This window comes from Megascapheus bottae, chromosome 17 (assembly GCF_031878675.1).
Source record: "Megascapheus bottae isolate mThoBot1 chromosome 17, mThoBot2.hap1, whole genome shotgun sequence".
In the NCBI taxonomy this organism is placed as follows: Eukaryota; Metazoa; Chordata; class Mammalia; order Rodentia; family Geomyidae; genus Megascapheus; species Megascapheus bottae.
The window spans coordinates 25,282,941-25,404,836 of record NC_143525.1 but is presented as its reverse complement, the minus strand read 5'-3'; the positions used below and the strand labels follow the sequence as shown (position 1 = coordinate 25,404,836).

At 48.4% G+C, this 121,896-nt stretch overlaps 7 protein-coding genes across 19 annotated transcripts; 5 read left to right on the top strand and 2 right to left on the bottom strand.

Annotated features, from left to right (window-relative positions):
- The first annotated feature begins 332 nt into the window (after positions 1-332).
- On the top strand, positions 333-18,011 carry Evpl (envoplakin). The gene is made up of 22 exons (XM_090350340.1): positions 333-489; positions 2,776-2,875; positions 3,205-3,359; positions 3,446-3,572; positions 4,385-4,510; positions 4,700-4,738; positions 4,899-5,060; positions 5,166-5,273; positions 5,397-5,492; positions 7,337-7,462; positions 7,822-7,968; positions 8,254-8,408; positions 8,527-8,615; positions 8,919-9,091; positions 10,972-11,150; positions 11,222-11,360; positions 11,459-11,652; positions 12,235-12,385; positions 13,249-13,332; positions 13,446-13,556; positions 13,660-13,752; positions 14,389-18,011. Exons 1-22 carry the CDS (start codon positions 392-394, stop codon positions 17,830-17,832), a joined length of 6,096 nt encoding a protein of 2,031 aa, XP_090206466.1. The 5' UTR covers positions 333-391; the 3' UTR covers positions 17,833-18,011.
- A 315-nt stretch (positions 18,012-18,326) lies between these two features.
- Cdk3 (cyclin dependent kinase 3) lies at positions 18,327-25,192 on the bottom strand. 3 transcript variants are annotated; one of them, XM_090350333.1, is made up of 8 exons: positions 25,133-25,192; positions 24,447-24,572; positions 22,988-23,065; positions 22,796-22,916; positions 22,526-22,696; positions 22,328-22,429; positions 20,481-20,684; positions 18,327-18,993 (listed from the first exon to the last, which is right to left on the bottom strand). In XM_090350333.1, exons 2-8 carry the CDS (start codon positions 24,560-24,562, stop codon positions 18,868-18,870), a joined length of 918 nt encoding a protein of 305 aa, XP_090206459.1. In that variant the 5' UTR covers positions 24,563-24,572; positions 25,133-25,192; the 3' UTR covers positions 18,327-18,867. The 3 variants fall into 3 exon arrangements, with proteins under 3 accessions (XP_090206459.1, XP_090206457.1, XP_090206458.1); XM_090350331.1 differs by lacking the exon at positions 25,133-25,192 and having other exon boundaries at positions 24,447-25,120; XM_090350332.1 differs by lacking the exons at positions 22,526-22,696; positions 25,133-25,192 and having other exon boundaries at positions 22,769-22,916; positions 24,447-25,122.
- A 41-nt stretch (positions 25,193-25,233) lies between these two features.
- On the bottom strand, positions 25,234-43,348 carry Ten1 (TEN1 subunit of CST complex). Of its 5 annotated transcripts, none has more exons than XM_090350337.1 (5): positions 43,200-43,348; positions 38,389-38,433; positions 34,817-34,932; positions 31,301-31,458; positions 25,234-25,707 (listed from the first exon to the last, which is right to left on the bottom strand). In XM_090350337.1, the coding sequence occupies exons 3-5, from the start codon at positions 34,903-34,905 to the stop codon at positions 25,451-25,453; spliced, it is 504 nt and encodes a 167-aa protein (XP_090206463.1). In that variant the 5' UTR covers positions 34,906-34,932; positions 38,389-38,433; positions 43,200-43,348; the 3' UTR covers positions 25,234-25,450. The 5 variants fall into 5 exon arrangements, with proteins under 5 accessions (XP_090206463.1, XP_090206461.1, XP_090206462.1 ...); XM_090350335.1 differs by having other exon boundaries at positions 43,207-43,348; XM_090350336.1 differs by lacking the exon at positions 38,389-38,433.
- A 62-nt stretch (positions 43,349-43,410) lies between these two features.
- Positions 43,411-69,809, top strand: Acox1 (acyl-CoA oxidase 1). 3 transcript variants are annotated; one of them, XM_090350329.1, is made up of 14 exons: positions 43,411-43,617; positions 43,876-44,035; positions 59,007-59,167; positions 60,836-60,943; positions 62,920-63,039; positions 63,393-63,508; positions 63,882-64,051; positions 64,292-64,454; positions 65,201-65,391; positions 65,752-65,931; positions 66,261-66,366; positions 66,475-66,618; positions 67,239-67,445; positions 68,271-69,809. In XM_090350329.1, exons 1-14 carry the CDS (start codon positions 43,509-43,511, stop codon positions 68,319-68,321), a joined length of 1,986 nt encoding a protein of 661 aa, XP_090206455.1. In that variant the 5' UTR covers positions 43,411-43,508; the 3' UTR covers positions 68,322-69,809. The 3 variants fall into 3 exon arrangements, with proteins under 3 accessions (XP_090206455.1, XP_090206453.1, XP_090206456.1); XM_090350327.1 differs by lacking the exon at positions 59,007-59,167 and adding an exon at positions 51,947-52,107 and having other exon boundaries at positions 43,413-43,617; XM_090350330.1 differs by lacking the exons at positions 43,411-43,617; positions 43,876-44,035 and adding an exon at positions 51,953-52,107.
- Positions 69,810-72,669: 2,860 nt separating this feature from the next.
- Fbf1 (Fas binding factor 1) lies at positions 72,670-99,465 on the top strand. Of its 4 annotated transcripts, none has more exons than XM_090350323.1 (30): positions 72,670-72,761; positions 74,002-74,087; positions 74,612-74,639; positions 76,979-77,020; positions 77,673-77,763; positions 79,778-79,838; positions 80,287-80,337; positions 83,514-83,652; positions 84,096-84,173; positions 84,561-84,680; positions 85,240-85,378; positions 85,521-85,654; positions 86,340-86,439; positions 87,502-88,020; positions 89,264-89,365; positions 89,624-89,712; positions 89,835-89,893; positions 90,606-90,767; positions 90,878-90,978; positions 91,120-91,326; positions 92,202-92,309; positions 92,390-92,529; positions 92,614-92,732; positions 94,504-94,626; positions 94,706-94,891; positions 95,646-95,822; positions 95,893-96,030; positions 96,124-96,238; positions 97,582-97,691; positions 98,472-99,465. In XM_090350323.1, the coding sequence occupies exons 2-30, from the start codon at positions 74,085-74,087 to the stop codon at positions 98,553-98,555; spliced, it is 3,525 nt and encodes a 1,174-aa protein (XP_090206449.1). In that variant the 5' UTR covers positions 72,670-72,761; positions 74,002-74,084; the 3' UTR covers positions 98,556-99,465. The 4 variants fall into 4 exon arrangements, with proteins under 4 accessions (XP_090206449.1, XP_090206452.1, XP_090206451.1 ...); XM_090350326.1 differs by having other exon boundaries at positions 76,959-77,020; XM_090350325.1 differs by having other exon boundaries at positions 76,954-77,020.
- A 2,827-nt stretch (positions 99,466-102,292) lies between these two features.
- Mrpl38 (mitochondrial ribosomal protein L38) lies at positions 102,293-107,688 on the top strand. Its single transcript, XM_090350322.1, has 9 exons — positions 102,293-102,423; positions 102,548-102,727; positions 104,740-104,874; positions 104,947-105,155; positions 105,747-105,819; positions 105,909-105,954; positions 106,735-106,893; positions 107,089-107,225; positions 107,403-107,688. Exons 1-9 carry the CDS (start codon positions 102,357-102,359, stop codon positions 107,537-107,539), a joined length of 1,143 nt encoding a protein of 380 aa, XP_090206448.1. The 5' UTR covers positions 102,293-102,356; the 3' UTR covers positions 107,540-107,688.
- A 1,659-nt stretch (positions 107,689-109,347) lies between these two features.
- Trim65 (tripartite motif containing 65) lies at positions 109,348-113,972 on the top strand. Of its 2 annotated transcripts, XM_090350320.1 has the most exons (6): positions 109,348-109,801; positions 110,371-110,466; positions 110,732-110,965; positions 111,048-111,225; positions 111,343-111,408; positions 113,109-113,971. In XM_090350320.1, the coding sequence occupies exons 1-6, from the start codon at positions 109,364-109,366 to the stop codon at positions 113,654-113,656; spliced, it is 1,560 nt and encodes a 519-aa protein (XP_090206446.1). In that variant the 5' UTR covers positions 109,348-109,363; the 3' UTR covers positions 113,657-113,971. The 2 variants fall into 2 exon arrangements, with proteins under 2 accessions (XP_090206446.1, XP_090206447.1); XM_090350321.1 differs by lacking the exon at positions 111,343-111,408 and having other exon boundaries at positions 113,109-113,972.
- The last annotated feature ends 7,924 nt before the right edge of the window (positions 113,973-121,896 follow it).

Sequence of the window (121,896 nt, the reverse complement as noted above, 5' to 3'; positions counted from 1 at the left end):
CAGGGGCAAATCTGCATGGTCTGTGTGCATCTGTCTGTCTATCCCTCCGTCCCTCCCGCTGGCTCATTTCCTCATCTGGGTGTGATCCCTGCACTGCCGCTGGGTGTGTGGGTGTGCCAAGTACCAACCTCCCTCGTGGGAGTCAGCGTAGGCGCCCCACCCCTGGGCTGTGCCCTTTCCTCCCAGACTGGTTGTGCCTGGGCGGGCCAGGCTGGGCAGAGGGTGGGACATGTGCGGGCCCAGCCAGGCCTGGCCTCACCTGCAGGGAGGGGCCTCCCAGAGACTGCCTTCCCACACGGCTGCCCACCTCGCCACAGCCTGCCCGCCCCAGGAGCCAGCGTGCACACACACATCACCTGCAGCCCAGCCCCAGCCGGCACCCGCGTTCACCATGTTCAAGGGGCTGAGCAAAGGCGCCCAGGGGAAGGGGTCCCCCAAGGGCTCCCCAGCCAAAGGATCTCCCAAGGGCTCCCCCAGCAAGCACAGCCGGTGAGCAGGGCTGGGGATTGGGAGCTGGGGTCAGGGTGGTGCAGGGTCCAGACATGGCTGGAATTTGATGTCGCCAGGCCAAAGGGCCCAGGGGTGAATTATTTCCCATCTTTGGGGCCTCTGGCCCAGGCAGAGCTTAAGGCCCAGAAGGAAGCAGGGCTGAGGAACTTAGGTCAAGTCCACTCTACAGCATCGGTGCTAGACCAGGGCCTGAGCAAGGAATCGGGAGACAGGAGAGCCAGCTCTCCGACACACAGGGCTCTGCTTAGCAGGAATGGACTTCTGCAGGCTGGACAGAAGGATTGTGGGGTGAGAGAGCAGGATTTCTGGGGGCAGGTAGGCAGAGCCTGGGCTGTCTCCTGACTGAGCCACAACTCTCCCCAGCGTTCCCATCCCTGGCCTTGATCAAGCTTCAAGAGCTGAGGGGTCTTTCATGTGGGCACAGAGGAAGGAAAGTGGCTTGCTCTCCTTAGTCACCATCTTTCTGTCTACCAGCTTCAGCCCCTCTGCTGGGAGAGGTGGCAGCACGCCACCAGGATGTTGAGGTGCTGAGGTGTAGAGATATGAGCAGAGATGAAAGGCAGACATGGGGTACCCATTACCTGATAGGATCAGGGCGCCATCACAGAGGCTGGGTGTCTGGGAAGACAGGAAAGACAGCAGTGAAGACTCTCACTGGAGTGACTTGTCCCCCTGGGGCACCCAGGCCCGGCCTCGGGTGGAGCATAAGCTCCTGGTGGAGCTGCGCTCTCAGGCCAAACCTCAGCCAACTCCAGGAAGCCTCCTAGATTGCACGCTTCTGGTCTGGGCGGCGCCAGCTACATCTCTAGAACAGGACAATGAGCCACTCTCCTGTGCAGTTCATGGATTGCACATGTCCTCATGAACGCTCATGGAGTTGCCAGGACTGCTCTGGCTCCGGAGATGTCACTGTGAACAGAATAGAGTCCTGCTTTCATGACACTCAGCTCTGGTGCAATAATGTGCCAGCCACTGGTGGCTCCCATCTGTAATCTTAGCTACTCAGGAGGCTGAGATCTGAGTAATGGTCAAGGTTTAAAACCAGTCCAGACAGAAAAGTCCCCAAGACTCTTATTCTATTTATCCAGCAAAAAGCTGGAAGTTAGAGCTGTGGCTCAAGTGGTAGAGCATTAGCCTTGAACAACAAAAAAATAAGGGACAGCGCCCAGGCCCTGAATTCACACCCCAGTGCCAGCACAACCTTTTCCCAACCTAAAGCATTAGGTCTTTAATGCTCATACAACTCTGTGCAGCAGATATTAGCATCCTACTTTACAAGAAACCCCAGCCACAGACGGCTGGCCAAAGTCATATTAGAGGATTACAATCAGGCCTCCTGGACCAGTCTGCCGTGTCTTCACTGACACTGTGCCTCTGCTGAGGGCGGGGTGGAGAGGATGCCCTTTGATCCCTGGTTCAAGGCCCAACTCAGGAGGTTTCTCCTCCCCTCATCACCTGTGAGCCCTGCAGGGCCCTGTGCCCAAGCTTGGGCCTCTGGCCCTTTTTTTTTTTTAGTTCTGGTTTCATATATGAATAAGGTAGGAGCTCTATAGACGTTGCTGAATGAAAGCATGGAAAAGAGCAGGAAACAGCAGACTTCCTAACCATATGACCTGGAACTTACTGGATCTCAATCTGGACTTTGAATCCACGGATCTGGAGAATATTCCCACCATCTCTTAGCTTTTTGTCTGCCCCACCTTGACTCCTCCATACAGTTCTTGTAGCACTTTGTATGGGAAGACAGGGCTGGATAGGAGAAAGTTGGGGGTGCTGTGGCACTCCTGTCCCCAGCCAGGCCTCTTGGATATTAGCAGCTAGCTGGTGATTCCCTTGCTCCCTAGAAGTAGGTGGGCAGCTGGGTAAGGATGGGAAGTCAGACAGGCCTGCTGGCTGAGACTGGGGTGCCCGACGCTGGCACTCTACCATTTGAGCCACAGCTCCTCTTCTGGTTGTTTTGGTGGTTAACTAGAGATAATCATGTCATGGACTTTCCTGCGCAGACTGGCTTTGAACTGTGATCAGACCTCAGCTTCCTGAGTAGCTAGGATTATAGGTGTGAGCCACTGCCACCTAGTGACCATCACTTTGAGTCTGCATGGGGGAACAACACTCTCCCCTCTTCTGGGGCTGAGGGTCTCAGAGTTACCCAGGCCTTGGCTGTTCCCCTGCAAGATGGACAGGCAGGCAGAAGGGTGGGGGAAGTAACTGGCAGGAGCCTTTCTTCCATGCTCCTGCCTTTCCCCTTCTCCCATCACCCTCCAGGGCTGCCACTCAGGAACTGGCCCTGCTCATCTCTCGCATGCAAGCCAATGCTGACCAGGTGGAGAGAGACATCCTGGAGACCCAGAAGAGGCTGCAGCAGGTAAGGCCTGTGCAGGACAGCCTTATGCTTGATGGCCCTGTATTGTCCATAGTAATGGTAAAGCAGGGACATGCATCCAAGTCCTTCATTGTCAACTTCCCAAATAGAGCAGGAGAGAGGGCTCAGCCTGTCTTCTTTCCTGGGGTGGGCGTGGGGGGGATAAAAGAAGGATCCCAGTGTGCTCTTGCCACTTGTCGCCGAGATGTTCAGGTCCTCTGCCTGGTGGGTCTCAATGTGGTGCTGGCTCAGGCTAGCAGTGATGGGTCAGTAAGAACATGGAAGAAGGACCATGGCTCTGGGCCCTGGTGAGCCTCCATGTCCCACCCCAGGACCAGGCCAACAATGAGCAGAACCAGGCCCTGCAATACCAGCAGGAGACAGGCCGCAACCTGAAGGAGGCTGAGGTACTACTCAAAGATCTCTTCCTGGATGTGGACAAGGCCCGACGGCTCAAGCACCCACAGGCCGAGGAAATTGAGAAGGAGTGAGTAGGCTGGGGTTCGTGGCAGAGGACATGAGGGTGCTGGGAAGGTCTTAGTCCAGTCCTGACCTGCTGGCTGCTCCCTGCAGCATCAAGCAGCTGCATGAGCGGGTGACCCAGGAGTGTGCTGAGTACCGTGCCCTGTATGAGAAGATAGTGCTGCCATCTGATGTGGGGCCCAGGGTTGACTGGGCGCGTGTGCTGGAACAGAAACAGGTAAGAGGCACCCCAGAACCTGACATGCCCTGGAGAAGCTCACGGTCACATCTTAAGCTAAGTGCTGGTGGCTCGTGCCTGTAATCTTCGCTACTCAGGGGTCAGAGATCTGAAAATTGGGGTTTGAAGCCAGCCCAGGCAGGAAAGTCTGTGAAACTCTTATCTCCAATGAACCCCCAAAAGCCAGAAGTGGAGATGTGACTCAAGGGGTAGAGCACCAACCTGGAGCTTAAAAAAAAAAAAAACTAAAAACTAAAAACATGGCTGGGAGTTAGGCTATATGTGGAGTTTTATTCACAGGAAGAACATTCACCTTTAAGAACCAATTTGGGGGCGGGGAGTTTGGCCTAGTGGTTAAAGTGCTTGCCTAGCATGCATGAAGACCCGGGTTCGATTCCTCGGTACCACATACATAGAAAAAAGCCGGAAGTAGTGCTGAGGCTCAAGTGGTAGAGCTCTAGCCTTGAGGAAGCCCAAGGACAGTGCTCAGGGCCTGAGTTCAAACCCCAAGACTGGCAAAACCAAAAATCAAAATCAAAACAAAACAACAAAAACCCACAATAACTCAGGGAGATGTATAGGCCCTGAGTTCAAGCTCCAGGAATGGCACACACAATAAAAAGGCCACACCTTAGTGCAAGCAGCACTCCCCTAGGGAATAGCAGCCACTCACACAGGTTGCTCATCTGACCTGTCTACCCTCTGTCTGAATGATTAACCCCTCCAGGTGTGGGGAGGGTGCCAGAGACAAGTAGGGTTCTGTGGGACTCCTGGGCCTTGCTGGCAGGACTGAGGGGCCTGTTCTTCTGCAGAAGCAGGTCTCTGAGGGTCAGTACGGACCAGGCATGGTGGAGCTGGAGCAGCAGGTGGCAGAGCATAACATATTACAGAGGGAGATCGAAGCCTATGGTCAGCAGCTGCGGACTCTCGTGGGGCCAGTGAGTGAATCCTAACAAATACATTCTCGCCAAGTCCCAGCGCCCTCCCACCCGCCCCCCCCTTCCATCCAATCCGGGGCTAGATACGATGGAGAGAGGGGTGCGTGGGCTACGGCTGGAGCAGAGATAGGGGGCCATCTCATCGTCCTGCTTTTCACTGGCCCTGTTTGTCCTCTGTGGTCATGGCAGGATGCAGCTACCATCCGGAGCCAATACCGGGACCTACTGGTGAGTAGGAGGAGGGGCTGGAGACCAGCGTTAGGCCCTGCGATGGGACCAGGGTTGCCAAGTAGCCTGATGAGCTGTCTGTCTGTCTGTCTGTCTGTCTGTCTGTCTGTCTGTCTCTGTTTCTCCGCCTCCCTCTCCCTGCCGCGGGTCCTGAGCACAGAAAGCAGCCTCCTGGCGAGGGCAGAGCCTGGGCAGCTTGTACACGCACCTCCAGCGCTGCACGCGGCAGCTGAGCACCCTGGTGGAGCAGCAGCATCGCATCTTGCAGCAGGACTGGAGCGACCTCATGGCCGACCCTGTGGGCGTGAGGAGGGAGTACGAGGTAGGTGGGGACAGGCTGGGGACAGGCCAGGGCGGTGGGAGGCCAGCTGGCCAAGGCCATCCTGGTGCTCACCGCTGCTTCGACCCCACTCAACCCCGCTCCCAGCACTTCAAGGAGCATGAGCTGCTGGACCAGGAGCAGAGCGTGAACCAGCTGGAGGACGACGGCGAGCGCATGCTGGAGCTCGGCCACCCGGCTGCCGGGCCCATCCAGGTGCGGAGGCCACGCCCACCGCTCGACGCTCCCCCAATCAGAGGGCTGGAAGGCGGGTGGGCGGGGCGCCGGGCGGGCGGCAGGGCGGGGCGCCATCCCAGAGCTCTTTGCGGTAATCTGCAGGTGCACCAAGAGGCCCTGAAGATGGAGTGGCAGAACTTTCTGAATTTGTGCATCTGCCAGGAGAGCCAGCTACAGCATGTGGAAGACTACCGCCGGGTGAGCCTGCAGCCAGTGATCCGGGGCTGACGGCCCTGTCTGTGGCACCACGGGATGGGGCACCATGGGACAGCTGATGTTGTGAGGCCAGGGACGTCTAAAAAAGAGCTGTGCCACTGAGAAGGGACATAATGTCATGTGTGCAATCTCCTCAGTGCAAGTTTTGCCCCCCATTTTTTTCCAATCCTGGGTAGTGAACTCAGGGCCTGAGCACTGTCCTTGGGCTTTACTAGAGGCTTTACTTGAGCCATAGTACCACTTCCAGCTTTTTCTATGCATGTGGTACTGAGGGATCAAACCCGGGTTTTCGTGCATGCTAGGGAAGCACTCTACCACTAGGCCAAACTCCTGGCCCCCAAATTGGTTCTTAAAGGTGAACACTCTTCCTGTGAATAAAGCACAGCTCTACATAAAGCATTTTTCAAATACACAGCATAGCTGAGGTACTAAAAGTTCATGGGAAACAGGTGCGGTTATGCATGCCGCCCACAATCCAAGCTACTTGGGAGTCTGAAAGAGGAGGATTTCTAGTGCAAAGTTTGCCTGAGCTTCATCATCAGTTTGAGGTCTGCTTGAGTAACTTGGTGATACTTGTGTCAAAATTAAAAAAAAAAAAGCAATGTTAAGGGCTTGGATATAGCTTAGTGGTAGATCCCTTACCTAGCATGCTCAAGGACCTAGGTTGAAGAAAAAGAAAAAAATCTGGCACATAATTCTAATGTAACCTAATAAGGTAATTCTAGCTACTAAGGAGGCTGAGCTCTAAGGATTGTGGTTCAAAACCATCAGGAACATAGAAAACTGAGAGATTCTTATTTCCAAATAACCAGTTAAAAGCTGGAAGTGAAGCTGAGTCTCGAGTGGTAGAGTGCCAGCCTTGGGCAAACAAAGCCAAGGGGGAGTATGAAGCCTTACGTTCAAGCCCCAGTAACTGGCACACACACACACACACAAAGTTCACGGGGATAGTGTGGATAAAGGGAGAAAAAAACAGGATAAAATAACTTTTTTTTTTCCAGTCCTGGAGCTTTTACTCAGGGCCTGAGCACTGTTCTTGGGCTTTCTCGAGGCTAGAGCTCTATCACTTGGGCTAGAGCACCACTTCTGGCTTTTTTCTATGTATGTGGTACCGAGGAATTGAATCCAGGTCTTCATGTATACTAGGCCAAATTCGCGGCCTAAAATAACTCTTTGAAGGGACAGCAATGAAAAGGTGGAGAAACAAAAGGGCTGGTACAATAGACAACTGGGATTTTTACACTGTAAATGTTTCATCCAAAGACAAAGTTCAAGAAGTTTCTTTCATTTTCTTTTAAGTGCATTTTCTTATATAACCACAATACCATGATCATATCATACCATTCCTTAGTACTTCTGTCCATGGATGATTGTGTATGTGTGTGCTGGTACTGGGCTTGGACTCAAAGCCTCAAGCTCTTGGTTGGCTTTTTCTCACAAGGTGGGCACTTGAACCATGGCTCCACTTCCAGCGTTTTGCTGATTAATTTTCTGCTTGGGCTGGCTTTGAGGTGTAGCCCTCAGATGCTGAGTAGCTAGAATCCTAGTGATGAACCATCAGCTCCTGTCCTTAGATGATTTCTTAAACCACACTCCCAGCTTTGACTCTGAGGCTGGGACAAGCATAGCCCAAACCTCCCATCCCAGCAAAACTGATGCAGGACTCGGAGGAGGCAGGTGAGGGCCCTTCATTTGTGGTGCAGAACAATCAACTATATTTGCTGGTCTGAGCAGTGGGTTGAGCCTTGTTTGTGCTGGGCTGGTTTGCAGGATCAGTGGGCAGCAAGTTGCCCCTGGCTCTGCCTTTGACTCTCTAGTGACCTTAGTTTCAGGAAGAAGCCGACTCAGTCAGCCAGACCCTGGCAAAGCTCAATTCCAGCTTGGACACCAAATACAGCCCAGCTCCTGGAGACCCAACGGGCTCCCCTTCAGAGTTGCAGAGACAGCTGGAGGTGAGGCAACGCCAGCAGGCCTCCTGCACTTTGTATCAGGTCTTTCTGAGCCTCACCTCTACCCACCTAGCTCTCCAATCTGCTCTAAATCATGTCTGCACCCAGCAGAAGGCTGTCCAGTTAGCATGTGATGGGCAGTCTTGGGGGGGGCTCTGGCATCTTATGTACTATGGCCTGTACCTCCACTCCTCCCTGCACCCCAGACCTGGGTCTCTGTGTGGAGGGGCTGTTCCTTTCACTTCACCAACTTAGGCCTCAGCCTTGATGAGGGCCAGACTCTGGTGCTCTCAAGGGGTGGGTATGGTGCAGATGGACTCTAGGCAGCCCCGTGTGAGACCCCACTGCCTGATCACTGGCAGGCAGATGAGAAGCAGCTGAGAGTGGCTGAGAGGGCTATTGGGGACCTGCAGCGGCAGAGCCAAGAGGTCGCCCCTCTGCCCCAGCGCAGGAAGCCACCCCAGCAGCCTCTGCACGTGCACAGCATCTGCGACTGGGACTCAGGAGAAGTACCGTCTCTGCCTGTCCCACCCCACCCCTCCTGTCCCCTGCCCTGTGCCCCAGTCCCAGCCAACCCCTGCCCTCAGCACAACCCATTCCACCTAGACTCTCCCTCTGCCCTCCCCAAACCCTGTCACACCTCTGGTCTGTTCCTGTCCCCACCCAGTACCTCCCACCCCTACTCTAGCTCCCACTCCAGCTGCTCATCCTACCTGTCCCTGTACCCTGCCCCTGCCCATATTGGCCTTGCCCATCCCTCTAGCTTACATGAGCCCCTCCCACCTGTCCCCCAGGTGCAGCTGCTGCGGGGTGAGCGCTATACCCTGGTGGACAATGGCAACCCGCACACCTGGGTGGTGCAGGGCCCTGGCGGGGAGACTAAAAGTGCTCCAGCTGCCTGCTTTTGCATCCCCGCACCAGACCCTGAGGCCCTGGCCAGGGTCTCTAGGTGGGTTTGTTAGGAATCTGGGGGCAGGAGGGAGACTGCCCAAATGCTGCCTCCCTCTGGAGCCATGGCTGTGGGGACTGGGAGTGAGAGGGTGTCACCCTTCTCTGTCACATTCCAGGCTGGCTTTGGAGCTGCAGGGCCTGAAACAGAATCTGGCCACAGTCCAGAACCGCCTGAAAGCAATGGCTGAGGAGCCGTCGCAACTTGGTTAGCAGAATACCAGAGGCTGGCTGGGGACGGGGCTGGGGGACCCAAAGGATGTGGATTCCTGCTTTACCCTTTCTGGGGGGCCAGGATGGGTAGCAGGTGGCCCTGTGTTAGGGATGTCCGCTCTGGGGACTTCATCTCCAAGGCTAGCAGGTCCTGGGGGCTGTTGGTTTCTCAGCTAGGTCCTGCTACTCCTCCACCCCCACCAGTCCCCTTCCCACACGTCCTGCGGGCAGCCAGGAAGCACCCATCGCCGGCAGACATAAGCAAGGCCTGGGCCTTCATCAGTGTCTCTGCCCCCAGCTCCAGCTGGCTCAGCCCCAGCTGACCCACAGGCCCAGAAGCTCCTGACACAAATGACCCGGCTGGATGGGGACCTGGGGCAGGTAGAGAGACAGGTGTTGGGCTGGACCCGGACCCCGCTGAACCGCACTGCACCCCTGGAGGACCTAGAAGGCCGCATTCACAGCCTCCAGGTGGGTGAACCGTGGGGAGAGGAAGCAGCCATGTCCTGGGATCCGCATTCTTTAGGGGGAGACAAGACAAGGCTAGGAACAACTGTGAGATCTGAGATAGAGAAGGAAGGCAGGCAGTCAAGAACTCAGAAAAGAGGATTTCCTACGTCAGGTGCCTGTGGCTCAGACCTGTAATCTTAGCTACTTAGGAGGCTGAGATCTGAAGGCTGAGACCAGCCTAGGCAGAAAAGATCATGAGAATCTTATCTCAAGTTCACCAGCAAAAAGTTGAAATTGTGGCTCAGATGCTAGAGCATGGGTCTTGAGTAAAAAAGCTGAAGAGCAGTGACTAGGCCTTAAGTTCAAGCCCCAGTACTAGCACATGCACACACATGCATAGACACAGAGAAAAGGATTCCCCCCACCTTGGCTTCTCCACTGATGGGTACTGTCACCTTAAGAAAGTCACTTCTCTAGGCCTCAGTTTCTCATCCCTAAAACAGGTACGAGAAGTACCTGGCTACTGAGATTTACAGGAACCTTTACAGGAAGATTCTAGAACAGGCCAGAGTAGAGCCCCCATCCCTGAGAGTTTTGTGGTGTTGGGGGTGTGTCCTGAGAATGGTGAGGAAGCTTGGGAGACCCAGAGGGAGATTTCTCCCACTCAAGGGGGAGGCTCCTTGAAGAGGTGATAGCCTAGCATCGCCGAAGAAAACCATGCTGCGTGCGGAGTGAACTTAACACCCTGAAAGTTCCATGAGTAGAACCTACCTCCCCACCCCCACAGGCACAGTTCTGGTTATCCCTCCAAACCGGTTTCTGTTCAAATATACTGTATCGTTTGTGTTTGGTTTTTAAAAAAATGGAATCTTGTTATCTGCATTAGTAGGCAGCCTCTAATTTCCTTTCAGCCTGTAGTGTAGACATTCAGAGACGGTAAAAGGGAAGAGAGAGGGGCTGCCCTCCCGCTGGGGGTGCTGCCAGGCGTCGGGGGAGTGGGGGAGTTCGGGAGTTCACCTGTGGAAAGGAGATGGATGAAAGATGGACCAGGCGCTGACTGGCTCCCCCTAGGGCCTGGCCATCTCTAACACAGGCTGATAGCGAAGGCAGTCACACCACAACAGGTCCCTGGAATGTATTTGTTTTTATTTATTTTGCAGTACTAGGGTTTGAATTAAGGGCCTTGCACCTGCTAAGCAAGCACTCAATCACTTGAGGCATGCCTCCAGCTCTGCTCGGGTTTTTCCACTCTACCACTTGAGCCACACCTCTACTTCCCAGTTTTTGCTGCTTTATTGCAGATAGAGTCTCCCAGAGTTGTCTTTGATCCTCTCAGATCTCTAGCTCCCAGCCCTGGTTTGTTTTGAGACAGGATCTTGTTATGTAGGCCAAGCTAGCTGTGAACTCTGGAGCCCCCCTGCCTCAAGCTTCCTAAGTGCTGGTATTACAGGGTGTTCTAACACACCCTATGGTCCTTGGGTTCTGATGTCATATGTGCTGCCATATCAGCCATGTTGGGAACTACAACAAGTCCCAGTTAGACTGGATGACCTGCGTGCTGGTCACAGAGTGAGCACTAAGCCATTCTTTTGGAACAGAAGAGTGGACAGAACCAGGGATTTTGCTTTTCCTTCCTGGGGCAGTAGGGTGGAGGACCTGAAAGGATGGGACATGAAGATGACAAGGTCCCAGGCTCTTGCTGATAACTGGCTAATATACAGGATCCTGGTTCATCTCCCATTCTGTAGATGAAGAGGCTAAGGGTCAGAGAGGTGATCCTTCCCTCACCCATTGCCCTGGGGAGCCTGAGCCTGAACTTGTACCCATCCTACTACTCTTCTGCCTCCATAGGCACAGAGTTAAGGGAGCCCAGAGATCCCTGACCCTACCCTCCTCCCCAGGACACAATACAGCACCTGCAGAGTCTGGGAGCTGAGAAGGAGGTGGCCCAGCAGGAGTGTGAGGTGTTCCTGTCTGCTCAGCCTGTGGGCCCAGCCGCTCTGCAACTTCCCATGGCCCTCAACAATGTCAAGAACAAATATAGTGATGTGCAGGTTCTGTGCAGTCTCTACAGGGAGAAGTGAGTGCTCAAAGTGGAGGGCGGGGGCAGGGCGTGGCTCGGGAAGTATCTGACCTTTGCCATCCCTGCAGAGCCAAGGCAGCACTGGGTATGGAACAGCAGATCCTGGATGCAGACAGGGTCATTCGAGGCTTTGAATCCATCCTGGCGCAGGAAGCCCCCATCCCTGATGGCCCAGGGACACTGCAGGGGAGGGTCAGCGAGTTGCAGGTCAGAGCTGGAGGACAGCCTGGTGGGAGGTGGCAGCTGGTGTACTCTGTCCCCTTGAGCCATGATGACCTGTGGCTCTGGGTCCTCTCTATCTGTAGCATCAGCGGCGGGAGCTCCTGGAGCAGCAGGCCTGCGTGCTGGGCTTGCACCGTCAGCTAAAGACCACCGAGCATGCATGCGGTGCCCTGCAAAACAACTTTCAGGAGTTCTGTCAAGACTTGCCACGCCAGCAGCGCCAGGTGCGGGCCCTCACTGACCGCTACCACGCTGTGGGGGACCAGCTGGACCTGCGGTAAGCAGCCAGACCCTCAGGGCACACAGCCTGTCACCAGCAGACCTGAGACCCGGTGCAGTCTAGGCACTGCACCTGAGAAGTTGGGTGACTTCACCTCTCAGAAGTGGCTTTCCCACCTTTAAAATGGGATCAGGTGCTGATGCCTAACACATCTGTAATCCTAGCTACTCGGGCAGCTGAGATCTGGGGATCAAGGTTCAAAGCCAACCCAAACAGAAAAGTCACTGAGATCCTTATCCAATTAACCATGAAAAAGCTGAAGTGGCTCAAAATAGTAAAGCACCAGCTTTGAGTGACAAAGCTTAAGGGACAGTGTCCAGGCCCTGAGTTCAAGCCCTAGGTGTGACAAAAATAAAGAAAATGAGATTACAATACAATTGATTTCCCTAAGGCTTGCTGGGCAGAAACTGCTCCATCTCTGACTTCAGACCCGGCACAAAGCATTGGGTAGGAGATGGACATGGCAGGGTGTTCAGTCCTGACTTGCCCCAGCGTGGGCATGCCCAGTGGCTTCCTGCATCCCTCACCCATCTGCAGAGAGCAGTTCTCACCTCTGTTCCCCGCCTGCTCCCCCTGCAGGGAGAAGACAGTGCAGGATGCCAGCCTCACCTACCAGCAGTTCAAGAACTGCAGGGACAACCTGAGCTCCTGGCTGGAGCAGCTGCCTCACAACCATGTGAGGTCAAGTGATGGACCCAGCCAGATCGCCTACAAGCTACAAGCAGAGAAGGTGAGGGGCTGGGGGCTGCAGGTCCCCTGGGCACAGGTTAGCCTCTGCCCAGAGCTGTGACCTCACGCCACCTTCCCATTCTGTAGCTGTCTCTGCCATGTCACCCCTAGTGACCAAGACTCAAAAGTACTCTGAGAAGGGCCAGGAGTTTAGCCTAGTGGTAGAGTGCTTGCCTAGCATACACAAAGTCCTGGGTTTGATTCCTTGGTACCACATACATAGAAAAGCCAGACGTGGTAGGGTGCTAGTCTTGAGGAAAAAGCCCAAGGACAGTGCTCAGACCCTGAGTTCAAGCCCCAGGACTGGCCAAAAAAAAAAAAGTACTCTGAAAGGTGGAGCCCAGAGCCCTTTTCTACCACCCGAAGGTGCAGTATTCCACGTGGCCCAGTGAACAGTGGGGTTCATGGGGATTCAGCCAGTGCTACAAAGGGTGCAGCCACGGCAGCCCAGAGTCTGCTAGGAGAATCTGATGTCCCAGGCTACTTTGCTGGGAGAAGCCAGGAACTGTGGACACTTTTAGGGGTGAAGACAAGAGGACAGATTCCTCAGCTGAAACTCAAGGAATAGAAGAGAAATGCATTTTCCCATGTGCCACCCAGGCCCTTAGAGTCACCCTGTGTACCTGGGCCAGCATAGCTGAAGCCTGATGAGCAGTTCAGGGTTGTGGAGCCAAGCAGAGCCCTGAAGGCCACGGGTAGGAGAAAGGGACTTTGAAAAGGGCAGAGAGAAAGGTGTCCAGGGAGAGAGGGGCTTCTAGGTGTCCCAGTATCTTCTAGCACTCTATGCTGGCTGCCTGTGGCCTCGACACACTGGCAAAGTGGGAGGGGTTTCCTAGCCTCTCTGACTCACTTCCTCCCTGGCAGAGGCTGATACAGGAGATCCAAGACCGAGGGCAGGACAGGGCCACCATGTCCCGCCTGTCCCAGGACCTGCAGGCATCTCTCCAGGTAAGCACTTCCACTCCCGTGTGTCCCTCTCTATCTGCCAACCTCCATCCCTCTTCCGGCCCCTTCCCCCCATGCCTGGCCCCCCATCACTGCCTTCTTCTTTCTCTGTTCAGGACTATGAGCTGCAGGCAGATACCTATCGCTGCTCCTTGGAGCCCACCCTGGCAGTGTCAGGCCCCAAGAGACCCCGAGTGGCCCCTCTGCGGGATAGCATCCAAGCCCAGGTGAGATGGGCCTCGGTGAGGCTCAGCATCTCCAATAGCAGTGCCACATTCTCCAAGACAGGAGCTGACTCTGCTCTCTCTGTCCCCTCATGGCCGTTCCTAGGAGAAAAACCTAGCCAAGGCCTACATGGAGGCAGCAGCCGCCCACCAGCAGCAGCTGCACCAGCTGGAGTTTGCTAAGAAGATACTGGAGAAGGTACAGTGATGAAACACCCTCCATTCCCACACACAGCTGGCCTGGCTAGGCCTTGACTTGGATATTATTCTTTATTCTCCTCGGTATCCCCGGGTATGCTCAGCCACCACCCTCTTCTCTCCTTAGCAGCTCTGACAGACTTGTGCCAATCCTAGGCAGGCCCTGGAGATGTTGCCATGGCCTTAGGGCTTGGTCATAAGGACAGCAAATTACCTGGGTCCTTATTCCTGCTAGAGCTCCTGGTGACTTGCTAGCTTCTCCCTCTCTCTGTCCCTCTCCTCTCCCCTCTCTTCTCTGTTATCTCTGCTATATTTCAGCATCCCCCCAGAGCAGACAGGTCCATTTCCAGGAGCCTGATGGAAGAGGAAAGATTCAGAAGGGAGAACCTGCGTATGCTGTCTAGTATAGACTCATCTAGTCCTGTCTTATGCCCTAACCTTGTAGCATTAACTGAGTCTACTTAAAATTCTGCATCTAGGAATGTCAAGACTTCAGCGTTACCTCCTGGGGTCTACCAGGAAATCTCAGGAAGCAGGGAAGGAAGGGTCTCTGAGCTTGAAGGGTGGGCATAACAAAATGGCCTTCCAATATTTTCTCCCCTAACCCCATGTTCTTCTTCCCCCATTCACTGTGCAGAAGGAACTCAGTGAGGACATCCAGATGTCCCATGATACAAAGCAGGGGGCTGAGAGCTCAGTCCAAATGGGGAGCGAGTCAGAGGTCCTGCAGTCCCAGTTGGAGGAGGAGAGGAAGCGGGTGGCTCTGGTGCAGCAGGAGCTAGAGCAGCAGAGGCACCAGCTGCTGCAGCTGAAGACACAGCGGCCTGTGGAAAGGCTAGAGGAAAAGGAAGTAGTGGAGCTCTACCGGGACCCCCAACTCGAGAGCCAAGTGGCCACACTGAAGTCGCAGGTGGAGCAGGAGGGCAAGAGGCGGGCCAGCCTGCAGGCAGACCTAGAGGCGGCTGCTCAGAAGGTCGCTCAGCTGGACAGCAAAAGGAAGATCATGCAGCCTCACCTGCTGACCAAGGAGATCACCCAGATTGAGAGAGATCCTGGCCTGGACAACCAGGCCACTCGGCTGAACAGAGACATCCAGCAGTTGTGCGGGGAGAACTCAGTCGTCTCAGCCCAGCTGGAGGAGCTGAAAAAGGAGCTGCGGGCCCTGGAGCAGAAGGAGGCAAATGTGAAGGAGAAGGTCGTGGTGAAAGAAGTAGTCAAGGTGGAGAAGGATCTGGAAATGGTCAAAGCCACCCAGGCTCTGAGGCTGAAGATTGAGGAGGATGCTGCCCGGAGGAAGGGGGCAGAGGAGGCCTCAGCCAAGCTCCAGGCTCGCATCAAAGACCTGGAGCAGATGATCAGCTCAGTGGAGCCCAAGGTCATTGTAAAGGAGGTGAAGAAGGTAGAGCAGGATCCCCGCCTTCTCAAAGAGTCCGCCAGGCTGAGAAGCCTCCTGGAGGAGGAGAGGAACAAGAATGCGACACTGACCAAGGAGCTGAGGGACCTGCAGGACAAATACACTGTGGTTGAGAAGCAGAAGCCGAAGGTGCAGTTGCAGGAGCGAGTCAGCGAGATCTTCCGGGTGGACCCAGAGACAGAACAGGAGATTGCCCGGCTCAGGACCAAGCTGCAGGAGACAGCTGATCACAGGAGCAGCGTGGAGAAGGAAGTGGAGACGCTGCTGCCTGACCTGACGGTCCTTCGGGCCCAGAAGCCCACTGTGGAGTACAAGGAGGTAACCCAGGAGGTGGTGAGACACGAGAAGAACCCAGAGGTGCTGCGAGAGATCGATCGCCTCAAGGCTCAGCTCAACGAGCTGGTCAATGCCAGTGGGCGCTGCCAGGAGCAACTCATCCGGCTGCAGGGAGAGCGAGACGAGTGGAAGCGGGAACGGTCCAAGGTGGAGACGAAGATGGTGACCAAGGAAGTGGTCCGCCATGAGAAGGAGCCGGTGCTGGAAAAGGAGGCTGAGCGCCTCCGCCAGGAGGTGCGAGAGGCCACCCAGAAGAGGCGGGCTGCTGAGGACGTGGTCCACGAGCTGCAGAACAAGTTCCTGCTCCTGGAGAGAAGGCGTCCTGAGGAGAAGGTGGTGGTCCAGGAGGTGGTGATCACCCAGAAAGATCCGAAGCTCCGGGAGGATCACAGCCGGCTGAGCCGCAGCCTGGACGAGGAAGCGGGTCGGAGGAGGCAGCTGGAGCTCGAGGTTCAGCAGCTGCGAGCCGGTGTGGAGGAGAAGGAAGGCCTGCTCAGCTTCCAGGAGGACCGGAGCAAGAAGCTGGCCACCGAGAAGGAGCTGCGCCAGCTCACACTCAGGATCCAGGAGCTGGAGAAGCGGCCACCTGCGGTGCAGGAGAAGATCATTCTGGAGGAAGTGGTGAAGCTGGAGAAGGACCCAGACCTGGAGCGATCCACAGAAGCCCTGCGGCGAGACCTGGACCAGGAGAAGAGCCTGGTGAAGGATCTGCACCGGGAGTCCAAGAACCTACAGGTCCAGATCGACGTCCTCCAGAAAACCAAATCTCACCAGAAGACCATCTACAAGGAAGTGATCAGGGTAGAAAAGGACCCGGCGCTAGAGGGCGAGCGGGCCCGGGTGTGGGAGATGCTGAACAGGGAACGCGCAGCCCGCCAGGCCCAAGAGGAGAAGGTACGGCATCTCCAGGAGCGGATGGACAGGGCTGAGGCGCTGGGGAGGACCCGCTCCCTGGAGGAGGCTGAGCTGCACAATTCACGGGACCAGGCGAGCCAGGAGCGGGAGAGACTGCAGCAGGAGCTACAGGAGTTAGAGCAGCAGAAGCACCAGAAAGTGCTGCGGCTAGAGGAGGAGGCCAAGCTGCTCTGCCAGAAGACGGAGAGTGAGCGGCAAAAGGCAGCCCAGAGGGGCCAGATGCTGTCACATCTGGAGGCAGCCATTCTAGAGGAGAAGGATCTGATCTACCAGAAGGAGAGGACCCTTCGGGACCTGCACACCAAGGTGAGCCGAGAGGAGCTCAGCCAGGAGACCCAGACGAGGGAGACCAACCTTTCAACCAAGATCTGCATTTTGGAACCGGAGACGGGGAACGACATGTCCCCTTACGAAGCCTACAAGAGAGGCATCATCGACCGGAGCCAGTACCTGCAGCTGCAGGAGCTCGAGTGTGACTGGGAGGAGGTCACCACCTCCGGGCCCTGTGGGGAGGAGTCTGTGCTCCTGGATCGCAAGAGTGGGAAGCAGTACTCCATTGAGTCCGCCCTCCGCTGCCGCCGCATCTCCAAGGAGGAGTACCACTTGTACAAAGATGGCCGCCTCCCCATCTCCGAGTTTGCACTGCTTGTGGCTGGGGAGACCAAGCCCAGCTCCTCGCTGTCCATCGGCTCCATCATCTCCAAGTCCCCACTCTGCTCCCCAGGCCCCCAGAGCACCGCTTTCTTCTCCTCAGGCCTCTCTCTTGGGCTCACGGATGACAGCTTCCCCATCGCTGGGGTCTACGACACCACCACGGATAACAAGTGCACCATCAAGACGGCCGTCAGCAAGAACATGCTGGACCCCATCACCGGGCAGAAGCTGCTGGAGGCCCAGGCGGCCACAGGAGGCATCGTGGACCTTCTCAGCAGAGAGCGCTACTCCGTGCACAAGGCTCTGGAGAGGGGGCTGATCGAGAACACCTCCACACAGAGGCTCCTCAATGCCCAGAAGGCCTTCACTGGCATCGAGGACCCCATCACCAAGAAGAGGCTGTCGGTGGGTGAGGCCGTCCAGAGAGGCTGGATGCCCCAGGAGAGCGTGCTTCCCCACCTGCTGGCCCAGCACCTGACCGGGGGGCTCATCGACCCCAAGAGGACCGGACGCATCCCTGTCCCGCAGGCCGTGCTCTGTGGGATGATAAGTGAAGACCTGGGTCAGCTTCTGCAGGATGAGGCGAGCCACGAGAAGGACCTGACAGACCCCATCTCCAAGGAACGGCTGAGCTACAAGGAAGCCATGGCACGCTGCCGCAGAGACCCCCTCAGTGGTCTGCTGCTCCTCCCAGCCGCCCTGGAGGGGTACCGCTGCTACCGCGTGGCCTCCCCCGGCCTCCCTCGCTCCTGCGTGCGCTGAGACACAGCCACTTCCAGGCAGCGAGTCTCCCCTCTGTCCATCCATCGCCCATGACTCTGGTGTTTGTGGTATTGGGTTCCCTTCCTAACCTTGGTGCCTGCTCCAGCCCCAGGATCAGCTCAGCTCAGCTCACCCTGCCCCCGACCAACAGCCATGCTTCCAATAAATGAGTTCTCTCAGTGCTGTGTCTCAGTGGCCTTTGGGGTGTCTGGGTTTGACTACCAGGGAACCATGGCAGAGGAGTGTCTCCAGGCAGAGGGTAGATGTGTCCAACTTGCCTGCCTGCCTGAGAAATGGGGTGTTCTTCGAGGGTGGCTGTGGATCCTTGGATTCTAAGCAGGGACTTGGCAAGGTCATGGAAAGAGATCAGGAAGAGCCGTGGCCTCCCCATCCACCTCCTCCCTGTCCAGGCCTGGTCTCCTCCAGCCACTGTCAGTCTCCCCCTCTCCCAGCATGCCCAAGTGTCCCCCATGAACGGGGCAAGGCCAGCAAAAGCAGGAACAAGAGACATTTATTTCCAGACTGTCATGGGGAAGTAAAACAAAACATAGTTTCAATGAAGACAGCTACTGAGAAGAGGTGCCCGTGCTCGCGCCACACCTGGAATCAGGGAACTACCTGTCCCTTCTTGGGGCCCTCCCATTTTAAGTTTCTGAAACTCAATTCTTCTTGCAAACCTTGGAAATTTAAAAAAAAAGACCAGCAGGGGGAACCCTTTCCCCAGGGTCAGGAGTACCTTGCCTGCACCCTGCAGGGCTTGCTCTCAACTTGGCACCTGTTGTGCCAGTGTGCCAGGGGGCTGGGAATCTAACGTACCCCATCGTGTATGGAGTATATGTGCCCCCTATTTTGCAACTGTACCCTCAAATTCAATGAGCAACCCCAGAAATTTGCTAACCTGCTGGCAGGACTAACCCAAACTCAGCCCTCAGATGGCTGATGCAAAAATTCCTTAGAGATCTGTTTTCTCTCAGGAAGTGGACAGGGAGGCAGCTAGAGAGCATTTCAGGTGGTGGGCGGCCTCATGTGCTCGGCTCAGCGGCAAAAATTCTCCAGTACACAGTGGCGGGAAGCCTGGGAGGGCTCAGTGGACAAGAAGTATGGGTGGGCCAGGGCCATCTTGGCTGAAATCCGCTGGCTGGGATCATACTGCAGAAGTTGCTGAAAGGAGGGAAGCAGAGAGAAACTGAGGCTGGGTGAGGCCTGGGGAATTCAAATACATCCTCAGTCCCAGCTGGAGAGCCCACGCCTCACAGTTGCTACCTTCAATCCTAGAACTTACCAGGTTGCTGCCTCCTGTTGACTTTTTTTTTTTAATGTGTGTGTACGCATGCATGCATGTGCACCAGTCCTGGGGCTTGAACTCAGAGCATGGGCACTGTCCATGCTCTTTTTGTTCAAGGCTAGTGCTCTACCACTTACAGCCATGGTGTTACTTCAAGCTTTAAGTGGGAGATAAGAGGCTCCTAGACTTTCCTGCTGGGCTGGCTTTGAACTATAAACCTCAGGTCTCAGCCTCCTGAGTAGCTAGGATTACAGGCATGAGCCATTGGCACCCAGCTTCCCAGAGACTTCTGAGGCACTCCCAGAATCTGGGGAGTCCCATTGGCTAAGAAGAAAACATGTATTTCAGGTGTCAGGAGAGAAGACCTACACCTGTCTAAAGTGCACACTTGAGGTGGAAACTACACATCCCAAGAGCCGGGAGAGAAAGGAGGCCTTTCTGTCTTCTAGACTTGAAAATCCAGGCAGAATGTTTAAGGATCCTCAGCCACAGAGTAGCATGGAGAGGGCTAGGAGCCTGGCTGAAGCATGGTCATCCTGCCAGCATCAGGTTGGTAAAGCACACAAGTGAGTTTCTGGAGTGCTGGACACCTGAGAATGGAAATCATACCCAGCTTTCCCCTGGTCCAGTATCACAGTAAAGACAATGTCAGTCAGAGGCTGGCAGCTCATGCCTGTAATCCTAGCTACTCAGAAGGCTGAGATCTGAAGTTCATGGTCCAAAGCCAGCCTGGGGGTCAGGGGGGAAAGTCTGTAAGATACTAAAGTCTAATCAACCAGCAAAAAATAGGAGGTAATTCAAGAGGTAAAGTAAAAAAGCCAAGTGAGAGCACGTGGCCTTGAGTTCAAGTCCCAGTATAGGCGCGCACACACACACACACACACACACGAAAGAAATGTAGCTCCAAGGCTTTGTGGGTAAGTATGGCTGGCTCTCCTTGAGGCTTTGTGGCAGCAGGGAATGTGCTGTTCTGAATAGGCCCCTACGGTGTGAAGAGCAACCACCAAGGCATTATGGGAGATTGCCAGGCAGGAGGAGGTTTAGGGAAACATTTCCCAGGATGCACTTGACTGAGTTAGGGCAATGAGGGCCAGAGGGAGATATTCAGAAACTTAACACAACAAGGAGAGAGAAAAGGCTAAATGTTGTGGCCTACAAACAAGGCTAACTGGAGAGAAGTTTTAAAATGGAGGATAAATATTGGACTTGGCCCATGAGAAGCTTCCAGAATGAACAAGCCAAGTGTCTACATGGGTCAGAAAGGAGGCATTACCTAAGAGGGTGACTGATAAGTCCTCTGGTTGGAGTAGCAACTAGAGTTTGGGGGGGAGGGGCGAGGGGCTTCCTGCCCACTGGTACCTACCATGAGCAGGTCCTTGCCCTTGGGCTCCAGATTGGGCACAATCTCCTCTAGCCTCTTGCTGGGCCACTTGGGGAAGCTGCTCTTGTAGTCAGGCAGCTGGGTGACGCCTGGCCACGTGGTTTCATTGGGTGTCCCCAGGGTGCGAAAGATATGAAAGAGCTGGTCAATCTCAGAGTCCCCAGGAAACAGGACTCTACGAGTCATCTGAGCAGGAAAAAAGAGGTGGCAACACTTTGCCATACTGAATATAGTACCCATTAAATGGCCAAATAAGAGGGTGTTTAGGGTATCCCATCCAAGGCTAGCCTTAGAATATTCTAGTCTTTTCTCGATAAGGCTGGCTTTCTAGTCCTTTAGCCAGTCCCGGTTACTCCCTCATTCTATAGACTGCCTCAATACCTCCCACCCCTTTTGTGCAGCCCTGGGAATTGTACTCAGAGTACTTTGGGGGCACACCCCAAACCCTTTTCATGCTGGTATTTATTTTATTTCATTTTTTGCCAGTCCTGGGCTTGAGCTCAGGGCCTGAGCACTGTCCTTGGACTTTCTCAAGGCTAGAGCTCTACCACCTGAGCCTCAGCACCACTTCCGGCTTTTATTTCTACGTATATGGTACCGAGGAATTGAACCTAGGTTTTCGTGCATGCTAGGCAAGCACTCTATCACTAGGCCAAACTCCCCGCCCCTCATGCTGGTTATTTTTCAGAGAGGGACTTACATTTGGTTATCTTGGCCTGGCACCTCCTGCATAGCTGGGGTTACAGGAGTAGGCCTCCGTGTCAGGGATGGAACCCAGGGCCTCAGACATTCTAGACAAGCTCCATACCACTGCATTTCATCCTCAGCACTTTGTTTTGTTTTGTTTTGTTTTGTGGTGGTGGTACTAGAATTTGAACTTAGGGCTTCCTGCTTGCTAAGCAGGGTCTCTGAACTCTTCAGCCATACTCCCTGACCTCATTTTTGTTGTTATTGTCTTTTTGGTTTGTTCCTTTTATACCAATAGCACAGTTTGAACTCAGGTCCTCCAGCTCATTTTCTGCTCATGGCTGGCTCTACCACTTGAGCTATGCCTCCAACCCAGCTTTTGTTTATGGTGAATTGGAGATAATAGAGTCTCTCAGACTTTTCTTCCCTAGACTAGCTTCAAACTGTGAAACTCGGCCTCCTGCACAGTTAGTATTGTAGGCATGAGCCACCTGTGCTCTGCTTAGTGGGGTTTTGTTGTTGTTGGTAGTGGTTGTGGGGCTTGAACTCAGGGTGTGTGTGCTGACCCTGAGCTCTTTTTGCTCAAAGTGATAGAGTTATCACTTGGAACCATAGCTCCATGTTTTTTATGTTTTATTTTTTGTTTGTTTTTGTCAGTTGTGGGACTGGAACTCTGGGCCTGGACGGTGTCCCTGAGCTCTTCAGCTTAAGGTTATCACCCCACCCCTCAAGCCACAGTGCCACTTCTTTTTTTCTGGTGATTCATTGGAGATAAGAGTCTCGTGGACTTTAGTTCGTGGACTTTAGTGCCAGGGCTGGCTTTGAACCTCGATCCTCAGATCTCAGCTTCCTGAATAGCTAGGATTATAGGCACTCCTGACACCTGGCATTTGTTTGTTTGTTTTCTGAGACAGGATCTCACTATGTAGCCTAAGATGGTCTAGAGTTTGAATCCTTCTGCCTCTGCCTCCTGAGAGCTGGGATTAGAGGTATGTACCACCACCCTAGCTAAAAGAGTTTTCTCTCATTTTAGTTTTGATTTTGCAGTGCTGGGGATTGAGCTGTAAGGGTCTTGATTAGGTTTAGTCAACAGCTCTACCACTGAGATACCCCTTTGGCCTGCCCAGCTTATCCCTCTTTACCATCTCCGCAAAGATGCAACCAATACTCCAGATGTCCACAGCTGTCGAATAAAATTTGCTGCCCAAGAGGATCTCGGGAGCACGATACCACAGGGTTACCACCTGCAAGCCAAGAGAGGAACGGCATCATCCAGGGTGGTGGGTATGTGGGCAACATCCTTCAGCTCAGGGTAACATCTTGCTACTTGTCCCCAGTACCTCATGGGTGTAAGTGCGTAGAGGCACCCCGAAGGCGCGAGCCAGTCCAAAATCAGCCAGTTTGATGGCCCCAAATTCATTAATGAGCAGATTCTGGGGCTTCAGGTCTCGGTGGATGACCCGATGCGAGTGGCAGAAATTCACCCCCTGTAGCAGCTGGAAAAGGTAGCTCTGCAGAAAAGAGCCAGAGCCAGAGCTGCTAAGCAGATGGTGGCGGGCAAGGGTGTGGGGGGGGGGAGTCACCTTGTCCTCCTGCCCTTCTCTCTGCACCTTAACCAAGTGCAGGGGGAGCTCAGAGACTGGTGTGGAGTCCATGTACTTCTTCAGGTCCTGACTGAGGAACTCAAACACCAGGTACAGCTTCTTCTCCTTATGCACCACATCTAGCAGCCTGCCAGGGGAGATGCCAGTCAGGTCATGACATTGCATGCCCCAGCTTCCCTGCTTTTTGTCTCAGCTCACCTCACAATGTTTGGGTGCTTCAGCTCTTTGAGCAGAGAGATCTCTCTGATGGCAGTGCTGGGGACCCCCTCGGTCTCCCTGGAGTGAAAGAAAGAAGAAGCTGGGCACTGGTGGCTCACACCTGTAATCTTAGCTACTCGGGAGGCTGAGATTTGAAGATGGAAGTTCAAAGCCAGCCTGGGCAGGAATGTGCTTGAGACTCTTATCTCTGACTATCAGAAAACTGGAAGGGATGCGGTGGCCCAGAGTGATTAGAGTGCTGCTAGCCTTGAGCAAGAGTTCAGTGCCCAGACCTGCAGTTCAAGTCCCAGGACTAGCGAAGAAAGAAGAAGAAAAAAGAAGGAAGGAAGGAAGAAGAAGAAAGAAGGAATAAGGAGAAGGAGGAGGAGGAGGAAAAAGGAAAGAAAGAAAGAAAGAAAGAAAGAAAGAAAGAAAGACGGAAGAAAGGAAAGAAAGAAGAAGGAAGAAGCAGAAACAGAAGCAGCCAGGCTCTGGTGGCTCACACCTGTAATCCTAGCTACTCAGGCGACTGATATCTGAGGATCACAGTTCAAATCCAACCTGGGCACAAAAGTCTGTGAGACTCTTTTTTTTTTTTGGTTGGTTGTGGGGCTTAGAATCTGGGCCTGTATGCTTTCCTTGAGCTCCTCAGCTCAAGGCTACCGCCCTACCCTTTGAATGACAGCACCACTTCCCATTTTCTGGAGATTAATTGGAGACAAGAGTCTCAGGTCCTTTTGTGTCTGGGCTGGCTTTGAACAGAAATCCTCAGATCTCAGCCTCCAGAGTAGCTAGGATTACAGGTGTGAGCCACCACACCTGGCATATCTGTGAGACTCTTATCCCAAATTAACCATTAGAAAACTGGAAGTGGCACTGTGGCTCAGAGTGGTAGAGCGCTAGTCTTGAGCTGAAGAGTTGAGGAACAGCGCCCAGGCCCAGAGTTCAAGCCCCATGAACCACCAAAAAAAGAAAACAGAAAGTAGCACTGTGGTTCAAAGAGGTAGAGTGCTAGCCTTGAGCTGAAGAGCTCAGGGACAATGCCCAGGTCAAGAGTTCAAGCCCCATGAATGAGGGGAGAGAGAGAGAGACAGAGACAGAGAGAGAGAGAGAGAGACAGACAGAGAGAGAGACAGACAGAGACAGAGACACAGAGACAGAGACACAGAGAGAGAGAGAGAGAGAGAGAGAGAGAGAGAGAGAGAGAGAGAGAGAGAGAGAGAGAGCGCGCGCGAGTGAGCGCTCAAGAGCAAGTGAGCACTGAGCACGGACAGGAGTTACTTGTGGCCACAGCAGTGCTTGCCCAAAAAGCCAAGGGCTGGTGAGGGGACAAGGAGTTGGGGCAAGGACAGATGAAGGTCACCCCAATGTGGTCTGGGGAGCCCCTGGAAAAAAGCAGAGTGAAGGGAGTGGCCTAGGGACCCAGGGATGGGGTCCTCCCTCCCATGCCAGCACTCACAAGTCCAGCCTGATCTTCTTGAGGGCCACGAGCTGCCCGGTCTCCCTGTTCTTGGCTTTATACACCACCCCATAGGTGCCCTCACCAATCTTCTCCACTTTCTGGAACACATCCATGTCCGCCAAGCTACTTGGGAAACAGACGGTGCCTGGGCAGTCATGCCTCGCACGCACCACCCCTGCTGCCCCATTCCAGTCTCTATAGAACACCCTGCCCAGTCCCCGACTGGCCTGCCCGGCTCCCCGTCCCCCCTGCCCGTAGCCCATCCTGACTGGAAAACTGGCTCCAGGCCAGAGCTGCCCCTCGCCCGGCCCAACCAGGCCCAGCCCTAGGCCTCTGGCCCACTGGCTGCCTACGGAATGCCAGAGGGACCAAACTTCTGCCTCCACTTCCGCCTCAGCTCAGGCCAGGCCAGGTTCTGAGGGTACAAGATTACCCAGAACAGTTCCCCCAGGGGCTGGTGACAGTCAAGGGAGAAAAGTCTGGGAGGCAAAAGGCTTCTCAAGCCACAGTCGGCCTTTAGGCCGCAGGGCCCGAGCCCAGGCCTAAACTTGGCCTATTTTGACAGCACTTGGCCCCCTCTGAGGGAAGAACCTCAGAGGGGGACCCTCTGAGTTCTAGCCCTCCCCCCATCGTGCCCTTAACCCCCCAATATTCTCCCCTCAGACTCCCAGACCAAAGTTCACCAGAAAGCCTGGAGCAGGCTGCAGCCTCACTGGCAGCCGGGGGCTGAGTGCCGAAGCTCCCCCTCCTGGTCAGAGCTGGCACTGCACCACGTGCACACAGGTCACGCCTCACGAGGTCTTTATTCTGAAACCCTCCACCAGCCTGGAGGAGGCACAGCCTCAGGAGCCCGGGGGTGTCCTATCACCCCCCACCAGGGGCAAGGGGGGCAAATTCACTCCCTTAGGCTCTCATAGCCAGGAAAAAGCAAACTGGAAGAAGGGACTGGAATAATCCTCCTGCACCAGAAGAGTCTCTGGCTCTAGACAAAGGTTGTCATGCTAGGAAGCAGGGAGGGACCTATACAGGGCAGTGGCTACAAGGGGAGTGGGTGTGGCTTGGGGAGCAGGTTGGGGGGGACAGTGGCTCTGGGAGGAGTGGGGGAGCAGGTGGGGGCTGCTAGGGCTAGAGGTTTCGTATTGGCAGCTGTCCCTCTCTTGCAGATACAGTCTCTGCTCCTGGACGGCTCTTTCTAACAAAGGCAGATTTATCCCCTCCACACAGGTCAGCACACGGGCCTTCACCACAAAGCCAACATCTGAAAGACAAAAACACCAAGGCACTAGTAACTGGAGTGTCAGCTGCATACTCTGCCAGTGCTTCCGGCTGTTCCCCTGACGTGCTTGGACCTGAGTTGTGAGGGGTGCGTGTGCGTGTGCGTGTGTGTGTGTGTGTGTGTGTGTGTATCTGTGCCTCTGTGGATGTACATGTGCATGTACATATGCTGGTATTGGGACTTGAACTCAGGGTTTTACATTTTCGGCTTTATTTGCTCAAGGGGGGTGTTCTAGCACTTGAGCCACACCTCTACGTCTAGCTTTTTGCTGGTGGACAGAAGCATTTCACTAACTTTTTTTTTGCCAGTCCTGGGGCTTGAACTCAGGGCCTGAGCACTGTCCTTGGGCTTCCTCAAGGCTAGCACTCTACCACTTGAGCCACAGCACCACTTCCAGCTTTTTCTATGTATATGTACTAAGGAATCGAACCTGCGTCTTTGTACATGCTAGGCAAGCACTCTACCACTAGGCCAAACTCTCAGCCCTTCACTGACTTTTAAAAGCTGGCTTTCTGTTTTCTTTTCCTTCTGGTTTTGTGTGTGTGTGTGTGTGTGTGTGTGTGTGTGTGTGCCTACACTGGGATTAGAACTCAGAGCACTGCCTCTCAGCTTTGTCTGTTCAAGGTTGGTGCCCTGTTCCTTGAGCCACAGTTCTGTTTCCGTTTTTTGGTGTTAATTGGAGATAAGAGTATCTCTGACTTGACCTCATACCTCAGCCTAGAGGAGCTAGGACTACAGGAATGGACTACTAGTGCCTAGCTCCTGGCTGGCTTTGAACTGTGACCCTCAGATATCACCCTCCAGAGTAGTTAGGATTATAAGTGTGTGTCACCAGTACCCAGATTTAGTCCTGAGTTTTGACAACTAAGGATGGAGGTAAGAAGGATGACAAAAGAGAGGCCATTGCTAGGTACCAGTGGCTCACACCTGCAATCCTGGTTTGAAGCCAACCCCAGGAAAAAGGTTTGTGAGACTCTTACCTCATAATAAAGTACTCAAAAAAAAGCTAGAAGTGGTACTGTGGCTCAAGTGGTAGAGGAGTGCTAGCCTTGAGCACAAAGAGGCTCAGGGGCAACAACCAGATCTAACCAGATCTTGAGTTCAATTCTGAGAGAGAGAGAGAGAGAGAGAGAGAGAGAGGCAGAGACACAGAGACACAGAGACACAGAGAGAGGGACAGGGAAAGAGGCTGTCAGTTTGTTCCCTTAGGCCTGAGTATGGTCTTACCAGGGAGTGCTGTGCATTTCTAGAATTTAGAAGGTGACCTAAAAATTTCACTTCTCCAATGCTGGGGAGCCATGAAGATGAACCTACACTTCCCACCTTTGCCACCATAATCCCTGTGTCCTTAAGCCATGGCCCAGGATGGAAGAGTCTGTCTGTGAGTCTCCAGGGAGAGTCTTCTTGTGAGCTTTGGGACTGGATCATTGGAAATCAGGATGAAAGAAACCCATACCCAGTAAATAGAAGGGGCTGAGATTCCTCTAAGTTTGGCCTTATGGGGCAAGTCCCCCTACCCTGATAAAGACTTCAGGGGACTCCTAGCAGATCTAATGGTAAGCTGATAAACAATGTCAATGTTCAGATGACATCAAATAGGAAAGACCAGACCGGGAGTTTGGCCTAATGGTAGAGTGCTTGCCTAGCATGCACGAAGGCCCAGGTTCAATTCCTCGGTACCACATATACATAGAAAATGTCAGAAATGGTGCTGTGGCTCAAGTGGTAGAGCTTCAGCCTTGAGAAAGCTCAAGGACAGTTCTCAGGCCCTGAGTTCAAGGCCCAGGACTAAAAAAAAAAAAAAGACTTTTTTTCTTTTTGCTAGTCCTGGAGCATTGTCCCTGAGCTTCTTTTGCCAAAGGGTAGCAATCTGCCTTTTCTCTTTATGTAGTACTGAGGAGTGGAACCCAGGGCTTTATGCATGCTAAGCAAGCACTCTACCAATAAGCCACATCCCCAGACCAACAGGAAAGACCTTTATGGTTTGTGCCAATAGAGGGATTTGTTTGTGTGTGCATGCAATACTATGGCTTGAACTCAGGGCGTAGGCACTTTCCCTTAGCTTTTTTGCTCAAGGTTGGCACTTTACCCCTTGAGTCATAGCTCCAGTTCCAGCTTTTTCCTGGCTAATTGGAGATAAGAGTCTCACAGACTTTTCTGCCTGGGCTTGTTGTGAACTAAGATACTCAGATCTCATCCTTCTGAGAAGCTAGGATCACAGATGTGAGCCACCACTGCCTAGCTGTTTTGTTTTGTTTGGGGTTCTGGGGTTTAAACTCAAGGCCTTGTGCTTCCAAGGCAAGTCTTCCTTTTTCTTATTATTTTTTGTAGGGGGGAGGTGGTCCTTTCAAGATAGGGTGTCTCATTATGCCCAGGCTGCAATCTTCTATTTGAGTTTTCTCATATTTGGGGTATCAGGTGTGTCACCACACCCTGCCATTGTACCTCCCCAGTATCAAGGGATGACAGGCACACACCTGTGGGTCTAGTCACTGATTGCGATTGAGTCGTAGGAATTTCTTTTTCACCCACGCTAGCTGTGATAATCCAATTAAAAGCCTGAGCCACTGTCAATGAAGTACATGAAAGACATTTACTTTTTTTTTCACTTGCCTCTGCTCCCTAAAGTACTCCAGTGAGTATACTCAATGTTCTAGAACTTTTTATTTATTTATTTATTGCCAGTCCTGGGGTTTGAACTGAAGGTCTGGACAGTGTCCCTGAGCTTTTTTCTCATGCTAGCATTGCTCCACTTCTGGTGTTTTCTGATGGCTGACTATAGATCAGAGACTCATGGGCTTTCCTGTCTGGGCTTACTTTGAACCATGATCTTCAGGTCTCAGCCTCCAGAGTAGGTAGGATTATAGGCATGAGCTAGAGGTGCCAGGCACTGACTGGACTTTTGTTTGGTTTTTTTGGTTCATTGGGATAGAGTTTCTATGTATCTCAGATTGACCTCAAACTCAGAATCCTCTTGCCTCAACCTCTCCAGTTCTGGGATTACAGGTATTTAATATCACATCTGGCTATAGGAAGTAGCTTTAGAGTTATAATAGTCAAAGGACAAGCTGGGCAATGACATTAGTCACTTTGCAAAAGGCTAATAGAGACAGAATGAAAAGAACCATGAAGAAAGCCAGGCATTGATGGTTCATACATGTAATCCTAGCTGTTCAGGAGGCTGAGATATGAGGATTCCAGTTCAAAGATAGCCCAGAAAGAAAATGAGATCCCTATCTCCAGTTAATCACCAGAAAACCAGAAGTGGTGCTGTGGCTCAAAGTGGTAGAACACTAGCCTTGTGTGATAAAGCTCAGGGACAGTACCCAGGCCTTGCGTTCAAGCCCCAGGACTAACATACACACAGGGTGCAGAACAGAAGTGAATGAATAGTGACTGGGGCAGGAAGGATGGGAGACAAGGGCAGATGTGGTACTTGAGGTGGAAGCAAACTCTGAAGTCCCAAGTCTACAAGTCTGGGTGGGGCAGGGGGATGGGGCAGTGAGGGGTGAAAGGGCAAAGACACTGAGAGACCTTTCAGCGGCAGAGGTGGGTAATCCTGGAAAATCTAGGTCCAAGGTGCAGGGAGGGGACGGGGGGGAAGAAGTAGAGCAGAGGTGAGCCATGGTGTAACTGGCTGGCAGCAGGAAGAGGAAAATGGGTGTGCCGGGGCAAATCAAAGGAGCTGGAGAGTTCTGACTACTTCTGGGCTTGGTGGGGTGTGTGGCTTGGGAGCTTAAACAGGCCAAGTGGCAAGGCTTGCTGGTTTGGGGAAAAGCCAGGTTTCAGCTAAGATCCAGAGAGATAAGGGCACTGGAAGTGGGAGGCAAAGGCAGGCAGAACCAGGTGAGGGAAAAAAACGACAGCAACATTGGGGGATTTATGGTGACGACTTGAGGAAGCAATCTTGAGAGGTCACTGCTACCGCCAAATGGGTTGTGTGTGTGTGTGTGTGTGTGTGTGTGTGTGTGTGTGTGTGTGATGCTGTTATCAGGGTTTAAATTCAGGGCCTCATGCTCTGGTTTAGTTCTACCTCTTGAGCCACACTTTTTTTTTTTTTTTTTTTTTTTGCCAATCCTGGGCTTGAACTCAGGGCCTGAGCACTGTCCTTGGACTTTCTCAAGGCTAGAGCTCTACCACTTGAGCCTCAGCACCACTTCCACCTTTTCCTTTGTATGTGGTACCAAGGAATCGAACCCAGGTTTTCATGCATGCTAGGCAAGCACTCTACCACTAGGCTAAACTCTCAGTTCCCTTGAGTCCAGATTTTGCTGACTGAGATGGAGCTTCAGAGACTTTTCTTCCAGAGCTAGCTCTGAACCTCAGTATTGGGTATCAGTAACTAGACTGCAAGTGTGTGCCACCAGGTACCTGGCTATTCAGAAAGGGAAAAGAGGCCGAAACACCTCCATCTCTAGACACAGAGTTCTAAGCCCTTGAACAGGGCTTGAAGAAGGTGTTGGTTCTATGTTGTTGCTTTGCCTTTTCAGCTAGCTCTAAGTAAAAAAATGTCAGGAAAGGAAAGGCTTTTGTCCTCAGAATTGTGAAGCTGTGATCCAGGGCACAGGACAGCAGCTAGGTCTCTGATGTTTTTTATAGTCCTGGTTCTAAGGCTTAAACTCAGGACCTAGATACTGTTCTTGAGCTCTTTTTGCTTAAGGCTGGTGCTCTATCACTTGAACCATAGCTCTACTTCTATATTTCCACTGGTTAATTGGAATAAGTATTCACAGACTTTTTTGCTTGGGCTGGTTTTGAATTACAACCCTTAGATCTTAGCCTCCTGAGCTAGGATTACAGGCGTGAGCCCACTGATGTCCAGTCATGGAGAGACTTTTATCTTCATCTAACCAGCCAAAGGTGAAAAAGGAGACATGACACAAATGGAAGAGCAAGAGAGGAAAGCCAAGGGACAACTCAAAAGCTCTAAGTTTAAGCCCTAGTATCAACACAGACATACATAGACACACACAGACACAGAGACACAGACACAGAGACTCAGAGATACAGACACACAGACACAGACACACACACAGACACACACACACACACACACACACACACACACACACACACACACACACACACACACACACACACCACAGAAGATCTATGTGGTTTTTCCCTTCATTTTCACTTTCCCATGGTGACTGTCTTTCCTGATCTTGGTGTCACATGGTTGGGATACTCTAAATCCAGTCATATTTGTTTCCCAACAGTTCTGACCAGAAAAGCACTTGACTAGGTGGTGTCGCTCACAAATCACACTTTTTCTAATTGCTAAATCATCCCCAAAGCTGGGTCAGCTCAGAGTCTGTGTGTGTGTATGTGTGTATGTGTCTGTGTGTGTGTGTTTGCCAGCCCTGGGGCTTGAACTCTGGGCTGGGCATGGTCCTTGGACACTTTTTGTTCAAGGCTAGTACTCACCACTTGAGCCACAGTGCCACTTTTGGCCTTTTCTGTGTGTATGGTACTGAGGAATCAAACCCAGGGCTTCGTGTATGTTGGCAAACATTCTACCACTAGGCTACACTCCTGGCCTGAGCTCAGAGGGTTTGAGGCATGGTTTACTTACCTTTCTGGTGCTCAAGCTCCCCCAGGACCATGTACAGATAGCCCACCTGGGCCTGGAAGGGTTCTACCAGCCTGGTGCACACAAACACCTGGTGCTGCTCGGCCCTGTGCTCAGCCCTCAGAGTCACGCGCGACTGTGTCATGTCGTAGAAGCATAATCTAGAGGGTAAAGAGAGTACAAGTCACTCATCCTCATACAGAACCAGCACCAAGTTCAAAGGCTTTGGAGGTCAGTTATGAATCCAAGGATTAAATCCACGATCAGCCACCAGTTCCAGCTTTTTTGATGGTTCACTGGAGATGAATCTACAGATCTGTCTTCCCATTCTGGCCCTGAACATTGATTCTTAGGTATCAGCCTCTTAAGTAGCTAGAATTATAGGCATGAGCCACCTTAATGGTATTTTTTTTGATGAGCTGAAGTGTTTTTGTTAATATCTAATTATAGCTTTTTTTTTTCTTTTTCTTCTCTCAGGCATTTTGGTTTGTGTGTCTTATTTGAGAGATCTTTATCAACTGCGAGAGTATGAATACATATTCCTAGTTATAATCCTGATGTGATTATACTTGTAATCCCAGGATGTGAGAGGTTGAATTGGGAGTAGACGATCAGTTTGGACTATAGAACAAGATCTTGTCTCAAAAAAAAACAAAAATGGGGGCTGGGACTGTGGTTCAGGGGTAGAGTGCTTGCCTAGCATGCATGAAGCACTGGGTTCTATTCCTCAGTACCACATAAACAGAAAAAGCCAGAAGTAGTGGTATGGCTTAGCTAGTAAAGTGCGATCCTTGAGCAAAAAGGAAAAAAAAAAGGTATCAATGAAAAAAAATATCAGTACAAAAATGGTTAAGTAAGTTACGGTCATATGCATCATTTAACAGCAGGAATGTGTTCAAGAAATGAGTTGCGGGGCAATTTTGTCATTGTTCAAACACCATTGAACCAAGACGATGGCTTGGTATAGAACTAGGCTTATGTGGAATAGCCTCTAGCTTCTAGAATGCACATCTGTACTGCATGTTACTGTGCTGAATAACTGGTCAACTGTGACACAGCAATAGTTGTGTATCTAAATATAAGTAGAGATAGAAAAAAGGACAGTAATTCTTCAGCATCTGTATAATTTCATGGGCCCAATGTCAAATGTGTAGTCTGTTGTTGATTCAAATGTCATATACTGCATGACTGTGCCTTTACACACAATGAAATAAAATGGGCCTATGAAGCTGGGCAATGGTGTCTCATGTCTATAATCCTAGTTACCCAGGAGGCTGAGATCTGAGGGACTGCAGTTTGAAACTAAAAAAAAAAAAAAAAAAGGGAAAAAATTCAATTTAACCACCCCTCCCCCAAATTACACACACACACACACACACACACACACCACAACAACAACCAGAAGTGGAGATAGGTTTGCTGGGTAGAGCAGCAGTCTTGAGCAACCCTGTGCAGTGTTTTCCCCTATTGACTGGGGTTGACCTGTACAACCAAGAAGCTGCTTGCTGCAGGGAAAACTGAGAATGGCTTCCGAAGCTCAGCCATCACACATTGTGGCTTCCTCCTGGGTCAGTGTCTGAGATCTTGCAGCTGTGTGATAAGGACCTTCCTGCCTGCAAGTGTCAGCACTAACTTTCCAGCGGTATGAAGGTAGCCTGTGGAGCCATTGGTCCTGGACGAGGTGTCTGGAGGCACCTGGGCCAGGACCAGTTAAGTGGCCAAGCTGTCCTCACGTTCCTAACCTGCACTGCAAAGTGGGAACATTTGCTGTCACTTGGCTGTCAGTCACTTGGGGCACTGTGTAACATAATGCTATGTACCAAACAGAATGTGCTTATATGTGCCTATTGGGCGCGCATATATCCACCCACCCAGATATACAATCATGTACACACATATGAGAGAGAGTAGAAAGACAGTCACAAGTCAGGTGTCACTGATTCAGGCCTGTAATCCTAGCTACCCAGGAGGCTGAGATCTGAGGATCACGGTTCAAAGCCAGACCAGGCACTAAAGATCATAAGACTCTTATCTCCAATTAACCCCCAGAAAATCTGTGGCTCAAGTGGTAGAGCTGAAGAGTGCAGGGACTGCACATAGGTCCAGAGTTCAAGCCCCATAACCGACAAAAAAAAAAAAAGAAAGTCACAGAGGTAACAGTGGTTGTCTCTATAATAGATGACAGGTGGTTTTTGTTGTTGTTTCTCCTCCTCCTCCTCCACCTCCTCCTCCTCCTCCTCGTCCTCTTTCTCCTCCTCCTTTTTCTTCTTCTTCTTTTGCCAATCCTGGGGCTTGAACTCAGGATCTGAGCACTGTCCTTGGGTTTTCTCAAGGCTAGAACTCTACTACTTGAGCCACAGTACCACTTCTGGCTTTTTCTATGTATGTGGTACCGAGTAATCAAATGCAGGTCTTCATGCAGCTAGGCAAGCACTCAACCACTAGGCCACACTCCCGGCCTTGTTGCTCACTTTACCCCCTTACGGAACATCTACATCTACTCTGTGTGTGTGTGTGTGTGTGTGTGTGCGCGCGAGCGCGCGCGTGTATAAGAACTAGAGCTTGAACTCAAGAGTCTGGATACTATCCTTTAGCTTTTTTTTTTTTTTGCCAGTCCTGGGCTTGAGCTCAGGGCCTGAACACTGTCCTTGGACTTTCTCAAGGCTAGAGCTCTACCACTTGAGCCTCAGCACCACTTCCAGTGTTTTTGTATGTATGTGGTACCAAGGAATTGAACCCGGGTCTTTGCGCATGCTAGGCAAGCACTTTAACCACTAGGCCAAACTCCCGGCCCTCCTTTAGCTTTTTTTGCCCAAGGCTGCTGCTCTACCACTTGTGCTACAGCTCCATTTCTAGCTTTTTGGTGGTTAATTGCAGAGAAGAGTCTCACAGACAATCCTGCCCCTGACTTTCCTACATTTTTTTTTGCAAGTCTTGGGATTTGAACTCAGGGTCTGATCACTGTCCCTAAACTTCTTTTCCTCAAGGCAAGCACTCTACCACTTGAGCCACAGTGTCATTTCCAGCTTTTTCTGTGTTTGTGGTACTAAGGAATCTAATCTGAGGCTTCATGCATGCTAGGCAAGCACTCTAAGCCCATCCCCAGTCATATATATATATATATATATATATATAGTCTATGAAAATTAATTTTTGTATGTGTATATAAAAAAATGTCATAAGTCTTTTGGGTCTTTTCTTTTTTGCCAGTACTGGAGTTTGAACTCAGGTCCTGGGTGCTATCCCTTAGCTCAAGAATAATGTTTTACCAATTGAGCCATAGCTCTACTTCTGTTTTTTTGGTGGCCTATTGGAGATAAGAGTCTCATAGACTTTCTTGCCCAGGCTAGCTTTGAACTGTGATCCTTGGATCTCTACCTCTTCAGTAGCTAGGATTACAGGCATGTGGTGTCTCGCTTGGCCCTTTTAATAAGTAGACAAAATTATAATGAAATCATTTTAACTGTGTTTAGGGCGACAGTATCCCTGCCACTCATGTGAGAAAGCCACTACACTTACCTGCCAAATGTTCGAAGGGTGACCCCGTCAGGAACATGGCCAGCACCCACCTCCCAGGGGAGGTAATAAATCCCGGGTTTGGGCAGCATCCTTCGCAGATGGAGTTCTGAAGATTCCTGATAAACCAAGCAGTCCACAAGACAGACATCAGCAGAAACAACCTGAGACTGGCAAGATCAGGAAGGCTAACTCCCGAGGAAAGTTACACAATCTTAAAACATTTATGAAGAGCTGGGAGTTTGGCCTAGTGGTAGAGTGCTTACCTAGCATGCATGAAAACCCAGGTTTAATTCCTCAGTACCACATACCTAGAAAAAGCTGGAAATGGTGTCATGGCCCAAGCGGTAGAGCTCGAGCCTTGAGAAAGCTCAAGCACAGTGCTCAAGCCCTGAGTTCAAGCCCCAGGACTGGCAAAAAAAAAACCCAAAACACTTATGACAGTTTTTTTTGTCCATCTTGGGGCTTGAACTAAGAGTTTGGATACTCTCCCTAAGTTCTTTTGCTCAAGGCTAGAGCTCTACTACTTTGAGCTACAGATACACTTCAAGTTTCTGAGTAGTTAACTGGAGATAAGAGTCTCACAAGACTTTTCTGCCTGTCTGGCTTAGAACTGTGAGCCTCAGATCTCAGCCTCCTGAATAGCCAAGATCACAGGCCTGAGACACTGAGGCCCAGTAGAGTCTCTTCTTCCTTCCTTCCTATTTATTTCTTCCTTCCTTCCTAACCTCCTCCTCTTCCCGCTTCCCTCCCCACTCTCTCTTTGTGCTAATTCTAAGGCTTGAAGTCAAGGCCTCACACGCTTGCTTAGCTTCTGTGCTTAAGGCTAGAACTCTACCGCTTGAACCACACTTCTACCTTTCTTTTCTTTCTTTTTTTTTTTTTTTGTGGTTGCTAAGGCTCTACCACTTGAGCCACAGCACCACTTCCTGGACTTTATACCTATTCTTTTTTTTTCGTCGATCATGGGACTTGAACTCTGGGCCTGGGCACTGTCCCTGAGTTCTTCAGCTCAACGCTACCACTCTACCCCTTGAGCAACAGTGCCACTTCTGGTTTTTCTAGTGGTTAATTGAAGATAAGAGTCTCTCAGACTTTAGTGAGGACTGGCTTCCAACCTCTATCCTCAGATCTCAGCTTCCTGAGTAGCTAGGATTACAGGGGTGAGCCACCATACCCAGCTATACCTATTCTTACCAATTTAAGGTATTATGGTACATTTGTCAAATTAAAGCTCATTTAATAGGATTTAATGAAAACCATTTGCCTAAAGGTCATCTGCCAAGAAGCAAAGCAAAGGCATACATGACAACATATACCCAGCACAAAGGCAGCTGATACAATGATTGTTTTGAGTTCAAGCTTAGCTTGGGTTATATAGTAAGACCCTATATCAACCCCCTGCCCCAAAGATAACATTGTTATAGATTAGAAGACTTTTTTGTCTAATGGGGCTTGAACTCTGGGCCTGGGCACTGTCCCTTAGCTCTTCAACTTAAGGCTATTGATAGCTCTACCATTTGATGAGCCACAGCACCAATTCTGGTTTTCTGGTGGTTATTTGGAGATAAGAATCTCACAGACTTTTGTGCCCCGGCTGGCTTTGAATAGAGATCCTCAGGTCTCAGCCTCCTGAGTAGCTAGGTTTACAGGTGTGAGACACTGGTGCCCATTAAATAGAGGACATTTTAAATAGTGGAGTCTTTTTTTTTAATTTACCTACTACTATGATTATTACTGTTATTACTACTATTACTACTACTACTGTGCTGGGGATTTAACCCAAGGGCTACACTCCTAGCTCTTCAACTATTGCTTGATCAAACAAACAATTAGGGATTGGCACAAAGATAGATGGTACTTAAATAATCCTCTGGTCCCTGTAGAAAACAGATGTTGCAATTTTTAGCCCAGAAGTGTAATATGCCTTAAGACTCCTACACAATTGGTTTTAATATCTTCTAATGAAGAAGTCATCAGAGAGTACTGCAGGTCAATGTACAGTGGCTGGTTCAAGATAGCATGCCAAAACAAAAGTAAACAAATAAATAAATAAGTAGTGTGCTAAGACTGGGTTTGGCTCTCCAAGCCCAGGAGCAACAAAAACCAAGGCCCTGCTGGATTCCAGTCTCCTGCAGCCCTATGGCCAAGGGTCAGAGCTGACCCTACACCAGAGTCAAGACGCATGATAGAGAAGCAAAAAGGTAAAAGAAAACAAAACAAAACAAAAAACAAAACAAGCCAAGTGCTGGTATCTTATGCCTATAACTCTAAATCGTGGTTCAAACAGCCTGAGTGATAAAATCTAGAAGAGTCTACCTCCAAAATAACAAGCAAAAGCTGGAGACATGGCTCAAGTGGTAGAGCATCAGCTGAGCAAGCAAGTCAAGTGAACATGATGCCCCAAGTTCAAACTTCTGTACTGGAAAAAAAAAAAAAAGTAAAAATAAGAGAAGCTGGGTGCTGGTAGCTCATCCCTGTAATCCTAGGTACTCAAAAGGCTGACATCCGAGGATCACAGTTCAAAGCAGGGAAGTCCTTGAGACTCTTATTTCCAATTAATCTCCAAAAAGCTAGAAGTGGATCTATATGGCTCAAGTAGTATCCTTGAACACAAAAGCTCAGGGACTTAGCAGGGCATGGTGGCTCACTCCTGTAATCCTAGCTACTCAAGAGGCTGAGATCTGAGGATCTCTGTTCAAATCCAGCCCAGGCACTAAAAGTCCATGAGATTCTTATCTCCAGTTAACTACCAGAAAACAGGAAGTGGCAGTTTGGCTCAAGGACTAGGGTAGTAGCCTTGAGCTGAAGAGCTCAAGGACAATGCCCAGGCCCAGAGTTCAAGTCCCATGACAAGAAAAAAAAATGAGTGTGTGTGTGTATGTGTGTAGCTGTGGTTCAAGTAATAGAGCACCAGACTTGAGTGAAAAAGCTCAGTGAACCAATACGGGGAGTGGGTGGTGGGTGGGGGGAGGGTAATGGGTACCAAGACATGTGAACGGGTATCAATGTATGTGAATTAATGCACCTTCTATCTGGCAAATATCATGTAACCCTTTTATTAATTACAATAAAAATATATATATATAAAAAGAAAAAGCTCAGTGACAGCATCTAGGCCCTGAGTTCAAGCCCCAGAACACTCTCTCTCTCTCTCTCTCTCTCTCTCTCTCACACACACACACACACACACACACACACACACACACACACACACAAATGCCATTGTAGCACGGTCACAAATCTAAGAAAGTAATGCAATTGGATGCCATCTATAACACTAGTTTGCATTTTAGTGATTTATCTTTAGTGTCAGCACTGGGGCTTGAATTCGGGGTCTTGCACTCTCACTGGGGATTTTCATTTTTAGCCATGTTCTACCTACTTTTTTCTGGTTAAGTGGAATTGGTAAATCTCACCAGACTTTCCTATCCTGGATTAATTTCAAAACCTTGATCCTTAGATCTCAGCTTCCTGAATAGTTGGGACTATTAATGTGCTAAAGGAGACGACTGGACAATCTGTAAAACAATGAAGATTTGATAATCATGTTGCATCAGTGCAAGTTATCTTACCTGGTAACTGTCCTGCAGATGTCCTTAATTTTTAGGGACTGTACCCTGCAGTATTTGTAAGCAAAGGAGAACTTCTGCAATGTTTTCTCAAATAATCACCACATAGGAAACAAGTAAACAGAGTTGACCTGCAGGAGACAGCTGCGCCAAACGTTAACTAGTGAATCTAGGTGAAAGGTAAATTGCTTCTGTGTTTAATTCTTGGAATTCTCATATAGTTTGCAAATATTCTACCAAATATACCTTTTCTTTTCTTTTCTTTTTGTGGGTCATGGGGCTTGGACTCAGCCTGGGCACTTGTACCTGAGCTCTTCAGCTCAAGGCTACCACCCAACCCTTGAGCCAAGCCCATTTTCTAGAGGTTAACTGGAGATAAGAGAATGAGGTCCTTTTGTGCCCAGGCTGGCTTTGAACCTTGATCCTCAGATCTCAGCCTCCTGAGTAGCTAGGATTATAGGCATGAGTCACCATCCAGGCAAATCTACCTTTTTCATCTAAAAGTTTAATACCAAGTACACTCACTATTGTCATTACATCTTCAATGGCCTAGCACAAATGACAACTGTTCAGTTCAAAGATCTCAAATGAGGGGCCAGGAAAATGGCCTAGTGGTAGAGTGCTTGCCTAACACACAAAGCCCTGGCTTTGATTCCTCCGAACCACATACACAGAAAAAGACAAAAGTGGTGCTGTTACTCAAGTGGTAGAGCCCTAGCCTTGAGAAAGCACAAGCCCAGGCCCTGAGTTCAAGCCCCAGGACTGGCAAAAAAAAAAAATAAATAAATAAAAGAAATAAAGAAGGAAAGAAAGAAAGAAAGAGATAGAGGGGGGGAGGGAGGAAGAGAGAGAGAGACAGAGAGAGAGACAGAGAGAGAGAGAGACAGAAAGAGAGACACAGAGAGAGAGACAGAGAGAGAGAGAGAAAAGAGCCAGGCTCGGTAGTTCACACCTGTAATCCCAGCTACTCAGGAGGCTGAGATCTGAGGATCAAGGTTCAAAGCCATCCCGGGCACAAAAGGACCTGAGATTCTTATCTCCATCTAACCTCCAGAAAACTGGAAGTGGGGCTTGGCTAAAGGGTAGGGCAGTAGCCTTGAGCTTAAGAGCTCTGGGACAGTGCCCAGGCCAAGCTCAAGCCCCATGACCCACACGAAAAAAAAAAAAAAGGAAAGAAAGAAAGAAATAGGAAAAAAAAAAAAGGTCTCAACTGACTTTATTTTCAATTGTATCAGGCAAAACTTCATTCCATAATGGAGTTTAAGTGTTTTGACAGGAAGGAAAGGTGATTTTTGTTTTTGTTTTTTGACAGAGAACGACTAAAAAGCATAGAATAAAAAATAAGTAGGGGCTGGAAATTTGGCCTAGTGGTAGAGTGCTTACCTAGCATGCACGAAGACCCAGGTTTGATTCCTGGGTACCACATACACAGAAAAAGCTAGAAGCGGTGCTGTGGCTCAAATGGTAGAGCTCTAGCCTTGAGAAAGCCCAAAGACAGCCCTGAGTTCAAGGCCCGGGACTGGCAAAAAAAAAATAAGTAGGCCAGACTTTGGTGGTTCAAGCTTATAATCCTGGTTTCTCAGAAGGCTGAAATGGAACTTTGGCTCAAGTAATAGAGAGCCAGCCTTGAGCAAAAAAACTAAGGGACAATGCCTAGGCCCCAAGTTCAATTCCTAGTACTAGCATGTGGGCACACACACGCGCACAAATTAATCCATGTTTGACTGTCAGACCATATAATGCCCTATAGAAAATGTCTGAAGAGACTTCCCACTATGATTCTACCTATGATAAACCTATAAGCTTCCATCTTAGCCCGCAACACCCTGTGAGTCTCCATCTAGGCAACAGCTTGAACATCAACTGCCAATTTGTTCACTGAGAATCTCTGAAGCCCCTGTTAGCTCTAACAATTTTAGATAGTAGCTCTTACTCAATGATAATCAATATTTAGAACTGAAATTCCTACCTTAAATCAAACTTCCAATTGTTAATAAATTCTCACTGCTTTCTCTGAGACACTGCTAAAGCTTTGTCAAATTCCCCTTTCACCCAGTAAGCAGCAAGAGTTTTATCTGATCAGCAGTTCATATTGATTGTATCTGGAGGCACTAGCTTTTGGTGAGATGAATACAACTCCACATAGTGGGCTAAAACATGCATGGAGAGATTAAAAATAGCCTTAGGCCTTTGGCCTAGTGGTAGAGTGCTGGCCTAGCATGCATGAATCCCTGGGTTCGATTCTGGGTACCACATACATAGAAAAAACCAGAAATGGTGCTGTGGCTCAAGTGGAAAAGTGCAGCAAAATAAAGTCCAAGGACAATGCCCAGGCCCTGAGTTCAAGCCCCAGGACTGGCAAAAAAAAATATAGCCCTAGAAGCCAGATGCCAATGTAATTCCTAGCTAACACAAGACAGACGTGATTACAGATGTTTGAAGCCAGCCAGGCAGGAAACTCCATGAGATTCTTATGGAGTAGAGTACCTACCTGCCTAGTAAGCTAGTAAACTGAGGCCATGAATTCAAGCCCTAGTAACCCCAAAATTTGCTTGTTTTTCAAAGAAAAGTAGCCTCAATAACATTCTCGTCTAGGTATATTTGAAGTTGAGGCCCAAGGAACAACAGAAATAATGATCTATTCTTTCAATATTTTCATATTTATTTATGTTCATTGTGAGGTTCTCTATATTATTTTTTTTGTCGACCATAGGGCTTGAACTCTGGGTTGGGAGCTGTCCCTGAACTCTTCTGCTCAAGACTACCACCCTACTCCTTGAGCCACAGTGCCACTTCTGGTTTTCTAGTGGTTAACTGGAGATAAGAGTCACAGATGTTAGTCCCCAGGCTGGCTTTGAACAGGGACCCTCAGATCTCAGCCTCCTGAGTAGCCAGGATTATAGGCATCAGCCACCGTGCCCAGCTTATATTGATATTTTAAAACATTGTAAATCTGGTGAAATAGCGCAGTGATGAAGCACTTGCTCAGATATGAAGGTTTTTTTTTTGTTGTTGTTTGTTTGTTTTTTTGCCAGTCCTGGGCTTGAGCTCAGGGCCTGAGCACTGTCCTTGGATTTTTCTCAAGGCTAGAACTCTACCACTTGAGCCTCAGCACCACTTTTGGCTTTTTCTAAGCATGTGGTACCAAGGAATCAAACCCGGGTCTTCATGCATGCTAGGCAAGCACTCTACCACTAGGCCAAACTCCCGACCCAGATATGAAATTTTAAAAAGAAAAACTGCATTGGATTTTTGTTGTTGTTGTTGTTATTGGTACCAGTACTAGGGCTTGAAGTCAGGGCCTGGCACTATCCCTTAGCTTTTTCCCATTCAAAGCTAGTGGCTTGAGTCACATCTCCATTCCTTCTTTTTTGGTGGTTAATTGGAAATGAGTCTCACAGACTTGTCTGCCCAAGTTGGCCATGAACTGTGATTCTCAGAGTAGCTAGATTACAGGTATGAGCCACCAGCACCTATGAATTTCCTTGAAGTTTATTCTTGAGGTAAATGGCTCCTTCATTTTATCTTACTCCCAGTACTGTTACTGAGAAAAGGGATTAGGTATGCTGTTGGTATTTACAAGGGCAAACTAAGGAAAGGATGTATAGTAGGTCCTCTATTTGCTAAAGTAGCATGAGGTCAAATATAAGAAACTAAAATACATGGGCATTTAGTGCTTTAATGGTGCTAATAACATAAAAATTTGCATTCCAAGGTCTCTTAAGAAAAGCTTTCATGCTGGTGGTGCTGTACTGGGGATTGGATCCTAGGCCTGAAACATTAAGTCACACCCCAGCTTAGAACTGCCAGCTTCAGGGTAAAAAGTGTTAATGTCAGGCAGAGGGCTCAGAATCATACATCCAGTTCTACTTCATCCTAAACCCAAGACTACTCCACAAAAGGAAAACTGCTGCAAACCCACAAAGAGTACCAGTGGCCTACACCTCTGGCAGCCAAAACTCCATTATTTTTATTTTATTTTTTGGTGAGTCTTGGAGCTTGAACTCTGGACCTAGGCCTTGTCCCTGAACTCTTCAGCTCAAGGCTAGCCTTTACCACTAGAGCCACAGCCCCACTTCCTCTTTTCTGGTGGTTAACAGGAGATAAGAGACTTTGGTGCCTCAGATGTCAGTCTCCTGAGTGGCTAGGATTACAGGTGTGACCCACTCATGCTGGCTGAACACTCCCATTATCTTCACAGGAGATTAGAGACCTTTCTTGCTCTTGTTTCCCAATCTCGGAAGGTCCTAAGAAATCCTGAAACTTTCTTTTGCCAATGATTTTTTTTTTTTTTGCCAAAGCCAATAATGCCTTCACCTCTGGCCTTTTTTTTTTTTGCCAGTCAAGGGGCTTGAACTCAGGGTCTGGGCACTGTCCCTGGGCTTCTTTTGCTCAAAGTTAACAGTCTTGAACCAAAGCACCACTCCCAGCTTTTTCCGTGTTTGTGGTACTGAGCAATGGAACCTAGGACTTCATGCACGACGGGCAAGCACTCTCCCACAAAGCCACACTCGCGGCCACACGGCCAGGCTCTTTGGTCTCATTCATCTTTTCCTTTCCGGAAAGGGTTAAGAGTAAGCGGACCCGGAAACCTGGAGCCTCCGGAGGCTGGAATCTCCCGGCGCAGGCGCAGTACATTATCGGGCTCGTTGCCCCGCCCCCACCCAAGATGCCAACCAATCGGATCCGGGCAAGCCTAAGGTTCCTTTTTTTTTCCCCGCGATCACGTGACGCGCCAGAACGGCGATTCCCGAGAGCCCCTCCTTCCTCCCCGTCCCCCCATTCCTGCCCCCTTCCTTGGACAAATTCTCGACCTTCTACCTGAGTCCTCTTGGCTCGAGTCGCCCGGGAGCCTCCCCCGGCCGGTTCCCGGGGATTCGCCGGCTCCGCGGGCGTTCCCGGCGCGGGCGCCGCCTCTTCCTCCTCCCCCACAGTGTGGCGGGGTCACGCGCCGCGCGGCGGCTGTGAAGGAGGGGGGCGGACCGGCCTGCCGGGCGGGGCCTCGCGTCGCGGGGCGGGGGGGGGACCGCTCTTAAGGCCGGGCACCAGCTGGAGTGGCCCAAGTCGGACTTCGCCTCCATCGTTGCCTCTCCCTCCCTTCGCCCCCGACACTAGCCGACACCATGAATCCCGACCTGAGCAGGGAGCGGGCCTCCGCCACCTTCAACCCGGAGTTCATCACACACATCCTGGACGGGAACCCCGAGAACACCCGGCGACGTCGGGAGATCGGTGAGCGCGGCCGACCCGGCCGTCCCCGCCCCCCCCGTGTCCCCTCCCCCCCCGTGCCCCCTCCCCCCCGCGCCCCCTCCCCCCCGCCCCAGCCAGGCTTGGGACCTCAACTTGGTGAGGAGTTGAGGTTTAATGGGGAGTCTGGACTTGCCACTAGTGAGGACGTCCCATGGCTGGGCTGAAACCCATCGCCCTTGATTCAGACCTACTGCTCGAGAGAAGGTGATGTCAGTCTGTTTGTTCTTTAACTCTTCGCAGAGGACTTGATCGTGAATGACCCCGACTTCCAACATGAGGACTATAACTTCCTCACACGCAGCCAGCGTTATGAGGCGGCTGTCAAGAAAAGTGCCATCATGGTAAAGAAGATGAGGGAGTTTGGCATTGCAGACCCTGATGAAATCATGTGGTTTAAAAAGTAAGTATGGGGGCTGGAAAGGTGTCTTAGCAGTAAAGTGCTTGCCTAGCATGCATGAAGCCCTGGGATCGATTCTTCAGAACCACATACACACAAAAAGCCGGAAGTGGTTCTAGTGGTAGAGTGCTGGCCTTGAACACAGAGAGACCCAGTGACAGTATCCAGGCCCTGAGTTCAAGCCCCAGGCATAAATAAATAAGCAGATAAAAATAATAATAAAGTAGGTATGATTTACTTTGCCTGGGGCAAATATTTTAAGTCCAGACTGTACAGTTACTTGAAGGCTGTTGGTTTTTGTTGGCAGTACTATATCACTTTAAGGTTTTATGTGGAAAAATAATGTGATTTCTATGGTATCTAGCATGAATAAACATGCAAGAGTTTTCATTCTCAACTCAAAAATCTCAGAAAAAAACTAAATGGGGGCTGGGAGTTTGTCCTAGTGGTAGAGTGCTATCCTAGTATGCATGAAGACCAGGGTTCCATTCCTCGGGACCACATACATAGAAAAAGCCAGAAGTGGTGCTGTGGCTCAAGTGGTAGAGCTGTAGCCTTGAGAAAAACCCAAGGACAGTATTCAGGCCCTAAGCTCAAGTCTAGGACTGGCAAGAAAAAAAGAAAAGAAAAAACTATAAACGGTGATGTGGCTCGAGTACTAGAGCACTAGCGTTGAGAAAGCCTAAGGATAGTAGGCAGGCCCTGAGTTCAAGCTCCAGGACTGGCAAAATAAATAAGCTAATTAAAAATTATTTTGCTCCAGGTATCTTAATTTGCACTTACTTTATGTAAAATGCCTAGTCCACTGTTTTAAAAAAAAAAGGAAGCTTGCTAAATTTTTTGAATTTTGAAGGTTTTTTTTCAGTTGATGACCCCAAGACACTTTAGTACTTTGATGCAGTAGCAGATCATATTTTTATTTGCTCATGAGAATATTCATTCATAGAAGGGTGAATGAAGAACTTCAGTCAGCCTCAGAATGAATATGGAATTCTAAGAAGCCAGCATTTCTGAATATATTAAGACTAAAATAGCTGTCTTGGGCATAAGCATCTGTCTTGGTCACTTTCTTCGCCGTTTGGCTAAGATCAAGGGTATAAAAACATGCCTACTGCCAGGCACGGTTGCTCACCCCTGTAATCCTAACTAAGGGCACTGAGATCTAAGGATTGTGGTCCAAAGCTGGCCCAAAGCCAGCTGGGCACTAACTAGAGACTTTTATCTCCAATTAATCATCAGAAAACTGGAAGTGGCACTGTGGCTCAAGGGGTAGGGCAGTAGGGAGCCTTGAGCTGAAGAACTCAGGAATAACACCCAGATCCAGAGTTCAAGTCCCACAACTGGAAAAAACAAAAACTACCACAAAAAACATGCCTGCCTTCATCTTAGTGTCGGAGAAGTATGTCCTTTTTCAGACAATCTGTTCTTGTGCTTTGTAAATTATATGTAGAAATAGGGACATTTTTCTCCTTTGCCTTACTAAGTACTCTAGTACAAGATTATTTTGCCTTTAAAGCATCTCTTAGGATGCTTAGGATGATAATTCCTGAGCATCTCATGTTAGGCTTTTACATTTTACAAGAGCTCCAATATTGTTATCAATGAAGATATAATTTGGGGCCAGATGCCAGTGGCTCACAACTGTAGTCCTAGCCATTTAGGAGGCTAAGGTCTGAGAATCATGGCTCAAAGCCAGCCTGGGAAAGAAAGGCCACAGCAGTTTTATCTCCAGTTAACTCTCATAAAACCAAAAGTGGAGCTGTGGCTCAAAGTGGTAGAGTGCTATCCTTAAGTTAAAGGGACAGTAAGTACCCAGGCCATGAGTTCAAAACCCATAACTGTCGAAAACAAAACAAAAGATAAAATTTGGGGTAGGGATGTAGCTTCCATGGTAGATCACTTGCCTAGCATGTTCAAAGCCCTGGATTTAATTCCTAGCACATTAAACACAATGAAGTTGCATGAATTTTCAAGAACCAAGATGAATGAAACATGTAGTAATTATTACTCCACCCTTATACTACTACTGCCTCTAATACATTTGGTATCTGTTTTCAAGTTGATTGGTTATTATTGTGAAGATAAACTAGCTTATTGGAAAATAAGCCCTGAGTTCAAGCCCCAGGACTGGCAAAAAAAAAAAAATTTCTGAGGTAACAACAAAAAAAACCTTATTGCAGGGTGTGGTGGCTCACATTGGTAATCCTAGCTACTCAGGAGGCTGAGATCTGAGGATCAAGGTTCAAAGTTCAAAGCCAGCCTGGGCCCAAAAGAACCTGAGACTATCTCCAGTTAATCACTAGAAAATGGGAAGTGGGGCTTGGCCCAAGGGTAAGGCAGTAGCCTTGAGCTGAAGAGCTCAGGGACAGCATCCAGGATGAGTTCAAACCCTGTGACCCACCCCCCCAAATATATGTATATATATATATATATATATATTAATTATAGTGCCAGGCTCTAGTGACTCACACCTGCAGTCCTAGCTACTCAGAAGGCTGCAATCTAAGGGTCTTGTTTCGAAGCCAGCTCAGGCAGAAAAATCCGTAAGACTCATCTCCAATTAACTACCAGAAAAGTGGAAGTGATAACAGCCTTGAGCATAAAAGCTCTGAGATAGTGACCAACCCTAAGAGTTAACAAAAAAAAATTCTCTTATTACCCAAAGCACTGTACAAATGGTTCACATTTGGAATCCTAGCTAGTTAGAAAGCTTGAGATCTGAGAATTGGGGTTTGAAGCCAGCCCCCGGGAAGACAAATCCTAGAAACGATTTTTTTGTGTCATCTCATAGGGCTTGGACTCTGGGCCTGGGGATTGTCCCTGAGCTCTTCAGCTCAAGGCTACTGCCCTACCCCTTGAGCCATGCACTACTTCTGGTTTTCTAGTGGTTAATTGGAGGTAAGAATCTCACAGTCTTTATTGCCCTGGCTGGCTTTGAACAGTTATCCTCAGATATCAGCCTTCTAAGTAACTAGGATTACAGGTGTAAGCCACCACTTGTGGCTTGTTTTGTTTTGTTTTTAAGTAGATGATACAACATGTTCCAGAGTTGGGGCAGTTTTCGTCACCCATGGTAGTTCATAATGTGTAACCAGATTTGAATGAAATCACAATGAACTAGGACAGAGTTCTTTATATGAGCTAAAGATCCACGGACACCAGCCAGTTTATTTATTTATTTTTATTATTATTATCTTTGCAGCCAGGGTTTTTTTTTTTTTTTGGCCAGTCCTGGGCTTGAGCTCAGGGCCTGAGCCCTGTCCTTGGGATTTCTCAAGGCTAGAGCTCTACCACTTGAGCCTCAGCACCACTTCCAGCTTTTTTCTATGTATGTGGTACCAAGCAATCGAACCTGGGTCTTCGTGCATGCTAGGCAGGCACTCTACCACTAGGCCAACTCCCGGCCCCTTGTTTTTATTTTTTATGGGTCATGGGACTTGAACTCTGTGCTTGGGTACTGTGCCTGAGCTCTTCAGCTACCCTTGAGCCAAGTCCCACTTCCCCCCACTTCCCATTTTCTAGAGGTTAATTGGAGATAAGAGTCTCTAGTCCTGCCAGGCTCTTATCTCCAATTAACCCCTAGAAAACAGGAGGTGGGGGTTGGCTCAAGGATAGAGTGCTAGCCTTGAGCTGAAGAGCTAAGGGACAGCGCTAGGCAGAGTTCAAGCCCCAGGTTCCCCCCCCCCCAAAAGTCTTAGGTCCTTTTGTGCCTGGGAACCTTGATCCTCAGATCTCAGCCTCCTGAATAGCTAGGATTACAGGGGCGTGAGCCACCAGTTACAGCCTGGTTGTTTTTTTTGTTTTGTTTTGGTTTTTTTTTGCCAGTCCTAGGGCTTTAGCTCTGGGACTAGGCACTATCCCTGAGCTGCTTTTTTGAGTGAATCAAGCATTCTGCCACTTGCCACAATGACACTTCCATCTTTTCTGAATAGTTTATTAGAAGAAGAGAGTTTCACAGTTTAGAGAAGAGAGTTTCACGGAGTTTGCTGCTGGGCTGGCTTTGAACCTCAGTCCTCAGATTTCAGTTTCCTGAGTATCTAGGATTACAGGCATGAGCTACAAGTACTGGGCCACAGCCAGTGGTTTTGTTGTATGACATTTTTCATGTGACATATTAAAGTATAAAGTTTAATCCACCCTTTGATATTCTTCTGACATTCTTATGATACAACGGGGGGGGGGCTCAGTGTTAGATAAAAGACTTAAAATTTGTTTTGCATCAAATCAACTTCCAGCATATAATCCTATCAATTTTATAATCTCAGTTGCTCAGTTGTAACATGTTTCATGTATCTCTAAGAAAAAAATAACCATCAAACGCTAAAATACTATATTTTTTAAGGATTTAAAGCATTTCTTTTCTAACACAAAAGAAAATTTATAAGCTTGTTTTGAATTGTACTGGATATTAGTAAAATACTTGTTTAGTGTTTTCAACTTGAAGCTGGATGCCAGTGTCTCATGCCAGTAATCCTAGCTATTTAGGAGGCTTCTGTCTTGAGGGTTACAGTTCAGAGCCAGCCCAGACAGGAAAATCTACGAGATTCTTTAATTAACTGCCCTAAAATGGTAAGTGGAGATATGGAATACTAGCCCTAAGCAAAAGAGCTCAGGGATAACACCTAGGCCTTGTGTTCAAATCCCAGGACTTACCAAAAAAAAAATGTTTTTTTTTTTTTTTCAATTTGAGCATTAAAAGATCTGTTCTCTCTAGTCCTTTAAGGATATGAGACTTTACTGCTTGAGGAAAGGAATACAAATGATTTCCTAATCTTTGCTGTAACTTTATCTTTTAACTATACTGTTTGCTTTGAAAGGAAAATGACAAAATCTTATTTGAAAGCCTTTTTTTTTTTTTCTTTTGTATGTGTGCCATTTCTTGGGCTTGGACTCAGGGCCTGAGCACTGTCCTTGGGCATTCCTCAAGGCTGGCGCTCTACCTCTTGAGCCACAACACCACTTCTATCTTTTCCTGTGTATGTGGTACTGAGGAATTGAACCCAGGTCTTCGTGCATGGTAGGCAAGCACTACCAGTAGGCCACACTCCTGGCCCTCTTATTTGAAATTCTAATGAGATTTATGGTTTGTAAAGCTGGTTTCCTTGAGGTTGGAGATACAGCTCAGTGGCAGAGCACACGTTTAGCATTCTCAAGACCCGGTGTTCAATCCTTAGCATGCTAAAAAAAAATTACAAAGTTAATGGCTGGGAGTTTAGGCTCATAGGAGATTACAGGTGTGAGCCACTGACCCGGCCAGTTCTCAGAGTTTTTTGTTTTGTTTTGTTTTTGTTTGTTGTGGGGCTTGGAGTCTGGGCCTGGGCATTGTCCCTGAGCTCAAGGCTACTGCCCTACCTCTTGAGCCACCGTACCAGCACCACTTCCCAGCACCACTTCCAGGTATTCTAGCGGTTAATTGGCTATAAGAGCCTCACAGACTTTTGAGTTTGGGCTGGCTTTGAAATTCCTCAGATCTCAGGCTCCTGAGTAGCTAGGATTACAGGCATGAGCCACTGAGCCAGCCTTCAGAGTTCTTAACTAGATTACTCAGCCCTCCTTGCCTTAACATCGTACCATTTTTGGCACCTTAATTAGAGCTTTTTCTCTCAGAAATTCTGGTGGTTCTTTTCCTCTCTGTGTACTTAGAAGGGAAATGGAAATGTGTGGCAGTTGGTTTTAGAAAAAACAGAATGCCTGCCTGGAATACTGTGTGCGCCATGCTTGCCCTTGCCAGTGGTACACATGTTTGTCCATCTCACTGGGCTTTTGGTGCTTGTTTCTGTGAGAAGTACATTTTTGAATTATGGAACTTGAGTACAGGGAAATGAGATGCTGCTCACTTTTAAGTTCTTGAAAACTACCTTACCTCTTCTTTATATTTCTTCCAGTTTAAACCAACATTGGATGACAATAGAAGTCCTAGAGTATGGATTTTTTTTTCCCCCTTCCAGGTCTGGAGATTGAATCTAGGCTATCATGATTATTAAGCAAGGGCTCTACCACTTGAGCCATGCCCCTAGCTTAGATTTGTATATTTAATTATTGTTTATTTAGATGTTTACTAGTTGATTGTCTTTTGGCTTACAGGTTTGACTCAGCATCCCTGAAAAGTGATTTTCATTTTTGATTTTCTTTTTTTCCTTCTCTCTCTTCAATTTTCTCCCTCCCTTTTCTCCTCTCTAGGCCCTTGTACTAGGTAGGCCAGCACTTTACCACTGAGCTACAGTCCCCACTGAAAAATGACTTTTACCCTCAATGTATGATTGAAACTGTTGATAGCAGAGAAAACATTTTTCACTGATGCTAATGAGCAACTTTTGTTGACCTTTAAAAACATAACTTGGACACAAAAATTATTTCCTAGCTCTGTGCGATGGCTCACACCTATAATCCTAGCTATTCAGGAGGCTGAGATCTTGAGGATCCTGATTCATAGCCTGCCCAGGCACTGAAGTCTGTGAGACTCTTATCTCCAATTAACCTCCAGAAAACTAGAAGTGGTGCTGTGGCTCAAGAAGTAGGACAGTAACCTTGAGCTGAAGAGCTCAAGGACAGTGCCCAGGCCCAGAGTTCAAGTCCTACAAATGACCCCCCCCCCAAATATATATATATATATTGAGATAACATTTGTAATAATTAATTTTGGCTAATTGGAAGTACTTAAAATCTAAGAGCCTCCATGGAGAGTTGTTTCTAAAAGGGTTGTGATTTATTTAGGAAATAGGACATTAAGAGAATGTACAGTATATTTGCCACTACTTCCTTTAAAGCTGTGGGATGGCTTCAGGGCCTCCCCACAGTGGAGTGATGATCTTTTCTTCCTTCCTTGGTCCATGCTGTGCTGTTTCATTAGCCAAAATAATAAACTGGTGGTGATAGCATTTTTAGATATTCCTGAAGATGTCAAAATTGCTTACGTGATATATACACTGTACCTTAAGCTCTTTAGGTATAAAGTCAAAGTATAGCATAGGCTTTGTTTCTGGTTGCTGTGAATTGTACTGCCCTGTTCTACCATACTTCTTCATGATGAATTGAAACCTTTGAAACCCTAAGCAAAATAAGTCCCCATCCTTCCTCCTTAAGGTGTTTGCCTCAGGTATTTGGTTGCACTGATATAAAATATAGGGGTAGGCACACACACAACACTTTTGCCATCTAAAATGAAAAGGTGTGGGAAAAACAATAAAATGCAAGGAAAAAAATATATAACAGACCCTTAGTAAATCTACAGGACAATATAGCTAACGTTAACTAGTGTGTATAATCTATATTTTGATTATTTCATTATTTCCTTCATATTGGTTACTTAGATTATCTAGGAACTTTTGTTAACAATTCTACAAATAAATGTTCTGTGGGATATCTTTTGGTCTTTGAAACAAGCAAAACCTGAAAGTAATGCAAAAACAAACACTCAAACTAAAACATCTAACCCATCATAATTTGCGAGAATGTTTGTTTTTTCTCCGTTACCAGAATAGTTTCTAGTCAGCAGAAAAGGTTGTGTTGGTGACTGGTATACTGAAAAGGGGGAAGTGTTTTTTTTTGTGAGTTTGTAAGTATTTTATATCTTAAAACAAATCCAACCGGTCGACCAGCAAATAACACCAACAGAATGAATTGCTCTGTATTAAGTGTAGATCTGAAGGGAATTCTGGGAATTGGAGATGTGGCTGGGTGGTAGAATCTATGCTTGGTATATGTGAGATTCTAGGCGTTGTGGGGCTGAATCGATTCAGGGCCTGCTGTTGGCTTTTTAGATAGTAAATGGCCAGTTTTACTTTTCATAGAAAGAGGTTTCAGCTTTTCAGCCTTCATCCTGAGGGTCAAACATATTTGGCAGGAATGAATGGGTTATCAGAAGGGTACAGTTTCTAGAGTAAGGCTGAGATCCTTTTTTTTTCTCTCCTGTAGACTACAATTGGTCAATTTTGTGGAACCTGTGGGCCTCAATTACTCCATGTTTATTCCTACCTTGCTGAATCAGGGCACCACTGCTCAGCAAGAGAAATGGCTGCACTCATCCCAGCAACTCCAGATAATTGGCACCTACGCCCAAACGGAAATGGGCCACGGTTAGTCTGAATCTGAGGGTCCATGGGCAACCCATTTCAAGACTTCCAATTTAAATGAGGTGGGAGCTACTCAGTCTCATCCCTCACTAACAAAACAGAAGGAGTAAAGAAAGGGAAGGAAGATGCGTTGTGAGAATCTGGACAATTTCATTTTATTATTTGGCTGCTTTTTGATTTATGAATTGGCTTAAGAGAAATGTTTATCCTAATCTCAGTGAAGACCAGATTCTGTTTATGGTCTTGTACATTAAACACCTTACTCAACACCTGGGACCGCAGTGTCAAGCCTCATGTGCTGAATTTACAGCCTCACAAAAGGTTGCCTAGGGCAAAGACAGTAACATTAGTCCCTGGAGTATGTACATACATACACAAGTGCATTGTGTAACATGTCAGCATTTGTATTTTGTAATCTTAAAATAGCCTTTAGTAAAACATTCTCGTTTTGCTTTTTTTTTTTTTAAATCAGTATTCTTTTGGGGTATATGCCCATCCTGAGCCTTGAACTCACAGTCTGTACGTTGTCCCTGAGCTTTTTTCCTCAAAACTAGTACCAGAGCTTCACTTTTGGCTTTTGGTGATTAATTAGAAATACAAATCTCATAGACTTTTCTCCCTGGTATGACTTTGAACCACAATCCTTAGATCTCAGCCTCCTCAGTAGCTAGGATTACAGGAGTGAGCCACAAGCACCCAACATGTTTTATTTAGTATTCTTCATTGTAGATTGTAATGCATCATTTATAGGATGTGAAATATCCTGGGGCTTATTAGGCTAATGTTCTGTCTATTTAAAATATATCACATATTTTCTTTAAATTTTAAATTGAGAGTAGAAGAAATGAAATTCTGAACTTACTGATTATAAGAATAAAAATTGGGGGTTGAGAGTTTGGCCTAGTTGGTAGAGTGCTTGCCTACCATGCATAAAACCTGGTTCTATTCCTCAGTATCACATACATAGTGCAGGAAAAAAGCCAGAACTGGTGCTGTGGCTCAGGTGGTAGAGCCCTCGCTTTGAGAAAGCCCAAGACATTCAAACCCTGAGTTCAAGCCCTGGGACTGGCAAAAAAAAAAAAAAAGGAATAGAAATTGGACTCTAATCCCATGTTGCTCTAGGCAAATTTATATTTTAAATTTTCTTTCCCACATGGTTTCTAGTTCAGTATATTTTGAGCCAGTTTTGCCTTTTTGTAAGATTAATTCAAGTTTGTTTTTTCTTGACTTTTGATCATTGAAGTGTGTAACCCAGTCAGTTTGTTGGTTACTTTGTGTTATCTGATAGGATTAACTTCTGATAGGATTAGCTTCTGAAGCTACGTTAAAAAGTCTCTTGGAGCCAGGAGTTTGGCCTAGTGGTAGAGTGCTTGCCTAGCACGCATGAAGACCCAGGTTTGATTCCTCAGTACCGCATACATAGAAAAAGCCAGAAGTGGTGCTGTAGCTCAAATGGTAGAGCTAGCCTTGAGAAAGCCCAAGATCAGTGCTCAGGCCCTGACCTTTTGCCAGTCCTGGGCTTAGGCTCAGGCTAGAGCTCTACCATTTGAACCACAGCACTACTTCCATCTTTTTTCCCCATGTATATGGTACCAAGGAATCGAACCCCGGTCTTCATGCATGCTAGGCAAGTACTCTACCACTGGGCCAAACTCCTAGTCCCCTATCAGCTTTTATCTTTGCCTTCTCGAGTGTGCCTTCCTCTAAAGGCAAGCCAGGAAACCCATGTACCTTCTCTGTGCAGAGGAGGAGTTCTTCCTGAGGGTTCTGGGTTTGAAGGAGTAGCCTACAGAACTTGGTCCAGCATTGTGGTCATAATGATGACCATACATTTCTTTAGATCACAAGGTAGGTAGGATGCTTTCATGCTTGCTCTTACATATATTGACCAGTTTAATTATTGTTTAGCAATGTAAAGTTTATAGCTGTCCTAAAAGATGGCTACAATGTCTTTGTAGGTTCTCCACATACATATGTAAATATGTAACAAATCACTTTTTTTCCTTAGAACTTGTTTTTTCCTCATTGGTCTTTCTCTTACAGCTTTTCTACTGCCCTCTCCTGAGGCTACAGTACTTTCCCAAGTGATTCTCTTAGTGAACTTCCATGAGATTTTCTCCCTAGTGTTTGGGTTATTCTGGTTTCCTTATAAGCAGTGATGATATCTGTATTTGGGGGATAGAAGTGTAGCTCTAGGCATGAACAAGACTCTGGGTTTGATTCCTGGCATTTTGGGATTGTACTTTCTCAGGAGTTGTACTTTCTCAAAGATGAATATTGCATTGGCAGGAATAAATATTTTATAGTCTTTTCCTAGAACAAAGAGCCAGTTTACAATAAATGTGACACCTTAGTGTTTCTGTGTCTCCATAGCCCTATCAACATGGTCACTTTATTTTAGTAGGTAGCCAAGATTTAATTAATTAATTAATTATTATTATTTTTTTTTGGTCATGGGGCTTGAACTCAGCCTGGACGCTGTCCCTGAGCTCTTCAGCTCAAGACTATCACCCTGCCCCATGAGCCACAGCGCCGCTCCAGTTTTCTCATGGTTAATTGGAGATAGTCTCAGGTCTTTAGTGCCTGAGCTGGGTTTGAACTGCGATCCTCAGATCTCAGCCTCCTGAATAACTAGGATTACAGGTGTGAGCCACCATGCCCAGTTTAAGATTTAAAGTTTTAAATTTTCATATCAGGCCTGTACTTCTAACTAGCCTGGAGGCTGAGACTGAGAATCCAGGAGGGAAGGCAGACTAAACATAAACAGTAAGACTCTTATCTCCAGTTAGCCAGCAAAGATATGGAACCTGAGACATTGCTCAGGTGGTTGAGCACCTGGCCTTGCTTGAGTAGAGAAAGCCAAGTGAGAGTATGAGGGCCTGAGTTCAAGTCCCAGTACTGGCAAAAAATCGTTTCAGTGTTAAATTGCTAGTGAGCCTGGATATTATTATAGATTTTGATGTGCTGTTTGCATTTTCTGTGTATAAAATGAGATTTTTTCCTTCTCTTGAGTAGTAATAGAATCTGTATATTGATCTTACTGGATGGTATTGTATCTGTCTTTTTTCCACTATTATCTGCCTTGTTGAACATTTTAGTTTTGTATATTCATCATGCTTTTTCTGAGTAGTTATAAATTTTCTCCTTTTTATAACTTAGATAATTATTTTCTGTTTTCTTTTCCTTTGGTTTGGTTTAATGCTTTGACTTGTATATGATACAGTGTGCGAACAAGTTCCATATGGTTTTCTAGATTTCAAATGTCTACCCACTAATGGCTCTTTTCCTGTTCTTTCTGGCTTGCTGTAGAATTTCATAACAGTTATGAAACATTAGCTAGTACACATTATTGTTGTTATTATTATTATTTGTTTTGTTAGATGTGGGGCTTGAATTCAGGGCCTGGGTGCTGTTGTCCCTGAGCTCTTGTGCTCAAGACTAACGCTGCAACTTAGAGCCACAGCCCCACTTTTCCAGTTTTTGAGTGACTAAATTGGAGGTAAGAGTCTCTCAGGATTTTTCTTCCCCAGTCTGGCTTTGAACTACCATCCTCAGATCTCAGCCTTCTAAGTAGTTAGGATTACAGGCGTGAGCCACTGATACTCAAGTCTTGCATATTTTTTATTTGTGCTGCATTAGGAATTTGTATTTGCTCTCTTAAATTTTATTTATGCTGTGCCTTAGGTTTTAAAATAAAACTTTAGGGGTCAGGAGTTTGGCCTAGTGGTAGAGTGCTTGCCTAGCATGCATGAAGACCTGGGTTCGATTCCTTGGTACCAGATACATAGAAAAAAGCCAGAAATGGTGCTGAGGCTCAAGTGGTAGAGCTCTAGCCTTGAGAAAAAGAACCCAAGGACAGTGCTCATGCCCTGAGTTCATGCCCAGGACTGGCAAAAAAATATATAATAATAATAATAAATAAAATAAAATTTTAATATCCTGAGCTAAGTTGCTTAGCAAACTTTAAAAGTTAAAATTTGGTTCCTTTGTAAACTGTCTTTCTCTTCACTGGAGTTTCTAAGTGAATGATCTTAAGAATGTAGTTGATTTTTTTCTTTTCCCTTATTTCTATTTTTGTTCTGTTTATTATTGCTGGTGTTTTGTTGCTCTTGAGGATTATAATCATGCTGTGCATAGAGATGCTGCTATTTTAATTTTATTCCTCTCATTTGTTATTAATTGTGTGTGTGTGTGTGTCTGTGTCTGTGTCTGTGTCTGTCTGTCTCTGTCCATTGTGGACTATTAGCCTTTCCAGTCTTGTACCTTGTGAACAGAGAGATGTTATAGTTTAAAAAAAACAAAAACAAAAAACTATCACTTTGCCAATACAATGTTGGTGCTTTGGGTTTTTTTTATAAGAAGCGATTTTTAAAGTAATACTTAATCATTATTATGAATAATCAACCCATTACAACAAATACTTGGTCTAAGCTAAAAAAAGAAACTGTCCCTTTCTCCTTAACATTTCATAAGTTTTTGTTTTGTTTTGTTTTTGCCAGTCCTGGAGCTTAAACTCAGAGCCTGGACACTGTCCTTCAACACTTTTTGCTCAAGGCTTAGAGACACTCTGCCACTTTAGCCACAGCAGCACTTCTGGCTTTTTCTGTGTATGTGGTACCTAGGAATCGAACCCAAGGCTACATACATGCTAGGTGAGCAGTCTACCACTATGCTCCCGGCCCCTCAAAACAGTTTTTGATGGTAATAGTTTGATCCACTGCCCTGCTAAGTATATTTTTTGATAACACTTACTGTTATTGCACACACATCTTCACTGGTTTATGGGAACAGTGCTGGACATTCAGCCCCAGGATCTTGAGCATACTAAGCAGAAATTCCTCCAGAGTTACACTCCAAGCCTGAAACTCCTAGTTCATTTTCAATTTTTTAAGTGTATTTTGTTTGTAGTACTGAGAGTTGAACTTGTTTAAGCAAACTCTCCCACTTGAGTAACACCCTTTTATTTTTATTGTGTTTGAAAAGAGGACCTTAATAATGTTGTCTAAACTGGCCTTGAAATCTCAATCCTTCTTCCTCACTTTATTTTCTTTCTTTTAGAAAAAAAATTTTTTTTTTTTTTGCACTGGGCACAGTGGCTCATGCCTGAAATCCTAGTGATCTGAGGATTGTGGTTCAAAGCCAACGTGGGCACTAAAAAGTCCATGAGACTCTATCTCCAGTTAACCACTAGAAACAGCAAGTGATACTGTGGCTCAAGGGATAGGGCGGTAGCCTTGAGCTGAAGAGCTCAGGGACAATGCCCAGGCCCAGAGTTCAAGTCCCACGACTGACACAAAACGAGTAGTTCCAATAGTACCAAGAGGCTTTATAAGCTTTTTACCCAGTTTTTGCAGGTGATAACTTCTTGTGGAATTTCCACTTGTCATCCTTCCATGGACAGCTGTAGTTTTTTTGGTATGTCTTATATTGCACTTGTGCAATAATTTCCCCAACCACAAGACATGTAGATGATGAGCTCCATTTCTTTTTATTGGGGCTTGAACTCAGAGCATCAGACTCTCTTGCTTATGGCTGTTGTCTAACACTTGACCCATGCCTCCAGGCCAGCTTTTTTGCTACTTAATTTTATTTGTTTATTTGTTTGTTTATTTATTTATTGTGAATCATGGGGCTTGAACTGGGCCTGGGCGTTGTCCCTGAGCCCTTCAGCTCAATCAAGGCTACCACCCTACCCATGAGCCAAGCCCCACTTCCCATTTTCTAGAGGTTAATTGGAGGTAAGAGTCTCAGGTTCTTTTGTGCCTGAGCTGGCTTTGAACCTTGATCCTCAGATCTCAGCCTCCTGAGTAGCTAGGATTACAGGTGTGAGCCACCTCAGATACAGCCTCTTGCAGATTTGTTTTTTTTTCACCAGTCCTGGGGCTTGAACTCAGGGTCTGAGCACTGTCCTTGGGCTTTCTCAAGGTTAAAGCTCTACCACTTGAACCACAGTGCCACTTCCAGCTTTTTCTATAATATGCATGGTACTGAGGAATCAAACCTGTGTCTTCATGCATGCTAGGCAAGCACTCTACCACTAGGCCAAACTCCCAGCCCAAGCTTTTGTCTTTTTTAAGAAGAGTCTTAGTATGTAGCCCAAGGTGGCCTCATACCCACTATGTGAGCTGGGCTGGCCTCAAATTTTCTATCCTCCTGACTGCTGTGATTACAAGTATGCATCATATATCCAGACAATGCTTGCAAACTTTAATGGATAATAATGAACCCAGAAAATGGATTTAAGACTGAAACAAGGTGTTTATTATCATTAGAGATATTTACTATATAATTGTAATGGCAAAGTTATTATACACAAACCTGTATTTCCAATTGTTATGATTTTCACTAGAAATTGCATGCTTTTTAATTTCTGAAATGATTGAGATGAAGAGCACTGTCGATTTTTGTATTTGTTTCAGTAGTGCATGACTGACTATTTGACATGAATCTAGATCTAATACTGGATGTTCTATGGAAAAAATACCCCTCCCTAGAAGTATTAATGAATCGGAACAAAACCTTACTCTAGGGGATTGTATTGCATTCTATCTCCTTCCCATCTGAGTAAGCACTTGTGCCACCTAAATTCTATTCCATGAAATATTTCCAAATTTTTCATTTCCTTTCATTGTTAGGCTGGAGTCTCTGCCTCATGCACATAGGGTTGTGCTGTATGGGCTGTGATCTGAATGGTTCCTGCCATAGATGATGATAAGAACTGAGAATCGAAAAGTAATACAAAAAGGGGCAGTGCTCCCATCCATAATGAAGTGCACGTAACTAATCCATACTCACTGAAAGTTTTTTGTTTTTTTTCTCCTTGCTCTGTCTGTTGAAATTGTTGATTCTGTCACACCTGATGATGCTTCTCTCAAATGTCCATCCTTGGTAATTCTTCGAAGCTTTGTGCACCGCGGGCGGCCTGAACCTTTGGATCTTCACTTGGGCATGTTCCTGCCCACCTTGCTTCACCAGGCCACTGCAGAGCAGCAGGAGCGCTTCTTCATGCCAGCCTGGAATTTGGAGATCACTGGCACTTATGCCCAGACAGAGATGGGTCATGGTACAGTGTATTCCATCTACCTTCTTGGGGGGAGCAGGCTTTGCCAGCTAGGCATGTAGGGAGTGCCCACCAAATGCTAGCAAGTGCTAGTACTTCAGTATATGATAGTCTTTGTAGACAAGTTAAAGTGGCTTGTCCAGAGGTTAAGAATTATGATCAGTTATATTCCCAGTCATTTGCTTCATACTGTATGTGGAACATCGTTCTTTTTTCTCACCATCTCCACCTCTCATTCTTCAGGAGTCTAGGTGGGAATGAGGGTGGCACCTGTTCCTCTCATCACTCGTGTTACATTGGTATCTCTGCCATTCGTTTACTTCCACGAACTTCTTTCCACTCTGGGCTTTTCTTACTCAGGGCTGTCTAGTATTTTACAGGGATTTTTAAGGACTTAAAAGTGGAACACTATTTGGTTCAGTTACACATTTGAAAATATTTTGTCTTTGTTATGTTTAATGTGTTTTTTTTTTTCCTGTAAAATCTTCTTTGGTAAAGGAATTTCCTAAGTCCCTACTTTTTTGACTCCCACTCAGATCACATGTAAACTGGACATTTCTATTATTTTGCTTGTAAGTTTCTAAATATTTCCAAGTGTTCAGTGAGATCTAGTTTAATAAAAAGGTCCTCAGCTGTACTCAGTATAGTATTGTTAGAGAGAATGCCACCAAGTCATGTTTTTATAGCTTTTCAAGGAATTTTGGCAGATGTCCTGGTTTGTCTTATTTCCAGTAAATACACAAAACTGGGAACTCTTCTTTACCACATTCATGAACATTAGGATTAAGATCTGGCATTTGAAATCTGTAGGGTGGCCAGGTGACAGTGGCTCACCTGTAATCCTTGCTATTCAGGAGGCTGAAGTCTGAGGATCATGGTTCAGAGCCAGCCTGGGCGGGAAAGTCAATGAAATGCTTATCTCCAATTAACTACCAGAAAATTGGAACTGGAACTATGGCTCAAAGTGGCAGAGGACCAACTTTGAGCAGAAAAGCTCAGGGATAGTACCCAGGTCCTAAGTTCAAGTCCCATGATCCAACAACAAAAATCTGTGGGGTGAATGCCAACTTTACTGTTTTCGAATTTACTTTATCTTTAAAACAAATCAACCTTACCTTATTTTCCTCCCATTCTAGCAATCACTCTGATAGAATTCACGGCTTATAAAATCTTTATCTGAAATCTCTTCCTACCACGTATTCTTAGCAGCACATTCCAAGGTGCTGAGTTGCCAAAATTGACACACTTGAAACTTAGAGATGGGTAGTTGAATTCATGGCTTCGTTGGTAAAAACACCAGCCAGTGAGCAAAGCATCAGGTATGGAGTTTGAATCTGAGTCTTGTAACCAAAAAAAAAAAAAAAAAAAAAAAAACCAAAAAAAGAAAAGAAACTTAGAGATGGGGTAAAATGTCAGTTAGATTTGTACATTGTTACTAGCTTGGTTGTTGTTTGTACATACCTTGGTGGCTGCCTGTACATTTTCTTTTCTTGGATCTGAATAACTTACAGGTGCACTGGATCATGATAGACATGAAATGTGGGACGTGTTTCCTCTCAGATTTTGTTTTCATTAGAAATTCTAGAGCTTGAAGGACTAGGCAGAAGATCTTACCTTCAGTGATTATTTCCCCCATGCTTTATCTGAATTGAATATAATTTCTTTCCTCAGGAACTCATCTCCGAGGCTTGGAAACCACTGCCACATATGACCCCAAAACCCAAGAGTTTATTCTCAACAGTCCTACAGTAACATCCATTAAGTGGTGGCCTGGTGGACGTAAGTGAACTCTTTCAACATTTGTTGTGTATTTTGTAGAACCAGTATGAGATTATATTTAGAATTTAGAGCTTATATAAGAATATTTTTTGCAATATGGAAAAAAGACTGTACATTTTGAACTACACTAAGCTATTTCACTTCTTGTACAAGTTATATAGATTTCTGTGTTTTACATATCAGAGAAATGATTACTATCTTACATGCTTTTTAGTTTTTCATCTAAACATTTCTGTATAGTACTGTAGTTTTATGATGATATTACTTAAAACATTAACATCACTTTAAAAAGATAATGTTCCCCATCATGTTTTCCTTAGTGCTGGGGATGGAACCCGGAGCCAGCATTTGCTAGGCAGGTGTTCTACAACAGAGCTCCAGCCTTAGCCCTCTGTTTGTCATTGCTGCCTTGCCAAAACTTTGAGTTGTCTTCAGATTTTTACTATAAATAGCTTTGACATGGAATTTTTACTTAGTGTCTTCTTTCATTCTGTGTTCTTGGCTTGGGATTTATATTTCTTATGGATTTAATGTTTGGCAGATTTTTTTTTTTGCCAGTCCTGGGCTTGAGCTCAGGGCCTGAGCACTGCCCTTGGACTTTTTCAAGGCTAGAGCTCTACCACTTGATTCTCAGCACCACTTCCGGCTTTTTTCTATGTATGTGGTTACCGAGGAATCAAACCCAGCAAGCACTCTACCACTAGGCCAAACTCCCGGGCCCCTGGTTGGCAGATTTTATGAATTACGTGTGTGTGTGTGTGTGTGTGTGTGTGTGTGTGTGTGTGTGTGTGTGTGTGTGTGTGTGTGTGTGTGTACGTGCACGTATTTGCCGATCCTGGGTCTTAAATTCAGGGCCTGGGCATTGTCCTTAGGCTTTCTCAAGGCTAGCACTCTACCATTGAAGCCTCAGCACCAGATGTCATGACTTCAGTTGTTTTTTTTTGTTTTTTTTGTTTTTTTCTTTTTTGCCAGTCCTGGGGCTTGAACACAGGGCCTGAGCACTGTTCTTGGGCTTTCTCAAGGCTAGAGCTCCACCACTTCAGCCACAGCACCACTTCTAGCTTTTTCTATGTATGTGGTACCAAGGAATACCGTGGACTTTGTGCATGCTAGGCAAGCACTCTACTACTAGGCTAAACTCCTGGCCCTCAGTTTTATTTATGGCTGTGTAATACCATGGTATACATGTATCATATCTTTATGGTTTGTTTATCTGTATGTTGGTCACTCTGGCTAATTTCTCCCTTTGGCTATTGTCAGTGGTGCTGCAATAGTCCAGGCTGGCCTGAAACTGAAGATCTTTTCTCAGCTTCCCAAGTGCTGGGACATAGGCTGTGTCATCCTGCTCAGCTTGTTTATTCTGTGTGTGTGTGTGTGTGTGTGTGTGTGTGTACATGTACATACATGTACATGTACATACATGTACATGTGCCCACGCATGTATGTGCATGTGTGCATGCATAGGCTTGAACTTAGAGCCTTTTCACTCACCTTTTCTGTTCATAGCTGGCTGTCTTGAACCACTTGAACTATGTCTGAGGTTGTAATTTTTTACTGGCTAGTTGGAAATAAGAGTCTTATTTTTTTATTTTGACAAAGCCTTGAACTCAAGGCCTGGACACTGTCCTTGGACACTTTTTGCTCGAGCCTCTACCACTTGAGCCACAGCACCACTTCCATCTTTTTCTGTGTATGTGGTTCCAGTTTATGGAATCCAGGGCTTGGTAGATGCTAGGTGAGCACACTACCACTAGGCCATGCTCCTGGCCCTGAGTCAGGATTTTTTTTGTCTGCCCACACTGGCTTTAAACTTCAGATCTTAGCCTCCTGAGTAGCTGGGATTGTAAATGTCCACTACCAGTGCCTGGCTTCATATTCCCTTTAACATGCATTTGTCCATCCTTCTGATTCCAGTCTTTACAAAGGTAGTGGTATCTTACTTCTCTCCTATCTCTTTGATGTCTTTGCTGTTGCAGTTGGGAAGACTTCCAATCACGCTGTGGTTCTTGCCCAGCTCTACACTCAGGGGAAGTGCTACGGATTGCATGCCTTCATTGTGCCTATTCGTGAAATAGGAACCCACAAGCCTTTGCCAGGTAAGGATTGTTTACCTGATATCAAAGTAAAATTTGAAATGAGCACTTTTCTCTACAAAAAATATAAAGCACAAGTAAAGAAATGGATTGAAGAACACAAATGTCTCCTGGCAGCCAGACATGAGGCTGAGGAGGCTGAAGCATAAGGATTATAAATTCAAGATCATCAGATTGAGCAACTCAGACCAAGTCTTAAAATGAAATAAATAAAATAAATAAATAGAATATTACCAAAAGGCTGAGAGTATAACGTAATGGTAGAGCTTTTGCCTAGCATGTCTGTGAGGCTCTGGGTTCAATCTCTAGTACCACTACCACTCTCCTCGAAATTTATTTCCTGTTTTCTGTTGCAGGTATTTCTGTTGGAGACATCGGCCCCAAATTTGGTTATGAAGAGATGGATAATGGCTACCTGAAAATGGACAACTATCGTATTCCCAGAGAAAACATGCTGATGAAGTATGCACAGGTATGTTCAGATAGGAGGCAGCAGCAGAGGCATCCAGTGTAGGGACCATAAGAGTGCTGCAAAAGGTGATGTGTTTTTACTTTGGATGCTTTTAATTTGCATATAGCAGGGGTGCAGAACATACCTGGCTTGCTAAATCTGTGCCTTTCAAGCTTTTATGTGCCTTACCTAGAATTACCTGGAAAGTAATTATCAGGCCTTGCTCTAAGAGTTGGAGATTCATCAGGGCAGAGTAGAGTGTGGGATTTAATGTTACAAATTGCCAAATCCAGGGTATGCTGGTGCGGCAAGGACACCCATTTGCAGATCCACTGAACTGCTACTTGGGCTTGGGCTCAGAGAGAAGGATCAGCCACCCATATTGTTCTTCCAGGTGCAGCCTGATGGCACGTACGTAAAGCCTGTCAGTAACAAGCTGACCTATGGGACAATGGTGTTCGTCAGGTCCTACCTTGTAGGAGAAGCAGCTCGGTCTCTGTCAAAGGCATGCACCATTGCCATCCGATACAGCGCCGTGAGACACCAGTCTGAAATCATTGCAGGGTAAGGGTCCAATCTGAGTGGTCTGAGAATTCCCAAATGTGGATTAATGAATTGGCTTAACCCAGCATACTAAGTAGATCTTAACTCCTCATTTTTTTTATTTGTAAAATGAAGATGATAATAGTAACTTTTTACAGGGTCTCTTAAAGATTGAATAAATGAATGCAGCACAATGTTTAGACTACAACTTGGTACACAGCAAGTTCTATACTCATTTTTTTCCTTTTCTCTATAATTTAGGGATCCAGAACCACAGATTTTGGATTTCCAAACACAACAGTATAAACTATTTCCACTTCTGGCCACTGCCTATGCTTTCCAGTTTGTAGGCAGATTCATGAAAGATACCTACTATCGGGTTAATGAGGGCATCGGCCAAGGGGACCTGACAGAGTTGCCTGAGGTATGTTCACTTTGTGGGTCTTTATATTTTACCTTTCCCTTTTAGAAATATCCAGTAGAAACTATACATAGGGATTTCCTGAAAAGAACTACATGATCTTACAACTTTTTATAATTGAAAGTAGAACAAAGCCCAGTGCTAGGTGGCTCACACCTGTAATCCTAGCTACTTAGGAAGCTGAGATCTGAGGATCTCTATTCAAAGTCAGCCCAGGAATAAAAATCTGTAAGACTCTTGTCTCCAATTAACCAGGAAAACAGCTACAAGTGGAACTGTGGCTCAAGTGGCAAAGCAACAGTCTTGAGTAAAAGGGCCAAGGAAGGGTGCAAGGCCCCAAGCTCAGGCCCCATTACTGGCACAAGAAAGAAAAGAAAAAGCCAGGCACAGTGGCTCACGCCTGTAATCCTAACTACTCAGGAGGCTGAGATCTGAGGATCAAGGTTCAAAGCCAGCTTGGGCACAAAAGACTCCTATCTCCAAAGAAAGAGAAAAAAATAAAAAGTTAATGTGTCTTTTTCAGTATTTATATCGTAAGCATTAAACCATATTGGGCATTTGTCAACCAAAGGAATTTTGCCAGTAGAACAGTTTAGAAGGGAGTATGGAAGTTCCCAACTAGTTGGTGCCTGCTTCTCCAGTTGACATGCGTGGTGGTCAGTTTTGTTAGAGAAGGGTCTGCGTTTTCTTGTTGGATAGGGTCTCTTGAGTACCATAAGTAATCTCACAGCCTGTGCTTGTACCCTCAGCTTCATGCCCTCACTGCTGGACTTAAAGCTTTCACCACCTGGATAGCAAACGCTGGTATTGAAGAGTGTCGGATGGCTTGTGGTGGGCATGGCTATTCACATTGCAGTGGTATTCCCAATATTTATGTCACTTTCACCCCAGCCTGCACCTTTGAAGGAGAAAACACTGTCATGCTGCTACAGATGGCCAGGTGAGAATCAAATTCATAATAATAGCTCCATCCGTTTTCACTGATTGCTCTTGCCCTGTGTTCTCTCTTATCACCTGTAAGGCATAGATTTCCTAACCCAGGTTAGTTGCTTGGGTTTTGCATTTTTAAGAGAGTCAGTTATACAGGGAGGTGATACTTGGACATAGACATATATTCATCCAGTGTACCATGGTGAGGTACACACTAATCCCCCTCTGACTCCGTGTTGTGATGTTCTAGGTCAGTCTGTTAAGTATGAAACAGGTGTTCACATGACATGAAACCCTTTCAGAAATAAAATTACTATGAAGCCATTTCAGGAATAGAATTACTAAAAGCATGTATTCTGGTGATTTTTAGGTTCTTAATGAAGAGCTATAATCAGGTGCTCTCAGGGAAGTTGGTTGGTGGCACAGTGTCCTACCTGAATGACCTGCCCAGTCAGCGCATCCAGCCGCAGCAGGTGGCATCCCGGCCGAATGTGGTAGATATCAACAGTCCCGAAAGCCTGACTGAGGCATACAGGCTCCGTGCATCCAGGTGAGTTCACCCAGCCATCGAGCCTCTGGGTTGAGAATAGACGAGAGAAGACTTGGGAACTGTAGTTATTTTTCTGGTCGTGGGGCTTGAACTCTGGTCCTGTGCACTATCTCTGAGTTTTTTCACTCAAGGCTAGTGTTCTACCATTTTGAACCACAGTGCCACTTCTGGTTACTTAAGAGACAGAAGTCTCATGGACTTTTTCTAAGACTGGCTTCGAACTGCAATTCTCAGATCTCAGCCTCTTGACTAGCTAGGATTACAGCCATGAGCCACTAGTGCTCAGCTTCTGTGGGTCATTTTCCTTATTTTACTTTTTCTTTTAACAGATTAGTAGAAATGGCTGCTAAAAACCTTCAGACTGCACTGAGTCATAGGAAAAACAGGGAGGTGGCATGGAACCTGACTTCCGTTGACCTTGTTCGAGCAAGTGAGGTGAATGGTGGTTCTCTGCTCTTCTTGCCTGTCTTCCCCTTCTGTTCCTAGTCAATGCAGTGGATCTTTCCCAAGGATCTCATACTGCGTTGTTTTCTTTCTATCTAGGCACATTGCCACTATGTGGTAGTTAAGATCTTTGGAGAAAAACTCCTCGACATTCAAGAAAAGTCTATTCAACCTGTTTTAAAGAACTTATATCTCTTGTATTCTCTGTATGGAATCAATCAAAAGTCAGGAGATTTCCTTCAGGTCAGTATTCTCTAGTATGTTGTTTTGTTTAAGAAAAATAATTGTCTTGCTGGGTGTGGTGGCTCACCCCTGTAATCCTGACTACTCAGGAAGCTGAGATCTAAAGATCAAGGTTCAAAGCCAGCCCAGGCACAAATGGATCTGAGACTCCAGTTAACCTCTAGAAAATGGGAAGTGGGGCTTGACACAAGGGTAGAGCAGTGCAAGCCCCATGACCCACAAAAGAAGAAGAAGGAGGAAGAGGAGGAGGAGGAAAGAAAGAAAGAAAGAAAGAAAGAAAGAAAGAAAATGTCTTTGTTTTTTTTTTGGTCGGTCACGGGGCTTGGACTCTGGGCCTGAATGCTATCCCTGAGCTCTTCAGCTCAGAGCTACTGCCCTACCTCTTGAGCCACAGCCCCACTTCCCATTTTCTAGTGGTTAATAGGAGACAAGAGTCTTAGGATCTTTAGTGCCCGGGCTGGCTTTGAACTGGCTTTGAACTGCGATCCTCATATCTCAGCCTCCTGAGTAGCTAGGATTATAGGCATGAGCTACTTCGCCTGGCTTGTCATTTCTTTTATAGCTTTGTGTGGAAATGCATATCTGTATTTTATTAATTTATTTATTTGGGTTTCTTCTAGGGGAATATCATGTCAGTGTCTCAGCTTACACAAGTAAACCAGCGTATAATGGAGTTACTCACTGAAATTCGCCCCAATGCTGTTGCTTTGGTTGATGCCTTTGATTTTAAGGATATGACACTTGGCTCTATTCTTGGTCGCTATGATGGAAATGTATATGATAATTTGTTTGAGTGGGCCAAGAGATCCCCCCTGAACAAAACGGAGGTAAAAAAAAAAATGTCTTGCCACTTTGTGAGATTCTTCACATTTTTGTGGCTCTGGGCTCATACGTATTAGGCAACTACTCTGTGACATAGCAATTCTCCCAGCCCACTGAAGCTCTTCACTAAAATATGAGAGAGGAAAACAGTTCTTCACTTGAAAGCCTTGTGGCCACTTATGACAGTGGCTTTATTCACTCAAGAAGTTCAAGAGAACTAGATAGTTCCTACAATAATTAGTGTTCACATTTTTTTAAATATTTATTAACTGGACATTTTCAAACATATGCAAAAATTAAAATACCCTAGTATATATTTCCATGTACCTTTTTTCTAGCTTTAACAACTATCAAATCATTGCAACATGCTTGATAGAATCCTCCAATGCCACCCCTTCTATGTCCCACTCCCTGGGAATGGGCTTTAAAAAAAATTCAAGCCAGGGCCTGGAGTGTGGCCTAGTGGTAGAGTGCTCCACCTGGCATACACGAAGCCCTGGGTTTAATTTCTTGGTATGCAGAAAAGTTGGAAGTGGTGCTGTGGCTTAAGTGGTAGAGCATTAACCTTGAGAAAGTTCAAGGACATTGCCCTAACCCTGAATTCAAGCCCCAGGACTAGCAAAAAAAAGATGTGGTTTGACTAGTAGAATGCCAGCCATGGGCAAAAAGCCTGAGCAAGAGCTCAAAGTCCTGATTTCAATCCCTAGTACTTATGTGTGCACGCACACGTAGGTAGTGTGGATGTGGGTTCACATGTACACAATACAAATATAAATTGTTATTATACATGGCTGTTTACCAGTGTTTTTTTTCCTCTCCATTTTCTACAGGTCCATGAATCTTACTACAAGCACCTGAAGCCACTGCAATCCAAGCTTTGAAGCATCAGTCCTCAGGACAAATTCAGTGTGCTCCAGAAAGCATCTATCTGTATGCTGCTTCCTCCTCCCTTATGCACAAATCTGTGTGGAATCTTTGTCAAATTTATATAGAGCAAGTAGTGACTGACACCTATATTCTTTATATACGTTTATAATGAACAGATTTCAGAGATTAAATTTTAAAAAATAATGTGTTTAAGTGCAATTAACACTGACAGGGACTTGCTAAGCACTCAGAAAAGCTTACGATGCAGCGTGATGGCTTCCACTTGTAATGCTGCTATTGCCTACTAATAGGCCATGATTTTTTATAATTAGTAGGATTTTAACTACTAAATAACTAATTATTTTCACATTTTGATTGCTAATCACCGGTTCTGTAAGTGTTTTTAAACAAAGGTATTTTGTGTGCAGTGGAAATTCCCTATCAAATGATTCCAACCACGGGTCCTGGCTAAAAGGCAGTACTGAAGAAAATTGAGGGAAAGCAAGTAACTGGAAACCTTAACCTGAGAGTGGTGCTTGATGTTTTCTGCCTGCTTCCCTTCTCTGCAGAAGTATTGCTCCTGTCATACTACCATTTTGCAGCAAGACCTGTACACACCCAGGAATTCCCTCCAGGAGCTCTGTCATTACTCTAGCAGCACTGTACACCTTTTCTCCTCAGCTTCTTGCATAGCTCAGAACAGTTGCTCAACAGATAGCTTTTAACCATTGCTGGATCTTCAATCAGTGGTGTCTCCTTGCTCTCTTGCCCTCCCCTAATAGTGAAGAAGGAAAATGAATTATTCCATCTTAGTACAATAGGTGTAGGGATAACTCTCAGCTGTGACACTTAAGTAGTTTTGGGGACCTTACTAAAGTTCTTAAGACAATCGAGATTTTCAGTATTCTGTCGCCTTAGCACAACTGTTAAAATGATAGTTACAAAGTGTTTAGCATTAAAAAAAGAAAACATTGCCTGACGTATGAAATGGTAATCACTCTGTACAACACCTTAATAATAGAAATAAAATTACTTTAAAAAAATATATCTCATACCCAACACTGAAATGGGGGAAAAAAATCTTTCCATAGAAACCATGTATTCTGGGCCGGGAGTTTGGCCTAGTAGTAGAATGCTTGCCTAGCATGCATGAAGACCCAGGTTCAATTCCTTGGTACCACATACATAGAAAAAAGCTAGAAGTGGTGCTCAAGTGGTAGAGCTCTAGCATTGAGAAAGTCTCCAAGGACAGTGCTCAGGCCCTGAGCTCAAGCCCAGGACTGGCAAAAATAAATAAATAAATGAAAAGAAACCATGTATTCTGATGTTTGGATCGGAAAATGTAAACATTGAAAGTATGACAAAAGAATAGAGTGCCGTGCACTGTGGCTCACACCTGTAATCCTAGCCGCTCAGGAGTCTCAAATCTGAGGATCAAGGTTCAAAGCCAGCCTGGGCACTAAAGACTGTGAGACTCTTAACTCCAATTAACCACTAGAAAACTGGAAGTGGGCTGTGACTCAAGGGGTAAGGTGGTAGCCTTGAGCTGAAGGATTCAGGGACAATGCCCAAGCCCAGGGGCAGGGTGGTAGCCTTGAGCTATAGAGCTCAGGCTCAGAGTTAAAGCCCCATGACTAAAAAAAAAAAAAAAAAAGGAAAGAATGATTGGAAATTACTTATTGAGCTTCTGGCTTTGTTTTCTAGGAGCTTTTATGCTAAATTGTTTTTCAGTTGAAATCGAATTCATATACTACTTGTATGTTTGATGGTTTTTGGTTTTTGACATAGGGGCTTATTGCTTTGATCAGAACTCTGGTCTTCTGAGGTGATGTGTGACACCACTCCCAGCTAATGATGAATTATTTTTCTGAAAATCAATGTAAAACATGTCATTTGGGTTTTTTAGCCTGATAATGGTCATGTGTGATAACTGCCTCGTGAAACCAATCTATTATCAAATGTTCTGGGAATATAATTCAATAAAAACATTTTCTGGCCTGGGGCCGGACATAAACTCTGTCCCAGAAGAACTGATAATGTGATACTTTAGGTTATGGCAGAAATACTGTTTGGCCTTCATCTTTCTCCTGAGAGAACAGAGAATTGGGTTACAATTGAAGATTCGCATGGTATCACTCATTTGGGTATATCTGAAAATTAGTGTTTAAATACTATACTCACAGATGCCTATTTATGGGCAGCATGTGACATTTCCTGAACTCATACACCTAACTAAGCCGAGCTGCTTAGATCTGGATCTATCTTGATAGGTTTGAAGAGGCTGTACATACAGGAAAGCTAGTTATGCTTGATCTAGCATCTCAAGTTTTTTTGGTTTAACTGTGTGGTATGCTCTTAGTTTAACCATATGGTTAATATTTTATTTATTTTTTTGCTGATCCCCTGGCTTGAACTCTGGGCCAGGGTTCTGTCCCTGAGCTCTTTTGCTTAATGATGGTGCTCTACCATTAGAGCCACAGCACCACTTCTGGCCTTTTAATAGCATGTATTTGGGGCTCTTTTTTACTTCGTGGTCTATTAGCTTGCACATTGGTGACCTCAAACCACAGTTGGTCCCAAAGTTATCAGGGGCCCTTCATTTTCTTGTAGTTGATGAGTATCAACTTAACCTTACAGAACACATTTAACTGCAAATTAATTATATACTCACATACTTTTCTGTAGGAAAGTAGGTATTAGATACTCATACCTGGGGGCATTTTATAGTCCTAAAGCTAACATGTTAAGTCTTAATTTTTTTAAGTTTCCTTCACTGCAAGTCTTTGTCCAGGGAAATACAAGTCCAGATTCATCATACTGAAGTTCTCTGTGAGATATTTGCCACTAACTGCTCTTTTTCCCCAGTTCCTGAGTTCTTACCATCCATCCTAAAGTGAATTAGTTTCAGAGAATCTGTAACAGCCCTCAGTCCTTTTACATGTGGAGGTATGCCTGGAGCAGTAGGTTGGTCATCTTCAAGCAGTAGCTGAAGCTGAGGAGAGGAGTGTGCTAGGAAATATGATGGGACCAATATTTATGAAATAATGCAGTTAATTACTTCTTCGGTCCTGTAGGATTAGAACACGATTATTACATATTATATATATATTATATAATATATATGGTATGTATGTATTGGGGGAGGGTCATGGGGCTTGAACTCAGACCTGAGCACTGTCCTGAGCTCTTCAGTTCAAAGCTTTAGCCCTACCCTTGAGCCACAGCCCCATTTCCCATTTTCTAGTCATTAATTGGAGATAAGTCTCTTGGCTTGGTTGTGCCGGGTATGGCTTTGAGCCACAATCCTCAGATCTCAGCCTCCTGAGTAGCTAGGATTACAAGTGTAAGCCAGTGTGCCTGGCACAAGTTATATTTTAAATTTCACCTAAAAGTATTGCTAGTGAGGCTTTGATTTTAGCTGTCAATACAAATTCCTCAGTATTCCTATGGTCCATGAAGTGAACTAAGTAGGTCATTGCTTCTGTCTTAGAGATAGAAGAAAAAGTAGGAATGATGTTAAGAATTTTCAATCAAATATTTTATTTCCAGATGCTATGGATTCATAAAAGACCTGCATCCTTTGTAATGAGTAAATACTTCATGGCATGTTTGGTTCTACCTGACAAGATGTATTAAGCATGATTTCCCAATCCTGGCTTGACTATCCCATAAAAATGAAAGTTGGTATGGGACTAGGAGAGGGAACTCAACCAGAGTCTGTTAATCCTGATTGAAGGCACTGCCCCTCCAGCACTGCATAACTGGCCAAGCCATAGGCCTTCTTCCCTTTGTGAGATGAAATAATCCTTAATAAAATCCGTAAGCACACAAAAACTGTCCCATGCGTTTTTGCTGAATTGAATTGGGTTTCATTCGGGTCACAAACTTTGATCAAATTAGTCACTTCCCTCTCAATCTAAATGAGAATGATTGTGGATTCACACCAACCCAACATTAACATCTTTTCTCTGGTCAGGGCCAGGAATTTGCCCTTGTGGTAGAGTGCTTGCCTAGCATGCACAAAGACCCGGGTTCAATTCGGAACCACAATAGAAAAAGCCGAAAGTGGTGCTGTGACTCAAGTGGTAGAGCACTAGCCTTGAGAAAGCCTAAGGACAGTGCTCAGGCCCTGAGTGCAAGCCCCAGAACTGGTTCCCCAACCCCAACGGATCCACTTGGAAGAGCAAAGTAGCAGCCGCTGTCCACCGCAGTCCTTCAGCCCCTATTCGCTGGTGCGGGGGGGGGGGGGGGGGGCGTGCAGATGACGCCTAGCAACAAGCAGAGCCATTCCTAAATGGCTACCGCAAGGCATACTGGGAAGTGTAGTTCCTTGGCTCTCGGTCAGAGGACTACAATTCCCAGGACGCCTATGCCTCGCTCCGCCTTCCACAGGAGGCCGGAGACCACAGAGCGTACGGCCCGGCCGCGGGGCGGAAAGTTGGCGGACCTGGGAGGTGTGTGAGTGGAGTAGGAACCCCGTGGCTCCTGCAAGGCCGGGTCCCTGCAGCCGCGCCCTCGCGGGGACGACGCTTAACGGAACCCCGGAGGAGCACTACCCGCACCCGTCGAGGCTGGCTGGGTGCGCTGGGTGTGGTTGTGAGCCCCTCGTGGGAGTTCAGAGAGGCAGGATGGCTTCGCTTAGGAGCGTCTGACACGGCGTTCGTGTGGCCGGGACTCCCGGCGTGCACGCTGCAGCTGTTAGGAAATACTGCCCCGGGAGGCTGGTCCTGGATGCATGGGGAGCACGTTGGGGCTCGTTGCCGTTGCACACGGATACCACAAGCGTTGCCGCGGCCGCCGTCCTCGGCCCAGCACACTCCGCTTTCACCCGAGGGCACAGGACGCACGGGGGGAAGGAGACCTCGGGGCTTTCTTCTCAGTGGAACGAGTCTTTTCTTTTTTGGTGCTGGTTCTGGGGCTGGAACTCAGGGCCTGGACACTGGCCCTGCGCATCTTTTTCCCCCCTCAGGCAAGCCTAGCGCTCTATCACTTGAGCCACAGCGCTACTTCTGGCTTTTTTCTGTGTATGTGGTACTGAGGAATTGAACCCAGGGCTTCGTGCATGCTGGGCAAGCACTCTACCACTAGGCTACATTCCCACCTGTCCTGAGGTTTTTGAGGGTTTTTTTGTTTTTTGTGGGAGGGTTGGTGGGTCACAGGGCTTGAACTCAGCCTGGGCACTGTCCCTGAGCTCTTCAGCTCAAGGCTATCCTCTAACCAGGAGCTAAACACCATTTTCTGTTTTCTAGAGATTAATTGGAGATAAGAGTCTCCAGTCCTTTTGTGCCCCTGCTGGCTTTGAACCTTGATCTTCAGATATCTGCATCATAAGTAGCTAGGATTACAGGCATGAGCCACTGGTTCCCCACCCCGATGGTTTTTGTTGTTGTTGTTTTGTTTTTGTTTTGCTCAAGACTTACACAATACCATTTGAGTCACACCTCCATTTCTGGGTCCCCGCCTTCCCCCCCCCCCCACGAATTCTGGGCCTGAGGCACTGTCTCTGAGCTCTTCTGCTTAAGGCTACCGCCCTCCCTGTGAGCCACAGCACCACTTGTTTTTAATGGTTAATTGGACTTTCCTGCCCTGGCTGGCTGGCATGATACTCAGATCTCAGCCTCCTGAGTAGCTAGGATTGTAGGTGCCTGTCAAGCTACATCATTTTTAAACAACCATTTTAATTTTCCTCATTAGGGAATATGAAGCTGTGTTGGGCAGAAGTCAGATGAGCTGGACAGTACCATGAGAGAGCTGCAAGAAATCTCCAGGGCTCAGAAATGGTAGGCAGCATGGAGAGTAGGCTTTGTGGAAATGTGAACACCACCATCCGCTTCACCATCCGCTTCATGGAATAATACCCGGAGTCCTGTGTCAAAAATGAGAAAGTGATTCTGAGAGAGGAAAATAGGAAATAACGTTGATAACATGCTGTGAGCAAAGTTTCCTCTGAGCCTCTAAACATCTAGCCTGGGAGTGTCCTTTTAAGCACCTATCACTAGGATTCAGGTGCATGGACACAAAGCAAATGTCTGTAGTCACATCCTGGCTGGGAGGCTCATCTGGGAAGAGGAGTTTTATGTCCACCCGTCGGCACTACTGCTGACTTGTAAGGATTGTTTCCATGCTCTGAATAAGTCCATTCTCAGAAACTCTTGGAAAATATAAAGGGACTTTGTCTCTAAATGTCATTGGTGCTCCTTCCACTGCTGACTTTGCAAATGGTAAAAACAATTCACTCTCCATTTCCAATTTCAACACGTTCACTGTTGGATTTTGTTAATTTGATTTGTTTTTCCCATTTTAGGCATTAAGAACTAAGAAGGGATTCAGAGGTGAGTGGAGATGTGGAATATCAATTGCCCTTTAGTTAAATACAGATTTTTTATTTTTTTGCCCTTGGGTGTGAACTCATTTAGTCATGTCTCTGAGTGTTCTTGGCTATAAACTTGCAGTTTCTCTAAGCTGCCAATTCTCCCTGGGGGCCTCTTCTTGCTATTTTTTTACTCCTTTGCGAAATTCAGAATTAAGTATGAACCTAGGATCTGGTGACTTACACCTGTAACTCAAACTATTTAGGAGGCTAAGATCTGAGGATTATAGTTTAAAGCCTACCTTTACAGGAAAGTCTGGAGACTCCTTTTTTGGGGGGAGAGAAGGTCAGTCATGGGCCTTGAACTGTGGGCCTGGGCACTGTCCGTGAGCTCTTTAGCACAAGGCCAGCCCTCTGCCACTTGAGTTACAGCATATCTGGCTTCTAGTATATAATTGGAGATAAGAGTCTCATGGACTTTCCTGCCAGGGCTGATTTTGAACTATAATCCTCAGATCTCAGCCTCCTGAGTAGCTAAGCTAGACTATAGGAGTAAGCCACCAGTGCCCAACTTATATGAGACTTTTATACCCAACTAACCACCAAAACAACTAGAAATGAAGCCCTGGCTCAAGTTTTAGAATGCTAGCCACGGGCAAAAAAGCTAAGGAACAGTATTCAGGTCCTGAGTTCAAGCCCCAGAACTGATATACACACACAGAGAAAGAAGGGACATAAGGAAGGAAGAAGGAAAGAAAAATAAATGAGATTTGGGGGAGGGGGGAAACTCCTCATTGGTCACTATGTCCAGGAATGTATATTTGTGGCTACAGGTGATTGGAGCACATAAGCTAGATAGGGGAACTAACTCATTATCCCTACTTAGGTTTCTCTCATGTGCTTCCACTTAAAAGTGGCCAGGTCACATGACCAGATCTGGGTTGGTCACCTATGGAACAGTACAAAGCAGCTACCAGCATAAAAGTTTTTGTGTCCCTACACTTTTCCCAAAGAAGCATGCTAGACTATTTTATGTTTTGTTTTTCAGAATAGGACTTGAACTCAGTGCCTAAGTACTGTCCCTGAGCTTTCATGCTCAAGACAAATGCTCTACCACTTTGAACCACATCTCGACTTCTGTTTTTTAAGTGGTTGATTGAAGAGAAAAATCCCCAAGACTGTCCTGCCCAAGCTGCCTTTAGACTGTGATCCTCAAATCTCATCCTCCTCAGTAGTTAGGGTTACAGGCATGAGCCTTCAGCATCTGGTACAGGCTGGTCTTTGTGAGAGTCAGGAATACTGATTGGTGGTTAGTGTATAGTACAGAGGCTAAATACCAAAAAATCATCATCCTTTGGCAAAGTTAAATTTCTTTTTTATTTTTTTTGGTCAGTCATGGGGCTTGAGCTTAGTACCTGGGCACTGTCCCTGAGCTTTTCACTCAAGGTGTACTCTACCATTTTGAGCCATAGAGCTACTTCGGTTTTATAGTAAATTGGAGAAAAGAGTCTCACAGACTTCGCTATCCAGGATGGTTTTGAACTATGATCCTCAGATCTCAGCTTCCTGAGTAACTAGGATTGCAGGTATTAGCCACTTGTGCCCAGTGGGAAAGTTAAATTTCTTTTGTCTTTTTGTTTTGTTTTCTAGTCCTGGGGCTTAGAACTTAGGGCCTGGGCTCTGTCCCTGAGCCACTCTGTGCTCAACGCTAGCACTCTACCACTTGAGCCACAGAGCCACTTCTGGCCTGTTCAGAATAGTTTATTGGAAATAAAGAGTCTTATGGGGGCTGGGAGGTTGGCCTAGTGGTAGAGTGCTCACCTAGCATGCACGAGAACCCGGGTTTGATTCCTTGGTACCACATACATAAAAAGAGCCGGAAGTGGTGCTGAGGCTCAAGTGGTAGAGCTCTAGCCTTGAGAAAGTCCAAGGGCAGTGCTCAGGCCCTGAGCTTAAGCCCAGAACTGGCAAAAAAAAAAAAAAAAAAAAAAAAAAAAGAGTCTTATGGGCTTTCTTGCCTGAGCTGGCTTCGAACTGTTATCCTCAGATCTCAGCCTCCCTTAGTAGCTAGGATTACAGGTGTGAGCCCCGAGTGCCCAGCCAGGAAAGTTAAATTTTGCCTGGGTGTTTGAACACTCAGACCAACATTCTACTATGAGCCACAGCTCCACTTCCAGATTGCTAGAGAGTTAGCCAATACCTTGCAGCACTGAAGGCAGAACTAAGCCTTAGACCCAACATGTAAAGGCTATGTGTCCCGAGGCTGAGGAGGTAAGGGCTAGAAAGGGAAGGTCAGGTTCGAGATTGGTAAAAGCCACTCTCCTTTCTTTCTGAAGTCAAGATGGTCCTTTTGTGTTCCAGACTCCATTGATGATGTCCTCAGCGACCTCCTGGGGGATGATGGTCAGTATTCCTCCTCCTCCTCCTTCTTCTTCTCTCTCTCTCTCTCTCTCTCTCTCTCTCTCTCTCTCTCTCTCTCTCTCTCTCTCTCTCTCTCTCTCCCTCTCTCTCTCTCTCCCCTCTTCCTCCTCTTCCCTCCTTCCTTCCCTCTCTCCCTCCCTCTAGTCCTGGGGCTTGAACTCAGTGCCTGGGCACTGTCCTTGAGCTTCTTTTGCTCAAGGTTATCACTGAACCACAGCACTACTTACGTATGTGGTACCAAGGAATCGAACCCAGGGCTTCATGCATGCTAGGCAAGCACTCTGCCACTAAGACACATCCCCAGCCTACTACTCTTTCTCTTGAGCCCCTAGGTCTTGATCTGTTTCTGTTTTTTGGTTGTTGTTGTTTTTCTGGCCATGGGGCTTGAACTCATGGCCTGGATATTGTCCCTTAGATCTTTTACTCAAGGCCAGCACAGCTCCAATTTCAGTTTTCTGGTGGTTAATTTGAGAGAAGAGTCTCTACATCCTTCCTGCCATGCTATGCTGGCTCTGAGCTGCTATCCTCAGGTCTCAGCTTCCTATGTAGCTAGGATTACAGATGTGAGCCACCATCGCTGGCACCTTTGTGGTGGTGTTCCGTTCAGTGATATCATTTCTGTTTTCTGTTTCAGCATTACTCCCTGAGAAGCCTATTGGACTGGCCTCAAAGGCCAAAGACATGGCAGTTGTTCCTCAGGGGCTCCCTTCAAAGGCTAGGGCAAGGTAAGCACCAGGTTGGTCTAAGGATCTATGGCTTATTTCTAATTAATGCTCTGCCACCCTGCTACCCTGTCTCACTATCTCACTTCCCAGTTGTCTTGTACCCTTGGATAATGTCAGGAAGTTTTCCCTTCAGCTCTCATTCCCAGGGTAACAGAAAGAGAATTGACCGGCTGGGAGTTTGGCCTAGTGGTAGAGTGCCTGCCTACCATGCACAAAGACCCTGCTACCCTGTCTCACTATCTCACTTCCCAGTTGTCTTGTACCCTTGGATAATGTCAGGAAGTTTTCCCTTCAGCTCTCATTCCCAGGGTAACAGAAAGAGAATTGACCGGCTGGGAGTTTGGCCTAGTGGTAGAGTGCCTGCCTACCATGCACAAAGACCCGAGTTTGATTCCTCAGTACCATATACATAGAAAAAGCCAGAAGTGGTGTGGTGGCTTAGGGTAGAACACTAGCCTTGAGGAAAGCCCAAGGACAGTGCTCAGGCCCTGAGCTCAAGCCCATGACTGGCAAAAAGAAAGAAAGAAATAGAACTGACCTTGACAGATGAGTGAAAGGGAGATTTGTGACATTCCATCTTCTACCTTCATTTAGCTAGAACAGTTGTTTCCTTTTGCACTTTGTTTTAAATTCTCTTTGTTGTTTTTGCTATGGCTTGAATGCTGTCAGAGCCTGTATACTATCCTAGAGCTTCTTTTGCTCAAGGTTAGAACTCTATCACTTGAGCTTGGCTCTACTTCTGGCATTTTTGGTAGTTAATTGCAGATAAGAGTCTCACAGACTTTCCTGTCTGGCTGGCTTTGAACCATGATCCTCAGCCTCCTGAGCAGCTAGGATTATAAGGCGTGAGCCACCAGTGCTTGGGTTGTTTTTTAAAAAGGCACTATTACAGAAAGAAAGAAAGAAAGAAAGAAAGAAAGAAAGAAAGAAAGAAAGAAAGAAAGAAAGAAAGAAAGAAGGAAGGAAGGAAAAGGGGGCCAAGAGTTTGGCCTAGTGGTAGAATGCTTATCTAGCATGCATGAAGCCCTGGGTTCAATTCCTCAGTACCACATACACAGAAAAAGCCAGAGGGTTGCTGTGGCTTAAGTGATAGAGCTCTAGCCTTGAGAAAGTCCAAGGACAGTGCTTAGACCCTGAGTTAAAGCCCTAGGAATAGCAAAAAAAAAAGTTTAAACCAGCTGCTGGAGGCTTACACCTATAATCCTAGGTATTCAGTAACCTGAAATCTTAGCCTTAGGGTTCAAAGCCAGCCCAGTTGGGAAAGTCTGTGAAACTCTTATCTCCAATTAACCACCAAAGCCCTCCCCCAAAACTGAAAGCGGTTATGGTTCAAAGTGATAGAGCACTTGCCTTGACAAAAAAACATCTTAGGGACAGTACCCAGCCCTGAGTTCAAGCTCCACTACCAACCAAAAAAAAAAAAGTTTGAAACTACTGAACTATATGACATAGGGCCAGGAGTTGGTTTAGTGACAGAGTGCTTGCCTAGCATGCCCGAAAACCACGGTTCAATTCCTTGCTACCACATACATAGAAAAAGCTGGAAGTGGCTCAAGTGCTGAAGCTCTAGATTTGAGAAAGCCCAACGACAGTGCTCAGACTCTGAGTTCAAGCCCCAGGACTGGCAAAAAAAAAAAAAAAAAAAAGTCCATGAGACACTTACATCCAATAAACATTAAAAAAAAAAAAAAAGCCAGAAGTGAACAATATGACATGGCCTGTGCCCAAGTACAGACCTTTCCAAGTTCGTGCAAGTTCATGTTGACCCAATGGTATGGAGATAAAAGTCTCATGGAAAGGGGTCAGGGGTTTGGCTCAGCAGAAGAGCCCTTGCCTGGCAAGTGCAAGGCCCTGAGTCTGGTCCCTGGCTCTGGGGAAAAAAAAAAAGCCTCATGGAAGCCTCTCACATGGTCAGTACATATTCTGCTATGCCCCTAAACTTCTTTTCTTCCTTTTTCTAGAATTACCTAGTGTCCCAAGAATGCTGTTCAGTGCTGATTCCATCCCTTTGCAGGTCCCACCAGGGAGACAATGTGTTTGGCACCCAGGCAGACTTGGCAGGAGCTGATGGTGGGGTGAGTATGGCCTGCTTCTAATCCTTGACCCCTACTTAGCCCCTAGAGCATAAGATTAGTGTGGAGACCAAAGAGCTGCTCATAGACAGATTTGGAAATCACTTGGGTCTTAAAGCAACAATGAGTTAGAAAGTAGAGCTCTCCAAACTGTGGGAGTTTGGTGTTGTCCCTTCCCATAAAAAAGTACATACCGTCTGGTCACATGACTGGAAATTAGAGAAGAACAGACAGCTGTAGCAAGTTCTGGGTCTCCACAACTGGCAGATATGACCTTAAACAATAGCAGGGAACAAAAAGACTGTCCTGTTTATACCCTGTTGGCAGAACTCTGCCCCTACTGAGCCATCTGCTCCCACAGAAGCAAGACTACAAGGGGCTGGAGCCCATAGTGTTGTTGGGCCTTGACTCACATCATTCTCCGCTGTATCCTCACCTTCTATGAATTTAGGTTTCAGATATCTCCGATGCAGATCCAGAGGCCTTGCTGAAGACCTTAAAGGTAGTTGAAATAGTTTCCTCAGAGTTGGGCTGGGATAAAGAGCTTGATACTATGTGCCAAGGCTTTGACCTCCTTAGTGGACAGAGGTCCCCTTTTCTTCAGGTGAAACCCAGAGATAATCTTTGGAATTTTAAGGTAAAACTTAAAGTATAATAATAGGAACATAATCCCACAGTGGCCTGGCATGTTGGCCTGGGCCAACTCTGTTTCTCCCTTCCTTATGGCCAGTAGCACTCTGTCATCTGACTGTCAGCTCCATGGCTCATCCAACCACCACATTTTGCCATAGTTGCCAAGGCTAAATTTATTGTCCCAGCCCTGTGTGGAGCTTTAAAGAATCTATGTCTGGGTCTGGGAATGTGGCTTAGTGGTAGAGTGCTTGCCTTGCATACATGAGTCCTTGGGTTCAATTCCTCAGTAACACATAAACAGAAAAGGCCAGAAGTGGTGTTGTGGTTCAAGTGGTAGAATGCTAGCCTTGAACAAAAAAAGCTCAGGGCCAGTGTCCATTCACTTAGTTCAAGCCCCAGGACTGGCAAAAATAAATAAATAAATAAATAATAATAATAATCCATGTCTTTTCCTTCTTAGCTCCACATTCAGCTTCTTTAACCACAGCCTGAAATCTTTCTCCCTGATGCTAGCCAGACATTACCCTGTGTGTGATCTGCAAGTCCTCCAATTCTTGTGTGTGTGTGTGTGTGTGTGTGTGTGTGTGTGTGTGTGTGTGTGCACGCGTGCGTGTGCGTGTGCCAGTCCTTGGGCTTGAACTCGGCCCTAGATGCTATTCCTGACTTTCTTTTGCTCAAGTCTAGTGTTCTATCTCTTGATACAGAGCTACTTCTGGTTTTCTGGTGATTTATTGACAATAAGTGTCTCACCAACGTTCCTGCTCATGGTTGGCCTTGAACTGAAATCCTCAGATCCTGGCTTTCGGAGTAGCTAGGATTACAGGCTTGAGCCATGTATCCAGTGCCAATTCTTGAGTCTAGAATTATGAACTGAGTTCCTACCCCATACTACCTTTTTTTTTGCCAATCCTGGGGGCTTGAACTCAGGGCCTGAGCTCCGTCCTTGGGCTTTCTCAAGGCTAAATAAAGCTTTACCACTTGAGCCACAGCACCACTTCCAGCTTTTCTCTTTTTATTTTATTTTTTTTTCGTCAGTTGTGGGCCTTGAACTCTGGGCCTGGGCTTTGTCCCTGAGCTCTTCAGCTCAAGGCTACCACCCTATCCCTTGAGCCAAATCGCAACTTCTAGTTTTCTAGTAGTTAATTAGAGATAAGAGTCTCATAGTCTTGGGGCCGGGAGTTTGGCCTAGTGGTAGAGTGCTTACCTAGCATGCAGGAGGACCTGGGTTTGATTCCTCGGTACCACATACATAGAAAAAAAAAAAAGCTAGAAGGTGGTGCTGAATCTCAAATGCTAGAGTTCTAGCCTTGAGAAAGTTCAAGGACAGTACTCAGGCCCTGAACTCAAGCCCAGGACTGGCAAAAAAAAAAAAAAAAAAAAAGAGTCTCATAGTTTTGCTGAGATGGCTCACACCTGTAATCCTAGCTATTCGGGAGGCTGAGATCTGAGGATCAAGGTTCAAAGCCAGCCTGGGCACTAAAGACCCGGAGACTCTTAACTCTAGTTAACCGCTAGAAAACCAGAAGTGGGGCTGTGGCTCAAGGGTAGGTGGTAGCTTTGAGCTGAAGAGCTCAAGGACAGCACCCAGGCTGAGTTCAACTCCCATGAACCCCCCCCCCCAAAAAAAAGAGTCTCACAGTCTTTAGTGACCAGGCTGGCTTTGAACCTTGATCCTCAGATCTCAGCCTCCTGAGTAGCTAGGATTCTAGGCGTGAGCCATCACACCTGGCTCCTCTGTTTTCTTTATTAACTCATCATTTTTCTCAAGGGTTTTCTCATTTTCTTTCTTTCTTTCTTTTCATTTCTTTTTGTTGGTGGTGGTGGTGGTCATGGTGCTTGAATTCTGGGCCTGGGTGCTGTCCCTGAGCTCTTTAGCTCAAAGTAGTATTCTACCACCTGGAGCCACAGCACCACTTCCATTTTTCTGGTTGTTAATTGGAGATAAGAGTCTCACAGACTGTCCTGCCCAGTCTGGATTCCAACTATGATCCTCAGATCTCAGCCTCCTGAGTGGCTAGGATTATATAGGCATGAGCTCCTTGCCATCTCTAAGAGACTCTTATCTCCAATTAATCACAGAAACAGCTTTAAGTATCCGTGGTGAATCAAGTGGTACAGCACTAGCCTTGATCAGAAAAGAGCTTGGAGACAGAGCTTCAGTTTCTTTTGTCCTCTCACAATTCTGCTTCATGATGCCTGCTGCCCTCCTCAGATAAAGTCCTCTTCCCCATCAAAATACCTGAGGCAGCTAACTTATAAAAAGAGAAGGTCTGGAGTTTGGCCTAATGGTAGAATGCTTGCCTAGAATACATGAAGACCTGGGTTCCATTCCTCAGTTACCACATACATAGAAAAAGCCAGAAATGGTGCTGTGGCTCAAGTGGTAGTGCTCAGGCCCTAAACTCAAGCCAGGACTGGCAGAGAGAGAGGGGGGGGGGGGGCGGTTCCTGTAACTACCAGTTTTGGAGAGCAGAGATTGGGGACAGGAATTACTTGGCTGTGGTAAGGATGGCAGATGGCAGGAATATGAATAGGAACAAATGGTCACATTTCAAATCATGGCAGAGAAACTTCTCCCAAAGATCCTCCTCTCTCTAAAAAAAAAAAAATCAAGCTTCAACAAAAAAGGGCTGGGAGTTGACCTGTTGGTAAAGTGCATGCCTAGCATGCATGAAAACCCAGATTCGATTCCTTAGTACCACATGTATAGAAAAAGCCATAAGTGGTGCTGTGGCTCAAGTGGTAGAGCTCTAGCCTTGAGAAAGCCCAAGGATAGTGCTTAGGCCCTGAGTTCAAGACCCAGGACTGGCAAAAGAAAAAAAAAAGATTCTCCCTCTCTGGCATCATGACCTTGGAGGGAAGCCTGTTCTCTCTTTAGTTATTTCATAACTACTAGAGTTTGATGTCAGGATCTTGCATTTGCTACTCCCTGTGCCACACCTCCAGCATGCCATGCCTTATTATATGGACCTTTGTGGACTAAATATCCCAACCATGTCACCTTCCGGGTATCATACGTCTTATAGAAACTTTCGTGTGCCTTAGGATCTCGATGACATGGATGCTGACATTTTGGGTCTAAAGAAGTCTCATCCAGCCATTGGCAAAAATGCTGCCAAGGGTTCTGGGAAAGAGATGCCTAACAACTCCAAACCTGCTGAAAAGCTCTCAACCAATGAGAAAGGTGAGTGAGGGCTAGGTGGACCCCCTAAGGAGCCTCCAGGGATATGGACCATTGCTTGAAAGGAAGCTCTCCTGAGTGCGGGTTTTATCTTTCTGGAATGAAAAGGCCAAGAAACTAATTGTGCCTTTATATATGTGACTGTATGTGATAAGAACTGCTTAGTCCTTCCTAAGCCAACTTGAGAAATTGCTAAAGGGACTTGGTTTTTGGTGGGTGAGGGTTGAGGCACAGTCTTGCTATGCATCAAGAGTGGCCTTGACCTGGAGACCCTCCTGTGTCAGCCCTCTGAGTGCTGGGGTTAGAGTCAGAGACTGGAGTGTGCACCCTCTATGGCTATGCCTATGGCAATGAGCCTTAGCTCCCCAGACTGGAATCCTATTCATCCCAGGGCCCTGGCCCAGGGTGCAGAAGAACTTGGCCTACATTCTCTATTCTTCCTGCAGGGGCCACCATTTCCACCAAGAAGCCATCTTCTGCTCCAAGCCGCTCTGGACAACAGTACAGGAAGTTCTCCTTTGAAGGTACTTACTAGGGGTTCTCAGTCCTGCTTCTCAAATACTGGCCTAGGAACACTTCCTGCCCATTGGAGGCCAAATACTCTGTATCAAAGGAAGACTAGAGAGTTGGTGCTGCCACTTAGTTCCTCAGGAGTTCTGAGGGCTAGCATATTTGGGAGACTTAGTTGATGTTTCCTTCAGGAATATTATGAATGTTGATGTCTCAGGGATGCTTCCAGAAGCCAGAGGTCCAATGGGCTTGCCTGCCTCCCTCTCCCCTACCTAGCCATGTTTCTGCACATGCTGTGCAGAAGCTGAGGAGTATCTGTCCAAGAGATAGCTGCCCCAGCTTTAGACTAACTTCTCCCAAAGTGCCATACCCTGACCTCTGCTTTTCCTTCTGGTGGTAAGACTTGGAAGACCCACTGGCAGGACTTCTCTCTGATGATGAGGAAGAAGTAGCCATGAAGCCCCCTGTGACAGAGAGTAAATCAGCTTTGGACCAAAGCCCTGGCTCCAGTGGAGGTCCAGGTAGGATGGAAGTGCTTGTCTCTTTCTTTGGGAGCAGCATCTGATACCAAACACACTCACTGAACTTGCTGGTATCAAACCTGAGACCTAGCTGGGCACTGGTGGCTCATGCCTATAATCCTCGCAAATCAAGAAAATCAGAGTTTAAAGCCAGCCAGCTCAGAAAAAGTCCATGAGACTCTTTATTTCCAGTTCACCACAAAAAGCCAGGAGAGCTGTGGCTTGAGTGGTAGAGTGTTAGCTTTAAGCAAAAGAACTCAGGGACGGCACCCAGATCTCGAGTCCAAGCCCCAGTACTGGCACAAAACCAAAACTAAAGAGACCTCAACAGCGTGAGACCACAAGTCTTAGTTCCAAGACAAAGAAATTACCCAATTTCCAGCACCACGGAGGTGGATGTGTATTCAGATCCCCTGAGCACATTCGACAAAGGTGATGTCCACTGTCCCACCAACTCCCCCTCCCCACTCCAGAGTTCAGGGAACCCCTCCCCGGCCCCATCCTGTCATGGTGGAAGGCGAGAAGGATGTGGGCATTGGGCTCTGGTCCTGTCATTTAGGTCCCTCTATTCCTCTGACTCCTGGGGACACTCCCATTCGAAAGAAAGAAGATTCGCTGTTTGACGATGGGGACGACATCATGGCAGCCCTGGGCTTTGGTGACAGCCCCACAGCGGAGAAGAGGCAGATGGGAAACCAGTAAGGAGCCCCACGAGTGCAGAGACACTGGTGGGGCTGCTGCCTCCAGTCCAGTGGGAAGCTCCAATATGGGGTGGGACAGTCCAGGCTCTTCCCTGGGAGCCCCAGGTGCTGCAAACTCCTTTTGCCTTCCATCCTGCAGTGAAGGGCCCCGCCCTGCACGCTCCAAGCTGGATGAGCTTCTGGGCCGAGGCACAGCCACCAAACTCCTGGCTCACCCTGGCAAAGAGGAATATGGAGACTTCAACCTAAACAAGAAGTACCAGAAGCCTCAGGGTGAGAAAACCCTCATAAACAGGACAGGACAATTTATTGCAACCTATAATATATGATGACAGCACATATTGCTAAACACATCTATAACAAAGGCCAAGGTGTCCTCACCCAGTTGCCTTCTGTAGCTTCTGTTTGATGTATGGAAACACTGCTTGCCATGCAGCAGGTTGGTTTCTTGGCCAGCCTGATGAGCTGGTAGGCAGCAGCTCATAGTTTGACAGTACTATTCTGGGGCTAAGGTGTGACTCAGTGGTAGAGCACTTGATTAGCAAGTTCCAGGCTCTGGGTTCTAGCCTCAGCAACACACACACACACACACACACACACACACACACACACACACAACCAATTTCTTTTTTTTTAAATCTAATCCTGGTGCCGGTGGCTCACACCTGTAATTCTGGCTACTTAGGAGGCTGAGATTTGAGGACCGCGGTTCAAAGCCAGCCCTGGTAGGAAAGGTCATGAGACCTTGTTATCTCTAACAACCGACTCAGAAAAGACTAGAAGTAGTGTTGTGACTCAAATGGTAGAGCACCAGCCTTGAGCAAGAGAAACTCAGAGGCATCTGCCTAGGTCTAGAGTTCAAGCCCCAGGACTGGCCAAAAAGGTCTGACTTTCTCTGCTCTGAATAGCTAGGATTATGGACATGAGCTACTGTTTTCATAAGCACTTTAATTTACAGACAAAGAAGATAGCTGGGATGATGAGATCCTCACCTTCGGGGCTTACAAGCCCTCTGTGGGCTCCTCTGAGGGCCGGCAGTCCCGCAGGCAGTCTGTCAGGTAGGTGAAGCCTGTATTCTTCCCCATCCCTCTTATAGCCTCTTATGAAGGCCTCAGAAATGAGGCTGTATGGGAGGCAGCCAATTTCACATAGAGTTGGCGCCCAGCTCTATCCAGGTTAAGGGCTCCGTACCCCCCACAATGCTTAAAAGGAAAAGGGTAAGAGGGAGCCTATGAAAGCCATGAATGGCTGTGCTATCACTCACTCTATCTCCACAAGGTACACACAGCCCAGTGCTAATGGGCTATATCCTGAGGCAGACCGCAGCTTCTCCAGCCAGCCTCCTGGGCACTGCAATCCACCTGCCCTGACAGTGCAGCCAGCACACTTCTGTAGTTTGCCACAGAAAGTAAATCAGCAATAGAATTCTCCAGATTTGCAGGTTCCCCCCCCCCCATATATTTTATTTTATTTATTTTTGTCGGTCATGGGGCTTGAACTCTTGGCATAGCTGCTGTCCCTGAGCTCTTCAGCTCAAGGCTACCACTCAACCCCTTGAGCCACAGCACCACTTCTGGTTTCCTGGTAGTTAATTGGAGATAAGAGTCTCACAGACTTTCCTTCCTGAGCTGGCTTCTTAGATCTTAGCCTCTTCAATAACTGGGATTACAAGTGTCGTGTGCCTGACTGAATTTTTTGTTACTGGGGGGAAGGGGGGTGGAAGTGTGTGCATCTAAGCACACACTTAATTCCTGAGTAGCTGCACAAGTGAGCAAGGAACAAGACTGCTGGTGGGATACATGCACATCACTTGGCCCACTGAATGTTCTGTGGACATGGTATCTGTAGTTCTAAATGGATCCCGTTTTGCATAGGTAGAGTTGCTCCTGGTTTCTGTGGCGTAAGTCAGTGACTAGATTTCATAGTGTTCTAAAAACAGATGGCCCTGCCCCTGGAGCTGGTCCAGGAGCTGTTGTTTATTGCTTCAGGCTATCTGTGCAGAGTTCCTAGATGTCATAGACTTCCTGCCTATAGTGCTCAACCAGGAGAGCAGAAGTTTGGGAGGCACTATTGAAATGAGCTCTCTCCCCTATCTAACCTCCTGTCTTGTTTCGAAGCAGGTTCTTAGCAGAAGGTGGCCCAGACCCCAAAGGAGAACTGGGTTCCAAACAGAGCCCTCAAGCAACTTCTAGCCCCATCACTTCTAGAAAGGGGGGAGCAGACTGGCTGGGCCTCAAAGATGATGACTTGGACCTGCTGCCCCCTTCTCCCATCCCCGAGGTCCAGCAGGAAGGCTCGGCAACCTCCCCACCATCCCTCTCTGCTCCAGCCAGCCAGCACACAGCCCCAGGCCAGAACTCTGCTCCAGGCCTGCATTCTGCGCCAGGCCAGCACTCAGCCCCAGGCCTGCACTCTGCCACAGCTGTGCTGCCATCAACAGCAAAGCTACCAGCCAAGAACAAAGGCCTCCCTGTCAAAGCCAGCCAGGCCTCCACTCAGGGAGCATCCAAGGAGAAGGAGGAGGAGGATGACTGGCTGGGCCATGTCTTGTCTCAGAAGAAGTCCCATGGTTTTGCCAGAGATGAACATGCTAGGACTCTGAACTCAATGGGAGCAGCCGGCCAGCCCCGTTCCAGCAGGTACAGACTTGCACTATTGTGTCTGGGAGGGAAAACTTGGCAAAGCTTTGAGGGCAAGCCTTGCCCAGCTCATCTGTTATACCCCTTGCTGGGGTGTACTGGCAGTGATCCATGGTCATTGATGTCAGCTCTCAGCTTTGCTTCTCTCTTATGGCATGGCAGAGATCTGCTGGCTTTGCGGACATGAGACAGAAGCCTGTTGGCATTCCTGTGCTGACTGCCATGAGCACAGGGGCCTCTCTGAGGACAGAGGATACACTGAAGTGGCAGGCTCTGCTGGTTCGTGTGTCAGTATACACAGTGCCCTGCCCACAGCACTGTCAGATGGGCAGATTAACACATTGTGCAGTTGGTTTTGTTGGCTTAAGCTAATATGACTAAAGTGTGCATGAGTCAAGTCTTGGTGTGCTTTTGGGAACATGGAATATCTGAGAAGTCACAGTGACCAGGGGACTGCTCTTGGGAGCCACATAATGGCCGTCTGGTGGGGCAGACACATGATTGATCTCTGAGGGCAGGAAGGCAAAAGGGCTGGCAAGACACCAAAACTAGAGAAGCAGTAAGGTGCTATTCAGCTACAGCCAGTGACGGGAGACTGGGCAATTCTGTGAGAGTCCAGGGACATCACCTTGCCATGGCCTGGGGTGACCGATGGAAGGAAGTAGGCAGCTTTGACTTGAACCTCAAGACACATAGAAAGCTGAGGCCTTTTTTTCCTCCCTGTCTCTAAGCCAAAAAGGAAGGTAGGATAGCAGTAGTCTAAGTTAGGCATGGTAGGGGATTATGCAGAATCATAATCTAAGAATGGGTGAAGAGAAGTGGATCAAAACAAGACTTGAACTTAATTCCAATGTGTGTGGCAGCCTGTCACTCCATGGGCCATGTCCCAGCACTGCTCTAAAGTGGATGCTGGAGGGACAGCAGGTTCTGGAAGGGAGACATAGCCCATACACCCAAGAGCTCAGACTGGGGAGGATAGTTCTCCAACTCAGTGGTAGGAAAGGAGAAGGAGAAGATAGAGGTGGCTTCAGGGGTAGCGCAGTAGCCTTAGCCTTATCCTTGAAGAGCTCAGGGACAGTGCCCAAGCCCAGAGTTCAAGCCCCATGACTCCTCTCCCGCCCATCCCCCCAAAAAAAAGATAGAGGAACAGCACAGGCTGAATGCTGGGCGCTTGTCCACGCTATCCTCATCCACTCCAACACAGACCTTCTAGTGCCTTCACCTGTCACATGACTTTCCTCAGTCAACCCAGTGCCAGCACTCGGGCCACTGATCAGGCAGTTGTTGGAGGAGCCTCAGGAGTGACAGTGGAAGAAATACCAGCTGTCCCGCTTGCTGTTGAAGGGTATGTCCCCTACCAGGGCTGTGCATGAGAGGCAGCAGGGCGGCCCTACAGGTGGATGGTGGGTGGCTGTGTGAGGGCTCTGGTATTATCTGCCTACTAATGACAGAAGAGGTAGAAGCTGACACCTGATCTTTACTTGGAGTATCTTATCAGCCATTGGGCTTTTTCATCCTTTGGGCCCAGTGATTTCCTTTACTTGGGGTGTCACTCCTGGGCCCTACGTGAACGGCCACCATCCCCCTAATCCTGTGTCTCCAGGGCCCCCATGAGTTGGAGCCAGACTACGTTGGCCCTCCCAGCAGTAGACCCAAAGAAGGGAGCGACCCCTGGAGATGCTTCTGGCACTGGTTTGTTCTCTGCTTGGACAGGGGTTTAATCCTGGGACCCCTGGAAGATGAGTGACAAGGGTCTTTCCCAGACATGCACAGACCTGTGACTCCCTGCTTATTCTGTGCTGTTTGTTTTTCAGAGCCTGCAATTTATGTTTCAAGCTCTGAGGAACCTATAGGACTGTCTGTGCCTATCCAGGTAAGGAAGGTAGACTACCAGGTGTGGGTCAGGTCTGGGAAACAATTCTCCTGTACTTGGAGGTAACCCCAGGAGTTGGACATGACAACCCAAGAAGAATGTGCCAGATATGTTCAGTGTGACATAGCCAGTTCACTCTGACATCCCCCATCAGGACTTTCCTGCACTTTCAGTCTCATTACTCCAAGGAGGAGTTGGGTATGACTATTTTGTTTTTGTTTTTTGCTAGTCCTGGGACTTGAACTCGGGGCCTGAGCACTGTCTTTGGACACTTTTTGTTCAAGGCTAGCACTCTGCCACTTGAGCCACAGTACCACTTCTGGCTTTTTCTGAGTATGTGGTACCAAGGAACCGAACCCAGGGCTTCATGCATGCTAGGAGAGCACACTACCACTCGGCTACATTCTGGCCCTGGGTATGACTAATGTACCAGGATTTGTAGGGAATTGGAATGCTGGGCGCGGTGGTGCATGCCTAGAATCCCAGCAAAGTAAGAGCCTGTCTCAAAAACAAGTGCAGAATTGGCCTTTCCCACTGGGGAAGATGTCCAGGGCTTTAAGGAGAGGCCCTGTCTTTTTGATAATCTTCTGGTCTTGTCACTCTGCAGCCTCAGATGAGGGTGAAGGCCAGGCAGTCCAGTGAGCAAGGGCTAGGAGATGGCAGAGCTCATCTGGGTCCTCTTTCCTCCTAACCTCCTCTTTCTCTCCTGTAGTCCCTACTACCAGGGTCCCAGATGCAGAGCCTGCCACCAGGTGCAAGATACCAGAAGCAGCTCCTAACAGCCCCTACTCAGCTTCAGCTTCAGAGTGGCACTGCCCAGCTACAAGCAGAGCTGCTGAAGAGCCAGGCCCGGGTAGATGAGCTGGAGGCCCAGGTTAGGACTGTGGGCCACCGTGAGGCATCACTGAGCACTTGCAGGCTTAGCCACAGGGGAGGAGCACAGATGCAGAGGGACCCCACTGCCCTCCCTGTGCCATCTCCTAGGTGCGGAAGCTGGAGCTAGAGCAGAGCCACCACAGACTGCTGCTAGAGAGTCTGCAGCAGCGGCACCAAGCGGACCTGGAGCTCATTGAGAGCGCACACAGGTAGCACCTGCCCTCTGCCTGGGACCACCGCAGGGCCTCCAGGTTCCCACCTTGACCCAGGTCTGGCTTGGATTACATCACCAAGCCCCAAGGGCATACCAGCGAGCTCACCCAGACTCTAAGTAGGTGCTCTGTCTGCAGAAGCCGCATCAAGATGTTAGAAACCTCATACCAGCAGCGCGAGGAGCGGCTCCAGAGAGAGAACGAGGAGTTATCCACTCAGTATCTGACACACTGCAAAGAGGCTGAGCAGGCCCGGGCTGAGCTCACAGCCCAGTACCAGCGACGCTTAGCAACAGCTGCACAGGAAAAAGACCAGGAGATAGAGCGGCTCCGAGACTTGCAGCGGTAAGGACAAGCTGCCAGGGCAGGTGAGTGAGGAACAGGCTTGCAGGGATTAGCTGCAAGTATGCAATACTTGCCTATGCTCAGAGACTCACCTTTCTTCTCCTCCACACTATCCCCGACCCAATGGGGCAAGGACCAGGGCACATGGGCCCATTCCCTTCCCAACGGGTGAGGTGCCATCCTTCTTACTGAGGCAGAAGGGGCACACACAAGGCCCGAGGGAGTTGTCAGTAGCTATCCAGGCAGAGCCTAGCAGCAGCAAGTCTCAAGCTGCAGGTTAGCCCACCACCCTGCTGACCCAGTAGAGGCTAGGTAGGCCCGGCATGCTGATCTCATTGTCTTTCTAGACAATAACAAAACTAAAACAAGGGGCCCACGGAACTGGGGTTGTGAGAGTCCCACAGACCCCTGATGGGCTGGGCACCAGTGGCTCATGCCTGTAACCCTAGTGTCTCAAGAGGTTAAGATCTGAGGATCCCAATTTGAAGCCAGCCTAGACAGAAAAGTCCATGAAACTTTATCTCCAGTTAATCACCAGAAAACCAGAAGTGGTATTGTGGCTCAAAGTAGTAGAGTGCTAGTCTTGTGCAAAACAGCTGAGGCACAGTACTCAGGCCCTGAGTTCAAGCCCCACGAGTACAACCACTACCAACAAAAAACTACCATAAAGTCAGAAGTGAAGGTGTGGCTTAAGAGGAGGAACACCAAGCCTCTTGGTGCACATAGCTTTGAAGTGCCAAGAAAGACAAGCCAAGAGGATCCAGGGAACTGAAGCCATGCCTGAGGGAGGAGCAGGAGGGAGCACTCAAGGCAGATTCTTCCTGCCACTGAGCCACCACTGTGTTTGTTGAGGCCCTCCTTGCCCCTCCCTGCAGGGTGTCCATCCAGGAGATGCACAGAGACCATGGGGAGCAGCTACAGCGGCTGAAGCTGCTGAAGGACCAGGAGATCGACGCAGTCACTAGCGCCACCTCCCATACAAGGTGCGTGTGCCTCCCGGCCCTACCTGCCAGAAGGTTCGGGCTGGGCATCCCCAGGACAGTGCGCTCTGTTCCCCCTCCAGGTCGCTAAATGGCATCATCCAGCAGATGGAGAAGTTCTCCAGCAGCTTGAATGAGCTGTCTTCCCGAGTAGAGGCCTCCCACGTCACTACCTCGCAGGAGCGGGCGCTGGGCATCCGGCAGCAGGACGAGCAGCTGCGAGGTAGGCCCCCCTCACCCCTCAGTACGCTGGGCCTGGCCAGGATGGATGGAGGCCCACAGTGAGCTCCCTGTGGACCACCCCCAGCACTGCAGGAGCGGCTGGGCTGGCAGCAGCGGGACATGGAGGAGGAACGAGGCCGGCTCCAAGAGGTCATCTCAAAGATGGAGGCACGTCTGAATGAGCAGAGCCGGCTCCTGGAGCAGGTAAGACCGTGCTGCCGCATCTGCATCTAGCTGTCCTCTGGCCTCCCCTCTTCAACCAGTTATTCACCAAGACTGGGGCTTTCTTCACCATGTCCCTCCCACTCCTCTCTGCTTCTGTGTCTTCAGTGTTTCTCTGGCTCCAAGCACTGCCCACCTGAGTTGCAGGGCCACCCTGCCCAAGGCGCTCTCCACAGTCTGCCAGCATTATCAGTTTCATTTCCTTCCTTGCTCCTGTCACTCAGCTCTGTCCATTAGCTGCTTCCCACCATTGGGGCAAATAGACTTAAAATAGCCCTCTAACTGTAGCCTTAAGCTGAAGAGCTCAGGGACAGTGCCCAGGCCCAGAGTTCAAGCACCATGACCAACAAAAATTTTTTAAAAATTAAAACAAAAAAATAGCCCTCTAACTAACATTTAATCACCCCAGCTCTACTAGATGTGTTTGAATTCCCTGTGTGTTGTTTATATGTAAGAATGAGCTTTCTCCTCCTCCTCCTTCTCTTTTTCCTCCTCCTCCTTTTTGCTAGTCCTGGGGCTCCAACTCTGGGCTTAATCACTGTCCCCAAACTCTTCTTTGCTCAAGGCAAGTGCTCTACCACTTGATCCATAATGCTACTTCCAGATTTTACTGTGATTAAATTGGAAATAAGAGTCTCATAGACTTTCTTGCCCAGGGTGGCTTTGAACTATGATCCTCAAATCTCAGCCTTGTGAACAGCTAGGATTACCGGCTTGAGCCACCAGTACTTGGAAGCTTTCTTCTTCAAAGAATGAGTGTAGGGGCTAGGAGCATAGCCTAGTGGTAAGAGTGCTCGCCTAGCATGCACGAAGCCCTGGGTTTGATTCCTTGGTACCACATACTCAGATACTCAGAAAAGGCTGGAAGTGGTGCTGTGGCTCAAGTGGCAGGGCCCTAGCCTTGAGCAAGATCTGTCCAAGGGCAGTGCCTAGGCCCTGAGTTCAAGCCCCAGGCCTGACAAAAATAAAAAATAAAAAAGAATCTATAAAAGACTATAAAGACTATACTTTCAGAGATCATTTCTTTTCTTTTCTTTTCTTTTTTTTTGCCAGTCCTGGGCTTGAGCTCAGGGCCTGAGCACTGTCCTTGGACTTTCTCAAGGCTAGAGCTCTACCACTTCAGCTTCAGCACCACTTCTGTTTTTTTTTTTTTCTTTCAGTCCTGGGGCTTGAACTCAGGGACTGAGGATTGGCCAAGGGCTTTCTCAAGGCTAGTGCTCTACCACTTGAGCCCCTGTACCACTTCCAGCTTTTTCTATGTATGTGGTACTGAGGAATCAAACCCAGGTCTTCGTGCATGCTAGGCAAGCACTCTTACCACTAGGCCAAACTCCTGGCCCTCAGAGATCATTTCTATAGTGTGTTAATAGAGAAATCTCACTGATAATGTACAGTACTAAAGAAATTTGGCACCTGAGGCCTGGGGGTGAGGGTGGGAAGAATGGGGGGGAATGAGTCTCAACCAGATGCTAGTGGCTCACACCTGTAATGCTAGTTACTCAGGAGATTGAGATCTGAAGATCCTGGTACAAAGCCAGCCCAGGCAGGAAAGTTGGTGAAACTCCTTTTCAACTAACCACTAAAAAGCCGTAAGTGGACCCAGTGGTAGAGCCAAGGGGTGAGCCACCACCATCCAGCTGGGCCCTCTTGCTTTGTGCCTCTTTGGAAAGGAGGTATTTAAGACATAGCATGCATAGCTCAGGAGCAACCAGGGTCAGGGAACTGGCTTTGAGCCATGCCATGGGCCCTGCAGGAACGCTGGAGAGCAACTGCTGAGCAGTCCAAGGCAGAGTCCACGCAACGCGCCCTTGAGGAACAAAGGAAGGTCATGTTCCAGCAGATTACCATGGAGAGGGAGGAGCTGGAAAGGGCCAAGGTGAGTCCACTACGCTTAGCCACTGACTGGCTCTGCCACCACGCCCAGGGACACTAATGTGTCCCTATCCCATGTCCAGAGTGCTCTGCTGGAGGAACAGAAGTCTGTCATGCAGAAGTGCGGGGAAGAACGGCGGCACCTGGCATCCGAGTGGGCCGAGTTCTTCTTACAGCAGAAACTAAGTAAGGAACGGGCAGAGCGTGAGGCAGAGCGGGCACTGCAGGTGGACTCCAAGCGGGAAGGCACCATCATCAGCCTGGCAAAGGTAAGGCCCAGAGCCTTAGCTGGCCTTCCACCTGAACATGTCAGCACCCAGGCTTGAGAAGTGACAAGAGCACTGGATGACAATAGTCGTGATACCATCACAGCACCTTCAAGGTGTCTTCCCCCAGTCTGTGCTGCGCCTGAGGCTTGATCAGAGCCTGAGCCCTATCCCTGAGCTTTTTTTTTTTTTTTTGCCAGTCATGGACTTGAGCTCAGGGCCTGAGCACTGTCCTTGGACTTTCTCAAGGTTAGAGCTCTACCACTTGAGCCTCAGCACCATTTTTGGCTTTTTTCTATGTATGTAGTACCGAGGAATCGAACCCGGGTCTTCGTGCATGCTAGCAAGCACTCTACCACTAGGCCAAACTCCTGGCCCCGCTTGCTTTTTTTTTTTTTTTTTTTTTTTAGTCAAGGCCAGCACGTAGCTCTTGAGCCACGGCTCCACTTAACTGCTTTTTGGTAGTTAATTGGAGACAACTACTTTGAACTATGATCCTCAGATCTCAGCCTCCTGAGCAGCTAGGATTACAGGTGTGAACCACTGGTGCCAACTGGCCTCAGATATTTTAGAACATTGGAAATTGTGGCTCAGAAAAGATGAACGGACTAGTTAAGACAGCTTGTGATGGGGAGCCCATCCTAGAAGTCCCTGACTCGTTGGCACCTCCCAGAGGCAGGGTGGGAGTGAGGAAAGGACCCCACAGGAAAGGTGCTACACAGAGCTTGGATTGCAGCAAAGATTTTGTCTTCTCTAGGAGCAGGCAGAGCTGAAGGTCAGGACCAAAGAGCTCCAGGCCAAGGAGGAGCGGCTGGTGGCTGAGCGTGAGGCTCTAGAACGAGAGCAGCAGGAGCTCCGGCTGCAGCAAGAGAAGATGCAAGCCACAGCCCTGCGCCTCCAGCTCCGCATGGAAGAAGTGGAGCACATGAGCAAGGTGGGCTGGACGGGGTGTGACACAGTCTTCCACCTGACCCCAGCACCACTGACCCCTGACCTTTCTGCAGGTGGCCTCCAAGAAGTACGAGGAGGGTGAGCAGGCGCTGCGGGTGGCCCGGCAGGTGCAGTCCGAGCATCAGGCCCGGCAGCAGGTGGTGCAGAGGCAGCAAGAGCAACTGCGGCAGCAGGAGCAGCACATGCACCAGGCAAGCCCCTGTCCCCTGCCCTCCTGCTGTCCTTCTTCCCCATGCTCAGCTACACCCCTCCCTACTCAGTCCTTCTCTCTCCTGCTGGTATAGGAGCACCTGAGCCTGGCCCAGCAGAGGCAGCAGTTGGACCTTGCACGACAGGACCTGCCTTCTAGCCTCCCAGAGCTCCCCACGGCCCAGGTCCTCACAGCCCACAACCAGATTGGTGAGTGGCTCCAGGGAGAGGGGAAATAGCTGAGATGGACCACCTTTTCTAGCCATTCAAGTTAGGGGCTGACTGAGGCCTTGGAGGTTTGTTTCTTTCATTTTGTTGTTGTTCGGTGGTACTGGGGTTTGGATACAGGGCCTCCCATTTGCTAGGTAGGCACTCTAACATCTCTCCATAAGCTCTTTTTGTTTTGGTTGTTTTTGAGATAGGGTCTGACAAGTATGCACCATGCCTGCTACCCAGTGCTGCCCTGAGTGATCTCAAGTCATGATTCTCTGATCTCTGCCTCCCAGTAGCTACAACACCATGCGAGGGATTTTGTTTTTGTGTGTGTGTGTGTGTGTGTGTGTGTGTGTGTGTGTGTGTGTGTGGAGTAGAATAGTGGGATTTGAATTTGGCCTTGTGCTTTCTAGGCTCAATTGCTGAACCATACCCTAGTCCTTCCTTGCACTGTTTTTTTTGTTTGTTTTTTGTCTGTCCTGGGGCTTGAACTCAGGGCCTAGTACTATCCCTGAGCTCCTTTTGCCCTAGGGAAGCACTCTACCATTTGAGCCACAGTGTCACATCCTGGTGAACTGTTCAGTCAGCACAACTTTCTACCCTGGAAGACCAGGAATTGGTTATTGCTAAGATGGTTAGCTCCACAGCACATACTCTCATCTTTACAGTGTGGCACACTGACCTGATGTTTTTCCTTCAATAATTTTTTTTGGTCAGTTGTGGGATTCTGGGGCTGGGTGTTGTCCCTGAGCATTCCAGCAATAACCCTGCCCCTTGAGCCACAGTGCCACTTCTGATTTTCTGGTGGCTAATTAGAGATAAGAGTCTCACCGATTTTAGTGTCCAGGCTGGCTTTGAACTACTGTCCTCAGATCTGAGCCTCCTGAGTATCTAGGATTACAGGCATGAGTCACCGCACCTGGCTCTTTCAATAAATTCCTAAAACCAGGTGCTGGTGGCTCACACATGTAATCCTAGCCACTCAGGAGGCTGAGATACAGGATAACTATTTGAAGCCAGCCTAGACAGCAAAGTCCAATTAACCATCAAAAAGCTGGAATTAGAGCCTGTTGCTCAACTGGTAGAGTACACACCTTGAATGAAAAAGCTAAAACCACTTAGGCCCTGAGTTTGAGCACATAGACATCACGCACGCGCGTGCACATGCACACACACACACACACACACATTCTTACAAACAGGCTTGGCAGATAGGAATAATAAGTGTTCTTCCGAGGCCTTTGAGCATTGTGATCATGTGAGCACAATGGCCGCATGGAGCAGGGCCTGGGAATAAGCTGGGACACTCATGATTGCCTTGGCCCTGACTTCCTCCTCAGCCTCCATGAACCCTGCTCCTGCCCTCCCTCAGTGTGGTCAGCCATCAGCAGGCCCAGGCTCCATTCACCTCTTCACCAGGCTGCTGCTGCTAAAATACACAGCTGAGCAGGTAAGGGGGGGCGGAGGCAGTGGTAAGGAGAACATGGCCCCAGGAGGGCCAACCCCAGCTCCTAGAGGGGAAGAATGGTGTACATGCTCAGTGTACAACTTTGGAGACCTCTGCTAGTCCAGGCCAGGTTCTGTTGCAAGCCCATGGCGGTTATCACCTCAGTTAACCTCAGCTACCCTGTGGAAGCAGCCATAACAGTTGTCATTCAAGAAGTCTGTCCTGCATGCTGGCATCAGAGCCTTCATACATCATGAGGAAATTGAGGCCAGGTACTGATGGCTCACGCCTGTAATCCTAGCTTCTCAGAAGGCTGAGATCTGAGAATCCTGGTATGAAGCCAGCCCAGGCAGGAAAGTCCATGAGACTGTTTATCTCCAGTTAATCACAGAAAATCTGGAAATGGCTATGGCTGTGACTCAAGTGGTAGAGCTCTAGCCTTAAGCAAAAGGAGCTCAAGGACAGCGCCCAGGCTCTGAGTTCAAGCCCCAAGCCTGGCTTACACACACACACACACACACACACACACACACACACACACACACACACACACACACACGTGCGCACACAAAAGAAAGATAAGAGGTCATATTCTGATGAGTTCCACAGACTGTGGACTACCTCACTCTACTGGGCTCCTTCATGCCCTCCACCCTTGCTGTCTCCCAGAGCCAGGGAGAAAGTGGGGAGGGATCACTTGAGTGAGGGCTAGCACAGCAAGTCTCCAGCTTTCTCCTTGGTGCCCACAAGGGTGGAATACTCACCTGAACCTGCCTCTCTCAGGATCGAGAGTTCTTGGAGGATGAGAAGTTCTTCCTGGAGACACTGAAGAAAGCACCCTACAACATGGCGCCACACTCCACCTGACATGTCACTACCTCCATGGAGTGGCCAGAGTCCTCCCCTGCCAGCTGCCAGCCCCACAGAGAAGACACTTGAGAATGTGCCCTGCCCAGGGCCTGATTACAGCTTTTCTTGTGCCCAGGGTTCTAGTATGTTCTTTCCAGGCACTGCAGCCTGAAAGCCTAGCCTGAGTGTCTTCCCCTGGGCAGTGATGCGACAGGGGCTTGTTTACCCCCAACTCTGTCCTTGAGCTCCCCAGCTTCTCTCCCCGCCTCCGTAGACATTGCTGGGGACCTTTGTGCCTGGTCTCTTCTGAGGTCTCTCCTCCAAGGGTACCATGAGCTTCCCTGCCTGACAAGGCCCCTCCTGCACAGGGACAGAGGCAAGGACCTTCTGCCTCCAGGCTGAGGGAGTGGGGCCTAGCAGCACAGGGAAGCCAGATCCTTCCCTACAGCTTGCTGTGCTCCTGGGATGCCACTGGTCCCCTCCTCTGCCTACTTGGGCCTCCTTGCACATATTCTCAGCACTGCCCGAGTGGGTGGTAAGGATGGGGGGAGGAGGCAGGCAGGCAGGCAGCATGAACCTCTGTCCCCAGAGAGATGGGAATGGAGCTGGGCTTAAGGAGTGGCTATGCCCATGCTGCTGGTGCTCGCTGGATAGCTCTGCCATCCTGCACTCTCAGGCCATGTACCAAGGCCTACTGGGAGTAGCGGAGTTTAATCCCAAAGCAGCTTCCATACAAGATCCAATCCAGGCTGTCTACCCAAGAGGAGATGAGGCCATCCTCAGAAGCCGGTGGCAAAAGGGAAGCACATGCTTGATAGAAGCACCAACACATTTGTCTCTGTGCTCCCTGATCAGCATTCAGAGGGACTTTGCCAACAAGATACACCTGTGGTCTTGAACCCATTAAACTGTGATGTTCTTTTCTGTTTTGCTCTTTTGTGCTAGGATGCTTGGGAGGGAACCCTGAGCCTTGCACTTGCTTGGCCAGGGCTCTGTCGCTGAGCCCATAAACTGCTAATAATGAATTCTTAGAATCTGCCTATCTATCTCCAATAGAGTTTGCCCATATTTCTTAGGAAATGTTTGCTCTTGGGGCCGGGAGTTTGCTCTTTGGCCTGGGAGTTTGCTGTTTGGCCTATTGGTAAAGTGCTTGCCTAGCATGCACAAAGACCCAGGTTCAATTCTTCACTACCACATATGTAGAAAAAAGCCAGAAGTGGTGCTGTGGCTCAAATGGTAGAGCTCTAGCCTTGAGAAAACCCGAGGACAGTGCTCAAGCCCTAAGCCCAAGCCCAATACTGGCAAAAGAAAGAAAGAAAGAAAGAAGGAAGGAAGGAAAGAAAATGTTTGCTCTGTATCCTTGCTATTTACTAGAAAACAAGTCCCACAGAGCAGTCAGACATTCCTACACAAAACCAACCTATCAAAATGGCCAGGCCCAGCCTCCTTTGGCGACAGGACGACCCTTTCCTCTACTACCCACTGTACAACGATACCTCACAGCAGGGCCCAAGACAATGAACACTATTACCATCCCTGCTCTAAGATATAGAAAGGGAAGTGCAGGGACATTCCATACCTTCCCCAACATGACACTAGATAACAGGGCCTAGATTCGAACTCTGTTCTGGAAGACCAAAGCCCCAGGCATTCAGCCATGTCCCCTTCCTGCCATCCCTTAGAAAATAAGCTACAGAGACTTTACAGCTGCTTCTTGACTTGATTCCCATTCGGATTGCATGTTCACTGACCCTTGTTCAAGCCTGGAATTTAGTTGACACCCAGCCAGTCGTGAGCCAGATCTGTTCAAAGGGCATGGGGTCTAAGGTTGGTCACATTAGTTGGCACTTGCAGAGGCAGTAACCTACAGCAGCCACCTGAAGGTAGGTTGGAGGTCACCAGCACATGGGGAGGCAGGGGTGCAGTGAGCAGAGAGCCTGTGGAGGCCGAGCATGCAGAGGTTTGGACTTATCTTCAGGTTGTTCAATGGAGAGCTCTTTGGGATCACATTTGCATCTTTGAAAATCCACTGTGTTTAGGGGTAGAGAGCAGATAGGAAGGAGGAATCGGGGGAACAGAAAATGCCTATAGAGCTGGGAGTTTGGCCTAGTGGTAGAATGCTCACCTAGCATGCGAGGTTTCTTTAAGTTCTATTCCTCCATACCACATATACAGAAAAAGTTGGAATGGTGCTATGACTCAAGTGGTAGAGCACTATCCTTGAGCAAAAGCTGTCCAAGGCTGGATGCATACTCGGGAGGCTGAGATCTGAGGATCACAGTTTTCAGTGCCACCCTGACACTAAAAAGTCCATGAGACTCATCTCCAATTAATCACCAGAAAACCGAAAGTGGTACTGTGGCTCAAAAGGTAAGTCAGTAGCCTTGAGCTGAGACAGCACCCAGGCCCAGACATCAAGTTCCATGACTAACCAAAAAAAAAAAAGTGCCCAAGGACAGTGCCCAGGCCCTGAGTTCAAGCCCCAGGACTGGCACAAAAAAAAAAAATGCCCATAACTTCTCTTGCTTGCTTTGGAGGGGAGGGACCTAGGGATAAGCTCAGTGTCCAGCATACATGAGGCCCTGGGTTGAAGCCAAGCACTGCAAAACAAAACAAATACCCTCAAACTTATTAGAAGGACTTGGCTGTGGATCAAGTGGTAGAATACCTGCCTAACAAGTGTGAGGCCCTAGCTGGGCCTAGTGGCTCACGCCTATAATCCTAGCTACTCAGGAGGCTGAGATCTGAGGATCATGGTTCAAAGCCAGCCCAGGCACAAAAGGACCTGAGACTCTTACCTCCAGCAAACGGGGAAGTGGGGTGTGGCTCAAGGATAGGGCAGTAGCCTTGAGCTGAAGAAGAGGTCAGGGACAGCGCCCAGGCAAGTTCAAGCCCCATGACCCACAAAAAAAATAAAAATAAAAAATAAAAGCTCAGTGACAGTGCCCAAGCCCAGAGTTCATGACCCAGGTCTGACAAAAACTAAAATAAAATGGGCTGGGAATGTGGCTTAGTGGTAGAGTGCTTGCCTAGCATGTATGAAGCCCTGGGTTTGACTCCTCAGTGCCACAATCACAGAAAAAGCCAGAAGTGGCACTGTGGTTCAAGTGGTAGAGTGCTAGCCTTGAGCAAAAGCAGCTCAGGAACAGTGTCCAGTCCCTGAGTTCAAGCCCCAAGACTGGCAAAATAATAGCATAGTAGTAGTTTAAGCTTTTTTTTTTTTTTTTTGGTTGGTTGTGGGACCTGAACCCTTAACATAGTAGTAGGAATAGGAATAATCAGCCAATTGTAACCCCTTGTGGTGGCCTGAAGGGTGCAAGGTGGAGAAAAGTGAAGGTTTGCTGGGAGGAGGCCTGAGGGCTAGTCTTCATCAAGAGCGAACATCTGTAACTGCTGTGTCAACTGGGATCCTCCTAACAGACCGGTAAGGTAGGAATTATCAGCTTTTGTTAACCAAGTGAGGCAACTACAAAGGTGATGAAAGAGCACAAGCTGGAAATTTAGGCCACTAGGCTCAGATTACACATGTGCCAAGAGAGATTCAGTCCCTGGAGACAAACCAGCGAGCGCGCCGGTGTATGCTGCCCCCTGGTGGCGGTTCACAGCCCTCATCCCGCCTTTTCCTCAGGCTTAGGACCGCAATCAGGCCTCCGGAAGGAGTCTTTGGGGGCGTGGCCTGGACTCGCAGATAGGGGCACAGCTCCTGGGGCACGGGCTTGGAGCTGTTGGGGGCGTGGCCAGGCTCCGCGCTGCGTTCAGGCACCGCTCCGGCCACCTCTCCGCTGGGGCCTGGCGGCGTCTTTGGCGACCCGGGGGAAGATGGCGGCCCCCTTGTGCCGGGCCGTGCTTTACCGGAGTCAGGGATGGCGGGGCTTCAGCACTTCAGGTGAGGGGTCTGAGGTTGGGGGGAGCTCTTGGTCCCCCCGTAGCCGAGTCCCGGGACTTGTGCCGGCGTCCGGCCCTGGCTCCCGAGGCCCGGGCCGGCGTGACGGCCCGCTCTCTGCCCGCAGCCGCCCTGCGCCACCGGAGAGCCCCACTGGGGCCCATGCCTAACGAGGACATCGACGTGAGCAACCTAGACAAGCTGGAGAAGTACCGGAGCTTCGACCGCTACCGGCGCCGGGCGGAACAGGAGGCGCGAGCCCCGCACTGGTGGCGCACCTACCGGGAGCATTTCCTGAAGGAGACGGGTGCGTGGGGGCCGGGGCTGCGGGCGCGGGCCCCGGATGGTGCGGGAGTCCCGCCAGCCTGGCCCCCGAACGCGGGGACTGCGGTGGATGGGTGGGGGAACGCTGCCTGCACCCCGGCGTCCCTCCCGAATTCTTCATACCCTTTGCCCCCCAACTTGCAAGAGTGTGAAGGGACTGGAGGCGTGGTCCAAGTGGTAGAGCGCCAGCCTAGCAAGCAAGCCTAGGGAACTCGAGACCCAGCTTGCAAATTCCAGTACCGCCAATATAACGGCAAATAATGATCTCATGTTCTGCCAGGTGCCAGCGTCTGGGAACTCTAATCCTAATCCTCAGAAGGTTAAATCGGTGATAGAAGGAAGGAAAGCATATTCTAAGCCAGCCTGGGCAGAAAAATCCGTGAGAATCCATTTCCAGTTAACAAGGAAAAAGCTGTGACACAAGTAGAGTGTCAGCCAAGCAAACAAGCCAGCAGAGTGCAAACTTTAGTGCCAGTCAATGCGGGGGGGGGGGGCGGGGGGGAGTAAAAAAAAAGAAGTTACAGCCTCTAAAATACTAACTTTTAAAATCTTTATTGACTTCCCTCTCTGCCCCTAAAATATTTTATATGTAGCCCTGGCTACACTGTGCCCTGGATAACCGGTGTCCTGTTCTGTGTTTTTCTACCCCCACTTTCAGACATATCCTGTTTGTCATATCCATCTTTGGATCCTTGCACCCATACAGTGCATGGCACAATTTTGGGCAAGTTAACACAGAGACTTAGCCTTTAAGGAATTTAGTGTGTACATTCTTTTTGAAAACATGCATAGAGGTGGGTTTTGTGCATTTAATTTTTTGCTTCCAATCAAACTCAATGCTTCATATATTCTTGGCTCACAGAGGCAGTTTTTGTTTTGGCCAGTTCTGGGGCTTAAACTCAGGGCCTGGGCTCTGTCCCTGAGCTTTTTTAGCACTATACCACCTTGACCCACAGCACCACTTCCAGTTTTCTGGTGGTTAATTGAAGGTAAGAGTCTCATGGATTTTCCTGCCCAGGCTGGCTTTGCACCATGATCCTCAGAATTTCAGCCTCCTGAGTAGCTAGGGAGCCACCAGCGCCCAGCTAACAGAGGCAGCTTTTACAGAACTCAAGGGCACAAGCTAAATAGAGTCTAAATAGTCTGATATAAACCTTACCTCAGCTTCAGGGGGTAACACTCTCCCTAAGCTTTACTATAGAATGAAAATCATTATCTCTATCATTAATCACTCTGAGGAAGAAAAGGCATATTGAGGGCAGGGAGTTTGGCCTAGTGATAGAGTGCTTGCCTAGCATGCACCAAGACCCAGGTTCGATTCCTCGGTACCACATACATAGAAAAAAGCCAAAAGTGGTGCTGAAGCTCAAGTGGTAGAGCACTAGCATTGAGAAAGTCCAAGAACAGTGCTCAGGCCCTGAGCTCAAGCCCAAGACTGGTTTAAAAAAAAAAAAAAAAAAGAGCATATTGAAATTCCTGGACTAACACCATCTCTGATGGGGGCTCAACACATGTTGTGTGCAATATAAGTGAGAAAAGGTATCAGAACTTCTCAGGCCTACCTACTCCAAAGTGCTTCCAGACCAGCAACAAAATCAATTACCAAAGCTAGATAGCAGAAATGCCAATCTCCAATCCCAATCTAAACTGCAGGATCAGACTCTCAGTTTAAATAAGTTTGGCTGTGATATGGTTTATCTGTCCATTTAAGTCCTATCATTGACGCTAGGACTTTAACTGTTCATTTCATCCAAGACCCATGTGTGTCCGTGTAAACTGAATCATGATGCCAACCACAATGAGGATGGCATTTATCTTCAGTTCTGTTACCTAAAGAAGACAGGGAACAAGGGGAAAAAAAATCTTATCAGACCCAATAATGTATTTTAGTTTTTTGATTCAGAGCTGACAGCAGCAGTGAGGACACAAGGTAGGGACAGGTGGCTTAACCAAGAGGTTGAAGAGGCTTTTTCCAAGATGTCTTTCCTTCTCCAGATCCCAAAGACAAAATTGACATTGGGCTGCCTCCACCCAAGGTCAGTAGTACCCAGCGGCTACTGGAGCGAAAACAGATCCGGCGTGAGCTTCGGGCCACTGTGGAAGAGGAGCGGGGTGCTCGCCTCCGAACTGGTAAGCTTCCCAGGGAGTGGCCCTCTGTGCGCCTACTCCAGGCCTCATCCCAACAGCCCCATTCCCTCCCAGCCAGCATCCCACTGGAGTCTGTGCGGGCTGAGTGGGAGAGGACATGCGGCCCCCACCACAAGCAGCGCCTGGCTGAGTATTATGGCCTGTACCGAGACCTGTTCCATGATGCCACTTTCGTGCCCTGGGTCCCCCTGCGTGTGGCGTACGCTGTGGGTGAGGAAGACCTGGTGCCTGTGTACTACGGCAATGAAGTGACCCCAACTGAGGTACCTCTGGCGGGGCCCAGTCTCCTAGCTGTACTCACATGGACACATCATGGACAGCTCCTGGGGTTGGAGATTTGGATTCTCTAGGAAACAATACCATGTCAATGGCAGAGACAGTAAAAAGTGGCTCATCTGTGCACATTCCTGGGATGGGCTGCTGGCCTTTTTTGATTTGTCATGGGGCTTGAACTCTGCCTGGGCACTGCCGTGAGCTCTTTTTGCTAAGGCTACTGTTCACTTTGAGTCACAGTGCTACTTCTAGTTTCCTAGTATGTAATTGAAGTTAAATGTCTCACGTACTTTTCTGCCGAGGCTGGCTTTGAACCGCTGTCTTCAGGTCTCAGCCTCCTAGTTGCTAGGATTACAGGCGTAAGTCACTGTGCCTGATAGGCTGTTGGCTTTATGCAGCCTTCCTGATTCCTATTGCTTGGTATATGGTCCTTTTGTAGTTCTAATCTTAGACTGGGTCTTTCTGCCTCGGAGCCTCCCTGAAGAGCTATTTGCAACCCTGTTTTGGGTCAGAGTGGGTGCTCCCTTCTCTAGGGCCCTTTCAGCCACAAGCCCTCCAGAAGGAACTTCTACTTTCCACAGGCTGCCCAGGCACCAGAGGTAACCTATGAGGCAGGCCAGGGTTCCCTGTGGACATTGTTGCTCACTAATTTGGGTAGGTGCCTCACCCCATCTCCTGCCTCCTCTCCCTCCCCTGAGCTGCGAGGGGTGGGGCCGGCACTAGTGGGTTGTGTTTCTGTGCAGATGGGCACCTGCTGGAGCCAGATGCTGAGTATGTCCATTGGCTAGTGTGAGTATCCGGTGGAGCATAGGGTGGGATGCAGAGGCCCTAGAAGCTTCAAAAAGGGCTACCCCTAGGTTTCAGTCTTGACTATGCCCCAGGCTAACCTCCCGTCCCAGGATGTGACCCCTTACTATGCCTTCTGGTGGTTTCAGCGGCCATGGCCCTCTTATGGTTCGGTTCCCATACTCTTCATCCCTCTGACCTGGCTCCTTGCCTGGGAGGCTGGGGTGATACCAGCATATTGCTACCCAGGCCGCTTGACAAAGAGGTCGAGGACCAGGAGAGGCCCTGGCAGCTGCGACATCTCTGAGTGCTTGGGGAACTCTGGTGTTCCTTCCCCAGCTCATCCAGCCTGCTGCCCTTCGTGTTCTCAGTGGCCTTTGGTTTGGAGCACCAGGCCATGGGGCAGAGGCCAGGCCAGGGACCCTGACACTATAACTGAGAGACAACTGGAGCTATCTGTCTAGACAGGTACAGTGGCCACCCCAGTGCCAGGCTGGGCAAACTCGCCCTATCATGACTCCAGAGACAGAGAAACGGGGAGAAGCAGCCGGGAAGGGAGGGGAGGTGGCTTTCTAATTAGGCTTCGTAAACTGTGTACTCAGTCTTGTCCTCGCTGTTGTTCTCTCTTCATATGTCTGCATGATATCCAAGCATCATGCTGTAGATTGTCCAGGGTCTGTGACCTCAGGGACTGACTTGAGTCTCTAAGGTGCACACAGTTGGGGGGAGGGTCCCCTGCCATCTCACTAAAGCAGCAGTGAACAGACACCTCCTTCCCACCAGGACCAACATCCCTGACAACAGAGTGGCCGAGGGACAGGAGACATGTTCCTACCTCCCTCCCTTCCCCGCCCGAGGCTCCGGCTTCCACCGCCTTGCCTTCCTGCTCTTCAAGCAAGACAAGCCAGTGGACTTCTCTGAGGACACCCGCCCCTCACCGTGGTAATGCGTGCTTCACGCGCACCCCAGGCCTCTCGGGCCAGCTCCCCAGTGTGGTGGCTCCTGTTCTCTTTTCATCCAGGACCTGGGGCTGGCAGCAGAACTGTCCATGAGGCCCACCTCAGGAGCTTCCTGGGATTGCCTGTGGGGGTGGAAAGAGTGGGTGGACCCTCCCTCATGTTTCCTGGCTATTCCTAGCTATCAGCTGACCCAACGGACCTTCCGTACTTTTGATTTCTACAAGAAACACCAGGAAGCCATGACTCCAGCTGGCCTGGCCTTTTTCCAATGCTGCTGGGATGACTCAGTCACCCGCACCTTCCACGAGCTTCTGGGTAAGGGCAGCACAAGGCTGGGGCAGTGGGCCTGCCCACACAGACCCCTCCTGCCTTGCCAGGAGAGGATTGCCATTCCTCTCAGGTGGGCAGTCCTGGCCAGGCCTCGGCTTCACAGGCTGGGGAGGGGGCTCAGGCTGACAGGAGTACACCCAAGGCCCTTTGCTCTTTTCACAGACATGCGAGAGCCCGTGTTTGAGTTTGTGCGGCCACCCCCTTACCACCCCAAGCAGAAGCGCTTCCCCCACGGTCAGCCCCTGCGCTACCTGGACCGGTACAGGGACAGCCACGAGCCAACCTATGGCATCTACTAAGTGTGTCTACCAGGGCACGTCCATGTACCAGGACCAACTGGGAAAGAGCTTTGAGGCCAGCTTGGAGGTCTGTCTTGAGATAGGTCCTCTGTGGGTGGCGATGAGGATACACAAGGAATGAATAAAGAGATTTCTATCTGCTGCTGCTAGTCTGAGTCTTGCCAGAGTCCCTTGGCAGTGCTGCCACTCCATGGGTGATAAAGCCATGGAGAGGTAAACAACGATGGTACTTGGCCCGTCCCATAAGCTGCTGGAAAGATTTGCAGCCCCAAACATTGGCACCTTTGCTTGGTGAGCACTCCCCCCCGCCAACTACTGAGTGGGTAGATGCTTTCCCCTCCCTAAGAGAAAAGGTCAAAGTGGAGAGGGTCCAGGGGAGAGGGTCACTTTCAGGACTGCAGGTGTAACTGCAGGGGACATGCTGTGATACTTGTTGCAGTGGGATCTTCGGGCCAGGCCTTGCTACGCACTGTAGGTCATGCCTATAATTATAGTTATTCAGGAAGCTGAGATCTAAGGATCACAGTTCAAAGCCAGCAGTTGCTGACAAAATTGAGAGGCTGTTATCTAATTAGCAAAAAGCTGAAAGTGGCCAGGAGTTTGGCCTAGTGGTAAAGTGCTTGCCCGGCCTGCACAAAGACCTGGGTTCAATTCCTCAGTACCACATACCTAGAAAAAGCGGGAAGTGGTGCTGTGGCTCAGGTGGTCTTGAGAAAGTTCTAGTCTTGAGAAAGTCCAAGGACAGTGCCCAGGCTCTGAGCTCAAGCTCCAGGTCTGGCAAAACAAAACAAAAACTGAAAGTAGAGATGTGGCTCAAGTGGTAGACTACCAGCTTTGAGGTTCTGTATTCAAGTACCAGGCTAGCACAAAAGCAAAACAAAACAAAACAGGCCTGCTGGGATTCACCTTGGGAGGTGTGGCCACATGCTCAGGACCTGGCTGTGTGCTGTGAAGTGTCCTTACCAGAGTCTGGTTCAAGACCTACTTGGCTCAAGAGGCCAGGCCCTACATCCACACAGTGGAGCTCCTAGGATTTGGCTTGGTGTCTATTAAAGGGTGTCTGAGGAAAACAAAAACATTACGTCTTGATGTTGACTTTAAAAGAGCCAAAGTTATGCAGAGCCAGAGAAAGGAGACCCCCACCACACCGCTGCTGTGGCAAGTGCCTGACTCCAGGAAAAATAGGGGCACAGCCCCTCTGGTGAAACCGGATCATTTATTGAGCACTGGCTCAGTGGCTGTTTTCTGGGACTCCTGGCCAGGCCCTTCTACCTCACACTATGATTTTATTTGGTATGTGCCCTCCCTCTCCCTCTCCTAAGGCTTGAACTTGGCCTGAACACTGTCCGAGTTTTTGTGCTCAAAGCTAGTGCTATGCCAATTGTGCCACTGCTCCACTTCCAGCTTCTTTTTTTTTTTTTTTTTTTGGTTAACTGGAGATACAGAGTCTCAGCAACTTTCTTCATGACCCCGCTTCAAACCGTGAGCCTTAGATTTCAGCCTCCTGAGTAGCTAGGATTACAGGTGTGAGCCAACAGTGCCAGGCTCTACCCTTGTTTTTTCAGATGCTCCATAAGGTAAGCCCAGAGTTGCTTAAGGAGGCGTGGCCCTCTTATCTCTGGAGCCAGATCCCCTATGGTGCTGCCAGGAAACCAGTGTGGGTGTCTGAATGGGCCCAGGAAAGCCACACCCTAGGTCCCAGACTCGCTGGTGGGCGGGGTCAGGACGGGCCGCGCCCACCAGCCAAGGCCCCCCCCCCCCCCCCCCCCCCCTGCTCCTCTGGTTAGAGGGCGGCCCCGCGGCCTCCCTTCCGCCCGGCCGGCCATGGACGCCTTAGACCCAGAGCAGCTGAAGGAGAAGCTCAACTGCTCCATCTGCCTAGGGCTCTACCAGGACCCGGTGACGCTGCCCTGCGGCCACAACTTCTGCGGGGACTGCATCCGGGACTCGTGGCGCTGCTGCGAGAAGTCCTGCCCCGAGTGCCGGGAACCCTGTGGCGCCGAGCTGCGCCGCAACGTGGCGCTCAGCCAGGTGCTGGAGCTGCTCCGCACTGCCCCCCGGGGCCCGCGGCCCGACCCCGGCCCCGGCCCGCACCCCGATCTCCCGCCGGGCCCCGGCGCCGGCGCCAGCTGCCCGCGCCACGGGCGGCCGCTCGAGCTCTTCTGCCGCACCGAGGGCCGCTGCGCGTGCTGCGCCTGCACCGTGCACGAGTGTCGACTCCACGAAAGGGTGCTGTTGGACGAGGAGCGCCGCGCGCGCGAGGTGATGGCGGCAGGCTGGCGCTCCAGGAAGACCTACCGGGCGGGAGGTGACAGGCAGAGCGTCCTTGAACTGCTGCCCCGGGGCGCGGCCAGGGCACACCCGGGGCGAGTGCAAAGCTGGGCGCTGCTGCCCCACTGCCACCGCATCGCGGGCCCTGGTGTTAGTGAATAAATCATCCTGGGTCTTCCAAGTCATTATCACCGTCAAGACCAGTAAGGGAATGGGTGGGGGGTGCAGCAGGACCCGTGGCTGGTGAGGACTAAGGGCATGTAGCCAAGGGGAGAAGAATGAACTGGAGCGGAGTTGCAGCCATAGAGGCAGCAGAGGCCAGGCTGTAGGTGGTGGGAGAGTGGGAGAGTGGCTGGTCTTCAGCCTGAGGCTTCTGTACATCACCCTGTGCTGTGGGGAAGGGCTTTAGTCCAGGCCTCCCTGGGACACCAAGGCTGGTGATTAGGTGCAGGCCTGCTAGTCAGCATGGCCTGGGGTGGCACAAGGTGAAGGGGAGGGGGTGGGCCTCACATTCAACCCTGGCTCTCTCTTACTGTTCTTTCTCTGGATGGGCACCACAGGGCCACCTGAGAGCCAGACTGGAGGTTACCCAGCAGCGGACCACCCAGGCTGAGAGCCAGCTCCAGGAGCTACAACAGCAAAGCAACCAGATCCAGGTAGGAGGCCTGGTGGGGTCAGCCCACCACTCCCTGCACTGCCCTGCCTGCTGGGTCCTGGGATAGCAGGTATGAGCCTGGAAATGCCTCCTGGCAGCAAGGAAGGAGGTACCCAGCAGGCAGTGGGGCCCCAAGAGAAGGAGGGTCCAGGGATCTTCTATTCCCCATTTTCCACTCTTTCAGCCTACAGGGCCACCCTAGTACTGGCCTGCCTTAGCAAGTGGCCCAGACTTTCCACCCTCAGGCTCCTTCTGTGCCCATGCAGAATTCAGCCTGCACTCTGGCCTCGGCGGTTTCCAGTAAATTCAGCTGCCTGCAACAGGCCCTGGAGAAGCGGAAGGCCTTAGCACTGGAACACATTGAGGCAGCCAAGACACAGGCGCTGGCACAGATCCAGGAGGAAGAACAGCGACTACAGGGCCACCTGGGAGCCCTGACTCAATATGGCCACCGAGTTGAGGATCTGCTGAAGCAAGGAGACCATCAGACTTTCCTCCAGGTAGTAAGGCCTGGGCCAGGGAGCTGGGACCTTGCTTCCCTGCTTCAGGCCTGGGCTCACTATCACTGTCCCTGGGGCTTAGGAATCACGGCAGCTTTTTGAGCCCCCAGACCCCCTCAGGCCGCAAACCCCTCTGCAGTGGGATGAGGATCAGCAGCTGAGTGACCTGAAGGAGTCTCTGAGCCCACTCTGTGGTCTCCTCCTAGAAGAATGGCATCCCTCCAGGATGCCAGCCAAGGCTGACCACTTCCCGCCCACAGGTGAGCCAGACTCCAGAACTCTCCCTAGCCTTAGCAGTCCAGCTGTCGCACTCAGTACAGGGAAGATGCCATCTAGCCTCACCACCAATGACCTGTCTGTCACCACTTTGTTCCTAGATACCACGGTTCCTCAGGCACTGGTTTCAAGCGTGATATGTCCACTGAGGAAGAAACTTTGGCAGAGTAAGGGGCCAGAGTGTTTGTGCGTATGCCTGCGTGCGTGTGCGTGTGCGTGTGTGCGTGCGTGCGTGCGTGCGTGTGTGCGTGCGTGCGTGCGTGTGTGCGTGCGTGTGCGTGTGTGTGTATGTTAACATTGGGGAGGACCTGCCACCACTGCCCAGGATGTCGGTCCCATGGCCTTCTCTGGGCCTGGCTCCGGCCCTACAGGCCTAGTGCAGGATGTAGTCCTGCCCGACTACCCTGAGGCAGATGCTGCCAGCACAGTGTGAAGGAGATCACACAGAGATAGTGTGGATCCACACCTCCTGACCCTGCCACTTAATACCACGTTACTTACTCCCCAAGCCTCACCTTTCTCTTCTGAGTGAGCACATAGACTATTTTCTCACCTGGTACCAGTAGCTCACCCCTGTAAACCTAACTACACAGGACGTTGAGATCTGAGGATCATAATTCAAAACCAACCCTGGGCAGGAAAGTCTGTAAGACTTTTTATTTCCAAATAACTAGCAAAAAGCTGGATGTGGAGCTGTGGCTCAAGTAGTTAAGTGCCAGCCTTAAGAGAAAAATCTTAAGTGGCAGTTCCCAGGCCCTTAGTTCAGGTTCTAGTATAGGCATAATTTTTTGTTTTGGGGTTTTTTTTGTTGTTGTTGTTTTTGTTGTTGTTATTCCTGGGCTTGAGCTCAGGGCCTGAGCACCGTCCTTGGTCTTTCTCAAGGCTAGACCTCTACCACTTGAGCCTCAGCACCACTTCCAGCTTTTTTTTTTTTTCTATGTATGTTGTACTGAGGAATCAAACCCAGGTCTTCATGCATGCTAAGCAAGCACTCTACCACTAGGCTAAACTCCTGGCTGACATAAATTAAAAAAAAAAAAGAAAAAAAAGGAGGGAGGAGCTGGATGTGGTGGCTCACGCCTGTAGTTCCTCAGGAGGCTGAGATCTGAGGATCAAGGTTCAAAGGCAGCCCAGGTACAAAAAGACCTGAGATTCTTATCTCCAATTAACCTGTAGAAAATGGGAAGTGAGTCTTAGCTCAAGAGTAGGGAGATAGCCTTGAGCTGAAGAGCCCTGAGACAGTGCCCAGGCCCAGGGATAGGGCTGTAGCCTTAAGCTGAAGAGCTCAGGGACAGTACCCAAGCTGAGTTCAAGCCCCATGACCAACCAAAAAAAAAAGAAAAAGAGGAGGAGGACAGGAGTGTGACCTAGTGGTAGAGTACTCGCCTAGTATGCACGAAGCCCTGAGTTCCATTCCTCAGTATCACATACACAGGAAAACAAAAACAGAAGTAGTGCTGTGGCTCAAGTGGCAGAGGACTAGCCTTGAGCAAAAAGTGTTCAAGGACAGTGCCCAGACCCTGAGTTCAAGTTCCAAGGATCATTTCAGTACTCAATATGCCTAGCAAGCACTGATAAATAAATGAAGATGCAATTATGTGGACAGAGTGAAACCTTTGCTCACTTCTTTTTTTTTTTTTTCTTGGCAGTCCTGGGCTTGGTTACAGGGCATGAGCACTGTCCTTGGGTTTTCTCAAGGCTAGAGCTCTACCACTTGAGCCACAGCACCACTTGTGGCTTTTTTCTATGTATATAGTGCGGAAGAATTGAACCCAGGTCCTCGTACATGCTAGGCATGCACTCTACCACTAGGCCCAAGTCCCAGCCCAGCTTTGCTCACTTCCGTCTCTCTCTTTCTCCCCAATAGATTATCGCAATCTGACCTTTGACCCCGCCAGTGCCAACCGCTATTTCTACCTGTCTCATAAGGACCAGCAGGTGACACATCACCGGGAGCCCCAGGGCCCCGCCAGGCCAGGCAGCTTCGAGCTCTGGCAGGTGCAGTGTTGCCAGAGCTTCCGGTCTGGGCGACACTACTGGGAGGTCCTCACCTCGGACCACTCAGTGACCCTGGGCATCACCTACCCAGAGCTGACACGACACAAGCAGGGGATGAACACGGACAACATTGGCCGAGGGCCTGACTCCTGGGGCCTCTGCATCCAGGAGGAAGGTGTCCAGGCCTGGCACAACGGCAAGGCCCAGCGCCTCCCTCGGGTGTCTGCACGGCGCCTGGGTATGGAATTGGACCTGGCCTCTGGCTACCTTACCTTCTACAGCCTGGAGCCCCAGGCTCAGCCGCTGCATACCTTTCACGCCTTCTTTAACCATCCTGTCTACCCTGTCTTCTGGCTCCTGGAAGGAAGGACCCTCACCCTGTGCCATCACCCTGTTACTCAGGAGGCTGAGAACTGAACATCGCCGTTCAACGCCAACTCAGGCAGAAAAGTCCAGTGAAGACTCTGATCTCCAACTGACCACTCACAAACCAGAAGTGGTGACTCAAGTGGTAGAGGGCTAGCCTTGAGCACAGAGAGGCTCAGGGACAGGGCCCAGGCCCTGAGTTCAACCCTACAACCAACAACAAGCAAACAAAAATTCCTAAAGTGGAGCTGTCACAGTGAGAAGCATTTGACCACTTTCTATAAAAGACCTCTAAGAAGCAAGGCTGAGTCATGTGATTACTTTGTCCCCACTGCTCACTACCCAGTCTCGTGGCTGGGATCATCCATACCCGAGGATGGTGGGGATTAGATGTGGAAGAGGATAGAGGTGAATGGAGATTTGAGTGCCTTTGTTTTGGTTTGTTCTTTGCTAGTCTAGAATGTGCTTCTGTGAAGATTCTAGAATTGCTGTGTCTGGAGCAAGTGTCTGGTACTGGGAGTGGAACTTGAGGCTGTTTGCATGCATGCTAGGCTAGCATTCTACCACTGAGCCATCCCTCATGCTCAGCCCTGAAGGGTTTGGGGTTTTTTTGTTTTTGTTTTTTCCAGTCCTGGGGCTTGAACTCAGGACCTAAGCACTGTTCCTGAGCTTCTTTTGCGCAATGCTAGCACTCTACCACTTGAGCTACAGCACCACTTCCACCTTTTTTTGTTTATGTGGTACTGGGGAATTGAACCCAGGGTTTCATACATGCTAAGCAAGCACTCTACCACTAAGCCACACTCTCAGACCATTCCCAATTTTTCTTTTTTTTTTTTTTTTTTTTTGCCAGTCCTGGGCTTGAGCTCAGGGCCTGAGCACTGTCCTTGGACTTTCTCGAGGCTAGAACTCTACCACTTGAGCCTCAGCACCACTTCCGGCTTTTTTTTAGTATATATGTGGTACCAAGGAATCAAACCCCGGTCTCCATGCATGCTAGGCAAGCACTTTAACCACTAGGCCAAACTCCCGGCCCCCATTAGCAATTTTTTTACACATGTGCATACTAACTCAGGGCCTCATATTCTTTTTCTTTTTTATAGCCCTTCCCAGCCCCTGCTAGTCCTAGGGCTTAAACTCAGAGCCTGGTGCTGTTCTAACACTAATATACTCAAGGCTAGCATATCACCATTTGAGCCACTTCTGGCTTTTGGTGTCTCATTGGAGGTAAGAGTCATATGACTTCTGCTAGGCTGACTTTGAGCCTTGATCTTCAAATCTCAGCCTTCTGAGTAGCTAGGATAGCAGGCATGTCTAAGAATTGCATTTTAGTTGTTGCCTCTTTGGTGAAAGCTGCCAGCCCTGAATTTGCACTAATGACAACCAGTGGTGTCTGTATCAGTGCCTTGTCACTTCATATGTGGCCGTCTATATCCTCCTCTTGTTCCAGTCATACTGGTTCAAACTCCCAGCCCTACTTTGCTTTGCTTGGGCCAGGAGTTTGGCCTAGTGGTAGAGTGCTTGCCTCACATGCATGAAGACCCAGGTTCGATTCCTCAGTACCACATACATAAAAAAAAAAGCCAGAAGTGGTGCTGTGGCTCAAATGCTAGCTCTCTAGCCTTGAGCAACCCCAAGGACTGTGCTCAGGCCCTGAGCCCAGTCCCAGGGCTGACAAAAAAAAACAAAAACAAGAAATAGAAAAAAATATGCTTTGCTTAAGGATGATTCAGCATGGTCTGGGAATATTGCCTAATGGTAAAAAGCATGCACAAAGCCAGAAGTAGTGCTGTGACTCAAGAGGCAGATTGCTAGCCTTGAGTAAAAAGTGTCCAAGGACAGTGCCCAGGCTCTCAGTTCAAGTCCCAGGGCTGACAAAAAAAAAATTAAAAAGATGGGGCCGGGAGTTTGGCCTAGTGGTAAAGTGCTTGCCTAGCATGCACGAAGACCCAGGTTCACAGAGGGCTTGCCTAGCATTCATGAAGATCCGGGTTCAATTCCTTGTACCGCATACTTAGAAAAAGCCAGAAGTGGTACTGAGACTCAAGTGGTAGAGTTCTAGCCTTGAGAAAAATCCAAGGACAGTGCTCAGGCCCTGAGCTTAAGCCCAGGACTGGCCTAAATAAATAAATAAATAAAATAAAAAAAGATGATTCAACAGGCAAAAAAATAGGGCTGGAAGCCAGGTGCAGTGGCTCATGCCTGTAATCCTAGCTACTCAGGAGGCTGAGATCTGAGGATTGCATTTAAAGCCAGCTCAGGGAGAACATCCAGGCTCGGAGTTCAAGTCCCACAACTGACCCCGCCCCCCCAAAAAAAATAGGGGCTCAGGAGTTTGGCCTAGTAGTAGAGTGCTTACCTAGTATGCATGAAAACCCAAGTTTGATTCCTCAGTACCACATATATAGAAAAAGTTGGAAGTGGTGCTGTAGCTCAAGTGGTAGAGCTCTAGCCTTGAGAAGACCCAAGGACAGTGGTAAGGTCCTGAATTCAAGTCCCAGGACTGGTTAAAAAATATGCTAGGTATGATGGCTCATACATGTAATGCTAGCTACTCAGGAGGCTGAGATCTGAGGATCACAGTTCAAAGCCAGCCGGGCACTAAACACTGGGAGACTCTTATGTAATTAATCATTAAAAAAGGGGAAGTGTCACAGTGGCTCAAGGGGTAGGGTGGTAGCCTTGAGCTGTAGAGCTCAGAGACAGTGCACAGGCCCAGAGTCCAAGCTCTATGACCCATACTTAAACGGTAGAGTGCTTGCCTACTAAGTAGGAGGCCCTCAGTATGAAACCTCAGTACCAGTACAAAAAGAAAAAACAAAAAAATCTGGGTAATTTCTTTTTTTGTTGTTTTGGGTAATTTCTTAATTGTAATTTCTTAAATGTATATGTTTTTTAATACTCATGGATAAATAGTTTACAGAAATTATTTTACTCTGTCAGTAGTCTAGTTTGAACTTAAGGCTTTGTGTTTGCTAGGCTAGCAGTCTACTCCTTGAGTCATAGCTCTACTTCTGGCTTTTTTTTTTTTTCTATGTATTTAGTACCAAGGAATTGAACCCTGGTCTTCGTGCATGCTAGGCAAGACTCTACCACTAGGTTAAACTCCCGGTCCTACTTCTGGCTTTTTGATGGTTAACTAAGATAAGAGTATCAGGAGCTAGGAGCTGGGCCTGTTGGCTCACGCCTGTAATCCTAGCTACTCTGGAGGCTGAGGTCTGAGGATCAAGGTTCAAACCCAGCTCTGTGTGTGTGTGTGTGTGTGTGTGTGTGTGTGTGTGTGTGTGTGTGTGTGTGTGTGTGTGCCAGTCCTGGGCTTGAGCTCAGGGCCTGAGACCTGTCCTTGGACTTTCTCAAGGCTAGAACCACTTGAGCCTCAGCACCATTTCTGGCTTTTGTCTGTGTATGTGGTACCTAGGAATCAAACCCGGGTTTTCTTGCATGCTAGGCAAGCACTCTACCACTAGGCCAAACTCCCGGCCCCAGGACCTGAGACTCTTATCTCCAATTAATCATTAGAAAACTGGGAAGTGGGGCTTGGTTCAAGAGTAGGGTGGTAGCCTTGAGCTGAAGAGCTGAAGGACAATGCCCAGGCCCAGGGATAGGGTGGTAGACTTGAGATGAAGAGCTCAGGGACAGCACCAGCACCAGGCTGAGTTCAAGCCCCATGACCCACAAAAAAAAAAAAAAAAAAAAAAGAAAGAAAGAAAGAAAAAAAAAGTATCAGGAGCTAGAATTTCTTCCTTTTTTCTTCTTCTTCTTCTTCCTTTTTTTTTTTTTTCCAGTGCTGCAGTGGCCAGGATCCAGAGGTTTAGGATTATGTGGCTGTGTCTTCCCCTTCCTCTGCAGACCTCTCACTATGTCAGATTTCTGTCTACCCCCTCAAAACCAAGGATGGAGCAGCGGGCAGGTTGCAAGCAGGTTCTTGTGGAGCTCAAACTTGATATGAGCCTTGCAGGCATGGAAAGTCCATTCCCAAAAGACTAGGCACTGGCAACAACTTTGAAACATTAGAATGTGAATGAGCTATCAAGATACCAGCACCGGCTGTGTGCCAGTGACTCACGCCTGTAATCCTAGCTACTCAGGAGGCTGAGATCTGAGGATCATGGTTCAAAGCCAGCCTGAACAAAAAGTCCGTGAGACTTACCTCCAATTAACCATGAGAAAACCAGAAGTGGCACTGTGGCTCAAAGTGGTAACATGCTAGCCTTGAACACAAAGAGGCTCAGGCACAGCGCCAGGCTCTGAATTCAAGCCCTGCCACTAAAAGAGATTTTTCCCAGGAAACTGAGGGCCACTAGGGCACATGGCACCCCTTAACCTGAGGGTACCCTGTCCCTTTGGCACCATGCATTTGTGGTTTCAGCGTGGCTGCCAAGCCGCAGGGCAGGGTGGTGCTGGTATTGAGCCTCCACCTACTCCTGGATCTTGGCATACAAGGGACTGTCACGATCAAGAGCTCCTTGTGGAAACCACGTATGGAAGTCATTATCTGCCTTCCTGCCAAGCCCGGCACACCCAGGCCGTCTCCCTTGGCCGATTCTGCCTGCCTGGATTCCAGCAGCCCATGACAGCCCAGCTCAGATGCCTCTTCAAGCCCCATCCTCCGTCACTCCTTTTATTTCTCAAGCTGAACCCGGGGCTTGAATTCAGGGTTTAAGTATTTGTTGTTCTTGAGTTTTTTCACTGAAAGCTAGCATTCTACCACCTGAGCCACAGCTTTATTTCTGGCTTTATGGTAGTTAATTGAAGATGAAAGTCTCATGGACTTTCCTGCCCAGGGTGACTTTGAACTGTTATCCTCAGATCTCAGCCTCCTGAGTAGCTGGGATTATAGTTGTGAGCCACCATGCCCTCCTCCAACTCTTGTTCTAAATGCTCTGGTCTGTGAGGAGCTCCACAGTTTACATGCTGAAATCCTAGCTCTCCAGGAGATGGGATTAGGAGGAGGGGTCTCTAGGAGGTGATAAAAGAATGAGAGCAGAACCCTCTTGAATGAAATTGGTAACCTTATAAAGCAGTCCCCTCACCCCCTTAGCTCTTGGCCCTCTTTCTGTCCAGCATACAATGGGATGTCAGCAATCCCTAGCCCTGGAGAGGGACCGCCCCTGAACCCAACTGTGATGGTTTCTTGACTTCAGACTTCCGGCCCAGAGAAATAATCATTTGCTGCTAGGCACTGGTGGCTCATGCCTGTAATCCTAGCTACTCAAGAGGCTGAGAGCTAAAAATTGTGAATTGAAGCCAACATAGGCAGGAAAGTCTATGAGACTCTTATCACCAATAAACCACTTAGAAAAAGCACGATGTGGTGTTGTGGCTCAAGTGGTAGAGCTCTAGCCTTTAGAAAGCTAAAGGAGAGTCACACACACAGGGCCAACGCTGAACAAGCCTGCGAATACCTCCCTAAAAAGTCTATTAGATGGGCCAGGAGTTTGGCCTAGTTGTGGAGTGCTTGCCTAGCATGCACAAAGACCCAACTTCGATTCCTCAGTACCACATACAAAGAAAAAGCTGGAAATGGTGCTGTGGCTCAAGTGGTAGAGCTCTAGCCTTGAGAAAGCCCAAGGACAGTGCTCAGGCCCTGAGTTCAAGGCCCACGACTGGCAAAGAAAAAAGTCCATTGGAGGGCTGGGAATGTAGCTTAATGGTAGAGTGATGGGCTAGCATGCCTGAAGCCCTGGATTTAATTCCCCATTACCACATACACAGAAAAAGCCAGCTATAGCGCTGTGGTTCAAGTAGTAAAGTTCTAGCCTTGAGCAAAAGAAGCTTAGGAACAGTGCCCAGACCTGAGTTCAAGCCCCAAGACTGGCAATAAATTAATTAATTAATAAATCCATTGGATGCTAAAACTTCATTCTTCAAACAGGCCTCACTATGCAGCCTGACTGCACAATACATTTCAATGTTGGGACCTTGTTTGGCTTGCTTGTTCTACTATTTGAGCCATACCTCCATGTCCTGCTTTTTTGCTGATTATTTTGGAGATGGAGTTTCCTTTTGCTTCAACTCTGGGCCTGGACACCGTGCCTGGGCTCCTTTTTGTTCAAGGCTAATAATGCTCTACCAGGTGAGCCACTTGCAGCTTTTTCTGTGATTAATTAGAAGATTCTCAAGGCTTTCTTATCCTGGCTGGCTTCAAACCTCCACCCTTAGATCTCAGTCTCTGAGTAGCTAGGATCCCAAATTACAGTCTTTATCAACTCCCCTCAGGTTCCTCCTGGCTGTGACAGTTTCCCATACTTTCTCTGTTTGGACTGATCTGGATAAGTTTGAGAGGTATTTGCCAGAAATTTTGTATTGTTGGAATTTGTCTGAAGTTTTTCTCATCATTTAACAGGTTATATGTTTTGAGCAAGGAAGAGAAGTCATACTCCACTTGATCAAGAATCTTTCCTGGCACCAGTAGCTCATACCTGTAATCCTAGCTACTTAGGAAGCTGAGATCTGAGGACTGAGGTCTGAGGCCAGTCCTCAAACTCCAAGCCCTCAAGTCTGAGAAACTTGTTACCACAAAAGCAGAAGCAGAAGCAGAAGAAAAAGAAGAAGAAGAAGAAGAAGAAGAAGAAGAAGAGGAAGGAAGAAGAGGAGGAGGAGGAGGAGGAGGAAGAAGAAGAAGAAAGAAAGAAAGAAAGAAAGAAAGAAAGAAAGAAAGAAAGAAAGAGAGAAAGAAATCGAGCTGGAAATCGCACTCAGATGATATAGCTTAGTAGCATAGTGCTTGCCTAGTATGCCTGAAGTCCTGGGTTCAATTCCTCAGTACCACATATACATATAAACAGCAAAAAAGTGGTGCTGTGGCTCACATGGTAGAACCCTAGCCTTGCGCAAAAAGTAGCTCAAGATCAGTGCCCAGGTCCTGAATTCAAACCCCTGGACTGCTGGCTTTGAACCAATGTTGGCCCAGTGGCCTCCTCTCTCATATCTTTGCATGTTACTTTCCTAGCCAACACTAGGCCTATTTAGTAAAGATAGTAAATAAACAGCTTCCACCCTTTCACCCTGAGATGGCACTCCTTTGGTTATCTATAACCACTTAAGGCAGCAAGATTCCCCTTAAACTGACCTTCAGGTATGGACGGCTGCAAGGCCCCATATTTACTCTTTGGGCAGTAGCCATAAATCCTAGTCCACCATAACTTAGCCCCTGGTCCCCACATTCACGACAGGGTGTTCATCTCTGCAGATTATATAGGTCATCACAGACAATAGCCAGCACTTCTCTTGTGAGAAGGGGTCTTTGCAGACCCTTTGCTGGCAATATACCTTTTCTTTGTTCTTTGTACCTCGATGTTTTGTTGTTGTTTTTGCCAGTCCTGGGGCTTGAACTTAGGGCCCGAGCACTGTCCTTGAACTTTCTCAAGGCTAGAGCTCTACCTCATGAGCCTCAGCACCACTTCCAGCTTTTTTCTATGTATGTGGTACCGAGGTATCAAACTTGGGTCTTTGTGCATGCTAGACAAGCACTCTACCACTAGGCCAAACTTCTGGCCCTGTACCTGTCTGTCTGTGTGGCTTTCTGGCAAAATCCAATTTATTCTAAAAACCATGATCCTCAGATTTCAACCTCCTGAGTAGCTAGGATTACAAGTGTTGGCCATCCTTTTCCAGCTTTGGACATGGTGTGTGTGTGTGTGTGTGTGTGTGTGTGTGTGTCTGTGTGTGTGTGTCTGTCTGTGTGTGTGTGTGTGGTGGTCTTTGATTTTTGCTCAAAGCCAATGCTCTACCACTTGAACTACACCCGCAGTTCCTTTACTTAGGGTCATAAACCCATTTTAGTATTATATATTTGCACTTTTTTTGCCATGTACTGAGGAATCGAACCTAGGTGTTCATGCATGCTAGGCAAGCACCACAAGGCCAAACTCCCAGCCCAAGATACAATGTTTTAAGCCAATACTAACCAAAGCCTCCTCCTGGGGTACCTACCCTGGCCCCTACCTGGGCACTCCACAGGTGTCTGCCCATATCCATGGATCAGAACGGAATTACTCCAAGAAAGGAGTTGGAAAGGAACTTGGAGAGTGATGTCCACTTCCCATTTCGGGTCTAGGAAAGTCCATGTTCCCCATGGCGGTAAACAGAGTCTCCAAGGGTGAAAAACATACAAATATCAGCAGTTCTTTTTTTCCAGGCGTCAGCAGCTCAGGAGCTCAGCTCACTGTGCCAGGGGGCGATCAGGAGCGCAGAGGTGCCGGAGTGACACTGCTGGGCCCTCCCGGTCCTCCCTCCGGAGCCTGGCACCGGGCTGGGGGTCAGGGGTAAAGTTTTCAGCCTCCGTTCTG

Coding starts and splice junctions, on each gene's coding strand:
- Evpl (XM_090350340.1), top strand. CDS start 392: ATGTTCAAGGGGCTGAGCAAAGGCGCCCAGGGGAAGGGGTCCCCCAAG. Junction 490..2,775: donor TCCCCCAGCAAGCACAGCCG/GTGAGCAGGGCT, acceptor ATCACCCTCCAG/GGCTGCCACTCAGGAACTGG. Junction 4,739..4,898: donor GCCAATACCGGGACCTACTG/GTGAGTAGGAGG, acceptor TCCTGAGCACAG/AAAGCAGCCTCCTGGCGAGG.
- Cdk3 (XM_090350331.1), bottom strand. CDS start 24,712: ATGGGCTACGGGCAGGGGGGACGGGGAGCCGGGCAGGCCAGTCGGGGA. Junction 22,697..22,795: donor TCCCCCTGCACTTGGTTAAG/GTGCAGAGAGAA, acceptor TCTTTTCTGCAG/AGCTACCTTTTCCAGCTGCT. Junction 22,430..22,525: donor TACGCACTTACACCCATGAG/GTACTGGGGACA, acceptor CTTGGCTTGCAG/GTGGTAACCCTGTGGTATCG.
- Ten1 (XM_090350337.1), bottom strand. CDS start 34,905: ATGCTGCCCAAACCCGGGATTTATTACCTCCCCTGGGAGGTGGGTGCT. Junction 31,459..34,816: donor ACCCTTCGAACATTTGGCAG/GTAAGTGTAGTG, acceptor TTTACCCTCTAG/ATTATGCTTCTACGACATGA. Junction 25,708..31,300: donor GGAGCTTGAGCACCAGAAAG/GTAAGTAAACCA, acceptor TTTGTCTTTCAG/ATGTTGGCTTTGTGGTGAAG.
- Acox1 (XM_090350329.1), top strand. CDS start 43,509: ATGAATCCCGACCTGAGCAGGGAGCGGGCCTCCGCCACCTTCAACCCG. Junction 64,455..65,200: donor ACCTGACAGAGTTGCCTGAG/GTATGTTCACTT, acceptor TTGTACCCTCAG/CTTCATGCCCTCACTGCTGG. Junction 66,619..67,238: donor AGTCAGGAGATTTCCTTCAG/GTCAGTATTCTC, acceptor GGTTTCTTCTAG/GGGAATATCATGTCAGTGTC.
- Fbf1 (XM_090350323.1), top strand. Junction 86,440..87,501: donor TCCCGCAGGCAGTCTGTCAG/GTAGGTGAAGCC, acceptor GTTTCGAAGCAG/GTTCTTAGCAGAAGGTGGCC. Junction 89,366..89,623: donor GTCCCGCTTGCTGTTGAAGG/GTATGTCCCCTA, acceptor CTGTGTCTCCAG/GGCCCCCATGAGTTGGAGCC.
- Mrpl38 (XM_090350322.1), top strand. CDS start 102,357: ATGGCGGCCCCCTTGTGCCGGGCCGTGCTTTACCGGAGTCAGGGATGG. Junction 102,728..104,739: donor GCATTTCCTGAAGGAGACGG/GTGCGTGGGGGC, acceptor TTCCTTCTCCAG/ATCCCAAAGACAAAATTGAC. Junction 105,156..105,746: donor ATGAAGTGACCCCAACTGAG/GTACCTCTGGCG, acceptor TACTTTCCACAG/GCTGCCCAGGCACCAGAGGT.
- Trim65 (XM_090350320.1), top strand. CDS start 109,364: ATGGACGCCTTAGACCCAGAGCAGCTGAAGGAGAAGCTCAACTGCTCC. Junction 109,802..110,370: donor AGGAGCGCCGCGCGCGCGAG/GTGATGGCGGCA, acceptor TGGGCACCACAG/GGCCACCTGAGAGCCAGACT. Junction 110,966..111,047: donor ACCATCAGACTTTCCTCCAG/GTAGTAAGGCCT, acceptor CCTGGGGCTTAG/GAATCACGGCAGCTTTTTGA.